We start from the raw sequence: 113,099 nt of genomic DNA on the forward strand, positions 1-113,099 counted from the left end.
AAAGAAAAAATACCATATGATTTCACTCATGTGGAATTTAAGAAACAAAACAAATGAATATGTGGGGGAAAAAGAGAGAGGGGCAAACCAGGAAATAGACTCTTAACTATAGAGAACAAACTGAAGATTGCTGGAGGGGAAGTGGATGGAGCAGGGCGGGGGGGGGGGGCGGCGCAGAGGGAGGATGGGTTAAATGGGTGATAGGTTAAGGAGAGCACCTATTGTGATGAGCACTGGGTGTTGTATGTAAGTGATGAATCACTAAATCCTACATCTGAAACAAATATTACACTGTATGTTAACTAACTTGAATTTAAATAAAAACTTGACCACAAAAACAACGGTGGAATAAAGAATTTTTCAGACATACAAAAGCTGGAGTTGGAAGAATTCATCATTGGCACACACTCACTATAAGAAATAAGATTTCTATTTCTACCTTTCCAATCCAGAAGCCTTTTATTTCTTTTTCTTGTTTTATTGCACTGGGTAGAAACCCCAGAACAGACGTCCTTGTCTTGTTCCTGATCTTTGTAAATAGTCCTTTTATCCGATTCTCTTTAGTCATCCATTTTGAATGTACTATTTCGTGTAAGGATCATACCAATTTTTTTTCCCTAGGTGGAAGGCAAATAAGAATCTGAGGATAGAAACTGCAGAAGACAAAACATGACTTGACATTAAAAAACAGAATAAAAACAAAAACAAAAATATACTTTCTAACATGAGAACCATTAAGAAATGGAAACGGTTGAAATGGAGAAAATACCTTTCTTGAAGTTCCAGAGGACCACATGCTATAAATAGTGTAGTAGTGGTTTTCATCCTACATGGGAAAAGAAACCAGTTGACTTCTGCAGTTTCTGCTGTTTCCTTATGGGTTGTGATGATCCTGTGATAATCTGAGGCCGTGTGATGTTGTCTCAAAGAAGGAAAATTATAAACAAACTACGTATTTCAATGCTAATGTACATTGTGTACTTATGTACAGTGTTACATATAAGCAATCCAATATACCACTATTTTTTCCCGAGTTTCTCTATAGTTTATTAAAGGCAAAAATTTCTGTAGCTTTGTTCTTCAACTTATTAACTAGATTCCATCTTTCTTTTAAAAGACGTTATTTTTTATAGAGCAGTTTAGGTTAGCAGTAAAATTGACAGGAAGATTTAGAAAATTTCCATATACTCCCTACCTCCACACATGTATAGGCCCCCCCTTCCCCATTATCAACATCCCCCAGCAGAGTGGTACATTTGTTACAATTGATGAGCCTACAGCGACACATCATACTCACCCCAAGTCCATAGTTTTACATTAGGGTGCACTCTTGGTGTTGTATAATCTATGCATTTGGATATACCACTAGTTTTTACAGAAATATGTTCAAACTGTGTTTATTTTTTTCTTTATTTTTTTATTTTATTATGTTATGTTAATCACCATACATTGGGCAAACTGTTTAAAATGCCCTCTTGAAATTATTTTCAGGGAGTCTTTAGCAGCTAATTCATTATAAATTCTCAATGTTTCACTGCTCCATAAAGAAATTCCATTGCACAAAGTGTTGTACCTGCTAGGATTCATGAAGCTGCTGGAAGAAATTCTGGTGTTCTGATGGTGCTGGGTGTGTTTGTTTATTTGCTTTGGTGGGTGTCTCTCTGACCTCTTTAGGTCAGTGGGAAAAGAACAAAGGCCTCTCCTCTTCCTGATTACACCACCAGGAAGCCCCAGGTAGCTGAAATGAGAATGCTTCAAGATACAGGAATAGATACATTCCCATAGAGAAAATAGGACAAACAACCAATTAAGCTCCGAACACCAGAGGAAAGACCAACCTAACAGCCCTGGAAACCAAGCCAGTAAAGTGAATGAGGCCTGCAAAAGATTTGTAGTGAGTGTCAAACTTAAACCTGGGTTGACATCCCAGATAATTTGGTAATAATTAATAATGGATGAAATTTAGGTAGATTGGGATTCCATTTGTACCTACTTGTTCATATTTTCTTCTTTAAGAATTAATACATGCAAAGGTGCATAATTAAAAGTCAATCTCCCCTTTTACTTAATCACTGTAACCTTAATCAACCAAGGCTGGTACCCAGAGGCAACTATCGTCACCAGTTTCTGATGTCTCCTTCCCGAGATAACCTATGAATATACAAGATGGGGGTGGTGGGCGGTGGGGTGGGGGCATAACTGCAATACAGTGGACACACTGTTCTCTACTTCACATTTATCTTTTAACAATGTATCTCTGAGAAATGTCCTATTTGTACATAGAGTTCTGCTCCATTTTTTTTAAACAGCAGCATGGTTTCCATTGTGTGGAAATACAATTATTTATTGACCAGTCTGAAAATGATGGATATTTAGATCCTTTCTAGTCTGTTGCTAGCATTTTTCCGCTTTTTAAAAAAGTGTGCACCTTAATGATGCCTTTTAATGAATGTGCTCAATAAAATGGATCAGCTAGGAAATAATACTTCATACCTATCAAATTAGCTCAAATAGAAGGTTAGAATACTTTATTAAAGGGACTATGGAAAAACAGGCAAACTGATTGGTTCTAAGAATATATACATATTTGTTGAAGTATCATTGCGATTATTCTCAAACATTGCCGTTCATCAGAATTTCTTTAGTTTTCTCTCAAAACACAGATGCTTGGGTTCCTTCCCAGAAATTCTGATTTAGAAAGACCGAGTTAAGTTCTCTATACCTAGAAGCAGAGTTGAAAGAACCACTCTACTATCCTAACCCCAGACTCAGATGTGCACATATCGGCAGCTACCCACACTCCAAAATTAGTTCCTAGAAAAAAATGGCCTTTACAGACCTTGCCTCATGAATTCAGTCTTATTAAGGGATGATATACTTCACTCTCTTATTATTACACATTAAGAAAATTTTATGGGGAAAAAAACACAAAGAGTTTACATAAATCTTGATTGTTAATTATCTTTGCCAAAGTATAATATATAGTTTTAATGCCTATGTACACAATAGCTTGGTTCTTTTTCCACTTAGCTTTATTGCAGATGCACATTTGGATACACAAATAAATCATGAAGTTATTATTTTAGTAGTTCTGTGCTTACGTTGTTTTACCTTATATTTTGCAAAACTGGTCCTTGAGACAAGGCATTTGGGTTATGCCCAGTTTTTCCCTATTATAAATGGTACAGATTTAATATCATTATTCACAAACTTTTTAAAATTATTTCCTTATGCGTTACTAAAAAAAGCAGTTGTACATGAAAAGCATGAACAGTTTTAATACTTCTGCCTGTAGAGATTGCTGTACAGAAAGATTCTAAGTCACTGTGTTCTGCAGAATGGACCAGTATGCCTGCCTTCCCATAAGCCCCTCCAGTAAGGGCTCTTATTCCTTTCATTTTAATCTAATAAGTATTGTTTTATTTCATACCTAAAGAATTTATTGAACGTATTTATAAAAATGGTTTTATTTATTTCTCATAAATTTATTAAAATGGATTTGTTTGTTTGTTTGTTTACTATAATGGTTTAAGTCCACTGTGGCACCAGACCTGCCTGGGCTCAAATTCTTGCTCTGACATATGACCTTCAGTAAGTTACTTACTTCCTTTGTGCCTCAGTACTTTATGTTAAAAAATGGCAACAACAAGGGGCACCTGGGTGGCTCAGTCGGTTAAGCGCCTGCCTTTGGCTCAGGTCATGATCCCGGGGTCCTGGGATGGAGCCTCATATTAGGCTTTCTGCTCAGTGGGGAGCCTGCTTCTCCTTCTTCCTCTGCCACTCCCCCGGCTTGTGCTCTGTCTCTCTGTCAAATAAATAAATAAAATTTTTTAAAAATGGCAACAAAACCACTTTGTGAAGATTAAATAAGTTAGATCCTGGGACACCTGGGTGGCTCAGTCAGTTGGGTGTCTGCCTTTGGCTCAAGTCATGATCCCAGGGTTCTGGGATAGAGCCCCGCGCTGGGCTCCTTGCTCAGCGGGAAGCCTCCTTCTCCCTCTGCCTGCCGCTTCCCCTGCTTGTGCTCTCTCTCTCTGACAAATAAATGAATAAAAGCTTCTAAAATAAATAAATAAATAAATAAATAAATAAGTAAGTAAGTAAGTAATACCACTGTTGCTGGTATTTGATAAGCACCATTTAACAGCAGACCATCGTGAGTGTCCATGAATGCCAGGAACAGTGTTAGACTCCAGAAAGAAACCTGTAAATGCCCCAGATACAGAAACAGTTTCTAGCTCACAAAGCTCACAGACTACTGGGGATACAGGCAATTCCAATATGGATAACAGGCATGTGAGAAGGGAACATGGGAAATTCTTCTAACCTTTGATTAGATTTGATTTCTGCATTAGAGGAGCTAAGCTACACAAATAGTCTGAAAGGTTGGTGTGAGGTTATATTTTTTCTCATGTGAACTATTTAGTCACTGTCATAGTCTCCTTGCCCATGGAGTCTAAGTATTTATTACTGATGTGTAGATCTATGTTTTTAATTTATAAAAGCAATGCTTATCCTGCTCAAGACACGCTGGCATGCTCCATCCTCAGAGACACTGATGTGTTGTTCTCTCTGTCTGGAAAGCTCCTCTCCCAGGATGCACGTGGCGTGTTCCCTCTCCTCTCTCAAGTCTGCTCAAGTGCCACCTTTTGTGGCAGGTCTTCCCTATCACCCTACTTAAAATTGCAAACTTCATCTCCCAGGACTCTGTTCTCCTTCCCTGATTTATTTTTACCCTGCATACATTTCACTTCTGTACTAGAAAACTTACTTATTTTATTTTCAGTCTCCACCATTAGAGCTTAAGACCCACAGAGTTAGGAGTTTTGTCTATTTTATTCTTCACTAGATCCCCAATACTTAAAATAGTGTCCAGCACTGAGTAGGTACTCAACAAATATTTGTTGAGTAGATAAATTGCCATTTACACAAATGACATTAATATCATAATATATGTATCATTCTGGAACTTATGTTCTCATTGGACGATACATCTTAGGTATCTTTTCATGTAAGTACCTATAGATATGACCGTATAATTGTCCAAAGTAGCATAAACCGTAGTTTTTTTTTAGCTTTTCATTAATAGACATTTGAATCATTTCCAATTTGTTGCTATCACAAACCCTGCTGTAATAAATAATATATATTTATACAAGTGTGGTTTTCTTGTAGGAGTTGAATATTGAGCTTTTGTCCATTATATTTATTGCAAATATTTTTCTATTGCTTACATTTTTATGTTCCTCATGTGATAAAAACTTCAAACTGAAAATGAAAATAAATCTCCCTCTCCATTCCCCCAGTTCTCACATATCTCAGCTATAGTGCATATAACAAGCTATGTAACTGAAGCAAAAGTTTTTGTGAAAAATATTTTCCTTACTACATTCAGTATACTTTGATACCTTCTGTTCTCTTCTATTAATTTCATTAGAAAAATGCTTATAGAGACCTTTTAAATTGATTTTAAATCATGAGTTCATTGAGACCCACAGTATGAGAAGCTCTGTCCTCTTCTCCCCTACCCTGTGTTGAGCTAGCCTATGGAAGCAGGCACCTGTTTGAGTTTCCCTGTTTGGCAAGCTGGTAGCCTAGCAGAACTGAGACCTCCCTTGAACCCCTGCCCAATTAAGTAAGGTCTAGCTTACTTTTCCCAAGAGTTGAGACCCAGCTGCCCTACCTGCCGAAAATGAACAGATGGTCTCGGACTAAGCTGCTGTTACAGATGGCAACTGCCTGACTTTGAATGTCACTGTCTGTCACCATGCCTTGTCCACCAGATTGATATTAGCTCTACTCATACCCAATCTCCCTTGATAAACAGGGATATCATTTTAAGACTGTTGGCTCATTTCCATGTTGATACTTAAGGGAGTTCACTCTGTAGGATGGAACTGTTTCCAGGTATTGCTAATACTTAAAGTCAGGAAGGGACAGAATCATAACTTTCAAAGTTGTTTATTCAAATCCCTGCCCAGCCTGAGTTTGGAGGTACAGGGGAAAAATGGAAAAGTGCTGCTAGGATCTAAATAGAGTTGGGGCTCTGGCGAAATGGACTAAATTCAGGACAGAACTCTGGGCAAGCAGGACGAGGTCAAGTACAGATGGGTACACGTGGTATGTTGGAGTATGCAGTAGCAGAGTGGACGCTTGGGTTGCTGATGCCCACCTGAGACTCACAACAAATGACAAGACTGTGCTTAGGCCCCTCTAGCTGATGGGGCTAGTCTCCTGTCTTGGTCAAGATCAGCTCAAGAACAGGGTGACTCTAAGCCTATAGATTAGGAGCATCCATGCCTATAGCTGAGAGTGCTAGGTCATGCAGGGACTCATAGGAAATAATCAAGAAAGACTCCTTAACTGCTATATTCAATCCAGCAGAGAGCACAATTCCTCTCCTTGACATTTGACTCAGGACCTGTGGGGAGATCATATTGGGTAAATGATTTAAATGCAAATTGATGTGACCAGGACTTGAGCAGATCAGATCAGACAAGCAGATTTTTCTCAATTAGGAAAAAAAAGAAGCATGTTCTATTCCTGGAAAGGGTTTCCTGAAGGGTGGGCTTATTCGCTCACTCACCCAATCATTCATTCATGTATTACGTGGGACGCGCTTCCTCACAGCTGTCTGTCTTGTGTCACTCCTGAGCGGTCAGATGCGCGCATTCCCCTATTTTCTGTCTCTTTGGCTATTACAGGCAGAGAGGCAGGGTTAAGGTACTTGTACAACTGAAATACACAATTTCTTAGGCAAAATTGTTTGACTTTAGTGTCAGTGGGGCCCTGATGACCAATGAAAAGTGTTCTAGAAGTCAGTTCTACATGGCAAGTTTATTATGCTTTTCTCTGTTGGCCAGGTGACTCCCTATATGGCAGCACAATACAGATAGAGATAATGACAAGCTCCTGAAAAAGGAGATTGTAGGAGATGAAAATATTCAATACCTAAATCCAGATGCCAGCAAAGATGACTGTCCTTCTAGATTTAAGAACTATCTGACCCCACACCCTGCTTCCTGCCTACATTCTATGGAAGCAGCTCTGCCCTCTGCCATCCTGGGGTACCAGGGGCAGGAAGCTCATATTGTCATGGTCGCCTGGCTTCAGTCTGATTTCTAATGTCTCAATTTCATCTCACCTTTGGCAGCTCTCCCTTCCCTGTGTTCTGTCCGACCCAATGTGGAGCTCAGTTCTGTCTCTCTCTCTCTTTTGTGATATCTTCCTTCTCTCCCCCACCTCCCCAAATCTCACATGAGACATTTGAGTATGCAGTAGAATCCTTTGAAGATTTGGGGTGAAGTGGAGGCTTATACAGACACTAGATATTCCTTATCCTACTCCCTTATTCTCTCCCTTTGGCTCCCCAACCCAAACTCAAGGACCCTCAGCCTGGGGGTAGGGGAGATGCTGGTGCTTATTTAAGCTCATTAAAGCTGCCTAAAAGCTAAAGCAAAGGGTCCCTTTCTGCAATTAGCAGCACCCAACAACTGATAGAGGTTTGGCCTTTCAATCTTTCTTTCTATCCTTCCTTTATGAATTGGAACAGTTCATGCCACCCTGTAAAAGGGGAAAAAAACGGTCAGTTGGGTATATTTTTTAAAAATCATGCTAATATGGATAAACCATATTTAGTTGTTAACGGATTACATATGGTCATAGTTATTACACTTAAAAATATAAATTTTTGGTGTAGACAACTGCAAAGAGGAAAACTAAAATTGGCTCATAATTTTCCCAGATTGTCTCTGTTGATATAATACCCAGATTTTGATGATTTCTTTTTATGCTACTTTCTTTTTCCAAGCTTGCCAGAATTATAGGGTATTCATTGGTACAAGGATAAATGGTACCTTGACCCAATTCTTGGCACCAGGTTCAGGGACCACAGATCCTGAGCTGGATCAGCAGTAGGACCCAAAACACCAAATTGCAAACCAGGAGCTGGCTAAGGTAAGGCAATGGAACAATTAAGGGTGGAAATTCTGTGAGAAAAGGGTGGAATTTAAATGTGGTCCTGGGGAGTTTGGGTGGCTCAGTTGGTTAAGTGCCCGACTTTGATTTTGGCTCAGGTCATGGTCTCAGGGTTGTGAGATGAAGCCCCGTGTTGGGCTCTGTGCTGGGCATGGAGCCTGCTTAAGATTCTCTCTCTCCCTTTGCCCTCCCCGCCGCTAAAAAAAATGGTGGTCCAGGGACAGAATTTAAGACAATCATAGAAGATGTCAGGCCCAATAAAGGACAAGCTATGGGAATCAAGATCTGAGGGAAACTCTTAGATCTAAGCAGGAAGGGTTGCAAAGAGACCAGGGAGGAGAGCCAGAGTGGGTGTCATAGAACCAGATGACATGGTCCAAGGAGGGGTTTGCCATGACAGAGTTCATCCTCCAGAGGGTGGATATTTGTTGGTCCAGATAGCCTGGGGCTTTGTGGGCAACTGTTGGTACCACACTCAGTCAGGTGGTGGTCACTGTGGTTAGTGGAATCCAGGACCCCCTGACTCTATGAAATGATATTGGTAGACTCCTAATAGGCAAGCCAGGATCATTAAGGATGTCTAGGAGGTCAGTCTGTATTCTTCAGTCTCTGAGGCCTAGGTAAGTTTAAAGGCCAGGATGCCAAGAATAGCAGCTGGGTTATAAACAATTTGAGTTGAGTTTTCTGTTACTTGCATCCAAAGCACCCAAACTAACTCTGTGTGTGTGTGTTAATGTATATAGATGTATAAAACAAATTCTGGATGGTTATAGAAGCAATGTTAAAAGTTGTTATCATAAAGGAAATTATGAATGATTTTATTTTTTGCCTTGTCCATATTTTCTCTTCTTTTTTAATTTAAACAGTGAGTTTGTCTGGGGCGCCTGGGTGGCTCAGTCGTTAAGCGTCTGCCTTCGGCTCAGGTCGTGATCCCAGGGTCCTGGGATCGAGCCCTGCATCGGGCTCTCTGCTCGGCGGGAGGCCTGCTTCTCCGTCTCCCACTCCCCCTGTTTGTGTTCCCTCTCTTGCTGTGTCTCTCTCTGTCAAATAAACGAATAAAATCTTAAAAAAAAAAAAATCTGTTGCTGTTCAAAAAAAAAAAAAAACAGTGAGTTTGTCATATCAGCCAAAGTTCTTGCAAGCTTGAAGCTGACCAAGGCTGATTTAGATGGAAGAGGAACTCATTGAGAAGATATTTGGAACTCAAAAAACCATTCGGCAACCTGTAAAGACAAGTTTGGAAGGAAGGCAGTTACCAGGGAGCCCAAAGCACACCTTGTCCTTACCAGAACCATTCTGGTAAGGACACTGCTGTTGCATTAACCCCTGGCCACCACAGCTCACAGTGCTGTCCAGTTTTAATTGCTGGAAGCTCTCTGCCTTCTCCTATCTCCAAAATGGATACCTGACTCTTTTTGACGATAGTCCCTGCTTCAAAGTTCAGGGAGTTCACACCTGTTTGACCAAGCTTAGGATACTTTCCCATGCCCAAGGACGAAGGAGTTAGAAAGTGAGGATCTTAACTTACAGCTTCTATAGTGAAAGGCACATTATGCTCCTGCCAAGACTCATAGATAGGCAAGGGGTGCCTGGGTGGCTCAGTTGTTGGGCATCTGCCTTTGGCTTGGGTCATGATCCCAGGGTCCTTGGATTAGGCCCCGCGTTGGGCTCCCTGCTCAGTGGGAGGCCTTCTTCTCCCTCTCCTGCTCCCCCTGCTAGTGTTCCCTCTCTTGCTGTGTCTCTCTCTGTCAAATAAATAAATAAAATCTTTAAAAAAATGTATAAGACTCATAGGTAGGCAAAATAAAAATAAAAAAATTCCTTTACTTTTGTAAAATTTTTGAAAAAGTAATAAAGTAAAACAAAAGAGCCCAGTGTATACCCAACCAAATCAAACCAAACCAAACCAAAATAAAAGTTTAACATAAATGTAAGTTCTTTAATAAAGATCACTAATTTTTTAAATAGGAAAAATGGATGCACACATATTTGACACATCTGAGGAAAAAAAAATTTTATGAAGCCATCTGAATTTATGTACCTTTCATATTTGAAACACATTTATCTCATATTTTATGGTTTCCTAGCCAAAAGTTCCATTCAGAATACCTGTCATTTTGTCAATCTTTTTGATGAATTTAATGTTACTAGAAGCTATTTATTCTAATGTACCAACAGGTAAATTAGATACAGTAAATTACATATAGTCTAATAGTCTGGTAAATTAGATATAGTCTGATGTTTTAAGCAGCTGAGCTTCCTATAAACATCGTTAGTGGAATAACAAAGAGTGCTTCTTCATGCATATATCTTTTGTTACCAAATATAGAATTTTTTAGATTGTCAAGAATAATATGTACTCAATGACACATTTACTAGCATTAGCAATAACTATATTTAAACAAGCAATTTAAAGCAAGGGTCGGAGAAATCCAAAGACTTAGGTACAATTAAATATATTTGTCTTTATCTCCTTCAGATTTTCTCTCCTATATTTTCTGAATACAAGCACCAGAACAATTTTCTTTAAATGCCAATTCCATCATGTTATTTACATGTATAAAGTATTTCAGTATTTCTCTGTGCCTTCAACAAAAATCCAGATTCCTGAGCTGGCATTAAGATTTCTCTTCAGTGTGGCAGCCCCAAATCTATCCTTCCCCAGTTGTATCTACTACTGTTTCCCCACATGAACCTATAGTTAAAGCCAAATGGGTCACTGAGCAAGCTTTGTACTTTCTTGCCTCTGTGCCTGTGTTTATATACCATCTTCCTCACAAAAAAAACTTTCACCAGTTTTTCTTACCCATAATCAATTTTACTTCTCTCTAATAATGAGTTCTCATGTTCTGTATGAAAAGCCTGTTTTCCTAGCCCGGTTGAGTCAATCATTTGAATTCCTATAGCAAAAACAATCCAACTTTCCAGTTCTTAATGGAGATGTCAGGTTGTGAGGGGTGTCACCCTTTGTTACCACTAATCATTAAAGCAGGAGATCATAAATTTTAAAATAACCAATTAGAAGAGGCAATTTTATGATTCTCTCCCACATTAACACCACTGTCCATCACTTGAGTCTTCATAGGCTTTCTGGATGGGGAGCTACTTCTATAGGACTGGTGATTAGACACAACCAAGGGTCTGCCTAGGAGTGTGTCCACTTGTATGATTCTAAGTGCAGAACCTCATCATTCACTCAGCCTGTCCTTTAGCCTGATACTTATGGATCATGTTAGAGAACCAGAGTCTTGTGAGAACATTGAGAGCCTCATACAGGGATGAAGGAGAGGGGAGGATCTTTGAGATGACTCTAAATCTATAATGAGCCTAGTAGGGCCCTATGGGGTGGAGATGTGAGGGAATTAATTACAGTTTGGGTGTGCAGACATGTAGGAAGTTAACACAAACCTTCCAGAACACGGAGGGGTGGAGGGATGGTAGAGATCACTTTGTAACTAAAAAAACCTTGTTTGGGAAAACACAAGAGGTCATCCTCATCTCCATTCCTGGTTAGTTAGGGACTCCCAGAAATAGTTGGGTGGAATTTGAGAGTGGTCAGATTTCCCAAAATTGAAGGTGACAGCAGAGCCAGAGAAATGCCATTTTTACCATTATTGACTATTCTATTTCAGACAGGTGTGGCCTGGGACAACATGGGTTATATTCAGATGTGTTTGTCATTTTCAGGCACACAAAAATGACAGATAAAAATAGTTGTATTTAGGGGGCACCTGGGTGGCTCAGTCGTTAAGCGTCTGCCTTCAGCTCAGGTCGTGATCCCAGGGTCCTGGGATCGAGCCCCACATCGGGCTCCCTGCTTGGCGGGGAGTCTGCTTCTCCCTCTCCCACTCCCCCTGCTTGTGTTCCCACTCTCGCTGTGTCTCTGTCAAGTAAATAAATAAAAAATCTTAAAAAAAAAAAAGTTGTATTTAGGTGAAGGGGTTATGGGTAATTTTTGTGGTAATAGTTTAATAACAAATATTGTTATTAATCTGTTACCACAAAATTAAGAAGTATTAAAAATATGAAAATGTTATTAAACTATTATCATAAAATTTATGTATATTAGATATTTATATATATGTATATATATGTATAGTTACACATGTGTTCCCATTGGTCCAGGACCAATTTCTGACTGGTCACTCCATGGGTCAATGACAGCTTCCACACTAGGGACGGTTGGCCCCCTTCAGATTCTGTTAGGAAAAGCCAATGTGGTTGGAGACTGAGGAAGAAAGGGTTCTGTTAGGACCTGAGTTGGGAGAAGAGAGGCAAGGAGTCACAGTCCCTGCACACCAAGGGAAAGATAAACAAGAAACTAAAGGATACAAACTTTCTAGAGACCGAGGTCAACACGTGATAAGATCGAGCTGCAGATGGAATAGTTTTCAGTTCCAACCCCATCCTATGTTTTCCTCCTTTGACCTCATTTTCTTCCATTTCTACTTTTTATATTTATTAAAGTTTATGAAAGCACGTTTCATTTCTTTGCCTTACTTAGTTCTGTGTTTTGGAACTTTCTTAGCACAGCTCATTTTCTGCCTGTATCCTGAGCGCCAGTTCTTGCTTTATTGTCAGGTGCTAACTGGCCATGAACACACTGGCTGCCTATCCCCCAGGCTGCCACCTGCTGTCTTGCCTGTGGTTGTTCATCTCTCAGGCGTACACTTTGGTACAAACACTGGCTATGTACAGTTTCATAAATGGCATGGCCTCCCTTCCCAGGTGGATTCCATTCCTATCATCCCTGAGAACATGCTCTGCTCTGACCCATAACTCATCTGAACTTAGGAAGACCTGGGAACAGTGTCCTGCTCCAAATACAGAAGGCAGAGTGTGGCTGAAGTCAAGCCCAGGCCATCCTCCCTGGACTTACTGCACTGTGGAGGATTTCTGGCATTTACCATAATTTAGTCAGGGGCCTCTTCAGACTTCATGAGTGTGAAGCAAGCCCAGTCAGTATCGAATGACTCCTTCACTCCCACCCCAAGTGGCTTGCTAATTCTCAGACTTGTCTGCTATAGCTACTAGGAAAACCTCACCTGGACTGTGGTGGTTCTTCAGAGCCTATGAGAAAGCCTTCATTTTGTCTTTATCTGGTCTATACACTACCCCAGGTGACCTAGTTACTGTGGGGGAATCTTCGGAGAGCCTGACAAAGACCTTGGTCTGGGGTCCAGGTTTCCATCAGTGGGGGCTTTATGTTTTGTTTTGTTTTGTTTTGTTTTGTTTTTAAGATTTTATTTATTTGACAGAGAGAGCCACAGTGAGAGAGGGAACACAAGCAGGGGGAGTGGGAGAGGGAGAAGCAGGCTTCCCGCGGAGCAGGGAGCCCGATGTGGGGCTCGATCCCAGGACCCTGGGATCATGACCTGAGCCGAAGGCAGACGCTTAACAACTGAGCCACCCAGGTGCCCCTGGGGGCTTTATGTTTAAATCCCAGTATGTTGAGGAAGTGTCAGGGCTGTTTAATGCCCCAGCATTGCCAAATAATGGACTTTCTGTTAAACTCTCAAGGCGTGAAGAATTTGACTGATCCCACTGTGACCCTGACTTTTTGGGACAAGCCAGAGTGCTCCAGAGTTTACCAAGATACCACGCTCCCATGAAATACTGTGGCCTTAAGGTATGTTATAGATCAGTCTGCTCACACTTTAATGTGCATGTGAATCACCTAGGGATTTTGTAAAAATGTAGACTGTGACTCAGCAGATCTGGGTGGGGTCTCAGATTCTGCATTTCTAGCAAGTTCCCAGGTAATGCTCATACTGCTGGTCCGAGGACTACACTTTTGCTGCATGACTTTGAAGGATGCAGAGCAGAGGAAAAACATTCCAGGACATCATTCCAAATTATGACCTTCTGTGGATATAAGTTTCTTGCTGCTGGAAGGGAAGTCACCTTTGAGACAAATGAAAATGGCCTTAATCCACTTGGCCTTTGTAATCTCCTCCCAGACCAATAAGATTTCTTTGTGAGCAAGCAGAGATAAGGGACCTGGTTAGTGTCCAAGAGGAATCCAGACATCTGTCAGTATTTGTACCCCACTGCACATATACTTCCTCAAATACTCACCTAAACACACACATTCCTCATCCACCCACCTAATGATGCCGACGGTGATTCAGCTCTTCAGGTCCTAGGACAGGGCAGAAGAGATGATGTGAAATTTCTCAATGACTGGATAATGGTTAGTTTTGGACAGCTGGGACTTTCAGAGAAGGTAACAGGGTTCTTTTCTCTTCAATCTCTACCTGCTGTCTAGGTGGTAGTTGGCAGCTTGCTTGGCTGGGCACTGTGGGAATCAGAAATAAATACATAAAACCTTATCCCTGCTCTCTAGACACTTGCCATCTAATGAGGAAGACACATGTGGGCAAATAACAATGGAATGATGTATTAACCCTTTAGTAGTTGTATGACAAATATGGTTTGAACATAGGTGGTAAGAGGGTGCGGCTAAGGTTTGGGAAAAGACGTAGGAAAGAAGAGTGGCATGGGAGCGAGGACTTTTCCAGCTGAAGGAGGCATGACAGGGTAGTCTAACCAGAGTATCCTCACAGGCTTTCTTGAGGGAAAAGCTGAGAAGAAAAAGCACCTCCAAAGAGGAGTTCCCAGGACCAAGGTTTTCCAAAGCACACAACATGAGAAAGGTGATTGAAAGTGGGGCAAAGGCTCTTGCTTAATATTAGATATTTGGTCAGATGGAGCTCCTGCTGAGGTATGAGGGAAAACCCTCTTATCACTTTTAATGTTTCTCTGAGTTTTTTATAAGTATCCCTAGTAACGTTCAAGGTAGATAAGAAACAGTTGTTGCTGTAATGAAAGGGGGTATTTATGAGCTTGTCAAAGATCTTTGCACCAGAAAGACATCAAAGTGCTCCAGGGACAGGCCTGTTGTCTAGGGTCAGCTGCAACAGGGCAAAGGGCATAATTGCCATCTAGTGGCTCAGACCCACAAGTGGGAGCTCCCTTCTAGGCATCCATAGTTTCTTTCTTTTTTTGCACTTTTATTTATTTATTTATTTTTTTAAAGATTTTATTTATTTGCGAGAGAGACAATGAGCGACAGAGAGCATGAGAGGGAGGAGGGTCAGAGGGAGAAGCAGACTCCCCGCCGAGCAGGGAGCCCGATGTGGGACTCGATCCAGGGACTCCAGGATCATGACCCGAGCCGAAGGCAGTCGCCCAACCAACTGAGCCACCCAGGCGCCCCTCTTTTTTTGCACTTTTAGAAAAACTTATTCAGGTATAATTGACATACTCAGGTGTACAACATAATGATTGATCTTTGTATACATTGCAGAATGGTCACCACAAGTCTAGTGACCAACTGTCACTTTACAAAGTTAATACAATATAATTGACTATATTCCCTACACTGTACATTGCATCCCCATGACTTATTTATTTTATAACTGGAAGTTTGTACTTCTCAATCCCCTTCATCCATTTTGCCCAACCCCCACCAACCCTCCTCCCCTCTGGTCACTACCAATCTGTTCTCTGTATCTATGAGTCTGGGTTTTGTTTTGTTTGTATGTTTTGTTCTTTAGATTCCACATGTAAGTGAAATAATGCAGGATTTGTCTTTCTCTGATTTATTTTACTTAGCATAATACCCTCAAGGTTCATCCATGTTGTTGCAAATGGTAAGATTTCATTCTTTTTTATGGCTGAGTAGTATTCCATTGTGTGTGTATGTGTATGTGTACATAATAATATGTATATTCATCCATCCATCAATGGATGAATGGATAAAGAAAATAAAGAAGACCTCTTTATCCATTCATCCATTGATGGACACCTAGGTTGTTTCCATATCTTGGCTATTATAAATAATGCTGCAATGAACATAGGGATGCATGTATCTTTTTAAATTAATGTTTTCATTTTTTTCAGATAGATACCCAGTAGTGGAATTGTTGGATCATCTGGTAAATTTTTTGAGGAAACTCCATACTGTTTTCCATAGTGGCTACACCAAGTTACATAACCACTAACAGTGCACGAGGGTCCCCTTTTCTCCAATACTTGTTATTTCTTGTCTTTTTTTTTTTTTTTAAGATTTTATTTATTTATTTGACAGAGAGAGACACAGCGACAGAGGGAACACAAGCAGAGGGAGTGGGGGAGGGAGAAGTAGGCCTCCTGCGGAGCAGGGAGCCCGATGCGGAGCTCAATCCCAGGACCCTGGGATCATGACCTGAGCCGAAGGCAGACACTTAACGACTGAGCCACCCAGGCGCCCCTCTTGTCTTTTTTATTCTAGCTATTCTGACTGGTGTGAGATGATATCTCATTGTGGTTCTTATTTGCATTTCCCTAATGATTAGTGATGTTGAACCTCTTTTCATGTGCCTATAGGTCATCTATGTATTTTCTTCGGAAAAATGTCTGTTGAGATCCTCTGTCCTTTTTCTTTTCTTTTTAAAAAAAAAAAAATTATTTATTTATTTCAGAGAAAGAGAGGGAGTGCGTGAGTTGGGGGGAGAGGGAGCGGGAGAGAGAGTCTTAAGGAGACCCTGCGCTGAGTGTGGAGCCCAACATGGGGCTTGATGTGGAGCTCAGTCTCATGACCCTGAGCTCTTGACCTGAGCTGAAACCAGGAACCAGATGCTTAACCAACTGTGCCACCCAGGTGCCCCTCCTCTATCCTTTTTAAGATTCAATTATTGGGGTTTTTTTTTGGTTATTGTTACTGAGTTGTATGAGTTCGTTATATATTTTGGATACAAAAACCTTATCAGATGTATGATTTGAAAATATATTCTCCTGTTAAATGGGTTGTCTTTTTGTTTTGTTGATGGTTTCCTTCACTGTGGAGCTTCGGAGTCTGACATAGTCCCATTTGTTTATTTTTGCTTTCGTTTCCCTTGTCTGTGGAACCAGATCCAAAAAACATTGCTATGACTGATGTCAAGGAGCTTACTGCCTATGTTTCTTCTACGTGTTTATAGTTTCAGTACAGTCCCTTCAGGTATGGAACCATCATGGCCTCTACAAGCCATTTAGTATAACCTCTTCCATCCTCTTCCAGCTCCCGGAGCCTCAGTTTGCTTCCTGGAGAACATTTGCTCGACGATAAAAATGTTAAATGGGCAGTAGCACATGAAAAATTAATTCATACAGGAGTGTAAAGAATTACTCAGAAAATGCCCATGACTGCTGCTGGATCCTCATAGCATCCTGTGTCTAATTTGGTCGAGGAGGGGAACTGAGGGAGGGACGGCGGGGAGCAGGAAAAGCAGGGCTGGGGGTCGGGGAGTGGGCTGTCCCTGAGAGACAAGAAACAAATACAGGAAGAAGTGGCTGGGCAGCAGCTGCCTTTGAGTTTACTTGTTTACCTTCTCCTGGGAAGGAGCAAATAGAAACTGCTCAAGATATTATTTTTAGAGCTATTTTCAGTGTGGCTAGAAAGGGCTGAGGTACTAGTTGGCTATAAAGAATGTTTAGCATGCTTAGCTTTCTTATTGAAGAGCTTTGTTTCTAGGTGCACCCACATGTTAAATTAAACGTTCTCAAGAAAGAAATCCTGTATCCAGTGCCCCTTGGATGACGTGGGGGGCTCTCGGGAGCCGTGAGGGGTCCGGCATGGCTTTCTTGTGGTGCCGGTTTTTTTCGCTGGACTCCACTTCTTTGGGGTTCCTGGTTATTGGCCAAATTCTTACATTACTCAGAGAGAGCCCAAGGGCTCCTTCAAGGCTGTGAAGAGGTATTTTCAGATGAAGAGGCTGGTGTGTAGTGAGGCAGAACCATTACAGAGCAGGTGAGAGGGAGGGTTAGAACAAGTCCACGGTGGACAGGGAGGAAGAAGGGGCAGGGACCAGGATTTTGTAATCCGACAGACCTTGTTCTCATCCTGGCTTCTTCTGAGCTGTGCGGCAATTTAGGCAAAGTTAGCTCTGGCCTCAGTTTCCTTTTCTATAAAATGGAGATACAAACATTTAATGTTATTGGGAAGATTTTTAAAGGTGATAAAGAATGTAAAGCACAGAGTCTGGCACCTCATTCCCTTCGAATGCCTACCCTGGAATCTCCCTTCTAATTACCACATTTCCTTCACTGTGCCTCCTCCCCTCCCTTGGAAAGGTACCTCAGTTTCCAGTGTTGCTCAGAGATACCCCTCTTCTAGAAGGAGGAGTTCCCATTTGGTGTGGGACAAAACCAGAATGAGGATACGGCAAGGATGAGGATTTTGAGTGCCTGCGGGTAGATGGCCTTTCAGAATGTCTGGGCTTCTCTTTGGAATCACTTCCTCCCTCCCATGCTCAGGGGCTGTAAGGGGCCTGTTACCAAAAGTCCAGGGGTGAGTGGTTCAGGCTGGTGCTGCTCAGAGTCTGAGCAAGAGAGCAAGAGATGTTCTTCCCCTGGGCACCAATTCTTTGGTGCCCTTTACAAAAGGGCTCTATTCACCTTTGAGTGTAAAACCTCAAAGGTCTAGGTTAAGCATCTAGGCCTGAGGGGAAATGTCCTGCGGAGACTCTTAGTTGCTTTTGGCTTGGGCTGGGATTTGGGTAAGGTACTGGACTCTCTTTTTAAATTTGATAAAGTATAAATAACATAAAATCCACCATTTTAACCATTTTTAAGTGTAAAATTCAGTGGCAGTAAGTGCATTCATATCATTGTACAACCATCACCACCATCCATTTCCAGAATTTTCTCATCATCTCATACTGAAATTCCATACCCATTAAATAATAACTCCCTGTTTCCTTTTATCCCCAACCCCTGGTAAGTCTATTCTACTTTCGGGGCGCCTGGGTGGCTCAGTCGTTAAGCGTCTGCCTTCGGCTCAGGTCATGATCCCAGGGTCCTGGGATCGAGCCCCACATTGGGCTTCCTGCTCGGCGGGAAGCCTGCTTCTCCCTCTCGCACTCCCCTTGCGTGTGTTTCCTCTCTCGCTGTGTCTCTCTCTGTCAAATAAATAAATAAAATCTAAAAAAAAAAAGACTATTCTACTTTCTGTCTCTATGAATTTGACTATTCTAGGTACCTTATGTCAGTGGAATCATATAATATTTGTCCTTTTGTGTCTCTACAGACCTCTTTTAAAGGGAAAAATTATATATTACAGATTTACTCTATCATCTATTCTGATGTTGCTTGTGTGCACACATACACACATGTAAATGCAGGTATGAATCCTATGCTTACAGCTCTATTTGCAGCTTACACAATTAGAAAACCAAATTATCAAACTAACTCTAAAAATCCATAAAATCCTACATGATTAAATTTAATGTGAGAGATGATGTTTTGCTAAAACAAAACCCCCAAATTGGTTAATAATTGAAAGACTTTCGGTTCTGGCTGTATATTTAATTTTTTTCTGCATTTTGACTTCAGTTGTTTTAATGCAGAGAATAAACTGTTTGCATAAATGTGTTATAGAAAATGTCACTAGTAACATCAAAGCTTGGTTTGATAGCGCAAGATAATCAGACCACACACTTACCCATAAGATGACAGCAAGCAATTCTTGAAGACCAATTTTAATGAAGTGTTACTAGATAATAATATAAAATTATCTTTTCTTGGAGATAAGATTAGCATTGTGATGTTATTAAAATCTGAATTATAGGGGGCATCTAATCTAATTCTTATTAGAGTTGGGAATGGAAAAATCCTTTATTGCAATTATCTACTTCTTGCTGCTAATGAACTGCTGCAAGTTGGTAAACAAAAAGATAAGCTCTAAGCAGTAGAATCTGAATATGGAATAACCTACTTTGGCCAGGTCCTCTTGAATACAGCATGCTTATAAAATTGTTCCAGTTATCTATTGCTATGAAACAAGCAATCCCAAAATTTGTGGCTTGAAACAACACTTGTATTGCTCACAGATCTATGATTTAGGCAGAGCTTGGTAGGGATGGCTCATCTCTGCTCCACTAGGACTTACCTGAGGTGGCTTGAAGAATGGGAGCTAGAATCATCTAATGCAGAGGCCGGTAAAGTTTTTCTATAAAAAATCAGATAGTACATTATTTTCACCCTTGTAGACCATATAGTTTGTTGTAACTACTAAACTCTGTCATCGTAGCTAAAAAGAAGCCATAGACAAATAAATGGGCATGGTAGTGTTCCAATAAAACTATTTATAAAAATGGGCAATAGGTCAGGTTTGACCAGTTCAGAAACTGCCAACCCCTGGTCTGAAAGCTTGCTTGCTGACATGTCTGGCAATTGACACCAGCTGCTCACTGGGAACTTGTCTGGATCTTCTAGCCAGAATACCTAGATGTGGTCTCTTCACGGGTCCTGAGCTTCTTTGCAACATAGAGCTATGTCCTAAGGGCAAGTGTTCAGATAGAAAGAACCAAGAGAAAGCTCTATCTTTTTTAATAACTCAGCCCGGGAAGTCATGCAGCATCACTTCTACCACATTCTATTTGTTGAAGCGGTCACAAAAGCCCACTGAGGTCAAAGGGGAGGAAATACAGACTCTACCTCTTGATGAGATAGTGACCAGGTTCTGAAGGAGCATGTAGAACTAGGAATATTGCTGAGCCCATTTTTGGACAACACAATCTTCCACGTTTGCATTTGCCATGTGATGACTTGTTCTCCCACTACTTTTTTACATTCAAACCATCTCAAAATCCTCACTTATATAGCAGGCCTTGACGCCATTTAAGCTCTGCTTGCGCAAACCTTCACAAAGCACAACCTTAGGTACTGAAATTGCACAGAGCATTCTAAAACAGTCATCCAGATGATCGAGAACAAGCTAAGAATTATTTTTTTATTATCTTTAAAATAAAAAGCCAAATTAAAAAAAAATCTCAGAGAGACCTTGTGATTCTCTGAAAACATTTTCTTCATTTGAGAAACACTAACGTAAGCCTTTGGCTAGAGTGGAAAACCAATTCCTCCCAGCTTTTACAGGGTCTAGTCCAACTTCCTGGAGTGAAGGTTGAATGTCCTGTAATCACAAGCTGTGGGCATTTGCTGCAAGAGTCCTCTCCCCAGAGCTCCCTTGGGAAGCTGTAGTTCAAGGATTTGGTCTTGGCCATCTCTGTGTCTTTCCCGCAGAGGCACTGCTGACAGCCCCGATTTAATGGTTTTTAACTGTTTTCAGCTGCACTGTGGCTCTTCAGCCTCTTTGCAGCAGTATGAGGAAAGATTCTCTTCTTTCTTCAGTATTTGGAATTCTGGTTGACCTGTCTTAGCTGTGTGGATCATCTTCCAAAAGGCTTTCGTAGGGTTTTGTTTGGTGTCCAAACTGGAGGACTGGACACATGATTCAGGCTGCCAGTTGGTAGAAGAGAAAGCATGGGAACCCTTTCCTACTTAACCACCTGGTTTCTCTTTCTGGGTTTTCTGAATAGATCTTAAGAATGCCGTCCACTCTGATAAAGCTTTGCTGAGTGAGACCTTCACTCAACGCTTTTAGTGATAGAAGAAGACATGGGAAGCATGTCCATTTAGCGATGGAAGAAGACATGAAACATTCCTTCAGGTAAGGAATACCCTCATTCAGAGAATCTGTGGTGGCTAGATTGAATTACCCTATCTGATCTGTAGGGAACAGTGCAAGCACACAAGGGGCCTCAAGGAGTCAATGACTGTGAGGCAGGATGGTGCTAAGAGCTCACACCTCTCACACCCACCATGTGTTCTTTCTGGGTACTGGATGTTGAGCTTTTCACAGTTGGTCCAGGGACTGAGGGCAAGGGCCCAGTTGGTATGGGGCTTTGGAGACCTTTTTACTGAGCTGTTGAAAGGGAAGTAGCAGCATATATCTCTGAGGTGGGGAGATGCTTGGTTAAAGCTATTTTGCTGTTTCTGATGCATTTGTTACTGAGAGGCTGAGCTGTGGGCCCTCCTTTTCTCCTGTACATCCATAAGGGGTCTCTATCATAAGATGCTTTCCCTCTCTCCTGCTGTTCATTCCCCCACTGAGAGTCAGACCTTCTCTCTGTGACTCATGCAGCTGCTGTAGAGATAATTCTGATGGCAGAGGCAGAGGCCATTGATTTGAGAGGAGGAAAGCAAGTCTCCTCTCGTCATGCAAATACCCCTAATTAAGAAATCTAGAGAGATTCTGTGTCATGGAAACATAATTTCCTTTGACTCAGAGAGTTTCAGGAATTGCTGCGGGCTATCAACCTATTTTGATTTCCTGGGTTAAATGGCTTCACCCTTTGCCCTGAGTTTTCTAGAATGAAAGTGAATTCAATCTAACATTTGTGAATTATCTTCTCTGTGCTAGGCGTGGTCTTAGTAACTTGAGAAATAGGTATGAACAACAGAGTTCCTGCCCTCAAGGAGGTTACAGTTGGCTAAAATAATCTTTAAGTGGTAAACCCCAGTGGTATGCAGATCTTGACAGAAAGGTGAAAACTTTGTTTGGACACTATTATGAGCTGAACTGTGTTCCTCAAAAATTCGTATGTTCAAGTCCTAACCCCCAGTACCTCAAGTGTGACTTTATTTGGAGGTAGAGTTTTTTGACAATGGGAATTAAGTTATAAAGTAAGGTCATTAGGATGCACACTAGGGAGAGAGGCCTGGAACAGATCCCTCACAGCCTGTAGAAGGAATAAATCTTGCTGACATCTTGAGTTTGGACCTATAGCCTCCAGACAAAAAAGTTCTGTTGTTTAAGCCACTCAGTTCATAGTACTTTGTTATGACGGCCCTAGCAAAATAGTATAAACACTCAGTGGCCCCCTTCTACTTTGTACAATCTGGTGGAAAACCCTGGGTGGATAGAAATTAAATATTGGTGGAGTTTGAATTTACTAGACATTTGATAAATTCATTCATTTATTCATTCCCCATGTCTTTACTGTGGTTTATTTTTTATTACACTTTATCTGGGAAATTATTTTATCTTTTGTTTATTTGTTTACTGTTTCTCCACCTGCTTTATGAAAGATGTGTAATACATATTTGTTGAGTAAGAATTTATCCCTCCTCATTCTCTTTATTCTTTCCCTCTCTATTCAATATTCAAGCACCTTTTATGTCCATTCCATGTTCTTCCCTGTCAGAACAAAAAGAAGTTCAAAGGGTGGCTGTTGACTCTGAGGAGCTTGTGATTTCAGGAGAGAGATAAAGAAAGCCCATGTGAGGGGCTGCATTCCAGTGCCATGTGATGAGGAAGTATGTGCTGGACAGGTGTTGGATCATAACTATCACAGAGGGAAGGTGCAGTGGGCCAAAGTGTACAGGAAAAGGCTCATGGAGGAGGAGGAATCTATGCTTGAGATGAAAGAAGAGCCCAGGAGAGAGTATAGGGGAATCCAGAATGTACACAGTCCATCTGCCTTCGCTAACACCTGGGAGCTGTGTTTAGGGAAGAGTGGGATTGCTCCAGACCAGGGGCTGAGCAAGGCATGGGGATGAAGATGATGGATAGAAACTGGAGCTTCCTTCCGACATCCTGGGAGGCCAGAGCCAAAGCCCAGTGGCTCTCAACTCTGGCTGCACATGAAAATCACCTTGTGAACTTAAAAAAAAATGTTAATATAAAGACCCTACCTTGATCTGGGATGTCCTGGAAGCTGTAGGCAGGGCTTTAGAGAGAAGAAATCCCTTTAGGATGTGGATTGACAGCAATGGCTTATAGTGCAAGACCCAAACCACTCTGCCCAGTCATGAGACTCTTGCAGTTCTGGAGTAATTTTGGGATCACTGCTGGAAATAAGACATCTGGCTGCATTCCACTGGTATGGCCTCCTTTTCCTGAGTGTAAAAGTGCCTGCTTGTGACATCAGAATATGTTGACAGGTCTGTATCCTGTTTCCGATTCTCTGCTATATTTTATGGTGGGAGCAGTAGCAATAGCAGCCGAAATAACCTGGTCTCCCTCTTTTTAGGAGCCTTATGCTTCCTGAGGGTGTTCATAGGAACCATCTAGAGAAGTGGTTTTTGTTGTTGCTGGTTTTTATTTATTTGTTTGTTTTGAAGATGTTGGGGGAAATTAGGTCCAGAATTTTAGGGATCTCATAACTTGGGTCTTGTTGGCTTAATTTCATCCAGCATTATCTGTAAGGCCCTATCCTAGAGCTTGGCATATATAGTGGACTTTCACTCATGACACAGCAGAGATCCTCTGAAATGCTAAACCCCAGGTTCAGTATGAAAGAAAAATACTGCCAAATTTCTTTTCATTTGCATACTCTTGAGCAAACAGAAAGGGAGGAGCAGAGAGAGTTAGTCAGTCTTTAAAAACCTAGATATGTTTTTGGGATCTACAAGGCAGCAGGGACCGTGCAAGATATTGTGGACATGAGATGATAAATTAGACATTGCTCTTGCCTTCCAGTCTCTCATAATTTAGTTGGAGGGGCAAGAAATGAACATGTGAAAAGTTAACAATAAACAATTTATAAAACAATGCTCCAAACAATACAACTGTTGTCAGGGGCATCACAGGAGTATATAATTTATCACCAAATGAATTCTGAGGCCAGTTGGAACTGGCCAGAAGAAAGTGAGGTCACTTCAGGCCGGGGTAGTCAGGATGAGGGAGAGAAGGGTTGGTGTGAACAAAAGTTAGAGCCTGAGGTAGTGCGGGCATGCTCTGATAGCAGACAGAAACCCATTTGGCAGAAGCAAGGAGGAGAGTTTTAGGCAAGTGGAGAATGAGGGAGGGCAGAACTCCATAATGGAGGGCCTTGAACCCCAAACCAAGGTGAGATTTCATCTTGAGGAAGTGGGGGCAATGAAAGGTTTTCAGCAAAATGGACTTGAGCTGAAGAGATTCTACGGCCCTCCCTGCGTCTCAGCAGAAGATCTGTGGTTCTGGAACCCTTGTCCAGCTTCATCGTTTTGTGCCACCTAAAGGGCACAGTGCTTGAGAAAAGACTTCCAGCTTGGAGGTCTGGCCATAACTTTTTTAAACAAAGGAGTTCCTTCTTTTCGGTATCAGGTGTCTATGGCACTGAACTTCCTTCAGGGGGCTGGAGTGGCCAGGTAGCTTTAGAAAGCTCCCTTCCAGCCTCCAGGACACTGCTCAGTGACTCAGCAATGGAGGTGTTGCAATAGGCTTATAGAACTAGACCAGCTTGCTTTTCCTAAGGAAACTGTGGTGTCCTAAGAAAACCTCAGCCTGGGCCCCTACCCTGCCGGGGTGAAATTCCTTCTGTCTTCTGCTAGCATGCCTGTAGCACATGCTCTGGAACGAGTGTCAGGGAATCCAAAAATGGCTTTGGCATCAAGTCAGATTTCTGCTCCTGCTCTGGCTCTGCCTCTACCCAGTTGCGCGATGTTGGCCTGGTTGCCCGGCCTCTCCCAGTTACAGTTTCCTCATCTGTAGAACAGAAACAGTGACTACTTCGCGGGGTGGTTATAGGTCTTAAGTGAGACAGGTATTAAGTGACAGACAGTAGGTATTTTTTCTATTACAAAGTCCATAATATTTCTATCAAGGAAATTAGTTGTGTCTTTTGGCTCCCCCCGAAGCAAAATCAGATTTCCTGACTTTCCAACTACACCTTTTCTTCTAGGTCTGCCCTGATGTTTGAGTCCTATGGGTGGCTCTGCTCCCCAAAGTGTGCCTGACCTACAGGGGGTTCGAGGAGAAATTTCTGGAGCCCAAGAAGTGGGCTGAACCAAGGGGTAACCCTCGCTTTGCCAGGTCTATTTTAGAAGACCCTTCCCTCAGAAACAAATTGAACACAAAGAAGGGGGATTTGGGCATAAAGCAAGAAAACAGGATTTCTAGTTGTAAATCTGTGTTTCCCAAACAACTTCCCAAGACACAAGCTTATATAATGTTTACTCTGTGCCAGGCACAGTTCAACCACTTTACAAGCATTAATTCATCGAATCCTCATAACAACTGTATGAGGTAGGTGTTATTATCCCAGTTTACAGTTGGGGGAACTGAGCCACAAAGAGGTTATGCAACTTGCTGAAAGTCCCACAGACACCTGGGCGGCTTTAAGTCCTGGCATTGCCGTGGGGAAAACTATTGTACAAAAATTAGAAGAGAGCTCATCTAAAATGCCTTCTTTTGACAAAGCTTTCGGGTGTTATAACAAGGGATTTAAACTCAGGTGAATCAACAATACTGTCATCCGTGATGAGGTACCTGAGCCTTGCTTCCCAGGTGACCTCAGCTCTTGTGAGTGGCTTCCCTGGGCTCCCCCTTAAGACCGCTCTGGCTAGGCTTCTCTTTTCTTGATTTATTCCTTTTGACAAACATCTGTTGAGCATCAACCATGCACTGGGCACAGTGCTAGGTGCTGGGGACACCAAGATAATTACAAACAAGTTGTAGGCTCGAGAAGCTCATAGTCTCGTGGGGAAAGTCGTGAAATGAACCGATGGTCACATACATACGGAAGAAAGGGCTCTCCAAGGCTATCCCTGCCATTCTTCACAGAAGTGAGCCTCATTTTCTCTGACTCAGAACTGGAGCCAGCACATTCATTTACAAGAGAGGCAACTGGCACAGTCTGTCCACTGACAAAGCTAAGTGGGATGCCTTTTGTTGTCTTCCTCCCTCCTTCACCACATCTCCCTGTCACTCTCTGTTCTTTGAATTTCTTGTCCTCCTTCCCTTCCTGTTTCCTGTCCTTTTGCTTTTCTCTTAGTTACCTGCAGACCTTGCCAGGGTCTCTCCCAAGCACTTACTCTCTGAGCCTGTCTTTTTAGTATATTTAGACATCCGAAGGTAAGTCAAAGAATGAAAAGGGTTGGGAAACACTGACCCAGATCTTGTCAAGCTCATAACTGGTTATTCTGTCTATTTCCTGCCTCTTTGTGACCTCAATAGTGCGTTGAACGTCCCAAGATGCTCCCTTATTCAAATGCAGTGTGGCTGGGATTGCTAAGATGAGGAACATTTCAGGGAGAAAGAGATCACAGTAGGTACCAGAAGTGAGGAAGAGCCAAGTCTGAGTAAAAGAGTAATCTCTCTCCTTGCTTTCAGCCCCCAAATGCCGTCTCTGCACTAGACCTCCCTTGACAAAGCCCAGATGGTGTTACTGGGTTAAATGTAGCAGCCAGAGGGTACAGAGAAAGTGCTCTGTTTGGGGCTCTGAGAAAGGAGACTAAGGAAGCTGATGGTGTGAAAGATGAACAGACCATCCTCCTACTAATGCTGCTTGTTACTCAGTGACAAGCCTGTGAAGAAAGCATCTTTAAGAGAAGACCTTAATCACAGTAACTTTCTTGCTTCTCTTCCATTAACTCTATCATTCTATCACCCTTCTCCCTAAGAGTCTTAAAGTACTGTCATTTTCAGAATTCAGTTATTTCTGGGTCTTTGGGTGATATTGTTTCTTGTTTTTAATTCATTAGAAAGCAGTGAAACCAGATGGTTCTGCCTCCCTTTCTGCTGCTTTGCTAGCCCCAGAACTGGTTCTCTGCCTTCCTTTGTTTCATCCACTTATCTGTCCAGAAATCCATCCATCAAACATTTATTGTGCTTATACTTTGTGCAAAGCTCTCTGATGGCTACTCTGGAAGACACAAAGATGCAGAAGACAAACTCAATGCTTTTAGGAACTTGCAATCTGTGCAAGAGACACATCTAAATATAATAAAAATAAATACAGATACAGAAGAGATTTTGTGGAACTTGCATTGACTTTTCTCTTTACCATTTTAGAAGTGATATGGTTCTTTAAAAACAAGCCTCCTACATTCTGATGCTTTTTTCTCTGCTATGAGCTCCAGGAAGGCCAAGTTGATCCTTTAAGGAAAGAGTTTGTCACAGGCCAGGAGAAAGAAATGGACTTTGGGATCAGGATGGGCACCTTCAATCCCAAGTTTTTAATCAGCAGGACAAGATATGCTTGGGTCAGAATCAGGCCTGACTCCATGCCAGACCTTAAAACTAAGAGAGACATACATAACCCAGAGCACAGTAGTAGATGCAATGTTTCCTTCTGCAGGATTCCTTTGTACAAGTTACTGCCCTTTCTCCAAGAGCCTAACAGTCAAGAGCATCCAAAAGTCATGACACATTCATCCCTTTAAGAATTTCATCACTGGATTAGTTGGTTTGGAATAAAAGATCTAGGGAAGGAGCTGGTGAGGAGTGGGGATGAGTACCCCAAGTAAACAATAGATTTGGAGACAGTACTTGAGGCAGGCGGTCATGATATTTGGCACATAGTTTTGTTTTGTTTTTTTTAAAGATTTATTTATTTGAGAGAAAGAGAGAGAGAGAGAACTTGAGTGAGCATGATGGGGTGGGGAGGAACAGAGGGAGAGGGAGAGAATCTTCAAGCAGATTCCCTGCTGAGCTCGAGCCCAACTTGGGGCTTGGTCCCACAACCCATGAAACTATGACCTGAGCCAAAACCAAGAGTCAGATGCTTAACCAACTGAGCCACCAAGATGCCCCATGGCACATAGTTTTTGAACCAAATGATAACCAAGGAAAATTCAGGGTAGATTCTCCATCTCTTCAATCAAGTCTATCAAAGATTACAAAGTCATTCTAGGTAAAATGGATAATAGAAACCTCTATATAACTGAGTTCAAAACATGGACCCCAAGATATCCTTCTGTATTTAACTAGGGGATCAGTCCATTTTATTTGGGGGTGTTCAGAATCTGAGTCTTGAAGGATGAGTAATTCACAAGGTGTACAAAGTGGAGAAAGAAATTCTAGGTAGAGGAGGGATGGAGATGTGCAAGTGCCGAGATGGTGGGACTGGAGATACAGTTGCAGAGAGAGAGGAAGAAGCTAGAAGGAGTGCCAGATGTAGAGCCTGCATAGTCCACATTAATGAATGGGAGGCTGCTAGAGGTGACATACTAGCAGGAAAGAAACTGAAGGAGGTAAAGCCCAACTACAGGACCCCCTGCCATGGGTGGGAAGAGTGGAGGGTCTCCAGAGTCCAGAGTTTCCTCTATCCACTGGGGCAAGTGTTTCTGGGATAGGAAGCTGCACAGGGAGACCACGGAAGAATCTGTTACAAATGCAAGTTTGGTAGAAGATACACTTGGAAGCCAGGGCAAGCCAGTGGCGACTCTGACGGCGGCTTCGTGTCCGCTCCCTGGGTGGTTCAGTCTTTGCCTCTCTCCTCCGCCGCACAAGACTGCAATTTCTAAAGAGACTTGCTTTGGGAGCCATTTCTGGTTTATTAAGGTGTCACTTGGACAGCATACAAACAGCACAAGTGGAAACTACAAACCCACACACAGAATAAATTACGACATTTGCATTTAAAAGTAAACAGTAGAGGAACCCATGCTACCAGGAGGGTTTCCCAGTCCAGTGTCTGGAGATTCACGTAGTGTCGGCAGCCCTGAGAGTTCAGGATCAATCTTCTGTGAGATGTTTGGAGCCAATCGCCCCCCTGCAAGCATATCTAATGAGGCCCAAACTCCTGCACACAAACATGTATATGCAAAGACGAACACAAAGGGAGTGGGGGCGGGGGACGGCCTGTAAACAACAATTGCTTAAAGCAAAGTGGACCCAGTTGTGCTTTCCCTGTGGCACTGGCGGTGGTTACGTTCTCAGCCCTCGCTCTTCACCAACGCCCTGGCTCCCTTGGGAGGTGTGGACGGGCGCCCGGGGCAGTGAGGCAGTGGGGGTGCTGCTGCCTGAGGCCAGGAACCCAGGTCTGTTACCTGCAACTGCAGGGTGAACACCTCATGGCCTTCCTACACTACCTTGCTCTACTCTCTGGCCACACCCATGAGAATGAATGAAGAGATGTGCCCCCAGGGAAATCTACCAACTTGGGAGTCCCATGAAGTGTGGGCAAGTCCTATGGGGGCCACTCTCTATCAGTGTGATGTCTGGGGAAGTTACCTCAGTTCTCTAAGTCTCAAATTCCCCATCCATGAAATGGGAACAAGAGTGCCTACTTCACAGGGTTATCATAAGGAATTACTGAAATTTTATATTGCCAAGTACCATGCTAGACTCAGGTTCAATATTCAAAACCTATTCTCTTTTCCTGCCTTCTCCCCCATTTCTTCCTTTATATTTCCCCATTTTCTATTTCCAGGTTTATGTAGCTGTTGGAGCTCACGTAATCCCAACGGCACCAAAACCACCTCTTGACAAACAGGGCCTCTCCTACCCCATCAGAAATTGCCACTGTGTGCTTCTCCGACACCCCCCCAACCCTGCCCAGCACAAAACTGTACCACTGGAAGAGTCAAAGGGATGGGCCACAGGGACCAGGAGACGGTCTGGGCCTCTGGTGTCATCTGAGCTCAAGAGTGAGACCTGGGGAGCCTATGGGCACATGGAGACCTGACAGTCTCAGGGATGCTGGTGAGATGCCGTAATGGCGGAAAGACATGTGCACCAAACAGTGGTGTACAGGTGACTCTGAGCTGAGTCTGGCTGGAAGCTGGAAATGAGGGGTGGTGTTCACAAACTTCAGCAGAAATACAACCACCCCCTGCCAAGAGTGGGGCACCCAAGAATGTAAGAGACTTATCTTCCTAGCAGGTCTGTCCACCAGAAGGCCAGTTTGATGGGTCACAGTCTACAACTCTGGTTCTGCAGAAACGTTCATCTCTCCATCTGTGTGTCCGCATAGTTATCCACCTGGTATATATTAAGAGTTTTGTAGAATACAGACTGACCAGGACAGAAGACCCTCTGTGCTCATTTAGCACCTTTTAAGTTATTTTTTATGGTCACTCAACCAGAGTCTTTTACAGGAATGCTGTGAGGTAGTAACAAGACAGGCAATACCCCTCTTTTGATAGATGGAGAAGAGCTCAAGGTAGCACAGTGCTCAAGTGAGCACAGCTGAAACATGGGAAAGGCTTGATCAATTCAGGGCACCGACCTGTTTCCCGAAGGCCAAAATTGGCCTTCCACCTAGAGGCCTTGGTATGGCTTGTCCTGAACCGACCTCTATATCCAGACCCACTCTGCTGCTTTTCACACCAGTGTGGGTTTCAAGTCATCTTTGAAGTTCACGATAGGCTTTGAGCGGGCCCACAGCTTCTCCCAGGAAGCCAGCCCCCCAGCAGGGTCAGGGTCGCTGTCTGATGAGCCACTGTCACTGGAATCAGAGGAGCTCTGGAAGCAGATTTCACAGTAGGGCCGGTGGCAGCGACAGAAGAACTCGTCTGAACTGCTGGACTCAGTGTCAAGGTAGTTGCATGGAGGGGACATGGAGGGACAGCGTGGGAATCCCAGGGGCAGCAGCTGCCGCTGTTCCGGAATGTCTGGTGAGGCTCTGGATAGGTGTGGGGCAGTGGGACATGGTGCCTGGTCAGAGCCAGAAGGCTGGTGGGGAAAGGCTACATGGCTCCCTCTGGCACCCTGGGGCTCTGTCTGGCTTTGTTTGCTGCCCTCCACAGTGCCCGGCTTGCCTTGAGGATCGGGTAGTAGCGAAGTCTTCCTGGAAGAGGGATTTGGGACTCTGGAATCAGCAGTTTGGGGATCCGGGCAGTCACTGTCCCTATTGTGCACATTTAGCCGCCCACTGTGTGCCCCAGAAACAGTCCTATTTGCACGATGCCCCACATATGAAGGTATAGAGCCTGGAAAATGTGAGCGAGCCCGCAGTGCGGCCCGCCTTCTCCTCACCATGTATGGGCTGAAGCCCAGCTCATTGGAGAGGGGAATCTTCTGGAAGCTGTGGGCAGCACTGCTCTTCCAGGGCTGCTGGGGACAGGGGAGGGGAGTCTCAGGGCCCAGGCCCAGATCTTGTAGGACTTCCTGAAGCTTCTCCCTGATCACTGAATTGACCCTTGACAGCCGCTTTTGGGGCTCCTCTGAGTTCTCCAGCTGCCCCTGTCTCTGGGGAATGGGGCCTTCTCCCCCTGGTATGAGAATCTGGTGGGGGTCCATGGGTACTTGGTCTTGCCTTTGTGCACCTCGGCTTTGCTCAGGCCGTGGCTTCTGGCTGCAGCCCAAATTTAAATGATCTGAAATGTCTTTCAAGTTAGACATTTTCTCCTTCTGCCCTGGGGAGGAGCTGGTGTCCTTCACAGCCCGCTCCAGGCTTTGTACACTTGAGGAGGGCACTGAGGTGCTCTGGGAGTCCTGGGCAACCACACTGGTATCGTTCTGAGAGCCAGAGAGGCATTCTGAAGGCCCCTGAGCTACCAGGCTGTGGGCAGAGGCTGCAACCAGGGTGTTCTTGCTGTGGGAAGAGGCCGGAGGGACAGCCCACTCTGGGGGGTCGAAGGTGCACTCAGCTGACATCAGCCTCACTAGCTTCTCTTTGGCATTGTTTACTTGTTCCTGCAGGCTTTCAATCATAGCATTTTTCTGTAAAATAAAAGTGAAACCATCAATAAAGGATGCCTCTGAGGGTTTTTACATTGTTTCCCATGGTGGAGAAAGCATGGCATCAGAACCTTGCTCTAAATCCCAGTTCCTCTGCATGTCAGCTGGTGATCTCAGGCTCTGGGGATGTGAGTGAAGCGCTTAGCACAATAACTGACACATGGTGCTCAGTAAAGGTTAGCCATGATTTATTGTGGGGTGATCTTAATCCCCGCCTTACATCCGCCGAGTGTGTGGCTTCGTCAGTGAGAAGGGAGGTCAGAGGAGGCAGAGTATTAGCTGTTTGCTGGCTGCAGCAGCCCCTCTCCCCTTTCCTCAGAACTTAGAGGGTCAGGCCGCTCTGCGGGACACCACTCTGACAATGTCTGAGATGGCCCAACTCGGGGTTGGTCACACTTCCGCAAAATACAGATAAATTTCAGGCATATCTCAAGGGGATGAATGAATGAGGAAATACATATTTTGCCTCTTGCTAAACAGACTAGAACATTTGGGAAGAACAGAGAGAAGAGTGGAGATTCCTGCACCAAAGAGACAAGACCCAAGCTGGGGGTTGGGACGGGTGCAACAGGGATTCTCAGGTTGGTGTCATCACCTCCCTTGGCGGGACCTCGGGGGCGGACGCCAAAGCTACCATGTGGGGCCATTAGCTGTCGGTAGCTCTTAAAGAAGGGCAGGCACCAGAATCACTGGAGAAACTTTTTTTTTCTTTTTATTAGAATAGTTGGGACTAAATCTCTGATCGCTTGATCTAGTAGATCTAGCATGGAACCCAGGAGATGACTGAGCCCGGGGAGCAGCCTACCTCCTGCATGGCTGTGAGCTGACAAACAGGTTGTACTCAGGAGGGCTGGCAAGTGAGGGCTGCAGGGGTGTGCCCGTATTAACGGTAAGATTGGGGGGGCATGAAGCAGGAGGAAGGGTGGTGGTGGGAGTGCCCTGAATATCCTCTGCTGGTATAGCCGGTGATTGTCTAGCTCAGAACTTATGTCCACCTTCTGAGATTTTTGAATTTCAAAAGTAGTGGAACCCAAAGCAGAAGTGATGGTCTTGGGGCAGATGATACAGGGTCCAGGGTTTGGGAGTAATAACACAAACACTGCATTCTAGGAAGTGCTTGTCCAAATACCAAAATGCAACCTCTTTGTGGTCATCCTCTCTAGAAGCTGAGGATGAGCATCTGGCCATCCATTTATTGTGCCCTAGAAATAAAAGCATGTTTCCCTCCTTTGGCTACCTGAAACAAGTCGCCTGTGGACCGAACCTGTGGTTTTTTTCTCAAGTTGATATGGGAGTGTTGCCCAGAAGTGACCCTTTAAGGGAGCAGTAACCAGTAATAGTCCTCTGGCAGTGACTTCAAGTGGATCTCCTGTTCCCTCTTTATAAGCAGGAGGGTGATTTTCCAAATATTGGTACTCCAGGTTCATCCCGGCTGAGTCTTCTTCTTTTATCATCAGGAGAGAGCCCAGGACCAGTGAGTAACTGGTGAATAAGCGGAAGGGGCTTGCAAGCTGAGCTCCTGTCTCCCCATCCTCCCTTTGCTCACCTGCAGAGTGGTGAGGCCGGGGAGCTGCCGGGGAAGCGTAGATGACTCAAGGACTCACCAGGAGCAGAGTGGATGAGTAACACGATGACATTCATTCGGGCTCTTCATGATATCTGGGTGGTGCCAGATATCTTTCCGAGGATCTCATGGGCACGACTGAGTTGGCTGCATAGGAGGGACCCTAACCCTCTTCCTCCTCACCAGCCCCTCCTCCTGAAGCCCTTCAGGAGTCTCCACTGCCCCATAGAGTTAGGAGGAAGCCACCAGCTGATGACAAGTACTCCAGCAAGTAAACTCCAAGTGCTGACTTTTTGTGCTCCCAATTCCTTTGAGTGTAGAAAAATAGGGTAAACATTGAGTTGGAAAGAATACTTTTCTCCCAGCAAACCAAACATCTGAAGCTGACTGGTGACGGATTTAGAAACGTCAGCCTAAACAGTAAATTTCCCTTGTTCCAGAAAAGGAAGTGGGACTCTGTCTTCACCGCGGCTGCATACTAATTAAAGGCGTGGTGTGAGGCGTTGCCATTGTGAGACCGAAATCTGACCTACTGCGGCAGCTACATTTAAATAAGCTTATTAATTATTACTTTTGGCACATCTGGGGAAGAAAAACATCCATCGGTGTGTTTTATAAGGTGCAGGCTCTAAGGAGAAATGGAGTCACCCTCTTGTAGGTGAATTTCCTCTGCTGCAGAGTGTACAAGGGAGGTTCTTCAACCTCTGGGAAGGTTCTGTCTGCTGGCCTTCCCACAGCCCGGCAAGTCAGTGATGCATGCTGCCTGAACAGCCTCTGGAGGACCTCTGGCCATAGGGTCAAGGAGGGCAACAATGGGGAGATGGACTGTCCACCTCATGGGAAAGCAAGAAGAGGACAGAGGAGACAGAGGGGGCTGCGGAGGGGGCTGCATAGAGGGCACCTGCAACCGGGGAGCTGGAGTCAGGGTCTCTGCGCGTAGGGAAGCAGGAGGGATACTTGTGTTTATCTACCAGGCAGTGCTGGAACTGGAGACTCGGATACTGGAAGCTCTCTAGGCCTGTGGAGGGGCCCTAGGACAGGCTGCTTGTTCTCAGGCCTGTTCCGGGAAAGATGTTCCAGGTGTAGGGCCGCGGGAGGAGAAGGCCAGGATTTTACTGCCTATGCATCTGCTCCCTATTAGGGCCCTTCCTCCGCAGACTCAAAGCATCTTTTTGGATAGAGCAGATTCAGTTACTGCGTGGGAAACAGGGTAGCATGGCAGAAATACAAAAAGCACGTCACAAATTACCATGAGGCTAAAGAGTCAGGCCACTTGGCTGTTCCACCGTTAGCTGATTGTGAATAAAAACCATCCTGGCTGTTCTCGCCAAGTTTCCAGCCTTCTGTTTAGCTGGAAAAAAAAATGCTTCTTTGAAGACTTCACAGAGATTAAAGGCAATGCTACTTACACCCTTGCCAGGTAGGAAGGACTCTGGCTTTGAAATAAGGTCCTGAATGCTTCATGAATAGTAAAGAAATGGAGAAGTATTCCTCTGGTGGATTCAAGAGCTCCAGACCGAGGGCATGGTGAGGGAGTAGAGGAACACAGGCAGGGGGTGCCTGGGGAGGTTAATGCCTTCCCTGGTTGTGTTCCTTAGGTCCCCATCGCACCCTTGTCTCACACAGGGACAACTGATACCCAGGTGTCAGGCCAGTTACAAATAAGTGTAGTTTCCCACATAGCACTGACTCAGGTGTGTTCTGTGCTGAAAAAGTATGAAGTATAAGTTAGTGAGTGTGAAAAACTGATTCCTTTGAGTCCTGTGCCTCCTTTCTGAGGCAGTGCAGCCTCAAGCTTTTCCAGGTGCCTTCTTCAAGCCCTTATCACACCGCCCAGTTCTGGGAGAGGTGCCAACTCTGGCTCAAGAACAGAGGAAAAAGGGGCTTGGGGTTGGCCCAGTCTTCCCCTGATGCTACTATGATATTCAGAGGCCCTATTAAGCCCTCCACCCCATTTTGGACACTTTCTGCGTTGGTAGGATGATTGAAATCTCTAGTTCAAACCTGGAAAGGACAATAATGGGCCCCATAAGATCTTGGAAATGAGGGCACTACTCTAAGTAAAGAGAATGTGCACCATACAGAAGAAGCTAGGATCCACTACTGCTCAAGGCCTTTACAACACTGTTCCCCCTGCTTGGAATGCTTTTCCCTGCCCCTGGTCAATTTGTACTTAACCTCCAGCTCTTGGCTCAGAGAGTCTTTTCTGACCATTCTAACTTAGGTTCCCTTGCCCTCACTACCCATTATTCTGTCTTACCACTCTGATTTCTTCCTTCATAATTCTTTTTTTTAAAGATTTTATTTATTTATTTTTGTGAGAGCAAGAGCGCACGAGTCGGGGTTGGGCAGAGGGACAGGGAGAAGCGGAATCCCCACTGAGCAGGGAGTCCAACACAGGGGCTCACTCCCAGGACCTTAGGATCATGACCTGAGCCAAAGGCAGATGCTTAACTGACTGAGCCACCCAGGCGCCCCTTCCTTCATAATTCTTATCACAGTTTATAATTATACGTTTACTTGATCAACATCTATTTCCTCCAATAGACTGTGAGCTCCATGAGGGTAAGGACTGTATTTGTTTTGTTCATCAGTACTTTGCACAATGCCTGGTACACATCTGGCCAGTGGGTGAATGCAGTGGGTGAGGTCAGCGATGGGAGGGTCCCTGGGGAAATGCTGAGCTTTCTGCCTGGGGCTGAGGGAAGTGGGGGAATGGAAGAATAAGAAAAAATGTTAGCCATGAGACATCTGGGGTCCACCACACATGACTGGAGTTTTGCTGACAGAGAATCCACCAGGCAGGGATATAGCTTACTTCTGTGAGGAGTCTGTCCATGGAGTTTCTCTCTCCTCCGGCGTGGCAGTTCTGCTCCTCACCATACTGGGTCTGGAAGCTTTTGCTGGGAGTGCTGAAATATTTGGCCATGCGTCTGATTGTTTGGTTTTCCTCTTCAAATGCCTTCCACTGCTTCAGCTGTTAGATAAAAGAACAAATGTTATTTATTTAATTACACTCCCAGAAACACATTCTCTCCCTCTTTTTCAAAAACATCAAGGCATGAGAGTGTCACAGATACACACATATGTATAAGCTAGTCTCTCCTCAAAATGTACTTTGGAAAGTTCGCAAACAGCAATGACAGAGGGTATAGAGAAGGTTAAGGTCATTTTTAGTTTAAAAAATGCCGAAAGAAGAAGATGACAGGTCAATAAGATAGAATCATCTTAGCTTGACCCATCTACCTACCTATGGCTAGATGCCGTCAGGGTGAACCAGAGTTGAAGTGTGCGTCTAGAGCCTATTCTCAAGCCAGAGGTTAGGAGCTTTCACAGGGTGAGGCAATTGAAACATTGTATGTTTCAAATGAAACTGCTTCTAGTTGTGAGTAGCTGTTCTTAATTATTCTCATTTGTGGAGTAATTGTGTGCTTACTGCTACTGAAAGCCCAGTCCCCGCTGGAGGACTTCTCACCCAAATCAATAATCAAGTCTCAGACAGATAGAAAACCACAAATGTCAATAAAATTCAATAGAAATGACAGAACATTAGGTCTGAGAGCTGACTGTCCTTTTTACGTGACAAATGAGGAAAGACTCAGAAGGAGTATGACCTTTCCAGGCCCCACAGCTAGTTAGCAGCACGGCCCCAGCTGTCACCAGGCCCTGTGCCACACCACATCTCCTCAGCACGGCGGCTGAAGACAGAGACTGAGAACTGTGGGGGGTCCTATGGAGGCTTTTCCAGGAGAAATTGGTTTTGAGAAACAATCTGTGGAAGCTCGGGCTGGTTTAATTTCTTAAGAATGGAAGTGAATACAGAACATTCACAAACAGGGGCATGTTCCTGGGCCTTTGGGATATTGTCTCCATGCGGTGAATGCCAGTAATGTGAAGGCAGGGGGTGGAGGGAGGGGGGAAGCAGCAGTTCTGGATGCTTCTCTTTCTCCCTTAAGGAATTCTCATCATTAAGGGTCCTAGTGATGTACGCTGGCTCTAGATAGGATGCTGAGTGGTCTGTGGGGAGCCTCACAGGGATCCTGGAATTTATTGCTTACTCATCAAACATTTATTAAGCTCTGACTATGGAGTGTAACCCAAATTTGGTAAAGCAGATAGGATTCTAAATTCCCACCATCAACCGCAAAAAATTCTCACCCAAGTCCTCCTGGGTCCTCTGTTGACTCAGCATGAGTCCTTTATGGTATCAGGAGTCTGGGTGATCTGTGCTGGGTCAGGCTAGGACCCTCCCCTCCTGGAGGCCTTTCTCGAAGTCCCCCTCCCCAGGGGCCATCAGCTCAGCTGGGGACTCAGGAGTTAGGAGCCTGGCACCTCGGGGTCACTCTGTGGTCTTCAGTGGGTGGAGCAGACCTCCAGGGTTCTCCTAGCACTCACCCTAGCAGTGTTGCAGTATCTCTGTTCCCTCCCAGGGCCCCCTCATTTCCCTAGCAGCATAGCTTTACCTTTCTCTCCCCCAGCACCCCCAGTCTGAGCCCTCTCTGCAGGGCTGCTGGAAGAACTACTCAAAATTGGTGCAAGGGCACCGCCAGGGCTTCTGGGCTGTCTCACCCCAAGCTGGAGGGCACAGCCAGGGTGCCCCTTGACTAAATCCTCCTCCTCCCCTTTGTGGGGATGCTGGTCCCTAAGACTTGACCCTTCTGGCTTTCTGGACCATGGCTATAAATGACCCCCAGGTCCCAATTTCAGGACCTCTCCATGGCACTTCCTCCAGAAGGCAAGCATTTTCTTGTTTTCTCAGCCTCTGCGCCATATGGGTGTGGTGGGATGAATAATGTTTCCCCAAAGATGTTCTTCCCCTCCTAATCTCAGGAACTTGTGAATCTGTTACCGCACACAGTGAAAGGGAGTTTGTAAATGTGACTCAGTTAAGGATTTTGAGAAGGGGAGACCGTTCTCGATTATCTGTGCAAGGCCAATGTCATTGCAAGGGTCCTTATAAGAGGAAGGCAGGAGAGTCAGAAGAAGAGATGTTGACAGTGGAAGCAGAGGTCAGAAAGAGAGAGAGAGATGAAGATACCACACTGCTGGCTCTGAAGACGGAGGAAGAAGCCATGAGTCAAGTAATGAAAGCAGCCTCTCGAAGCTGGAAAAGGCCTGGAAACACATTCTCCCCTAGACCTTCCAGAAGGAACACACACCTACTGACATCTTGATTTTAGTCAAATAAGGCCCATTTTGGAAGTCTGAGCTCCAGGGCTATAAAATAATAAATGTGTATTGTTTTAAGCTACTCGATTTTTGGTAATTTGTTACAGCAGCAATAGGACACTAACACAGTGGGACTGACTCTCAATCTCTACCAGGTAAACCAGGGCCTTCGGAAGCTCAGCCCGTGTGCCTCTCTCACCTCCTGCCACTCTCCCCTTGATTCAGTTTGTACTTCAAAAAGTGCAAAGTGCATAAGCACACCCTGTTCTGTCTCCTATATATCTGCCTCTGGTCATGGTGTTCCACCCCATCAAAAATGCCACCCACTGTCCTTCCCCAATCTGCTCAGTGAACTGTTATTCCTCCCTCAAGACTGGGCCCAAACACCCCTTTTCTGAGAAGGTGTCACGGAGTTCCCAGACAGCCTGAGGCACCCCTTCCTCAGCATTAGGTAACATGCCTTCCTCAGACACTTAACGCATGTATTATAATTCCTTTCACATCTGCTCCCTACTAGACTTGGAGGTGGGGCCATGTGTTGAACTACATGTTTCCTGCAGTTAGTAAGTGATGGGCAGATACGTGAACAAATGAAGGCAGCTTTCCTCTAGAAAGCTAGGGGGCACTGGGATGTATACAGAGGACTATAAGACAGAGTAGAAATTCCTAAACACCTTCATGAAGGAGCAGATGAAACATTTGGGGGATGAAGAGGAAAAAAAAACCACGTCCTATCTCAGAACCCACCTGCCTCTCAGAGTGAGAGGGATGGAGGGGGGATGTATATAGGGTTGGGTCACGTTCAGGTCACAAAAGCCGAGGCTGGCTCATTGCTGGGGATGACCTCAGTGTTTGGCATAAACACTTAGGCATTTCCTGAGGGCCTGTGTAGAGTGCTACTTGGCCCACTTGCTTCTTCAGCAATGTCATCCATTTCACTCAGCTTTCTAGCGCCACCTGGCTGCCCTGGACGTATCAGTGCCTCGGCTTTCGTAAGCCCCTCCCATCAGTCCAGTCTGAAGGCTTAGCCACAAGAAGGCAGTCCACCTCCTGCTGCCTCCCCTCCCCATATAGCTCTCCTCACACACCTTTCCAAATTTGTTCAGCTGTCCTATTTTCCTGGAAGACACAGTGCAGGTATCACAAGGAGAATCTTTCTTCTACCAAAGGCCACCGAGCCAGAGAAGAAAATCAATTCACAGGCATACAAAAAACTGACAAGCCTCAGTTACTTTTATATTTTGAAATAGCATTTACCCCCCTAAACCTAAACTACAATAAACTATAACATATCTTTTTTGGTTTTAGATCATCGTCAGTTCAAGAGGAGAAAAAGCATGAGACAGAAAATAGAAGAGGAAAGACTGTAAGAGAATGAAAGCTCAAGACAGCTAGGAGGGAAAAGTGGGGGCGGGGGTGAGTCAGAGAGAAGGAAAGAGAAAGACCCACACTGTCTGTCCACCCAGTTCCTAGTTCCTATACCCCCTAATATTTCCATTTTCACTCCCACTTCAACAAACCAAGTGCTTGTTGCTTAGGTCAAAGCTGGAAGTGAGATTCCAAGCTGAACTTTGTCCTGCATGTTTATGTCTGTGTGTAGATGGGAGCGGACCTAAATATTACCACTGAGGATTCAAACACCAGGGACAGTGGAAGTCTTGCGTCTGAGGCTCAGGATGAGAAAGGGACAGAGGTGGGTGTGAAGGGGAAGTTACAAGTACGGCCACACCACGGAGGTTGCAGATTCACTCCATTTTTAGATAGAGGTCTTGTTTAGGTCAGGAAGGCTTTCCTCTAATAGTTCCTAGGTGATTATTTCTGCCCCAAATTATCTTGTTGTCTTTCAGAGATTCTTATTAGTTCGAAGTTGTATCCTAGATCTGTTCTCCATATTTTCTTAACTAGTCTCTCATTTTTTATCTGTCTCCTTGTTTTCTGTTTCCTTAAATTAATTCACTAATTCAGTATTTTGCCATGTCCAATTGTCTATTCAATGCTTTTATTGGAATTTTAAGTTTAACACAATATTTTTCATCCTTATTCAGTATTTCATGATCTAAGATTATGTCCTTTTCATGATGGTTCACTTGAGTTGAAGAGAGGCAATGTCCTTTGAATCCCATTGACAAGACAAATCAAATCTCTTCTAAAAACTATTTTACTTCAGGGGAAGGCAGCTTCTCCAAATCTTCAGAAGTTTGTGGTCCTGTTCTTGTGAACTGCAGAATCTCTTCATAGGTCCTTTCCTCCTGAATTTATAGTCTTACATGAGAAGAGCTATAGTTTCCAGTACAGTAAATATATTTGCTTTGCTTTTCACTCGTGGTCACAAGATGGCTGCCACAGCTCCAGGCATCACAAACATTCAAGGTAGGAAGAAGGTAGAATAGGTGATGCCAGCCATGCCTCTAGATGTTTTGTTTTGTTTTGTTTTTTAGGAAAGCAAAAGTTTTCTCATAAGTCTTCCAGGAACCCTTTAGTATTCAAAACGGTATCACATGGGCACCACTAGCTATAACGGAGGTTGGTAAAGCAAGTGTTGAGCTCTTTCAGCCTATGTAGTGGAGATGAGCAAGGAAGAAAGGGGTTAGCAATGGATGGATGGGTTGCCAGTCAACAACACTGGCCACAGAGCCTAAGGGGTGGGCCACACAAAAGACCGCTGCCTACTCCCCTTTTCCCATCTCCCAGAGAGGAACAGCCCTTTTTGCTACACCCCAGACAAATAAGCCTCAGCTCTCATGGCTTCCTTCCATCTAGTTCTTATAACATAGAGATTTCAGCAAAAATTCCTCTAGTTTCTATCAGAGATGCAATACCCATCCTTGGTTTTTAGTGCTGTTGCTACAGGTTTTTCCATATTTGTTTATTCTGTAGACTATTCTAATGAGAATTTATGAAATGGAAGAAGAGTAAAGGCCTTTGCCTGTGTCACACCATCATGCCCCAAAGGGCAGTTGTAACCCTCCCTTGCCAACACTTTAATTATCAGTTAGCTCCCTCATGAAGTCATTCATAGTCAACTTCAAGCAGCAAAGGGAATCAAGATGGAGTCTAGAGGGAGTAGTGAGATGGGGGGGGGCTCAGGGGAAGAGAAAGAGATCTAGAGGGGAAATAGGACAGGTGCCTAATGCCAAGTTCATTAACTCAGATATATGTGGCTCAGTGGTACCCTAGGGCATAACATGAATAATTTAGCATCACTTTCAGAGCCCATGGATTCCTTCTCCTTTCCCTCTGACTCCCTTTCTTTCTCTTCACTGTCTGGATATTTCTGTTTCTATCTTTCTCCCTCGTTTGATTTTTTTTTTTCTTAATCCCCATAGTGTGAAACACATTTTTATTCAGTTTTTATTTCTCTTTATTGTAAAAAGAAATGTTCTATATTTTCTTCTAATAAAAAGAAAGAAAAAAAAAAGCATTTTAAATTGCATAAATTTCCAAATGAGTTTTTCTCTGTGAATCTGCAATCTCCAATAGGAAAGAAAGAAAAGCTCCTCATTCCCAGGCTAGTGAAAGAATTGACATTATCAAGAAGGGGGTACTGGGGATGAGTGAAATCGACGGGAGGGCAGGTGGACAAGCTGGTCTGTGAGGCAGCCTGCCAGGGCTGGAAACATGCTGCCGTGCCCACTCAGCCACTCTGGTCTGCCCTCCTTGCTGACGGGGAGCAGAGTTGTCCTCTTCAGGAGAAGCGAGGAGGGAAGAACAGAGAGAGCCTGCTCGCGAGGAACTTGCCTTCCTTCTGACTCTCCAATAAATGGTATCCAAAAGTCTTAGTAGAAAACAAAGCGAGCAGTTTATCATATCCAGGGAAGCCTCTGGAATGACCAAGAGGACTAGCCTGCGAAATTCTCCCTAGAGCATACCTGGGGAATGAAGATGAAGCAGTTGATCGTGGTTGTGCAAACAAAGATACCTCCAGATGTGAGTCCAAAGATCAGGTTGGGCCAGGAGTGCAGGTATCTGGTGACCACGAAGAGAAGCCCAGCAGCCACTACTACGAGGTTGACCCCAACCATGATGGTTAAAGACTGATTTACGGGAGGAGAGCTGACGTGGTCAGTCAGGCCAGCCAGGTAGGCACCGTAGAGCAGGAGCAGGCCCTGGAGATGGAGAAGAGAACCAGGCGCTGAGAGGAGTGTAACTACGGGCTCATGTCAAAGAGCAGGACGGTTGGGACCAATTTCCTCACCTTTAAAATAGGGATAATCGGACCTACCTTAAAGGGTTGTTATGAAGATGTACTAAGATAGCACATGGGAAGACCCTAAGGGCAGCCCCTTACACCTAATAGGTGCTGAAGAAATGTGATTTTCCTCTCCTTCCCTGGGAATTCGTTTATTGGAGGTCAGCAAGTCAGCCATCAGACAGGGCTGTGCTGGGACAGGGCACAGGACAGGATGGTGTAGGTGGGTAGGAGCTCTACAGGACGGGCTGCTGGGCACTCGGAGGGCAGTGGGCACACCGTGCTGTCGGTGGTAAGGACTACCATACCTGCTGTGTTGTTTTGCACTACGTGGAGCTGAGGGGCACGTATAAGTGGAAACAGCCCTGTGGTCTGCTTGTCAAGCCGTGTGCCTCGGCAGGGGCAGCGCCCTGAGGAATGGGCTTCCCCCCCCCCCCAAATTTTCCCAAAGGCACCATCTGCTTGCCAAGCTCTGCACCTGCAAGACTGCATCTGTCTAGAAGGGATGCCTTTTTCTAATTCACACAAAGGATCTCTATAGGCTAGCAGCGGCTCTGTGCCAGTGGGTGTTTATGGGAGATGGAAAAAGAGAACAAAGGCAGGCTGGGACCTAAGCGAGGCTGTGGAGCAGGCACATGCAAAAAAGACTTCATCTATACCCTTCATCCTCTGTGTGACGTTCCCTGCCCCCACCACCAGGAAGCCAGTGCCCTATTCTTTCCTCTTTCCCATGAAAATAAAACTGCTCTCAGATTTCTCACTTGTACTACAGAGAAAATTACTCATGGCACTTTAAAGTGCTGCCTCTCCTAGAGGGAGCTGCATTGAAACAGAAATCAAAGCTGTAATCAATAATACATAATATATAGATTCAACATACGTTCATCTGACTATGTACAAAGTATGATGTTAGGTGCAGGGTAGGCAAAGGTGTTACAAAGAAGAATAAGTCGTGGTCCTAGCTTTCAAGAAGCTCAGTCTGGTAGGGAGATTTAAGGGAAGCACACAGATGTCCATGTTTTGTCACATAGAATGTGAAGATGCCATGAGGATTGAGGTGGGGGTGGGAAGTATAGATATTCAGAGGGAGAACTAATAATGAAAGCAAGGCCAGGCATCAGCAGGTATCTGCCAGTGACCCTGATATCATACGATCTGACCAACTCCATCTGCAAGGACAGCTCTAAAGATAATTTTTTGGAGGCCTGGCTGTGCCGACAGTGGAGTCAGCATGGCAGGAATGTCTTCTGGTCGCCCCTAATGCCCAGTGTCCCAGGAGGGGCTTGAGGGCCAAAGGTGGCCACCCTGAGATCTGCAAAGACTAGAAGACACAAAGTCAGGCCAATGGAACTTGAGTTTTGGGTAACTGACACCATCAGGTGGCATCTGGCAAACTGGATCCTTAGTGATTTAATCAAAAGTAAATGAAATTAATTCTATGATTTTGAGATGTTCATATCTCATTCTTTTAAAATGTTTTAACTCCATCAAAACTCTTGCCAAAAGGGAACTAGGTATGAATAAAGCCTGTCCACATCCATGACTTGTGTTTGAGAAAATCATATCTAATACTTGTATGTCATAGGCATTCACTGCTGAGAAGTGTGGGGTGAGGGCAGTTGCCAGGCTCGGGTGGGGGTCCTGGAACTTAATGTGAAGATTTAAGTCATCCTCAGGAACTGCTCATTGACCAGGGAGGCCATGAGGGGCTGGCTCAGTTAGTTTTCCGATGCTTAGCACTCTTTTCCTGTTTTCTTCCTTTGTCCTTCAGAAAGATTTTACAGTGAAATAAAATAGAAATGGGATTATATAAAAGGCAATGGAGAAAATAAATCAACTTGAGGCACAAAGTGAGCTGCTACGGGGAAAGTGCCAAGTTTCTGTCCTGGGGAGGACGTGTTTTTCTATAGGGCTCAAGAAATCGAACTGTCCAGGGGGCAGTGGAAGATTAATAATAATAATAACATCTAACATTTATTGAGCTCTTCCTATGGACCAGGAGCGGTTGAGAAAACTCTGATCATGCACTAACTCTTTTGAAATTCAGAACAGTTCTTAGAGGATGTGGTCATCACCTCCATTTTACGTATGAGGGAACCCAGGCTCAGAGAGGTTAAATGAGGTTCAGGGTCAGCTACGAAGGCTGAATCAGAACTCAAACCCTGTTCTGTCATATTCGGAAGTTCATTTTCTTAACTGTTAGCAAGAAGCTAGAGATCAAGAGCTGTTTACTGCCCAGTGTTCTCTCTTAAAAACATTTCTATCAAAGTAATATATGCACATAGTAAAAAAGCAATATTTCCCTATCCCAGCCTTACTTCTCAGAAGCATCCACTTGAACAATTTCCTGGTGGTGAAGTGAGTAAAATTTACCTTTAAAGACCACATATTTCTACAAAAATTCCTTCTCTTCTGCCAGCTATCAGTCAACCAGGCCTCCCTGTCCTGAGGATCAACAGGTAGTCTCTTACCACCCAGGGCTTGCCTGAGTGAAATAAGTCTGCCCTATACCCCTCACAGCCAGATTTTCTGTTTCTCCATGCTGAAAACCAGCTAATAGGATAGTTGGTTCTAAGAACCTCCTTTAGTGCCCTGTATAGGTATCCTGTACTTGCTGGAAATAATATCCCACTTTTGCCATCTAACAGAGACAAATGAGGCTAATTGTGGGAGATTCAGGGCAGTATGGGGACCCTTTGAGGCAGCTGGAACCACTCAAAAGACACCATGGATGTTGCCATCTGTCTGAGGGCCAGCCCTACTTCTGATCAGAGTAAGAAAGGTTGATGGAAGGCAGCAGGATACCTTGACCCAAATCTTGAAGAAAAACACAAGGAGGTTAATCAGGGCACTCAAGAGAACAAATAAAGCTGGATAAAATGTCTCCACATAATCTCCCCTGCAGGGATTTGGGGAGAAAACTGGTATTGCCAAATCAATTTAAAAAATTAAGAAATGGGAGAAACAGTGGGTGAATTTCACATGATTTAGGGGGAAATTGAATGAGGGGGTCCAAAGAGTTGGAAAAGTGACCCCCAAGATAAATAAAGAGTAGAGAAATAATAAGGGTCGTAACTTTGAGATTTATGCATCAACAGAGGTTTCCTCTGATTTCAAGATTCTTTGCAGAAATCACCTCATTAATTCCTCTAATTCCCTTTTCATGGCTATTTTGTTGGTGACAGATAGATTATATCCCAAGGATATGTGGTTACCAACCTTGCATACCAAAACAAGAGCAATCCAGACATCAGAGTACCGGGAAGCACAGAAGTGTGAGCTGGTCAGAGAGCAGGACACGTCTCTCCCTGTCACCTAGGAGGGACAAAGAGGACGGAAGGAACCCACAATTACCAGGAACGCCCAGGAGATCTTTGGGGACATCTGGAGCATGAACTCTTCTACAGCATGTAATTTCCTCCTTAATATGTAAAAACTATAACATTTAGGTGACTCCATTATAATCTAAATGAAAGTGACTATGAGTTAAAGGAAAAGATGATAAAGTCCGGCTGACATGTGGATGCTTGGTGGTGGCGGGGCTTACTCCTCAGTTATGTGCTTTGCTACCACAGTGACTCAAATTAGTGTATCAGCAAAATTATGAATTATTTCACATCTTGTTTCTGCTATTTGTTAACAGTTGAAATTGTAAATACTAAATCTGCAAAGTCAAGATTCCACTGTATTCTTTAGCCCCTTGCGAGGCTGGAGACTTAATAATACTTCCTGTTAATCGAACTCTACGTAGTAGGCACAGTTGAGCCCTTTCCCTGCATTTCCCTTCATCTTCGCCACAGCCCTAGGAAATAGGAAACACTATCATCGCCACTTTACCTATGAGGAAATAGAGACTGCGAGAGGTTTAAATGACTCTCCCAAGGTCACATGGTTGGTAAGTGGGATTTGAAGGAGGCTGACTGCCTCCCAAGACCACCTCAAAATACCACTTTTACTTCTCAATAACTAGGGGAAGTCAACTTCCTGTGGCTGAAAGTTCTCATTACTGATCATGAAATAATAATGAAAGCAGAGATAACCGCCGGGCAGTTCTCATGTGCTGACATCTCAGTGGATGCTGCTGGAAGACACGTGGAGCAGGAGCAGGGGCAGTGGCCATGGTAGCACCCCCTGCAGACAAGGGGCAAGGCATTCACCGCAGCCACAGCTCCCAACTCTCCCTCCTTTTTGGGTCATTTATCTTCTTGTTGGGAGGATGACTGCAGAGTGAGTACTGCTCGGAGAATGACCCTAGTGTACCCACAGAAGCCAGTCCTCCCAGTTCGGGAAATAGGTTGTCCAGGGATTGGGCCCCTCACCGTCACACTGACACCGAGAATCTGGAGGCACTGGATGGGATCAGTCAGCACCCACGTCACAAGCAGGATCACATCAGCTATCACCAGGGCTGCCACCAACCCCAGTAGCTGCAGGTCTTTGATTATCTGCAAAAGAGTCAAGGTCATAACATTCCTTGGCTTGCTGGCTAAACGACACAGGGGCTGGAGTACACTGTGTGCTCTGAGCTAAATGTTCCAGGGTCAACCCTCCCAGGGGGCTTCACATCCAGCCATCAAAGATGAGACACACACTATAGATGTACAATGGTGTCTATGTCCATGTCATCACCATCACCATTAAATGTTTTCATTTGTTTATCTGTTCCATATCCTGCCTTTTCTCACAAAGGATTAAGGAGTTTTATAAAATGAATACACTAATATTTCTAGATGTGTGCATATGAGCATATAGAGAGATATGAAAGTTTTCACATAAAACGGTTAACAACCATTAACTTGGAGGGTGGGATTGAAAGATGAGGGTGGTGGAAGAGAGATTACTGGCATTTTCTTTATACATATATGAATAGTTCGACTTAATACCAAGAGGATGTATTACTTTTGTAACCACAGAAAGGATCAAAAATGGAAAAATATCAAGGAAAAGAGAAAATCAGGAGAATTAGGATGAATGGTCAGATGAGGAGAGTACATAGCCCTCATGAATTGGGGGAGAAACGTGCATCTGAGTTTTTGACAACCAATGAAAAGAAGAGACCCAACTAGTTACATGATTCATGGTGTCTGTAACATAAAAACACATCAGTCATCAGTTGCTTCATCAAACTGCTTACAGTCAGTGATAATAAGAAAATCTTCAAATCAACCAGCAAAAAAGCACACTATGTGTAGAGGAACAAAGACAAGGATGACATCAGATTTCTTATCAGATAAGGCCAGGAGAGAAGACAGTAGAGTGAAAACTTCAAGGTACTGAAAGAATAAAAGAAAGCCTCAACGTGTAATTCTATATCCAGCAAAAGTAGCTTTCAGAAACAAAGGGGAAATAAAGACTTTTTCAGGTAAACAAAAGCTGAAAGAATTCAGCACTAGCACACCTGCATGAGAATGTTAATATCCTCAAAACAAAAGGAAAATGATATCAGATGAAAATATGGACCTATACAAGGAAATATTACCTTCATGGAAAAATATACATTGATTTTAATTATTTAAATATCTTTGAAAGATAACCATTCAAACAAAAATGAGCAACAATTGTGTGGGGCTTATAACATATGTAGAAGTAAAAACAACACAAAGATCGGGAGAGGGGGAAATGGAAGCACACTGTTGTGAGATATTTATATGTATGTGAATGCCAACTGTAGCATTGTACACAAACACTTCCAGAAACTGAAGAGGAGGGAGTGCTTCCTAATTCATTCTATAAGGCTGGTATTATGCTATACCAAAACCAGGAAAAGATTTTATAAGGAAAGAAAGCTAAAGAACAACATCCCTTAAGAACATGAATACACACATTATAAGCAAAATCTTATGAAAAGGAGTTCAACAATAAAAGAAGAGGTTAATACATCATGACCAAGTGGAGTTTGGAAAATAGGATTGGTTTGAGATCCTAAAATCATTTAATGTAATATGAACAAATGAAAAAAGAAAAAAAAAACATATGATCAATAGACACAGAAAAAGCATTTGACAGAACCCAACATCAATTCTTTAATAAAACCCTCAGCAAAATGTGAATAGAAGGGAACTTCCCCAACTAGATAAAGGATATCTATAATACAACTATAGCTAACATACTTAGTTTTGAAATACTGAATGCTCTCTCCATAAAGTCAAGAAAAATTCAAGGATGTCTGTGCTCAGCATTTGTATTGAACATTGTACTAGTGTTTCTAGACAGTGCCATCATACAGAAAATTGGAAAGAAGCTCTTTATTCACAGATAATATGATCATCTATGTAGAAAATCTGATGGATCTACAAAACGATCTGATGGATCTACAAAAAATATGATGGATCTACAATAAGCAGTTCAGCAAGTAGTTTAGCAAAGTTACAACATACAAGATCAGCGTATGAAAATCAATTGTATTTCTACATATTAGCAACAAAAAAATCAGAAAGTGAAATAAAAAACAATAACAGATAATAGCATAAAAATTAAATACTTAGGAAATAAATCTGATAGAAGATGTGAAAGCCCTCCACTGAAAACTATAAAAAATTGCTGATAAATATTAGAAAAGACCTGAGTAAATGAAGAATTATTGTATTCATGGGTTAAAAGATACAATGTTGTTAAGAAGTCCACAATTTGATCTACAGAGTCAACACATTCTCATCAAAATCCCAGAAGAAATTTGCAGAAATTGGCAAACTGACTCAAAAATTCATATGGAAATTCAAAGGACTTAGATTAGCCAAAACAATATTGAAAGAGGACAAAGTTGGAGAACTAATACTCCCTGACTCAAGGTTTTATATAAAGCAACAATAATCAAGATAATATGGTAATCAAGATAAACAAATACATCAATGAGACAGAATCGGGTCCAAAAAAGATCCACATATGTATGGACAACTGATTTTCAACAAAGGTAAAAGTAATTCAGTGAAGAGGACAGACTTTTCAATAAATGGAGCTGAAGCAATTTCATATCAATATGTAAAAAAATTAACTTTGATCCATACATCACATCATATTCTAAAATTAACTCAAAATGGATCATAGGCCTAAATGTAAAAAACTAAAACTCTAAAACTCCTGGAAGTAAGCACAGGAGAAAACTTTTGAGGCCTTGGATTAGGTGAAAGTTTCTTAGATCTGACACCAAACATGATCCATAAAAGAACAAATTGGTAAGCTGGACATCATCAAGATTAAAAATGTCTTCTCTTTGAAAGATACACTTAAGTGAATGAAAAGAAAGGTCAAAAATTGGAAGAAAATCTTTAAAAATCATTTATATCTGCTGATGGGCTTGTATCCAGAATATAAAAAGAACTCTCAAAACTCAATAGTAAGAAAACAAACAAATACATTTTTAAAAATGGGTAAAAGATTTGAGTAGATACATCATCAAAGAAGATATATGGTTAGCAAATAAGCATGTGAAAAGATGCTCAACATTGCATTAAGGAAATGCAAATTAAAACACAATGAGATACTACTATACACAACTATTAGAATGACTACAAAGAGCAACCAAGTCAAATGTTGGCAAGGATGTAGAAGAGAGGGACTCTCATACACTGCTCGTGGAATGTAATAAGGTTCAAACATTTTGGGAAAAAGTCAATTTCTTAAAAAGTTAAACAGACACTTACCATATGATCTACACATTCTACTCTTAGGTTTTTATCCAAGAGAAATGACAGCATATGTCTACACAAACACTTATACATCAATGTTCACAGCACTTTTACTTTTAATAGCCCTAAACTGGAAAGAAACCTAAACATCCATCAACAGATGAATGGATAAACAAACTGTATGTCTACACATTGGAATATTACTCACCAATAACAAAAAAAGAACCACTGATGCATGCAACAACACATATGAATCTTAAAATAATTATGCCAAGTAAAAGAAGACAGGTTAAAAAAAAAAAGTACAGGGGCACCTGGGTGGCTCAGTCAGTTGAACGTCCGACTCTTGGTTTTGGCTCAGGTCATGATCTCAGGGCTGTGGGATTGAGCCCCACATCCTGGCTCTCTGTTCAGTGGGGAGTCTTCTTGAGATTCTCTCTCTCCCTCTCCCTCTACCCCTTCCCTGGCATGCACCTACTCTCCCTCTCTTTCTCTCACTCTTAAATAAATAAATAAATAAATCTTTTTAAAAAAAAGAGTACATACTGTATGATTCTATTTATATAAAATCCTGGAAAATGCAAACTAATCTACTGTGACAGATAGCATATCAATGGTTGCCTGGGAATAGGGATGGATGTAAGGATTGGACAGGAGAGAGAGATAACAAAGATTCATGAAGAAACTTTAGCAGATCATACACCACATTTCATGGGTGTATACATATGTCAAAAGTTGTCAATTCACACACTTTAAATATGTGCAGTTCATTGCATATCAATTATGCCTCAATAAAGCCATTTTTTACAAAGAAATCTGTGTTCTAGAAGGATAGATCAACTTCTTGTCCTTTAGTCAATTTTTTTTCATATTATGGTTACTCACAGCTGAGCTTTTTATCAATATTCACTGAATAATGACTGAATAATGTTTGCAAAAAAAAAAAAAAAATCACTCCAGAGAAGTAAACTCCAGTTGAGTGATACACTGGGTCTGGGTAGGACCTATAGCCAAAGAATTTGATGATCGGACTTTGAGGTTTGGGCAGGGAACCTGATAAAATGGGGAAATGTGGTCAGGATTACATCTGATGTCAGGGATATAGGTGATCTGGCTGCCACACAGCTTTTAGGATTGATTCTATCTGCTGGATGGATGTCCTCTTCTTTGCTCACTGTTCCAGGCCCATCCTTCTTAGCGCAGAGAACGGCCTTCTACATGGAAAAGAACTGGGCTCCAGTAAAGGAAATAACTGCTTACTTGCTATAGCTTCTCCGTGATCACTGTCCCTCACTCCACTTTCAGCTCACACTTGTGCCAAGCAACAGTCTCTATGGGCATCTTGTTCTCCCTCACACTGTTTCCAGATGTTGGCCAGTTCACACAATACCACCTGTACCAAGGCCTGGGGTACATATGAAACAGAACTATGTTCAAAGGCCTACCTCCCAAGAGCACTGGCACATAGCCTTCCAGGCTTGGGGACTTAGGAGGCCACACCACTCCAAGATTTGAAATGAGGAGCAGAAACTTCAGATTGCCATAAAAAGGCCTACCCAGTAATCTGACACAAACTTCCCTAGCGTATAATCAATAATAAAGCTGCTGTTTGCAATCAAGCACTGGTAAGTAACTGCTGCCTACTCACCACTCTCTTGTCCGGGACCCTCTGGGTAAACACCTTGTAGAGTCTCCAGCTCTTCCCTAGAATGGGGCCAAACACAAGGGAGGTCCCAATGCACAGCATGGATAGTCTTATCTACAGGGGGAAAAGGACAGAAGCAAGAGGCATGAGAGGGACCTTTGTTGTTCTCCACATTCTGATCTGCAAAGCCTCAGTCCACACAGGGCATGGGGCAGGATGTGGACCACACTAAACATTCCAGTGATCACCCCTGAGAGTGTCCATTCCAAAGATAAAGGTAGCCACCACTACAGGAGATGCTGATTTAAAAATATATCAAAAGTTGGACATTTTGTTCAAAACAAAAACTTAAGATTTAACCTACCTGAATGAGAGTTTCCATTGAGCGTCCCACTAAAGCATCTCGATCTTGAATCCCAAAGAGGTAAACACTACTGTAAGTCAGACAACTGCCAAGTAAGGTCACAATGTTCAGATTGGGACTGGACATCTTCACAATCCTAAAGTGAATCAGGAAGAAAGACACTTAGAGTCATGACCCTTTGGCATGAGAGTGAACAGAGCTTCCTCACCAGTATAATCTCCAATGTAACCTCGGAGTGAAGGGCCACTGGGAAGAAACCACTTTATAGCCCTGCAAAAAACTGTTAGGATTTATTTAAATTTATTTTCAAAAAGAACTAAATTCTGGCATTTCTCCAAGTCTTTAAAAAAAGGCCAACTTCTAAAAAACAGGTGGTATCAGAGAAGAGTTAGGACTTTTCCATGAAATTTATGGTTGCTAAGAGACAGCTATATGCAACCTAGTGAATAAATAACTAGCAGGTAGTTACCTAAAGAGATACAGCTTGGAGGCTTTAGAAATGAGCTGTAAGGTAAACTACTATTTGGAAAAGCTTTGTGATTTTTTTCACAATTTACTCTGTTTGATATGTAAAATTGTTTTTCCTTTCTCTGCTTGACCAAAAGAGAAAAAGGAAGCAGGAATTGAAAGCAGTAAATTTGGGAAGGGTTTTTGTCAAACAGTTTTAAGTGAGTTTACAGAACAATTCAAAGATTAGAGGGAGGTGTGGACAATCTGGGTGTCAGACAGACCCTGGGCACCAACGGAGGCTCAGGACAAGGTAAAAATGTGTGAATTGGTTAATTTAAGGGGAAAACCAGGCTTATTCTGGACACTGACTGATAACAATTAAGAAGGAATGTCATTGTATTTAAGAGTTTTAGTCTAAATAGTGTATTCTACATAAATTCAATATTTACATTAATAGTCACTGGATAATTACACTTAGTTATACTTTTGTTTTAAAATAATAACTGAGGAGGAAAGCATTCTTATCTATGTACCTGGATTACCCAGCTGACCACTTTAAAGTCAAGAGCCAAGGCAAAACCAGCTACTTAGTGCAGCCTACTTTAATGACAGGCAAAGTACTCAGAGGCATTAAACAGTTTGGCAGTGCTAGACTTGCAAACATCATAACCAATAATGGCCCACCTTGATTACTTTGTGGCTGGCATCATAATTACATCCACACACACAAAAATACCAAGCCACTGCCCTGGGACTCAGACCCCAAGTACAGATAATGTAGACTAGTAAGTCCAGCTGAGCTTTACCTTGTCTTGGAGCAAAAACCTTGATTTTTTTTTTCTTCCTCTAAAAATGAGAACAAGTTTCATGGATTCCCCTTATAAAAAGGGGATAACAATAATACATCCCTCTCCCCCTGCCAGAGTTGTAAGGATTCAGGGAGGTAATATAGCAAATTGTGTGGCACAGCACCTGGTGCAGAGTAATCATGTAGCCAACATTAACTAGTGATATTATTAATCTCATCATCCTCAAACTTTAGAAGCCTATGAATCACCTTTTCCTTTCCTGTTTCTTTTCTTTTCTTTTTAAAAGATTTATTTGTTTTAGAGAGAGAACGTGCATGTATGAGCGAGGAGGGGGGAGGGGCATAGGGAGAAAATCCGCAAGCAGACTCCCTGATGAGTGGGGAGGCTGACCTGGGGCTTGATCTCATGACTCATGAGATCATGACCAGAGACAAAACCAAGAGTCAGTGTTCAACCAACTGCAGTACCCAGGCACCCCACCTCTCCTGTTTATCACCTATACCCAATCAGTCTATATCTGTAGAACCTGTATAAACCTGGATTATCAGTTCAAAAGTCTTTAATGAATTCTGATGCTTATATGACATCCATCAGCTCACAGGTATGATGTTTTAAAAGTCTTCATCAAATATAGGTTTCTGAATTAGAGGTTTATTATACTTGCTCTGGAGGACTGACTGGGTCATCCTATTGTTTCTTCTTAATTCTGGTTATGAACTGAATTTGGAAACATGGCTTGCAAATAGGGTTGAGGGTATTTCTTGTGGCTATTAGAAAAGTTTCCTAAAATGTCACAGGGCCATGGTTTCTAAAATGCTATATGGGGGTCACTAAGCTTTAGACATAGCTAAAACCAAGTATGAATGTCTTTCTAAAAAGATTTTTAATAAAACACTTAAGATTAAATTGTGAGAGTTAATTGAATTTCTTTTTCAATCCACTGTTTTTGATCCATGCTACAGTGGGATTATAAATCTACCTCAGCTGGATATGTTCCAAACTGCTTTATTATAATGTTGTCTCGTGTGTTTCAGCAAATAGTGATCATTTTGGGGCGCCTGGGTGGCTCAGTTGGTTAAGCGACTGCCTTCAGCTCAGGTCATGATCCTGGAGTCCCAGGATCAAGTCCCGCATCGGGCTCCCTGCTCAGTGGGGAGTCTGCTTCTCCCTCTGACCCTCCCCCCTCTCATGCTCTCTCTCTATCTCATTCTCTCTCAAATAAATAAATAAAATCTTTAAAAAAAATAGTGATCATTTTGCTACTTTGCTTATTTCTAATGTTTTAGGTTCAAAATCTAAACCTAATTCAAATTCTGTACACCTCAAAGCAATATTTATGTGACTTCTAATCATATGTGTTCTAATTCTGTATCATAATGGTGAGAGTAGCTTGGCCCTGTTCCTTCCTCTCCTGTGTGGGCCACCATTCTAGGAGGCCATCCTAGGAGATTTCATTAACCTTCCAACCTCCAGAGTTCTAAATTCTTTTATCATAATGACTTCACTTTATTCTGCTTTTAGATACCCATCCCCAGGGTTGCACCTTGGATGTTACAATCATTCAGAATGATTCCACTTCAGAAATTTTGAAAACCAATATTCCCCTCTTTGATCCAAAACTGAACTCTTACTCTTCTCCCTGGACCTGTTCTTCTCACATTCTTCCCCAGTTCAGATAATAGCAATTCCATCTTTCTATTTGGTTGGACCAAAAATCTTGAAGTCATCCTTGACTCTTGCTCACCACCCACATTCAATCTGTCATGAAATCCCCCTGGTTCTATCCTTGAAATACATCCAGAATCCAACTACTTACCACCTCTGTTGCCACCACCCTGATCAAAGTCTGACTTTGCATTTCTCATTTGGATTATTACAATAGCCTCCTAACTGGTCTTCCTGCTTCTACTCTGGGCCCTTCCTAAGTCTATTTTCAACATAGCAGTCATAGCAATCCGTCAAAGGTAAATCAGATCATGTCACTTCTCTGTTCAGAAGGCTGCAGTGCAGTGCCTTTCTAATTCACTCAGAGGAAAACTCAGTCTTTACCAGAGTGTACAAGGCTTATATATTTAGGTCCCCATTATCTATCCCATTTCCTACTTCTTCCTCTTGCCCACTCCACCCCACACAGGCCTCCTTGCTATTCCTTGAAAACACCAGGCACTCATACACGTCAAGGCTTTGAAGTGGCTGTTCTCCCTGTCTAGAATATTCTAATTCATATATTTGCATGGCTCATTCCCTCTATCCTTTTATGTCCTTGTTCAAAAGTTACCCTCTCAAATCAGGGCTACCACCCCATTTAAAATCACACTCTTTCTCAGAATTCCAAATCCTTTTTATCCTGTTCTATCTCCATCCCACCACAATACTTATTACTTTCTAAACTATTACATAATTTACATATTTATTATTGTTTATTGTCTTCTCCTCCCAATTAGAATTGTTCATGATGTACTCCCAACACTAGAACACTACACAGCATTTTGAAAGCACTCAGTAAAGGGGCACCTGGGTGGCTCAGTTGGTTAAGTGTCTGACTTTAGCTCAGGTGATGATCTCAGGATCCTGGGATCAAGCCCCACATTGGACTCTGTGCTCAGCAGAGAGTCTGCTTCTCCCTCTCCCTCTGCCGCCTCTGCCACTCATGCTCTCTCTCTCAAATAAATAAATAAAATCTTAAAAAAAAAAAAAGAAAGCACTCAGTAAATACCTGACGAATGAATGAATAAGCCCCCTGCTCTCCAGCCCTCTCATATGTTCACTTTTAACACACTTGCTCATTGACAGCCTGCAGACCTTCTGTTCCCTGGCTCTTCAGCTTCCTTGCAGTCTGTCAGTCTCTCTTCCTTTCTGTACCCAATGTGAAACCTCTAGTTGATCATCTGAACTGTTCTCTCGGCAACACCCACTTCCTTTTCCAAACAAGCTCTTTCGCTGCATCTATCTGACAAAACTCCCATCAAAATTTCAATCCATTGTCTGCCTTTATATCCAAGAGCTGAATGTTGGAGAAAATTTTATAACCTTGCAGACTGTTGCCACCAAAATCAATGGCCTCTACGGTTAATTAGCAGGGCTTACTGTACTACCAATTAATCTTTTTATTTGTTCTATGAGGTATGCTTCACATTTTCTTTGTGGGTGACCCACCTCATTGGATTCAAAGAAATAAGAGCACATATCTGTCTGGATGATGCCCTCAGTCTAGGTTTGGTGCCCTCCTCTATGGCTTTATAACACCCCAGGGTATATATGCATCACTACAATTGTCATGTTATATTACCAGCTTTTTATGTTTGTCTCACTAGACAGTTTCTATCCCTCAAAAGCCAGGCTGTTTCTTATTTATCTGTATCTCAGCTCCTAGCACAGTCTTTGCAAAATGGCAAGTGTTCCATAACCATTTGTTGAATGAATGAATAAATAAATTCATTAATAGATATGAAAGACCCATCACTTCTTCCTTTCTTTGTCCTCTTGCCTAATCTCATTTTTCCTTGGCAATGTTCTCCTCTGTTAGGCAGAAGGATGAGGCTCTCATCCTTCCAAAAGGGTGCCAAATGGCTCTAAAGCAGCAGAGATCTCTGACAATCAGAGGGAAAGTCAAGAGTTGGTTCAATGTCTGTGTGTTAAGACAAAAGGGGCACATTCTGGGTTATGGTAGGAGTTTTAGGAAGCCCCTCCTGCAATGGCTGAGATCTTCCCGGCATTATTGAACACAAAAGGCCCAAGATATTTTGGGTGCCTTGGACTTCCATAGACACTGGGTTTTGACAAATCTCCACACCCCAAACTGTCACTCAAAAGCCTTGTCGTTCGGGTGATCCACTCCTTTGCTTCCCCACTCAGCATGGTGCTGGGAGAGTCTAAAAATAAATGAGAGAAAGAATCCTCACAGGAGGCTGGTGAAGCTTCTCTTTGTTCCTAGGAAAGTGCAGCGTCTTGGGGATGTGTATATTCATATATGCACGCACACATATGTGTTTACTTGTCTCCAATGAAATCAGGCCACTTGAAAGATTCCTTTCCATTGGCTGAATTCTTCCTGGAGAATTCCCCCAGGAAATGCTTTTGTCCAATATGTCTCTTACATCATGTGTCGAGGGCTATGGAGGCCCAGTGATATGATGACAGGCCTTGTCAAGCAGTTGATGGATGAACCCTCATCTTCACGACCGCACAGATTACAGTCTCAGCTGACATCTGCTCAGAGGTTAATAACATGCATCCCATTCCCCGACTTCAGAAAATCTGCTGATCTTGGACTGAGCTAGGCCAGGACGCATGCCTTCTCTTTACATCCTTGTAGCTACTAAATTATGTTCTGTAGCAAGCTAAAACACTCAGTCCTGCCTCTTGTCCAGGGTGGGCCAGGCCTCTCTAAATCTGTCTGCTTTCCTGTAGTTGTGAGTGCTTGTATAGCTTTGTTTTACATGGAGAGCAGGCTCCTACTGCTATTCTGTCAGTTCAGGCCTGCAGCTGCTGAAGCTGGAGATGAACTGGAAGAACAAAGACATTCTGCCTGCAAGATAGCTAGATGATTAGCAGTGGTTGGACTCGATGACATCTACTTTCCTTTCCAGCTCTCCCCTTCTAAACTTATTGCAGAGGCAAGTTCTTTTTCCGCTACTGCTGGCTTATTAATAAGCCAGTCATACTTTTATTTCTGCCTCTCTACCTTAAGCAGGAACAAGAGGCTGACCTGGTTATCAGAGATGCTTTAGAATTTACATCTCAGTCAATCAGTCGATCAATCAATTAATCACCAAAACATTTAGCTATTAAGTGCAAAAGAAAACTCGCTAACGAACCTGCCCCCAAGTTTCCCTTTAGCAGATGACCTCAGTGTTTCCATATTTTATTAGTTATTATCTTTTTAATGATCCTCCTATGTCAAGCATTAATTCAACAATTCCTAAATATCTATTTGTTAAAGTATTAAGAACTGGAGATAGGAAGGCAAATGAGGTTTAATTTCTATCCTCAGCTCATTTGGACACTACCTCCTCCTGGTTTCTAACTTTTTCACTGCAAAGACAATTTTCTTATTCTGCCTTTTTTCTTTTAGAATAGAAAAAATTTTAATTTAATATTAGCAGTTGTTTTCGCAGTATCACTGGGCCATTTAATAAAATCTATGTATATGAATGTATGCTCATTATAAATATTTCTATGTGAATATGCATATAAATTTCCAGAGAACAAATTTCAGAATATGTAGCTCTCCTAGACTATGTAAATAGGCCAAAGGATCATTTTTAAAATGCGTTCTTGCAAATATTTTTAAAGCTGAAATATGGAAATTTAGATATAAGGCCAAATGCCCATTACTTCATTTTACCAGCTCACGTTTAGGACAGTAGTGAAAAAGCATACTGATAGATTCAAGATAAGCTGGAAATGAGAGGGGGAAAAAAGCCCCAAAGAGTACCCTTACTAGAAAGGAGCTTGTATGGCTTTAATTAGGAGTATTATGGCCACATTCCACATCAATTTAAAAAAATTAGTTTCTAAATATATTTTTGCCCATGTCTCATGCAATTGTAATATATCTTAAATGTGTTTTAAAATGCCAGGGGGAAAAACGCTAGAAACACAAAAATCCTCTCCTCTCCTATAACCTCAGACCCTAGAGTGTAGGCATGTGTTTTAATTTATGAAGCAGTGATTTCAACTTCCTTTCTCTCCTTAGCCGCAGGGGAAGGCCTTGAGCAGTCCCTAGCCGGAGACTGTAGCACTTCCGAAAGGGCACAGCAGATGCCCTGATTTTAAGTAGAGCATAAAGCACAAGCACATTTGGCCCCATGAAGCAGCCAATCACAGGGAGTCTGCTGTAAACCAGAATATTATCTATTGTCTACCAGGTGACATGTCCATCGATGTCTCTGAGACATGGAGCATTCGCCAGCCGTGTTGGGAAGGTTTCCTTCCTCTCCTTCCCCTTCTTTCTGGTCCTCAGGGTTGTGGCAGGAGAACTTAGGGCTTTCGTGAGTCTGAGAGGAATCCTGAGCAGCTACAGCTGCTGGAGTCACTCTCCGCTGGGCCAGAATCTGGGAATCCTTGGCGTGGGGACTGGGTTTTACCTAGCTTTGCCCCGTAGCGCCTGACACAGGGCCCTGAACCTCGTGGAAACTTACTGTTTGCCATCCTGGATAAATCATTAGAGTTGGAAGGCTCCTAGAGGTCCAGTACTTAACAGAGATAAAAGGGAGACTGCCAGCAAGGCACAAACGGCTTGTTCCCCACCACTCTGCCCCCAGGAATTGCCGAAGACAGGATTGGAGTCTGAGGGTCATGAGGAGCACTGTTTAAACCAGGGATTGGGCCTGACCTTCTCATTTTATGATGAAGGGACCCTGCATGGCAGTTTTGTACCCAGATAGGGACCACAATGGGACAGCTAATGCAGATGCTCTGACTCCTGGTTCCCTCCCGTGTTCTTTCACTTCTGCCCTAGGTTACCCTGGCCACCTGGGACCCAGTGTCCACCCTTCTGATAATGAACTTCTACTAGGGGCCTTCTTGACCCTGGTTTCTTTTTTCTTTTTTTAAAGATTTTATTTATTTATTTGACAGAGAGACACAGCGAGAGAGGGAACACAAGCAGGGGGAGCGGGAGAGGGAGAAGCAGGTTTCCTGCAGGGAGCCTGATGTGGGGCTCGATCCCAGGACCCTGGGATCATGACCTGAGCCGAAGGCAGATGCTTAACGACTGAGCCACCCAGGCGCCCCTTGACCCTGGTTTCTAATGTCCAGCAGTAGCACTGGTGGTAGGCCAAGGGTTTTTACCTGCCTCCTCAACCGAGGCTCCTCAAAGGCTCCATTAGCTGGCATTTATCATCAAGCAGACAGAGAGGAAATCCTGAGTCCTCTGGAGTGCCTTCTGCTGGGCTTTGCCTGCCCTTTCCAATTCTGAGTGCTGGCCTGGACCTTGGACATTGTCATGGCTCCTGACTTTACCTCTGGCTGGTACCCCACACTGCATTTTTGCCACAACGGGCTTTGGGCTCTTGGTTTTCATCATTGCCTAGAGTCTCTGAGTCTTGGCCCCAGCATGGCCTAGAAGTGTCTGCCCTAGGCTGTGACAGGAGTTGTATGTTCTGTCCTGTAATCTGATGTGAAAGGAACAACTGTTAGATAATCTGTGTGTGTTTAAGCAGCTTTTGTGGATTAATGTTGAAGTTAACATGATGTAGTGGGAAAAGCATGGGCTTTGAAATCAGACTGACTAGACTGCCTAGCTGTGTATGGTGGATGATTTGCCTAACCTTGCTGAGGTGGTTTCTTTATCTAAAAATGGGAAAAATAATATTTATCCTCTCGAGTGCTATAAAGGTCAGAGATAATGTATCTAAAATAAAAAGCACGTAAGAGGCCTGTAATAGAAAGTAACAACTGTTCATTTTAAGTTAAATGGTCTGAATTTACACATATAGGGACTAAATGCTGATTTTATGATGAGTTTGAAGTACTGAAGGATCTTGAAGTACCTCTAAATCATCAAAAATTATATTGCAGTCAGAATCATTTGAATGTATGTTTTTTCTATTTCTTAGAATATTGACAATGATATGGAATAATATTAAAAAGAGTAGCCAACATTGATTATATATTTAATATTTGCTAGGCAGTTGCTAAGGGCTCCACATACTCTATCTAATGCAATCTTCACAGCATTCTGAGATACATAGCATCATTACCCCTACTTTTAAATAGGGAGATGGGATTCAGCAAAGTTCGATAAGGCGATCGAGTCACATGCCTAGTAAGAGATGGGGCTAGGATTGACATGGAGTTTGATTCCAGAGCCTGGGTTCTTTCACTGTTGACACACTTAACCTTTTGTAAACATTGTTAAGGAGTAACCCTTATCCCCCCTCTCTCTGATCTCCCACTGAGGCCTATTGAGGAAAGGTTTTCCTCTCTCTCTTCCCATGTGGGAAACTGCTGAGGAGGAAGCTTTCACCTCCCTCTTTACCTCAGGACCCACACTCCCCCAGGTGGGCAGCACTAAGCACTCAGACTGGAGAGAGGTGAACAGGCCTAGGCCAAGTTCTACCAGAAGGTCTCTAAGGCAGGACTCTCCCCTCTTCTCTTCTCCTTCCCCATCTCTACCAGACCATGAGCTCTCCTCCTCTCCTTGGCCCCCATTTTAGCATCATGTCAAGGAGCGCTTTCTAATTTGGCTTTCACCCGCAATCCCTGTGCTTTCTTTTCCTCAAAAAACTTTTTATTTTGAAATTATCTGAGACTCATAAGAAGTTGCAAAACAGCTTGACCTTTAACCCAGCTTCCTTCAAAGACAACATCTTACATAACTAGATTACATTATCAAAACCAGGAAACTGACAGTGGTGCAATACTATTAACTAAAGTATAGAGTCTGTTTGAATTTCACCAGTTTTTATATGTGCTCTTTGTGTGTGTGTGTGTGTGTGTAGTTCTATGAAATTTATCAAATATACAAATTAGTGTAACTACCACCATAATCAGTATACTTAACTGTTTCATTGTGCAAACAAAACTACCCTCAGACTATCCTTTATAGTCACATCCTCCCTCCACCTATAACCTCTGACAACCTCTCATCTATTCTTTATCATTATAAATTCATCTCCTGATAATACAATATAAGTAGAATCATACAGGGTGTAACCTCTTGAGATTGGCTTCTTTTATTCAGCATAATGCCCTTGAGATTCATCCAAGTTATTGAAATATATTAATAGCTTGTTCCTTTTTATTGTTGGGTAGTGTTCCATTATATGGATGCACCACAGTTTGTTTATCCATTCACCTGCTAAAGGATGTTTGGGTTGTTTCTATTTTTTGATTATTAAAAATAAAGCTGCTGTAAACATTTGTTTTTGTGTTTTCACTTTTCTAGGAGTAAATACTCAGGAGTACTATTCCTGAATTACACAGTGAACATATGTTTGATTTTATACAAATTTACCAAATTGTTTTCCAAAGTAACTACCATTTTTTTTCCTTTTAAGATTTTATTTAAATTGTAGTTAGTTAACATACTTAACTATGTTAACATTAGTTTCAGGGGTAGAATTTAGTGATTTATCGGTTGCATATAACACCCAGTGCTCATCACAAGTGCCCTCCTTAATGCCCATCACCCAGTTACCTCATCCCCCACTCACCTCCCTCCACCAACCCTCAGTTCTCTACAGTTAGAGACTCTTATAGTTTGCCTCCCTCTCTGTTTTTATCTTATTTTATTTTTCCTTCCCTTCCCCTATGCTCATCTGTTTTGTTTCTTAAATTCCACATATAAGTAAAATCATACGATATTTGCCTTTCTCTGACTGACTTATCTCGCTTAGCATAATACCCTCTAGTTCCATCCATGTCATTGCAAATGGAAAGATTTCATTCTTTTTTGATGGCTGAGGTAACATTACCCTTTTACATAAGCACCAGCAATGTAGGAGACATCCAGTTTCTCTGCATCCTGCTGACAGTTAGTACTGTCAGTATATGTGCTTTTGGCTTGTGTGACACATATAAACCTTTAAGAGTAAATATATCATTTGATTATCCAGTTCTGTGTATTTGTATGCACTCTAACTGGACCAAACCCTGGAGGGGAAGGGTATGTTTTAGGCTCTGAATTCTTATCAAGCATCTCCTACGTGCCAGACCCTGTGGCAGGTGATGGGAAATACACAAAATATTGTATTTGACTTTGCAGACTCAATTTGTAGCAGAGGAGATGGATAAGTGTATAGGTAAATATGATTATGAAACAATGTAGTAAGTATTATGGGTGTATATAAAGTACTATGGGCATTGATAAAGGAATGCCCTTAGAACAGTGGTTTTTAGATTTTAGAATTGGAAGAATCACCTGAAGAGCCTGTTAAAATACAGTTCTGGTCATCATCCCCTAGAGTTTTAGATTCAGTAGGGTCTAGGGTAGGGCCCCAAGAATTTGTATTTTTAACAAGTTCCCAGATGATACTGATGCTGCTGGCCCAGGGCCATTTTCATGAATAAGAGTTTGTCTTAAAGGATGAAGAGGAGTTTGTGAGGTAAAAAATGTGAAGAGTCATGAGACAAGGAAGAGCATAAACAAAGGTGTGTTGAAAAAAGTAGTGGTGTGCTCGAGAAACAGCTACTACCCTGTATCATGAAAGCATAACTTACTTTAAAGGGAATAAGCAGAAATTGTAGATTAGGGCTAGACTACAAAAGATCCTAAATGCTTATCTAAGGAGTTGTAGAAGCAGTAGAAGTCTATGTTTGAAAATCAAGTCTGTGTTTGTGGAAAAAATGCTGGCAAGAGAGCAGTAGCTTACTTGGAAATGGGATAGAGCAGCGAGGGGGCTACCGCAATAACCCGGATGGAAAGTAGATCAGGGCTACACTTGGGCCATGGAGATGGGCAGCAGAAGACAGACTTAGAGACATTTGAGAAGCTAACATCTAAGACTTGGTGACTAACTGGATGTGTAGGGAGACAAAGGAATCCAGAATGAGGAGTGGGTGGATGGTAATGCTATATTAACTGAGATTGGAACTACACAGAGGTAAAGCAAGATTCATGGTAAGGGTTGAGTCTGGTTTTTGGTCACTGAATCTGAATTAACTAAGGAAAGTCCATTTCAAAATATCAACTGTAAAGTTAGAAAATGGGACTTGAAAGAGGCAGGGCTTGGGGATATGTTGCAAGAGGGATTAAGACCAGGGGGGTGTATAGCATAAAAAGTGAATATAGACTGGAACTCAGGCGGATACCAACATTAAATGGGGAGGCAGAGCATGGGAGCCAATGGAAGCAGCCGTCAGGGAGCAGAGAGGTAAGTCAGGACATTCAGGCATGATAAAGTTAAGGAAAGAGAAGGCTTCAGAAAGGAGGAACAGAGGAGATGGTTAAGTGTTATATGGCTTGAGGCTAAATAGGATGAAGTCTAAAAAGAGATCCGTTAATTTAATGACCTGCGCAAGGGGTCATTTCAGTGAAATCAGGGCATGGGTTGAAGAATGAATGGGAGATGAGGAAGTGGAGGCGGCTAGTGAAGACCACTCTTTTCAGAGGCTTGGTGGCAAGAGGAGAGAGAGGCATGACCAAGGGAATAATTTCTTCTAGAGGACTTCAAAAATCTCAAGAGCAACACCAACAGTTTCCAGCAACTGGTCAGTATGCATTTGTCTACCTGACTTGAAATATGCAGAACACAGAGAAAGACTGGATCAGCTTCTTCTGATCCACTTGTAGGGGACGATTTCAGTGTGGTAATCACTCTGGTATCTTTCTCAATAAATTCAGAGGCACATAATTAGTTTAGTCTTATTGTCTTTTGGTCTCTGATCACCCCCTGTGCCCTACTATTAGCAGCAGAAGAGTCCACTGTTATTCTAGCTTCTCCCTTTTAATCCATTTAAATAATCCCTTTATGTATTTTGGACTTGCTTCAAAGGTGCTTCTCAAAGTCTTTTTTCCTATTTCCTAACCTGACAAACTCTGTGGGCTCCCTGCTTTCCTCTGGGGAGGTTTTTACATTCTTTGAGAGATGTCATTTTCCCTCCACTGTGACTATCACATTTTTAAGTGCTTGGATTTTTTTTCTTTTTTATTCTCAGTTACTCTTTCCCTATACTTCCAATGAAGTCTCTTAAAATAGGCTCCAATCTCCTTCTGACTTTAAAAAGCCTAGATTTCAATTTTCTCCTAGTTAATACTCACATTTTGTCATAGTTTCCTTTTGAACACTGAATAGTTGCGATAAATTTTCTGGGCCTACGGACTTAATTGTCATGATTAGTCACATTTATTGGCTCACCCATGGTAAGATCTAGTCCTAGTCAGTAGGCAAGAACCACAGCCAGAACATTTTCTCTGTCATTGGCTTAAAACTTCCTGTTATAGGAAAAATCCTATTTTAAAAATCCTTATTAAAAAGCTCACCTCTATCTCTTGACCTGATTAGGCTTTTTACAATTCACATTTAGTTCAATTTATAATACCTGGTATAATTTCTAAGCCTTTAACATTTTTTTTTTAAAGATTTTTTTAATGTATTCATTTGAGACAGAGAGATATGGGGCCGGGGGGGGGGGGTTGGTGGGGCGGAGAGATAGCATGAGCAGGGGGAGAGGCAAAAAGAGAAGGAAAAGCAGACTCCCTGCTGAGCCAGGAGCTCAATCCCAGGATCCAATCCTAGGACCCAGAGATCATGACCTGAGCCGGAGGCAGATGCTTAAGCACCCGAGCCACCTAGGTGCCCAGCCTTTAACATTTCTCTATTGGTATCATCAGCTTGGTCATCCAGTCTATAACACTGATTCCCAAACATTACAATCACCTGGAGAATTTTTTTTTTTAAAGTTGCTTTTTAAAAAATATCTATCTACCCATAGATATTTTGATTTAACTGGCCTAGGGTGAAGCATGGGTATTAGGATTTTTAAAAGCTCCTGAGCAGATTCTATTGTGAACCAACTTTGAGAAATCACTGGTTTAAGTATATTCCTAAGATAAATAATCTAAGTTTAAAAATTGTCAAGGATCTGAATAACTATTTTTCCAAAGAAGATTTACAAATGGCCAATAAGTACATGAAAAGATGCTCAACATTATTAGCCATCAGGGAAATACAAACCAAAACCACAATGATTTGAGTAAAATCAAAACCACAAAACCACTTTATATCCATTAGGATGGTGACAATAAAAAAGACAGATAATACTAAGTGTTGACAATGATGTGGGGAAACTTAAACCCTCATACATTGTTGGTGAGATTGTAAAAAGATACAGCCACTTTGAAAAACAGCTCAGCACTTATATAAATACGTTATAACCCAATAATTCCACCTCTAGGTATATATACTCAAGATAAAGAACAACACATGTACACACAAAAAATTGTACATGAATGTTCATAGAGCATATTATCCATAATGGTCAAAAAAGGGGAAACAACCAAAGATCTATCAACTGATGAATGAAAAAACCAAATACGGAATACCCATTTAACAGAACATTAACAGCCATAAAAATGAGTGAAGTACTGCCTCCATGGATGAACCTTGTAATCATTATGCTAAGATAATGCTAAGTGAAAGAAGCCAGACACCAAGGACCACATGTTGTATAATTCCAATTATATGTATTGTCCAGATTAGGCAAATCTATAGAGGCAGAAGGTAGACCAGTAGTTGTCAGAGGCTTGCAGGGAGGAAGGAATGGCGAGAGAATGCTAATGGGTATGAGGTTTCTTTTTTGGAGTAATGAATGGTCTGGAATTAGACAGTGCTGATGACTGCCCATCCTTGTGAATATACTAAAAACTACTGAATTATCTATTTTAAAAACATGAACTTCATGGTATGTGAATTGTATCTCAAAAGAAAAAGAGAATGTGTTTATTCCTATTATTACCTTAATATGTCTAAGAGAATCTTACCCACAGAGATTTGAGTAAGACTCCCTTTGCCAATAACATTTCTATTGTACTATTGTTTGTTGTAAGTCTCACACAAAACTAGGCCACCTCCTCCCCATTCTTCTGAGAATCTAAAGTCCAGGGTAAAGTCTCATACTGTACCAGAATAAAACATCTGGCTTTGGTAATATGAGGAATATAAATAAATTCTAGAGAAGGAAAACTGGAATGGCAGGGTCTTTACTAAATGAGGACAGACCACACTGCAGCCTGGACAGGGGAAGGCCAAAGGAGGTGTGAACAAAACCTACTAAATCATTAAGAGATCTTGAATATGGTAGAATGAAATCTTGGAATACTTGAAAGAGAGGATATCAAAGATTCAGATATGCAAATCTGGCGCATGAAAAATAAAGTAACAAGCTACAAAACAGGCAATGATTTAAGAATGATCATTATCTCTTAAGAGATGGTGTAAGAAATAAAAAATAGTTTTAAGGAAGTGGATCTGTAATAGATTATTTGACCCAAATGAGTTATTTCTAATAGGAGTTTTTGTTTCTTTCTCTTTAAAATTAAACAAAATGTTAATTGTGGTAAAATACAGTAAAATTACATATAATAAAATAACATAAAAATTACCATCTTAACCATTTTTAAGTGTACAGTTCATTAGTATTAAGTATATTCACATTTTTGTGCAACCAATCTCCAGAACTTTTTCATTTTGCAAAACAGAAACTCTATACCCATTAAACCACAATTAACTGAACATTAACTGAACTGTACCCATTAAACAATAATTCCCCATTTCTCCGCCTCCCCAGCCCCTGGCAACCACCATTCTATTTTCTATTTCTTTGAGTTTGATATGCTAGATACCTTATATAAGTGGATTCATACAGTATTTGTCTTTTGTGATTGGCTTATTTCACGTAGTATAAAGTCCTCAAGGTTCATCCATGCTGTAGCATGTGTTGAAATTTCCTTCCTTTTTAAGGCTGAATAATACTCCATTTTATGTATATAGCACATTTTGTTTATCCATTCAACTCTTGACGGACACTTGGTCTACTTGTTTCTCTTTTTCTGAGAGATGGGCCCAATCACTAAGATTGACATCTAGAGGATTAACCTGTCTTCTCTTAATAAGGCACTTAGTATCACTACCAGAAAAAGAAAGACGGTCAGAATTGGGGCTCAAATGGTGGCTGAAAATGTATGCCAGAGGAATTTGAATTCAGGAGTCTAGGCAGACACATAAGATTAAGACACATAAACCAGATGCTAAGAGCATGAAAGAAAGTACTAGTAAATTAGGGGTTGAACATGCAAGGATGTCTAAAACCTGGAGATCATTCTGAGGAAGAGTCAACAAAGAGTAAACTGTGAGAGAGAATCTAGCTGGGTCAAAGAGTGCAGAAAATAAGCAGAAGTCCCAGTGAGTGAAGGGTTGGTATCAGAGACGTGCAGGCTAAGGTACATATCTAAGGCTGAGGTCTTGGATTCTGGCAGGCAGTGGGCCACCAGAAAGGAACAGACTCCCAATGGGCACTGGCTGCTAGCCCTAAACCTCTGCCCCAGAGCATGCTGACTTGATAGAGAGAAGGGGGTAAAATGAAAATAGATAGACCAGGCCCTAGAAATTTATACTGGATTTTAGAGGTAATTCCCAATATCCAAAAGAGCGTGGCTATTTTGATTTCCATCCTGGCTGTTGTCAGTATCGTCAGGGGTTAGATTTGGAGAGGTTGCAGGGATATCTATGTAGTGGGGATGCTTGGTGTATAGAGAGTGTTAAGTTCTGAAGGTTATAGTGGGGGTCTGCTATAGAATGAATTTAGTACAAATTTAAAACACTTATTTTCATGTGCCTAGAGTCAAAGTATGCCCAGATTCTGGGAGTGGGACTAAACTAAAAGTTGAGAGTTAAGAGGGGGCTGGTTGCAAAAAGAAGAGTATAGAGGTTAGAAGACAGTTCTTTGTAATCGTAGGACACAGGTCTAATGTGAAATTTCTCAGGATGGGGAATAATTGTTTGGGTATTACATAAACAGTATTACCAGCTTGTTTTTCTTTTCTCTTTTTCTTCTTCTTTTAAAGAGTTCAGAGTATATCGGTATAGATGTGTAGGAAAAGACATGTTTCTAGGAAATTATATTCACAGATAAGCTTCTCTAATTTGCCAGTTCTTCTGTGCTGAGGCATGTTTTCTAGCAAACAAAATACACTAATAAATCTATCAGGGGCAGAAAGGCAGTGGGGGACAGCTGTAGCCACAGCATCCAGGAGTGACAGTGATTAATTCCTACATCTGCTCAGTCAGATAGAAACAAAGGTCAGTGTGCATAGATCAGCATCCTGAGACCCACCTCCTCCTAACACACAAACATGAAAGAATAGCATCTTTCACCACTGAAATGGCAAAATTCAAAATGCCTGAAAAATGTTTACCATCTGACACCCCCCCACCCCAAAAGCAAGCTTTTAGTGGGATGGAGATGGAATAAGGCATAGAATAGGATCAAACAGTGATTAATGTCATATTACTGTCTAATCTTGTTAGCATCCAAATTATGTGAAATTTCGATGCTCAACTACATTTATGAAAGCAAAAGAAAACAAAACTTAAGAACAAATCTTAATGAGATAATTTGGTCAAAGTAAGAAAGGCTATTATGGTGAAGCAGCTGAACACATGTGGACATTTGATATTATGTAAATAAGGTATTTGGAAGTTGACTCTGTCCTCATGTTCAAAGTCCCCTGAAGACATTGCCACTTCCTATCCATGACTCCTGCAATTATAGATCCCTGACAGGTTGAGGCTTTTTGTTTTTGTTTTTTTAATAATCTTGGACTAGGAAAGGTACTTTTTAAGTGCAAAAATTATAAATATTTAGTTCAGTTAATTATCACAAAGGATATATCTATGCAACTATCACCAGAGTTAAGAAAGAAAACGTTATAACATTTCAAAATCTCTACTTATAATTATTACTCCTTACTTTCCCCCTAAAAGCAAACCACTATCTTGACTTTCAACACTATAGTTATGTCTGGTTTTGAACTTTATGTTAGGTGAATCATATAGTACATGATCTTTTGTGGCTAGCTTTTAAATTTGATGTTTGTGAGATTCTTCTGGAACTTGCCATTTTCGGTGCTGTATAGTATTCCATTGCAAGAATATATCACAACTTAATTATTTCTTCTACTACTGAAGGACATTTGGGATGATTACAAATAATGTTACTGTGAATATTCTTGATACAACTCTTGGTACAAAAGTGCATACACTTCTCCTAGGTATAATTTAGAAGTGGATTTGCTGGCTCACAAGATGTATGTGTTATTAATTTTAAAAGATATATCAAATTATTTTCCAAAATGGTTATACCAATTTGCACTCTCACCATGAGTCGATACGAATTTCATAACTTCACATCTTTAACATTACCTTTAAGTTTTAAGCCATTGGTGTATGTTTCATAGTTTTAATTTGCTTTTTCCCAGCCATAAGCAACCATTCATCTACCTTCTGTCTCTGTAGATTTATCTGTTTTGGACATTTCATATAATTGGAACCATACAATTTATAGTCTTTTGTGATTGCCTTCTTTCACTTAACATAATAGTTTGAAGATTCATCCATGTTGTAGCATGAATCAGGGTTTCCTTTTTTTTTTTTTTTATTGTTGAATAACATTCCATTGTATGGATACACCATTTCATTTATCCATTCATCAGTTGATGGATATTTGGATTGTTTCTGCTTTTGGGCTATTATAAATGCTGCTGTGAACATCTATATGCAAGTTTTTGTGTGGACATATATTTTCATTTTCTTTAGTATCTACTAAAACCTCTAGTTACTGGGTAATATGGTAACTCTGCATTTAACATTTAGAGGAAGTGCCAAATTATTTTCCACAGCAGCTGCACCATTTTACATTCCCACCAGCAGTATATGAGGTTCTAATTTCTACACATCCTCACGAACACTTGTTTTTCTCTTTTTAAATTCTAGATGTGTTAGGGGGCATAAAGTAGTATCTCAATGTGGTTTTGATTTGCATTTCTCTCATGGCTAATGATGTCATACATCTTTTCATGTGCCTACCGGCCCTTTACAGATCTTCTTTGGAGAAACAACTATTCAAATTCTTTGCTCATTTTAAAATTGGGTTATTTGTCTTTTTTTTTATTATTGAGTTGTAAGCATTCTTTATGTATTCTAGAAACAAGTCCCTTATCAAATATATGATTTGAAAATATTTTCTCCCATTTTGTGAGTCCCTTTAGTTTTATTGATCGGTGTTTTGAAGCACAAAATTTTTAATTCTGATGACACTAAATGTATTTTTCTTTTGTTGCTTGTGCTTTTGGCATCATTTACTGATGTCCTCCTGATAAACAGAAATTTTTATTTTTTTACTATTAGTAATGGTACCATAAAAAAGTCTTATGCAATTCACCTTTGCATTTACAGTAAGCCTATGCATTCTAACCATCAATGTTCAGGATATAAAATTGAGAATTTTTTTCAGAAACTATTAAAAAATAGTGCTGTCTCTACTGATAAAATGGCACACATCTTCCTTTTAGGTATTTCCTTTTTGTTTTTTTTCTTTTAGGAAACTCAAAGATAATTTTTAACATTTTATTGAAGAAAAATATGCATAAAGAAAAGTATACATAAATATATAAATGTATATATATAAATATATATAAATGTATATATATAAATATATATAAATGTATATATATAAATATATATAAATGTATAACTCAGTGAATTTTTTAATACTGACACACCTGTGTAACCAGTATACAGATCAAGAAACAAACATTACCAGTGTTCCAGAAACCTTCCTCTTGCTCCCTTCCGTCACTGTGCTCCCCCAACTTGCCCCTCAACCTCCAGGGTAACTACGATCTGGACTTCTAACATCATAGATTAAATTTGCATAGTTTTGTATTTCATGTAAGTAGAACCATATAGGGTCTCATCTTTATGCCTGGTTTCTTTTGCTTAACATTATTTTTGTGAGTCATCCATATTGTTGAACGTAGTTGTAGACTGTTTATTCTCATGGTTGTATAGTAGGCAATCATTAAATATACCATGATGTGTTTAGACATTAAACTATTGATGGCTAGTTGAGTAGTTTCTAGTTTGGGCCTATTAGAAATAGTTTTATTCAGAACTATCTAGTACATGTATTTCAGTGAATATATCCATGCAGTTTTTGCTAGAATTGCTGTGACATAGGGTATGAATATGTTCAGGTTTAGTAGATTCTGCTGAACAGTTTTCTGAAATGATTGTAACATTGTAAACTCCCACAACAATGCATGAGAATTCCAGATGCTCCTCATCCTTCCCAATACTTGGTTTTGTCAGTCTTTTTTTATTGTAGACATTCAAGTGAGTACATAATGTTATCTCACTGTGGCTTTACTTTGCATTTCCCTGATGACTAATGAAGTTGAACACTTTTTCATTTGTTTATTGGCTACCTGGATATATTCTTTTATAAAGCGTCTGTTCATATCTTTTGCTCATTTAAAAACAATTGTGTTCTCTGTGCCTTTCTTATCTGTTCATAGTCCTTTATTCTGGATAAAAATCTTTTGATGATACATGCATTGTAAATATATTCTCCCATTTATGGCTTGCTTTTTTCCTCTCTTAGTGGTGTTTTTAGTGAACATAAGATGTTCTTAACACTTATGTAGAGCAATTTAACAATCTTTTCTTTTATGAATAGTGCTTTTTGTGTCCTATTTAAGATGTTTTTCTGTCCCAAGATTATGAAGATATTCTATTTATCTTCCTGAAGCTTTATTGTTTGACTTTTGCATTTTGATCTACAGTCCACCAGCAGATGATTTTGCTGAGGTAAGACTGAAGTTGCATTTTTCTCCCCCCATGTGGATAGCCGACTGACCCAGCACCGTTTATTAAAATGTGTCCATACATGCTCTGTTTCTGGATTCTCTCTATTCTGCTCCATTGGTCTATTTGTCTATCCTTGCCCCAAAGGCATACTTAGCACGTATGAATCACTAGCTTTTTAATAAATCTTAATATCCCAAAGTAGAAATCCTCCCACCTTGTCCATTTTTTCCAGGCTATTTTTGGCCCTTTGAAGCTCCATATAAATTTGAGAATCAGCTTGTGGAGTTTCACCAGAAAAGAAAAAAAGTTGGATTTTTACTGCAATTACACTGAATCTATATATCAATCTGGGGAGAAATTATATATATCTTTACAATATTGAATCTCCTAATCTATAAACATAATATATCTTTTATTTATTTAGAACCTCTTTAACTTCTCTCAAAAATGTTTTATGACTTTCTATGTAGAGATACTGCATATCTTTTCCTAGTGTATTAGTAGGGTTCAATTAGAGAACAGAAGCAGTTGGAGATACAGGGATTTGTGGCAGGCAATTGGCTTATGCCATTTTGAAGGCTGGTTAAGCTGTCTTAAATTCCACTTTTAGGCATTTGTATTCTTGAATTAAGGCACCCAAGAAACATGACTTTATTTAAAGGAGTGCTACAGGTACCTCTTTCAAATGTTAAAGGTCTATTCTCAAAAAGCAGCCAGTTTTCCTGTTAAATGTAAGTCAGGTCATGTCATTCCTCAGTTCCAAACCCTATAATGGCTCCCCATAACACTTGGAGTAATGTCAAAGTCATTACAATGACCTACAAGACCTTACATGATCTGCCCCCCATCCCCTGTTACCTCTCTGACCTCATCTTTTCCTACTCTCTGCCTCATTTACTTAGTTCCAGCTACACTGGTCCTCATTCCTTCCTCATGGCCTTTGTATATTCTGTTCCCTCTGCCTGGAATGGTTTTCACCTCATGACTTGTTTCTTATGCCTTTCAAGTCCATACTCAAATGTTACCTTCTCAGTGAGTTCTTTCCTGACCAAACTCTAAAATAGCACCACCACCCTGATATTCCCCATCCACTTTCCCTGTTTTCCTTTTCTTTCCTGCACTTATCATTAATATTCCATATATTTAACAGCTGATTTGTTTATTGCCTGCTCATCTCTGTAGGAAAGCAAGGTCCATAAGGGAAGGGATTTTTTGGCTACTTTGTTCTTTGATGCAATCCCAACACCAAGAACAGTACCTGATAGATTGTTGACTAATTCAATAAGTATTTGTTAAAGTAATAGGCACATTTGTAAGAACTTAATTATGAGAAGGCCTTCTAAAAATACAGTACTCTGTGGCCAACAGGGCATCAAAAGCAAACAGATTTTAATGGTATGACAAGACTGAAAGGATAGTTTAGAATGAAAGGCCACAACCAGGAGCAATGGGAAACTGAGGCTCTGGATGTCATTTCTTAGGCATGAGGGAGAGAAAAGAAAAATGGAAAGCAATTGCTTACCTATGGCATAATTTTATATAGAATTGCTACCATATTAAAGTTAAAGGATGAAAACATCCATCTTCTAAGAACTTACCTTTATTGTCATAGTCTATATTCTAGTCCATTTAATTAATTCATTCAGGAAACATGGAGTATAGTCCAGGCACAATGGAGATACAGAGATGAATAAGATGTGATCCTAAACTCAAGGAGCTACTTATCTGCCAGGGGAGACAGTGCTCTCCTCCTTCCAATCCAATAAGCTGTGATGGGTCAATGACATGCTCAACTGTAACAGTGGGTATGCAAAGGGGGGGTGTGTCAACTTCATCTAGAGGTCGTAGTGATTTAGGCCTGACTACAGGATGGACAAAGAGCATCAGAGGGCTGTGTAGAAAGCACTCCTATCCATTAACCCTGATCCTGCCTCATTAACTTCTTGCTGAATCATCCTTATTCCATCTCCCAGCCAGTACCCAAGAAAACCTCATCTCTGTTCATGATCCTAGATCTTGTCACCTCATTTCTGCTTCTCACCTCTTTTCCAGCACCATTCCTGAATGCCAATGTCTTTTGACCTCATGATACACCACTGACTTTTGGCTCTATGCTCAAACCTTTGGATGTGATGACGGATACAATTTTTTTTTCAACTATGAACCTTAGTTTTCCTTTTGGATAAGTTCTTGCAAGATATGCTCCTGTCTCTGCCTCAATTCAATCCTAGGCTCTGCAAACCTATCCCCAAATCAGCTATGTGGGTGGTATTTATTCTAGGCCTGACTGGCTCTTCCTTCTTGGCCAATAACCATCAAACTAAGGATTATAGAGAAGATACCAGAAAGGTTTGTAGGGCACAATATTAGTGCAAGCTTTCTCATAGCCAACAAGATGCCAACTGCTTTCCTTTCTTCCCCATCACCTTTCCTTCAGCTCCAATTACTCAAACCACAAAGAGGGCAGACCTAAAACAATCAATATGAAAAGAACATAGCTTTCCCTGCAGCAAGACATTCTTTTTTGAAAAGCTATTTTTAAAAAACCAGAATGTATTTTTTGGATTTGCTCATGTTTTTCCACCTAGGTGATGCATTTGAAGCTCCCAGGAACACTTAAATTACATTTTACACAGAATCCTGAGCACAGTAGGTGTTCAGCTCAGCAAATATTTACCGAGGTAACATCTCTCCCCAGAAAAAGACCAGGCTTGTTATGACTCACTATAAAAATGGGGAATTCCTCAAGTTCAGATTCCTCTCCTTTAATGACAGCTCCCCGTGTGTTCAAGCCTCCATCGTGGGCCCTGCATCATCCTCATGGGATCTGGGGACATGGTAACCAGCACAAATGCAACATGAAGCTCTGACTACTGCTTTTGCCATGAATAATGAAGTACATTGTCTCTGAGCCCGAGTCTCATGTCTTTTGCTAGCATCTATAAGATAGTAACAGGTTAACTTCTTAACCTGCAAGCAGGGCAAAAGCTTATTCCTACACAATTCTTATTATTCAAATTTCTTGATTTCCCAGGCAGTAAAATACAAGACACTGGGGATTATTGTGCAAATGCCACTTTTATTCTGAGAAATAACAACATGTAAATAACAACTAGTATCTATACTCATTTTCACAAGTGACAGTGAGGTAAGTTCTTGGAATAAAAGTTTTGTAATTGAACAAGTTTAGCTTCATACAGAACTTAGGACATTGCCCTTATTTTATGCATTACGTTAGAGGCACCAGGAGAGCCTTTGGGCCTGAAGTACCTGCTTTGCTCCAAGTTAAGTGATTATTAAACTATAAGAGGAATCTAGAAAAAAATAATGCATTCTCCCATAATAGTCATTAATATCTAACACAGTTATCAGATGGGTTTCAGGTCACCTAGCAGGGCCCTTTGAAGGACACCAGATATGGTATACTTTTTTTCTTTCATGGGAAACTTCTCAGAAAAATAAGAATGTTTGTAGACAACATTTTGAAATATAGCTTTAATGAATATAACTGCCACGCAATAAACTGCACATAATTAAGATACATGATTTGGTAAGATTTGATATACGTAAATATCTATGAAATACCACAATCAAGGTAATGAACACATCCATCACCTTCAAAAGTTTCCACATGTCCCTTGTAATCCTTCCTTCTTGCTTCTCTGTGCCACCCCCCCCACCTACAGGCAACCACTTATCTGATTTCTGTTACTACAGATTAGTTAACAACAGATTAGTTTAATTTTCTAGAATTTTGTATAATTGGAATTATATAGTATGGGACTTTTTTTGCCTGGCTTCTTTTACTCAACATAATTACTCTGAGATTCATCCATGTTGACCCAAGTATCAATAATTCATTCTTTTTAATGCTGAGTAGTATTTTATTTTATGGATACACCACAACTTGTTTATTCATTCACCTGTTGATGGATATTTGTTCTATTTCCAACCTTTGACTATTAAAATAAGCTGATATGAACATTGGTATACAAGTCTTTGTACAGACAAATAATTTTATTTTTTCTTGAGTAAAAACCAAAGGGAGGAATGGTTGGATCCTAGGGTAGGTGTGTGTTGAACTTTAAAAGAAATTGCCAGACTATTTTCCAAAATGGTTGTGTCACATTGCAGTTCGACCAGCAATGTATATCAACACTTGACTTAGTCAGTTTTTAAAAATTGTAGCCACTGTAATAAGTGTGTAGTGGCATTTAATTGTGGCTTGAATTTGCATTTTCCTAGAGGCGCCTGAGTGGTTCAGTCGGTTAAGTGTCTGCCTTTGGCTCAGTCATTATCTCAGGATCCTGGGACAGAGCTCCACATTGGGCTCCCTGCTCAGTGGGGAGCCTGTTTCTCCTTCTCCCTCTGCTGCTTGCCCTGCTTGTGCTCTCTCTCTCTCTCAAATAAATAGAATCTTTAAAAAAATACCAGCTAGGAATGTGATGGTAATTGGGCTTAGTCTATAGATCAATTAAGAGAGAATTAACAATATTGAGTCTTCCAACCCATGAACACAGTATTTCTCCATTTATTTAGGATTTAATTTCTCTCAGCAATTTTATAGTTTTCAGCATGTATTTCACAGTATTTGTTAGATTAGCGATGTTTTGTAGTTTTTAGTGTACAAGTATTTTGCATTGTTATATTTATCCCTAAATATTTCATATTTTTGATGCTATTGTAAATGGCAATGCATTTAAGTTCACTTTTCAGTTGCCTGTTTTTAGTATTTAGAAATACAGTTGAGTTTTGTACCTTGATCTCACATACTTCAACCTTTCTAAACTCATTTATTAGTTCTAGTAGTTCTCTAAAAAATAGATTCTATTGAATTTTCTACATACACAATCAGGTCACCAGAGGGTAAAGCCATTTGAATTCTTCCTTTCTTAACCAGGTGCCTTCTATTGTCTTTTTCTTATCTTATTGCACCGGCTAAAATCTCCATCATTGAATAAAAGTGGTGAGAGTGGACATCTTGTCTTGTTTCTGATCTTAATGGGAAAGCAATCAGTCTTTTACCACTAAAAATTGGTGTTGGCTATAGTTTTTTTTTTTCACAGATGCACTTTGTTAGGTTGAAGCAGTTCTCTTCTATTGCTAGTTTGTTGAGACTTTATCAGGAATGGATGTTGAATCTGTCAAAATCCTTTTTCTCTGTCTAGAAAGATGATCATTATTTTAAGTTGGTAAATATGGTGAATTATATGATTAATCTTTGGATGTTAATTCAACCTTTCATTCCTGGGATAAATCTCACTTCATCATGATGTATTATCCTTTTGATATTTGGTTGGACTCAATTTGTTAAAATCTTGTTTAGAATTTTGGATCTATGGTCATGAAGGGTATTAACTTATAGGGTTTTTTTCTTCTAATGTCTTTATTAGGTTTTGATACCAGGGTAATGCTGTTCTCATGGAATGAATTAGGGAATGTTCCATGATTTTCAGTGTTTCAGAAGATGTTCTGTAAAACTGGTAACATTTCTTCAACAATACAGGCACAGATTAGCTGGGAGCCTCTAGCTCAGGATCTTGCACAAGGATGCAGTCAAGGGGCCAGCCATTGCTGCAGTCCTCCAAGGCTCAACTGGGGTAAAATCTGCTTCCAACCTCATTGCTATTAGCACATCTCAAAAGATCTGTTTTCAAGTTCATTGACATGGTTGTTAGTAAGCCTCAGTCCTTGCTGGATGCAGACTAGAAATCAGTTGCTTGCCATGTGAGCCTCTCCATAGGGCAGCTCACAACAAGAAGGTGGCCTCCCTCAGAGTGACCAAGTGAAAGAGTGAGAGAGATCCAAGAAAGAAGCCACAGTCTTTTTGTAAACTTATCCTAAAAGTGGTATCACATTAATAAGCATGTCAGTAATTCCAGTCCATATTCAAAGAGAGGGGATTTCCCAAGAGTGTGACTATCAGGAGGTTGGAATTAATGCAGAACATGTTAGAGACTGCCTGCTACAGTTGTTCTTAACATTACCTTATTATCCTTCTAATATCTGTAGAATCTTGGGTGATGTCACCTCTCTTTCCTTATTCAGGTCATTATATATTCTACTCCCCCCCGATCATTTGAAGTAGAGGTTGGTCAATTTTATTGATCTTAATAAAGAGCTTTGGTTTCACGGTTTGTTTCTGATTTTGTTGTTGTTGTTCTATTTCATCAATTTCCAATTTCATCTTTATTATTTCCTTTCTTCTGCTTATTTTGGGACTCAATTTGCTCTTTTTTTTGGTTTCATAAAGTAGATCTTTCTCCTATTCTAATATGGATTTTAGTGTTATCATTTCCCCATAAGTACTGCTTTAATGGCATCTAATAAATTGTGATATGTTATATTTTCATTTTCATTCAGTTGAAAATACTTTCTAGTTTCTCTTTTGATTTCTTCTTTGACCATGAGTTATTTTAAAGTGTTCTATTTAGTTTCCAAATATTTCAAAATCTTCCAGAGTTCTTTCTGTTATGGATTTCTAATTTAATTCTATTGTAGTCAGGGAACATACCCTGTATGAATTGAATCCTTTTAAATTTAATGAAACTTTTTCTATGACCCAGAATATGATCTATCTTGGTAAATGTTCCATGTGTACTTGAAGAGAATGTGTATTCTGCTGGTGTTGGGTGTAGAATTATATAAACGTCAATTAGGTCAAGTTGGTTGATAGTGCTGTCCAAGTCTTCTTTATCTTTACTGATTTTCTCTTATAGACTACATTTTAAAATTTTATCAAAAATGTAGTATCTGCATCTGAACTTGAACATTACTATAATATTTATATTTTATTAAAATATTTTTCTTCCTCTGGTGCTACACACACACACCACACACACACACAGTTACAAGTTTAGAGACCAAAGAACTGAAATGAAATGAAGCATCTGTGATGCTGCACCTTTGAACAAATTTTATTATTTAAGAAAGCACTTTGAAACTGGGTTATCTTATCTTTCCTTGTCTGAACTTGTAAGCTACTTAACTGCAAAATGTGTTTTTATTCACAGTGCCTCTTATTATTTTATTCTTTATGCCAAGTCATGCTCCCACTGCAAGCAAAACAGGCAGCAAAATCTTTAATGGAATGAAAGAAATATAGGTGTTTCTACTATAACACTGTTTACAGGTGCGCCTATTTTAACAGGATATGCAAATGCTTTAAAAACCCTGCATCCTACAAAATTGTGTATAAAAATAATGGGTTATGGGGAAAATAGTATGGGGCCATAACAGTTGAAAAATATTTAAGTTTGTAACCAAAATACCAATAAAAATAATGATTATCCAATTAAAAAACTAGCACTCAGCAAATGTCAATTACCACCATTTGTACCCAGGTCACAGTTGATTTTTGCAACCTTAAATCTGCTAGATGTAGGTACTTGGGGCATGCACTTCCAATAGATAACATTGTCATCCAAATTAAAAATCTGCTCTGGGTCTGTGCTTTCTTCAACAATCAATTGTTTTTAAACACTTGAGAAATATCTTCTCTACTTCTCCATCTACTCCTAGATAGCTTCATAACATAGGAAGTACACCAGTTTTTGAAGCCATTAAACGAGCTACTACTTGCACTTCCACAGTAGTGCAGTATTCTTAGCTTAAGGCTTCCTTCTTTAACTGTAGGAAGGCTTGCCTCTGAAATCTTTAAACCATTGATGTGATGGGGGAAAATTACATATGAACCAATGATATTATTTTCTTATTTTCCAATTGGGTATTAATTTGCACTATAGAAATGTGTTGCAGCTGAAGACTGTACTCCATAGTTCTCTAACTTTGAAATGCATTATTTCCCCAGTCATTTTCTTGGCAGCAGCTACCATTGGGATATAAGTATCTTTCTTCCCAGGGTCACTGAAAATATATTTACTGAGAACCTATTATGTTCCAGAATCTGTTCTAAATGCTGGAGACAGTGGTGAGCATGATAGACAAAGTCCCTGTGTCCACAGACTGTACATTTTGATGGGGGATACAGACAATAAACAGGCAAATCAATCAATATGGTAATATCAGAGAGTTATAATTGCTATGAAGAAAATAAAACAGGTGATAATATATGGATTGAGATACTGGGACTGGATGGCCATTCTGTAGACAGGCTACTCTGGATAGAATGATCAGGGAAGAGGTGACATTTGAGCTAAGACCTATAAGATGAGAAGGAACCAGTCACGGGAAGATCTGGAGAAGACTGTCAGGCAGTGGGAACATAAGGGGACAGTAAGTCAAAGGCCTTGAGATGGGAGTAGGCTTAGTGAATTTGAGGAACAGAATGAAAAGTGGCTGGGGCAGCATCAGAGGTACACTAAGGTTTGACTGCCCTGCGTCACAGCCATGCCGAGGTTGACACAGCCGTTCAAGTCACTGTTCTTTAACAATTCCATGTCCTCCATGCCTCCAATGGCCAACTGTGCCCCAAAATGCCTGCTAGACAAATCCAACTGACTGACCCTCATCTGAGCGCCAAACCCAGGGAATGGAGCACAGGTGACCCTCACAAAGTATAAGGTTGGAGTGGGGCCGGACAAGTCTGACCTCTCTGAACCAGTTGTTGAAATCTGATGTGGGCTCCTTCTAGAATTTAGCTGTGGCCACAGAGAGATAGCTGGAGCAGGGCTTCTCAGGTGGCAGGCTGGGACAGTAGGGGCAGGATGATGGTAAAGAGTATTGGTGTGGGAGATGGGGTGGGCCCTGAGGGAAGGATCCAATAGCAGTGAAGGCAGAATTTTGCAAGTCCCTTCAGAAAAAAGTCTTCATTTAGTTTCTTTTGCCAGCCCTGGAAGTCATGGATACTTACTCTGATGAGCCAGTGACTTTCTTTCTTTCTTTCTTTCTTTTTTTTTTAAGGATTTTATTTATTTATTTGAGATAGAGTGGATGCACAAGAGAGCATGAGCTGGGGGAGAGGCAGATGGAGAGGGAGAGGCAGACTCCCCGCTGAGCAGGGAGCCCGATGCGGGACTCCATCCCAGGACCCTGGGATCATGACCTGAGCCAAAGACAGACACTTAACCGACTGAGCCACCAAGCGCCCTGAGCCAGTGACTTTCTAACCAGCCAGAACTTATCTAACAGATCAACAGGATAGTAGGGCTCCACTATTTTTTCAGAAACCTTGGCCCACCTACGCTGATTCCAAACTATATTGGCCATAGACTCTAATGTTGCTTTGGAATATTTCTCTACATGCTCTCTGTTTTTAATACAAATACCTCATTTTCTATGATGAAAACAGAGAGAGAGGGGGTGGCAAACCCTAAGAGACTCTTAACTCTAGGAAACAAACTGCGGGTTGCTGGAGGGGAGGTAGGTGGGGTGGTGGGGTAACTGGGTGATGGGCTTTAAGGAGGGCACTTGTTGTGATGAGCACTGGGTGTTATATGCAACTGATGAATCACTAACTTCTACCCTTAAAAGTAATTTAAAAAAACAAACAAACAAAAACCCCCAAATACCTCATTTTGTCAGAAGGATCATACCTTTCCTTTATGAGGAGGGACTCTTCATTCTCGTCTTTGGATATCCTTGTAGTAGTTACCACAATACTGGGCTAGACTGTTTTTCCTCAAGAGGCAACTGTACTGCAAGGTCAGGATGATTTCAGGGGAACTTCTCATATAGCTTAATGCCACAGCAGGAGATAAGTTTTACTGATACCACCTAACAGCTCATGATGTCAAAATGATACTTACACTCTGGGTTTCCTGATTCAGGCTATAGGGGATGAGAAACTAGGTATGGGGCTACTTACCTGTTATTCCTGCAGCGAATTGTGAAGCCAAGAAAGAAGACTATCAGAAGAAGTCCACAGCTGAGAAAGGTCCAAACAACACCCAAGAGGACAGGAGATAATGAAGAAACGGTCTTACCGCTGTAGTGGGAAGAGGTCTGAGAACAGAATAAAGAGAAGCTGTTAGGAATGAAGGCTCTTTTATAGATCAAACATGAACTGCCCCACCATCCCCAAAGCTAGGAAATATGCGTCCAGCATGAACATTTCCTCCTCCTCTTCCTCCTCCTCCTCTTCCTCCCCCCATTTCCTCTTTTTCGTCCTCCTCCTCACCACTACCACTGCACCACCACCACTAACAACAACAACGACAATGACAATGACAACAACATGTATATCTGAGCAGCCCTGACACCCCCTGGCTATTCACTCACAATTGTCCTGCAGAGATCATGAAGAGGACTCCGATCCAGCTCCTGGCCAGGAATACCGTCACACAGTTCGGAACAGTTTATTTCAGGCTCCATGTCATCACGTGCCCCTTTCGGTGTGCGCTTATTCAGTCTTGGTTACCTGCTGGTCGTTAACCAGCACATCTTAGACCAAAACACAAGAACAATTCAAATCTTTTCTTCAGAGGCACCATTTTGGAGCTGGCTCTTGGCTCAGAATCTGGGATGAACAACTAGTTCAGGTGGAAGTGAAGGGTTATTTCACTGGGCTCCTTCATCAGACACCCTCCAGGCTTTCCTTGTGCCCTGGCAGTGCACACCATGGGAGTCAAGAGTGGGCATCTTTGTAACCATTAGAATCACACAAAGTGATGATTCTGGCTTGCCACCAGATGGCAGTCACTGCTCCAAGTACTCTCACACAGGCCCAGAAGGAAAGGAAGGCAATTAAACCTGTGAACAAATAAATTATGTGTGTATGTGTATATATATATACACATATATATGCACACACACATTACATATATAAAAACATATATAACACAAATTATATATATTACCTTAATATATAATATATAACATATATATAAATGGTTTATTATAGAGGTTTAAGAATATTATTTTATACATTTTAATTATACATAGTTATATTTTCATTTTATATATGTACTTTATTACATATAACAATGGCTTAACATATATTTAAATAAATATATTTTAAGCCTCTATAATAAAAACATTTTAAAAACAAAGACAAAGCTCATTTAACAATTTATAGATATAAAGTTCAACAGTCTCTTTCCAGATCCTATAAGACCTTTAGTTTAAACATGTGAGGCCCATCTCCCTTTTTTCCCTACTGGGAAATTCCCCTGTCCTTCCAAGATCTTTCCATGCAACTCATGGCTTAAGCCCTGTCTGATCCTGAGTGGCAGTGGCCTTGGGGGACCCATGCTGTCTGCGTGAAATGTCTTTCAGTCATTGGAGTTCTTGTTCACTCAGTGAGTGGAGGAACATTCCATGTCCAGGCAGCGGGGGTCTCAGAATGATGCAGAAACCCTTTGCAAAGAGGTTTTTGTTTATTTTCAAACTTGTAGACTCCTAAAAGTGGGATAGTGTACTCAGGTAATAGGGAGAGAAACTGAGGAGCTCTAGGAATTCCCACAGTGTGAATGAGTGGCCAGAGGACGGTGTTATTTCTCTTAGAAGATGCTTACGATATGAATATTGAGATCTAAAAGGAAGCTCAATTTACAGAACAAAAGTAGAAATGCAGAAAGGCTCAGATTAGCCTCAACAGAAAAGGTAGACATGTTTCTAATTCTTTAAAGCAATCTATCCCTTGAAAGAGAAAACAGATTAGAAATTTTACCAATGGGAACTTGAAAGAGGGTGCCACTTCTGTTTTGTGTTTCTGAAACAGCTTAGCACAGTTTTCTTTATTGTGGAGGGAACTGGAACAGGAAAAAATATCAATTATTATTATTTCAATAGCCACTGAACATAGAACTTGTGTTTAAGCCAGAACAATAGTGACAGGTGTAGAATGCCATCTTTGGATTCTGCATGCTTGGCATGAACAATATAGCACCAGGTGTTGCCCATTCATTGGCCTCTCATATATTCCTGAATTATTTACCAGGTTCATTACAATGAAATCCCAAGAGAACTAAAAGCCACGATCTCCCATCAAGACATTTAAATTCTTGTACAGACTGTCCAATTACTGAATGCAAAATTAAGAACTAAATATACAAATGTGGCTATTTGCATCTTACTTTGGTTGAAATTTTATTGCTGCAAAGACTATTCTTTTTCTTTTCCTCTTTTTAAGCTTAGACATCCCCTATTGTGTCTTCTAATATTGTAAGCCCAAGGAAACTATTCTACATAATGGACTGAAAGATTTATTTTTCCTATATTGCCCTTTTAATCATGCTGACAAATAAATACTTATATTTTAACCATTAATAAGTCCATGCTAGTTTATCTTTGCATCATATAGAGGTACACATCAGTGTGTGTGTGTGTGTGTGTGTGTGTGTGTGTGTTGGTGTATAAAACCCCATTCATTTTTACTACAACAATGTCATGTGAGGTAAACAACAGCATTCCTCATTTTTAAATAAGGAAATTGAAGAGCAGAGTAGAGAACCTGATTCCACATCTGCAGAGGCAGCACTTGAACACAGGAGTTTACATTCCAAGGTCAATATCCACACACTGTCCACCCTACATGGGGCAAACTCTCTAAACTGACCTCTCCAAAGAAGACACCAAATGGCCTGCTGGGGTTCTTCAGTTCCCTGAGCTTAACTTCTAGGAGTTCCCTGGAGTATGGCACATAATAGGGTCTCTATACCAGTAGATCTCAACTGAAGCAATTTTGTACCTCCAGAGGATATTTGGCAACATCTGGAGATATTATGGTTGTCAGACCTGAGATAGGATGCTACTGACATCTAGTAGGTAGAGGCCAAGGATGCTGCTAAACATCCCATAATTCATAGGATAGTCCAAACAACAAAGAATTATCCAGCTACAAATGTGAATAATGCTAAAGTTGAGAATCCTTGGTCAACACTGTGGATCCTAGAAGTACTAACAATCTTAAGCTTACATTATCTTAGGGAGATTCTGTGAACATGATGGGGTAGTCCATATGAACATAAATTTCCTGGGAGATAAATTCCAATGGTTCCCTTGGACAGATTGAAATCATTGGCATGGACCTTTGAATGTTAAGCCCCCATTCGGTCCATGGATATCTAGTGTAGGAACTTACATACCATGATAGTGGGTTCTGCCATGGAGCAGGCATTCAACTCCAACGTTAGCACACATTCAGAGATTCACACATGAGGAGCTGGTGAAACAGTGCATGACTTAGTCACTGAGAGGAGAGTTGAACGATTTCAAAAAAGTGTTGAGAGACTGGGAAATTGAGTGGGGAGTAGTGTGTCAGATAGGGTAATAGTGAGGGATTTGACAACAAGATAGATACAGAATCTAAGGCACAAAGAGAAAGATCTGCTGGGATCCTCCAAGAGCAACCCTTGCCTGGCCTCTAAATCTCTAGAAGTAAACTGTCTAGGCCACAGACAGTAGGAGACACAACACTATACACGGCGGAGCTTATAATTTATTTGACAGAGTCCTGCCCAGTGATTAGGATCAGGAAAATAGGTGATGCATTAGCTACACTGTTGCCAAGTGTAAGATAGTCTATTATAGGTTCACAACTTTGAATGGCCCCATGTCTTTCCATAAAATCCCTCCTTATTCTTCTATACATTATTTCTGGCTATTGAAAAACTAGTCCTACAACTACTGTCTTTTAAAAAGTTGTTGTACAGTTGGTAGGACTTCTGCTTCATGAAGAATTAACTGCTATAGGAATTGCCTTCCTACTGTAAGCTATTTGAAAACTAGACACAATACATGAAACTGCTCTTTTCAGACACTGGATAGCAGATATAGAACTGTGGAAAACAAGTGAGGTGAACCCTACAAGTTACTGACATATATAAAATGAAATATAAAAAATATTCTTTCAATGATTATAATTGACCCAAAGTTACTGCCTAGAGGCAGTTTCCAGGCCACATCCCAGGAAGGAAACCCAAACATAGCCTAAGTCTTGCTGAGGTAAGGAGAATAGATTGGAGTTTGGGGAGGTCAAAGCAGAGGATTTGTGAGGCACAGGAATGAAGAAGAGGGAGATAAAAAGAGAGAGAGGGCTTTAGAAATCTGCAGGGTAGCTCCTCAGTCTTTTTCTGAGTACTGAACTAGACATGAATGAGAAGAAACTACTTGAAACGGAAGACAACCACTGGTAGGCAGTAGCTGAACAATTCCTGGAGCTCACACATAATGGAGAAGCCTCATATTATATATGACATTGGACAGAAGCCTCATATTATATATGACATTGGATGGAATCCTCAGAAAGGTCATATCTTAGTAGTGGAACTAAACCCTAGAAGCTACTCTAGTCTAGGTACTACTGGACTCTAGTCTAGTCTTTTGGGAAGACCTGTCCTAATAATACTTAAAGGAAAGCCTCAAAAGGATCAAATTCATCCACAAAAAACTGAACTGCTTTCCAGAACACAACCCAATGCCCTTTAAAGGAATACAAGATGTAGCACTCAAAAACATAAAATTCAAAATGTCCATCAGCCAATAAAAAATTATCAGGCATGCAAAGAAGCAAAAAATATGACCTATAAAATGAGGAGCAAAGTGAACAATATAAAAAAGACCCAAATAGAATTCTAGAGATAAAAATATAATCCTGAAATTAAAAATACAATAGATTAGACACCACAAAGATAAAATAATGGTTACAAAGCATTAGAAATTATCCAAAATGAAGCACAGAGAGAAAAACAATTGATAAAATGGACACAGCCTCAGTGACTTATGGAACAATAACAAGTGCTCTAATATACATGTAATTGGATCCCAGGGGATAAAGGTGGGGGAGGGAGGAAACAGAAAAAAAAATTTGAAAGAAATCACCAAAAATTTTTCACATTTGATAAAAAGTATATACCTACAGATCCAAGCTCAACCAAACCCAAGCAGAATAAATGTTAAAACACACATACATACAGTAATGCACATTATAAGGAAATTACTGAAAACTTGCAATAAAGATAAAATCTTAGATGCAGGTAGATTATGTAAAGAATAACAGTAAGACTCACAATAGATTTCTCATTTGGAAATTATGTAAGCTGTAAGAGAACTGAAAGACATCTTAAAGTAATGAAAGAAAAATAAAGTCAACCCGGAATATAATACCCAGTGAAAATGTGTTTCAGTGAAAAGGTAAAAAAAAAAAAAAAAAAAAAAGACATTTTGAGATAAAGAAAATCTGAGAGACATGCACTGTAAGAAATGTTAGAGTACATTCTTCAGGCAGAAGAAAAATGATATCAGATGCAAATCTGGGTCTATATAAAGGAATGAAGGGTGCTGGAAATGGTAAATGTGTTGGTAAATGTAAAAAAAGTGTTTTGTTATTTTTTAAAGCAATGTCTATAAGCATGTACCTACTGCAAAAATACACATATACTGAATTCTCCTTTACACCCGTATCCTCTATACCCTATCATTTTTCAAACACAACTGCCTTAGTTCATATTCGCATAGCTAGTTGAGTTGGTGCCTGCATTACCAACAATAAAGCTGAATCATAAAAGGCTTCTAGGGCCATGAAGCTGTGAGAAGAATGTGAAAGGGAAGGTTGCATATACATTTATGCAGAACTCCATGGTTACACATGCCTTTTCCCCCCAATTCTTTTGCTAATATTCATTCACTTAATTTTGTTTGAACACTAACAATGTCACAGACACTGTTCTAGGCATCTGGAATACACTGGTGAACAAAAGAAAGATCCCTATCTTTATAGAATTCATATTACAACAGGGGAGATATCAAACAATAACCAGTGTGCATGATAGCTAAACAAATTAAACAATATTTTGAAGGTGTTAAAGACAATGGAGTGAAAGGTAGATCAGGGCAAGAGCATTTGGAATTGTCACAGGTGGAATGAAGCAATCTTAAATGAGGTTGCCAGGTTTGGCCATATAAAGAAAAATGTCAAAGGTTAATTCCATAGTGAAAATTACAAGAGCTCTCTACATTAATCTCTTGCTTTTGTATAATAATTAGTTTTTAAAAATAAAGACTATCTCAGTTTTTAGAAAAGAATGAGAAATTATCTATATACTGCTATTATTTCCAGGACAGATTGTTTTTAAAAAAAGCAAGATGCAACACAACATATATAGGGTTCTGCCTTTTGTGTAATAAAAGACATGAAAGCCACATAGGTCATTGGATTATTTTCAAAAAGAAACAATGAGAGAATAAAAGTATTACCTATAAGAGGAGGAAAAGAACAAGGGGGAGGGGACAGGGAGGTAAAATAGACCTCTCAATGTTTATAGTTTTGACTCCACAACTATGTAAATATTTCACTTAATTTAAAAGCAAAATTAAATCAGAAAGAAGAAAATCAATCTCTAAAAATTAAAAACAAATTGAAATAAATTAATCTAACTGTTGATGGTATAACTTAATCTAACTATATCAAGTTGATGGTATAACTACATAAAGGATTTAAGTAACTGTAATTTGATTATACTTCCAAAGGACAAAAAATACCCACAAAGAAATCTTAAACTGCATTAAATGGGTAATATTCTTATTTTATATATATGGTTACACACACATATATACATATACCAACATATAAGTATCTATTAGGTAAAGCAAATAAGTAATTATGGTTATGTTATTAGGAACTAAGATTTTCAAAGTGAGAGAAAAGAGATTCACATATAAAAATAAGTAAATATCTTTCTATCTTTAATTTAAATTAGAAATACCAAGCAATGACGTGGATGGAACTAGAGTGTATTATGCTAAGTGAGATCTCAGTCAGAGAAAGACAACTATCATATGATTACAATCATTTGTGGAATTTAAGAAACAAAACTGATGAACATAGGGGAAGGGAAGGAAAAAATAAAATAAGATAAAAACAGAGAGGGAGGCAAACCATAAGAGGTTCTTAACTATAGGGAGCAAACTGAGGGTTGCTGGAGAGGAGGTGGGTGGGGGGGTGGGGTAATTAATTGGGTGATGATTAAGGAGGGCACTGAATTTAATGAGTACTGGGTGTTATATAAAACTGATGAATCACTAAATTCTACTCCCGAAACTAATAATACACTGTATGTTAACTAAATCTAAAAATAGTTTAAAAAAGATTAAGTACTGTTAAAAAGCTAAAAAAATAAATTAGAACTACCAGTATGATCTTAGAATTTATTTTCCTCTTTTTAAAACAGTCATATTTTCTAGTCTGTTAACTGAGGCTTGGGAGTAATTACAACCCAATAACAATAAACACTCTGAGTGCCCAGATTGTGGTCTCTAAAACCACTCACTAAAAGGAATCGGGTTTCTTTAGTGAAATAGCCAATTTAAGTTATGGAGATGGAAATATACAAGATCAATCTGGGATATCCTGTCATACTAGAAAATAAAAAAGTATCAGAGATAACAGAATCATGTTGAAAGGACACAGGAGTCAACTGGCTCCCCCTGGCCAATGACAGGATAATTTGAGCACCAAAAAGAATTGCAGCTGTAATGCACTGAAACATACGGCACTCACAGTAGGCACTCAACAAATGCTTATTTTTTTTTTGTTTTTTGTTTTTTAAATTTTTTTATTGTTATGTTAATCCCCATACATTACATCATTAGTTTTAGATATAGTGTTCCATGATTCATTGTTTGTGCATAACACCCAGTGCTCCATGCAGAACGTGCCCTCCTCAATACCCATCACCAGGCTAACCCATCCTTCCAACCCCCTCCCCTCTAGAACCCTCAGTTTGTTTTTCAGAGTCCATCGTCTCTCATGGTTCTTCTCCCCCTCCGATTTCCCCCCCTTCATTCTTCCCCTCCTGCTACATTCTTCTTCTTTTTTTCTTTCTTAACATATATTGCATTATTTGTTTCAGAGGTACAGATCTGAGATTCAACAGTCTTGCACAATTCACAGCGCTCACCAGAACACATACCCTCCCCAGTGTCCATCACCCAGTCACCCCATCCCTCCCACCCCACCCCCCACTCCAGCAACCCTCAGTTTGTTTCCTGAGATTAAGAATTCCTCATATCAGTGAGGTCATATGATACATGTCTTTCTCTGTTTGACTTATTTCGCTCAGCATAATACCCTCCAGTTCCATCCACGTCGTTGCAAATGGCAAGATCTTATTCCTTTTGATGGCTGCATAATATTCCATTGTATATATATACCACATCTTCTTTATCCATTCATCTTCAACAAATGCTTATTTAATGAATAAATTAATTTAGCATTGTAAGTATTAATAAGATATTGTTGATGGTGTAATTTACAACATTGACTTAGTGGCTCCTCCATAAGGACACATGGTATAAATTTCTCCTCATCTTGAATACTAGGAAAAGTTAACTTTTTTCTGGAACATTTTTATGTCATGCATAGTATGTTCCCCTCTCTCTTGGCCTCTGTGAAGCACGGAACCAAATGTGTAGCTCACTTACAGCAACTGTGCAATGTTAGGTATCTCTGGCTTATTTTATTACCCTCTATTTTCCCTTTGTCCTGATTTCCTTACCTCTTATTTTTCATCCCACTACATGTTTTATATTAAAAGAAGGGAAAGAGACAGTTGGAGTAATAGGGATGTTTCTACCCAATGTGAGCAAATAGATATATTATTCAAAGTACCTCAGCCTCAGGTTAACCACTAAAAGAGATAAAACAGAACCACATACAAATGCATAAAAAATGTATTAATCAAACCACCACCAACAACAGCATTGTACTAGATGTTCACTAAGATTCCTTCTGGTCCCAAAATCGTCTGAGGTATTAGCGCTCCATTAACTATGTTAATACAGGCAGCAGATACACAGATAATTATAAACAGCAGGGAATATAAAATGCATTTTTAATTGCCTTTGAATGCATTGTGTTATGTTCTGGTAGCAGATTTATAAACATCCTGAATATGGGTCACTTAACACTAAGAGTAAAACTCACTTCTATTCCTGAACATGCACTACTCTTCAAAATGGCAGCAGGCAGGGCAGAGGGTATTCAACCTCCCCCAAGGAGCACCTGCCACATAGATCCTCATATAGGAGATGGCTCACAGTTGTAAATACTTTCTAAGAGAGCATGAGTATGAGATTAGGGTGGGAAAGTATTGCATATATAGGAACAGATGTTTGGTCAGGGTTGTCACAGAATGGTGGAGCAAGAAGCAACCGCAGATATAAAGTCCAATCTCTTCATTTTATGGGTGAGGAAATAGCCCTCAAAGGTTGAGAGGCTCAGGATCACCTAGTGGTAGGAAGACAATCTAGGTCTCTCAAGTTCAGTACTCTTTCTATACTACTTTAAAGACCTTTAAAGGAAGTTGTGGTTGACCTGTCACACATTTGGGACAGCTGCGCGAGGCATGGATTTGAGGAAGCAGGCAGGGTCACAGGGGTAAGAACTCTAGGGCTATTGTTAGAAGGATGTGCAGGAGGTCCAAGAGAGAAAAGGAACACAGTGGAAAGAGAAAGAATATTCTCTTGGAAGAATAAAAATTTTGGAAGAACTTGTATGTTTTCTCCCCAACAATGTAAAGAAGATTGAATTAATCTGCTTCTCAGAACCTCAGATTTGCCTTGTAAAAGGGGGAGAGATGATAAGTTTCTTTTTGAAGCTTCTGAAGTTCCTCCAATTAAGTTTTCCACATGGTTTCTGAGTGATCATTCCAAAAGGACCCTGGGGCAGGGCTTGTATAGGAAATCCTGATTCACTGGAGGAAAGGTCAGGGAGAGATGGCTGCTACAAACACATCTCTCTTAGGGGATTTTAAAAGCAGAATGGAATCACAGGGTGTCCCTTGGCAAGGGTGGGAGGTGGTCAGGGAGTGAGGAAGGGGAGTGGACTTGATTCACTCCCTTAGTCTGGTGTGGATCTCAGAGAAAGCAGAGCTTTGGAATCGTTGGGATTTGTATACATTCTTGAACTATACCACCATTCTTTCCTAATTCCTGGGTCCCAGAGCCTCTCTCCTCCTGTGCTTCTCAGCCCACACTTAGTAATCTTTCCAAAATCTGGAGAACATTTTTGCTCAACATTATAGAAGATAATACTGAACCTTTAGTTTCACACTACTTACAATTTTTCTTCCAAATCTGATTTCTCCCTTTACTATATAGTGTTTAAACTTAACTGGCTACTTGATAGAATTATACCGAATCAGACTGGCTACTGGATTGGGTCCCCCACAGGATACAGGAAACAGTGTTGTAAGTAGTAAGTTTACTATAAACATAGGTCAACTGAATACTGGGCACATCCCAGAGCCCTCAGGCCAATTCAACCCTCCATCCCAGTACTTGGGAGTTTGGTTTCACTTCACATATCCTAGGACCATTGGCAGTAATAAGTGGCACTGAAATGAACAAAGCTGAGGCTGAATTTAAGTCTCAACTACATCACTTTCTAACTGTGGTGCCTTAGGTTAGTCACTTCTCCAATTCTTAGCTGCCTCCTCAATGAAATGAAGATACTATCTACACCTCATAGGTTTTGCTGATGATTAAATCATATGATGTATAGGATGTATGCAAATATAACTGATACATACTAGATCATCAATAAATAGTGGTTTATTTCATTTCCATGATACAGAAGGGTCATTTGTACAGGAGACTTGAGGGTGCATAACTGAGGTTACTCATCTTGTTTCTCTAAATATCCTAACAGAATTCCAAGTTCTGAATCATTAATCTTCTAACATTATGAGTAATGATCTTTATACTATATTTACAATCAGATTTTGTAAAAAAAAATAATGAATTATATATCCCCAGTGGTAGAGGCCATCTGCATTAATTCAATAAATACTGACTGATCAATTATTATGCAACAGTCACTGTTCTAAGAGCTAAGGTTGCAGCAGGGAACAAGCCAAAGTGTCCTTGCTCTAGCACCTAGCATGGTGCCTGGTACATAGTAGGCGATCAATACATATTTGTTGAAGTGGACCCAGAGACATTTACAAAACATCACAGAGCATAAGAGTCCTAGATTTCTAGGAACAATCCTCAGGGCTGTCTAGATACTCCTACAACTCAGGAGAAGCAGGAGGTTTGATTTATGAAGGGCTAGACCATCCCTCTCTGACTACAGTGGGAGCATCTCCTGCTTTTAGAACCCTGCCCTGATGTGTTTTTCTGACTCTCTCTATGCTCTCAGTATAAGCTGGCACAACCACACAAACTGAGCAGTGAATAATTACTGCCTTATAGACAGATCTTAGAGACTCCTTACAGACGGATCCTAGAGACCTGTTAATAGTCCAACACTATTGCCAGGGAGTGGAGCTGGGAATTAAACCAAAAAAACACAAAAAACAACATACTAAAACGCTTACCAACTTCTCAGAGTTGCATTGTTACCTAAAAGCACTTAGGTACTATTATGCAAATTATACATGCATGATTTCCATAAAAACCAGTCACAAATGTCAATTGATGCTCATTAATATGCAATAAAATTCTCATTTGAAAACTATTAAGAGCCAAGAATGAATTCCACTTGGCTGCCCTCCTTTAATGAGAACTGCTGTGAAGTGCTCTATGCTATTATTCTTCAACAAAACAGTAAGGTGTCACAAAAAATCAAGCTTCAGAAGGTAACAGAAGGACCTGAGAATGATCATTTGACATTTCAGAGGCTAGTTTTGGATAGCTCAAGTTTTATGCTGCTACAGCTAAGACCTCTCCGTTTGGCTTCTCAGACATAGGCTGAGTGAACTCTAGGTTACTACCTCGCAAACAGAGCCGTGGTGATACTGAGCACTCCTTTAAAGGACATTTGTGAGGGTGCCACACAGCTGGAAAAAGGTAAACAAAACTTTGTTTCTGAGGTTCAATCAGTTTGGGAGACTGAATGTTCTCCTCCTCAAAAGAAGTAGAGATCCAAGGCCTTTGGAATTACTGGGGCTCTTCTCTGAAAACCCTCCTGGTCAGAATTTTTATGAGTGAACTTTCATGCTGTGTCTCTAAATTCCTTCAGTTAGACACTGATTTTCTCTAAACTGTTGTTTAGTGTTGCTGCGTAACCCAGTATCCTTGTGTGAGAGCAATTCCGGCTCTGTGAGGATAAAGAGATGGAAAATATAAGCCATCAAACTAGACTGTCCCTTCTGCAGCCACTTCCTTAACAAACTGTCCTAAACTTGGCTTGGAAGAAGGGGGTAGAGAATGGGCTTTTCTAGGTATAGTTTAACACAGTGGTTCTCAAACTTCAGTGTACATCAGAATCACCTAGAGAGCTCCTTAAAAAACAGATTGCTGGCCCCCATCTCCAGAGTTTCTGACTTAGTAGGTCCTGAGAATTTGCATTTCTAGTAAATTCGCAGGTGATGCTGCAGCTGCTGGTGTGGGAATCACACCATGAGAATCGTAGTCCAACTAAAGGAAATACAGGGCTTTCATAAAAGTTTAAATCACACAAACCCTTGAAGTAACCTGTAATTTGTTACTTCAAGCTGCTGTGATGAGGCTCATGTACATTTATAGATCAAGTCATTTGACTTGTTCACTAGAAATTAATCTCAGAGAAGTACTATTAAGAAATTAGACACTTAAAACAGCACTCATTTTTTTCATTCTTTGAATGATTCTTAAATATTTTTTTGGACATGAGATACTGATGAAAGCTATAGACCCTCTCCTGAGAAACATACAAATATGTAATATTTTACATGTAAAATCATAGGCAGCCCATCAACCACCCCCATAAACCTCAATCATCCCACATGACGAGGCTCATTTCAAACTACAACTCAGCTGAAGCCAGGGATAACAGAAAGTTTTTGTTTGTTTTTATTGAAGTATAGTTGACATACAATGTTACATTAGTTTCATGCATACAACATAGTGATTCCACAACTCTATGCTCACCACAAGTGTAGCTACAACATTATTACAATACCATTGACTATATACTCTCTATGCAATACCTTTCATTCCCATGATTTCCATAACTGGAAACCTGCACCTCCCACTCCCCGTCACCCATTTTGCCTGTCTTCCTACCCACCATCCCTACCCACCCACCCCCCTCAGGTGGTTTCTGTCTTGGTGAGTCTGTTTCTGCTTTTTTTATTTGTTCATTTGTTTTGTTTTAAGCGAAATCATATGGTATTTGTCTTTCTCTGACTTATTTCACTTAGCAGAATGCCCTGTAGCTCCCTTCATGTTATCATGAATGGCAAGATTCCATTCTTTTTATGGCTGAGTAATATTCCATTGTATAAATATATACATGCACATCTTTTTAATCCATTTATCTATCGATGGACACTTAGGTTGCTTCCATATCTTGGCTATTGTAAATAATTCTGCAATAAACACAGAGGTGCATATATCTTTCTGAATGGGTGTTTTCATTTTCTTTGGGTAAGTACCCAGTAGAGGTATTACTGGATCATATGGTATGTTTATTTATTTATTTTTTTAAAGATTTTATTTATTTTTAATTTTTTGAGGAAACCCCTATGCTGTTTTCCACAGTGGTTTCACCAACTTACATTCCCACCAACAGTGCATGAGGGTTCCCTTTTCTCCACGTCCTCACCAATACATGTCATTTCTCATCTTTTTGATACGAGCCATTTTGACTGGTGTGAGGTGATATCTAATTCTAGTTTTGATTTGCAGTTTCCCTGATGATAAGCGATGCTGTGCATCTTTTCATGTGTCTGTTGGTTCTCTCTATGTCTTCTTTGGAAAACGTCTAATAAGATCCTCTGCCCATGTTTAAATTGGATTTCTTTTTTTTTCTTTTTTGGTGTTGAGAGAAAAGTTTTTAATTAAGTTTTTCCTTATATTATTCTCATAAATCAAATATTTCTTTGTGGCTACCCACAAATAAAGTGTGGTTCACTAAGATATTAAAGGCTATGACAAACTCTGTCAGCAATTAAAATATTTTTTTTTAAAGATTTTATTCATTTATTTGACAGAGAGAGACACAGCGAGAGAGGGAATACAAGCAGGGGGAGCGGGAGAGGGAGAAGCAGGCTTCCCGCTGAGCAGAGAGCCCGATGCGGGGCTCGATCCCAGGACCCTGGGATCATGACCTGAGCCGAAGGCAGACGCTTAACGACTGAGCCACCCAGGCGCCCCAGCAATTAAAATATTTTAATAATCATTTTTAATATGTTTATTCTTTAATACAATAATTTTTCTCATTTAATTAGAATATTATTTTTATTAAGATAATTATTGACATAAATGAGTTAAATATCTATTATGTTAGTATTTGTTTTATTTTTCCAGCTTGTTCTATGTTCCTTTTATTGTATTCTTTAACTCTCATTTTCCCATCCATTAGCTTTTTAAAAAAACTGCTCTACTGACCTACAAATTCCATATAATAAACCGCCAATATTTAAAAGTGTCAATTTGATAACTTTGACATGTATATACATCTGTAAAACCATTCTTGCATTTAAAATAATGAACAGGTAGTAATAGTCCCAATTTTGTTCCTTAAAAACAAAGTTGTTTTGGCTATTCTAAATACTACACATTTCCACATGAATTTTAGAATGAGGTTATCAATTTCTATAAGAAGGGCATCTGGGATTTTGATTAGGATTGCATTACATCTATAGATGAATTCAGGGAAAATCAACATCTTAACAATATTGAGCCTTCTACCCCTTGTCTTAGTCAGCTTAACTGGTACAACAAAATACCATAGACTGGGTGGATTATAAACAACAGAAATTTATTTCTCATGATCTTGGCTGAAGTCCAAGATCATGGTACAAGCATGGTTGAATTCTAGTGAAAGCCCTTTTCCAGTTTACAGATGGCTGACTTGTATCCTCACATGATGGAAAGAGAGTTACCGAGCTCTCTGGCCTCTTCTTATAAGGGCACTAATCCCATTTATATGGGCTCCATCCTCATGACCTAATTATCTTCCAAAGGCCCTGCCTCCAAATATCATCACATTGAGGACTAGATTTCAACAAATGAATTTGAGGGGACATAAACATTCAATTCATATCATCTATGAACAAGGTGTATCTCTCCATTTACTTAGGTCTTCTTTCTCTCAGAAGGGCTTTGTAGTTTTCAACGTATAGCTCTTGCATAATTTTAATCAGATTTATCCCCTAAGTATTTCATATTTTTTAATTATAAATTTTTTTTACTTTCAATTGTGATTGTTTAACACTATATATCTCCACAATTAATATCTGTATACTGATATTGTATTTTGCAACCATGCTAAACTTATTTAATAGTTCTAGTAGCTCTTTTGTAAATTCCATTGATTTTTCTATATAGATGATCAGGTCACATGCAAATAAAGGTAGTTTTACTTCTTTCTTTCCAAACTTTTCATTTATTATTATTATTTTTTTTACCTTATTGTACTGGCTAGGACCTCCAAGACAATGTTGAATAGAATGAGTAAGAGAAGTCATCTTTCTCTTGTTCTTGATCTTAGGGAGAAAGTATTTGGTCTTTTATCATTAAATATAATGCTAGATGCAAGTTTTCTGTAGATTCCCTTCATGAGGTTAAGGAGGTTCTTTTATTTGTTTGTTTATTTATGGAGATAGAAGTTTATTGCAAGGGAGTAGAGGCAGGACGCAAAGGAGACTGTCTGCCATGAGGCAGTCGGAGTGGGGGCTCTAATTAAGGGGGAAACTGAGGAGGATATGGGAACATATGGAATCTTCCTGTGCCTGGTTGTAAGTATCCCATTGGTCAGCTAGGCTTATGGATATTTTGAGGTGGGTTGCCTAATGAGCCTGTTTGTATTCAGCCCAGTGGTCACTGTGGGCTTTTTACTTAGGTTTCCATTGCTCAAACTTGTTGCCTAAAAGTAGCCTCTACATTCCCCTTTGACAGATCAACAACAAATCTTTGGCATTTGGGCAAAGGTCTCATCTTCAGCAGTTGCTTTATGCTGGACAGGGGGCATGCTGTCCCTACTTAAACTTGTCAGTCCCTCAGGGGTTCTGTGCAGTTATAGACCAGAGCATGGTATTATATTAACATGCTGACAAGCAATGTGAATGAAATTCCCTGGTGGCCAGGTCCATGGGATTTAGGGGGAGGGGACCCTCTGATGGTATGGGCTAGGATCCTTGTTGAATCATAAGTTGTATATAGAATTGTTGGATTCACTCAGATGGGTAGGAATGTATTTTGCCTGTAGATCAAGATGGTGGCTGGATCTGCAGGAACAAAGGAAAAAAGTGGGTGGGGGGGAAGCTGAAAGAAGCAAGGTGGCTGAGAGTCAGCCAGTGTCAGGAAAGGGTCCCAACTGAGTCCATAATGTGTGTGGATTCACCCTGGATGAGCTTCCACTGCCAACTGCTGCACACGTTGAGAATGGAGACCTCAGGGGGATGGAGTAGGAGAGGAGAGGAAAGGGTCCTTTGCCTTCACAGGCATGGGCAGTCTGACCTGTTCACCCTCAAACCTTTAGACCACATGGGGAGCTGCCCTGGCTAGAGATCTTCAGTTGTCTGAGGAGTACTAGGGTTAGACCTCTGAAGGGCTGAAAAGAGAAAGGAGAGAGAGGGAAGGATCCCTCAGAAGGGCAAGAGGGAAAATCCCTCACTCTTCCGGGCAAGGGCAGTCCCGCTGGTTCCCCCCTGGGGTTTTGTATCCTCACCAAGGTATAACCTCTGCCAGAGGCTGTCATTTTCCCAAGGAGTACTGGAGTCGGTCCACTGAGGGGAAAGTCCCAAGAAATTCCCAGAGAATTCAAGGAAAGTCCTAGGCTGGCAGAGGGTCCCCGTATGGGATCCACCAAATGTGGGGGGACCCGAAGGGGTGAAGACTGGTGGTGTGGGTTGTGAAAGAATTCACCCAAGGCAGAACAAAGGGGACAGAAGTTTACTGAAAACACTGCAAAGAAGCACCGGGCAGGACAGCAAAGGAGAGACTGTCTGCAAGGAAGTTCTCTTCCTAGTTTGCTGAGACTTTCTTTAATAGATGTGGGCTTTCACATTCTCTAATATTTCTTGAATGAACTTTGGTAGTTTGTCTCTTTCAAGGAATCTGTTCATTTTATCTAAGTTGATAGAATTATTCGGATAACGTTTTTGTAATATCTGTAGAATTTATAGTGATGTCACCTCTTTAATTCATAACATTAGTAAATTGTGTCTGCTCTCTTTTCATCCTATCAATCTGGCTAGAGGCTTATTGATTTTATTGATAGTAACAATCAATCAACATTTGCTTTCATTGATCTCTACTGGTTTTTTGTTATCTATTTTATTGATTTCTGCTCTGATATTTATTACTTTCTTGTGCTTACTTTGGGTCTCATTTGCTCTTTTTGTTTTAGTTTCTTAGGATGGAAGCTGAGAATATTAATTTGAGACTTTTCTTCTTACAAACCCTCAAGCACTATAAATTTTCAGCTAAGTACTACTTTTGATCATTTCTAATTTCCCTTTTGATTTCTTCTTTGACTCATGAGCTATTTTGAAGTGTATTATTTAGTTTCCAAATATTTGATGATTTCTGTTATTGATTTCTTAACTGATTCTATTGTGATCAAGAACATACTTTGTATGACTTGAATCCTTTTAAATGTACTGAGAATTGTTGTATGGCCTAGAATATGGTCCATCTAAATATTCCGTGTGCACTTGAAAGGAATGAACATTTTGCTGTTGAGAGGAATAGTGCTCTATAAAGATCAATGAGGTCAAGATGATTCTGTTGGCTTCTTCTTCCATATCTTTAATTATTTTCTGTCTTCTTGTTATATCCATTACTGAGAAAAAGTCAATGAAATTTTGAACTAGAGGGGTGCCTGGGTGGTTTAGTTGGTTGAGCAACCAACTCTTGATTTGGGCTCAGGTCATGATCCCCCGGGTGGTGCGATGGAGCCCCGAGGGCAGCTCTGCTGAGCACAGAGCCTGCTGGAGATTCTCTCTCTTCTCCCTCTTCCCCTCCCCGTGCTCACACTCTAAGTAAATAAATAAATAAAATTAAAAAAAAAAAAAAGAAAATTTTGGACTACAACTATGAATTTGTCAATTGCTCTTTGAAGTCATACCATTTCTACTTCATGTATTTTGAAGCTCTGTTGTTAGGTGCATAAATGTTTAATATTGTTATGTCTTCTCGATGAATTGACTACCTTATCATTATGAAATGATTTTCTTTATCTATAGTAATATTCTTTGCGCTGCAATCTATATTTTGATTAGTGTGTTAGCATGGTAAATCTTTTCCATCCTTTAATCTATTTGTGTCATAATATATGAAGTGTGTTTCTTGTACATAGTATATTGGTGGCTTTGCTTTTTTTAAAATCCTATCTTTTTTTTAAATCCTCAACCATTAGTTAAGGTGTTGAGATCATTTACATCTAAAGTAGTTATTGGTACATTTAAGTTAAATATATTATGTTGCTGTTGTTTTTTATTTATCTCATCTCTTCCTTGTCCCCTTTTTCCTCCTTTTCTGACTTCTCATAGGCGAACTGAATATTTTCATGTTTCCATTTTATCTCTTTATTGGCTTATTAGCTATGCTTCTTTATTTTCTTTGTGATTGTTTTTGTGTTTACAGATACATCTTAATTTGTCATAGTCTATCTTCAGATGATACCATATCATTTCACATGTAGTATAACAATATACTTCCATATCTCCATTCTTAGCCTTTGTGCTCATTGTCATGTTTTTTTAAGCAACTGCTTTCTGTTTGGCTTGTTTATCTCTTGGTCTGTGCTACTTATAAACTGGTGAACAACTTGGAAGGAAAATTGCTCAGATCATTGGGCTAATTCTCTGTCTCTGCTTTCCATAATCAGGTCTCTCTCATCAGGCTGTAGAATGTTCTGCTCAGGTTTTCTGACTTTTAGCAGCTGCTTTTTGCTTGGGTTCTTAGCTCCTCCTCCACCTGCTACTTAGTAAAAAGTAAATGTCTCAAGGGAAAAGCAATCTAGTATGTGGGACACTCACTGAGTTTCTCTTCTTTATGAGGTCTTAGCTCTCAAGGTCTGGTTGCCTTAGTAGGTCTTTTACAAACTCAACTAAATTTTAAAAATCTAGCTTTTCAGAGTGCCTGGGGGGCTCAGTCAGTTAAGCGTCCGACTTCATTTTGGCTCAGGTCATGATCTCAGGGTCGTGAGACTGAGCCCTGTGCCGGGCTCCACACTCAGCAGGAGTCTGCTTGTCCCTCTCCCTCTAATCCTCCTCCCCCCACTTGCTCTCTCTCTCACTCTCTTTCTATCTCTAAAATAAATAAATAAAACATCTTTAAAAATATCAAAAAAATAAAATAAAATCTAGCTTTTCTAGATGTCCTCTATGGGAGCAGCAGTCTACTACCAGATAATCCATCACAGCCAGATGCTTAATGCCTTGTAATATGTTTAACCTTAAAATCTTTTTTACTGACAAGACCCAACTGTTTAAAGATAATCTTTACAGACACAAATGATAGTGCAAACAGTATAACTACCCTTACTATTAACTATGAGACCAATTAAGATACATTACAGAATTCTTAAGTTATAAAAGACAAACCTATTACAGGGACTGGTTTTACTATCATTATTACTGGTCAGTGTGTATTTGAAAATTAAAAGTTTCTATAAAAGTATGTATTAACACAAAGGCTAATGCTTATTCTACAGGTTTATACATGTTCAAACTAAAGTTAAAATTTCTCCTAAGAAATTCATTGCAATAACTTCTATTCTGGTTTTCTTTTCTTCCTTTAGTTTTCAGTCTAGGGCATAGAAATCCATTTCAAAGCTATTGAGTAAAAGTTGCAGCATGTGTTATGGGCGCCAATAGCAAAATGTCTGCCACAGAACTTCATCATTTCTTTCCCCCTATTTAGCTAACGTTTGCATTCTGAACACAGACTCACAGCTGGGTTTCTAATAAGAACTAGAGATCACAAATTTCTATAAAGTGTCTATAAGCTCATAGGGCCCTGGTCACACAGCAGCCTTTATCTGAGGGTTTTAAAATCTCATTTACTTCGTACTATTTTGTTAGTTTGCATTTTGTATTTCACTTGTTTGTACTCACCAGCTTCCCTTCGTGCTTCTCTGCTATTTTTCTCCAGTCCTGGTGTGGTGGGAATCCCACTCCTCTCTGGTCTGGTGGACCAGATTACAGTTTTACATCCAAACAAGAGCAAAACTAAAAATGAAAGCCAAGTAGTGCTGGGAAGTTCACTCCTAAAACGTTTGTTAAAATCATTTGTTTAAAAATGTTCGCATCTGTTGCTTGGCACTGATCCTTAAGCTCCAAGACCCCTACCTTCTTAACTAATTATCCTCATGTCAAGTAATCAGTTGTAGTAGATTGACTATATACTCATAAAACTCCCCACACCCAAATCCCTCAAAATAGAGGGGAAACAACTGGGATAGAATCTAAGAACTTTTCTCAATTCCACTATTAAAGAAAAGGCATAAAGAAATAAAGAAAAGGTATAAAAGGGAACATAACAGATATGGTGTTGTGAGAAAGCATTGTAACAGCCTATTTTCTCTAAAAACCAACCCCCCCCCCCCCCCCCCCCGCGAACTGATCACACTGCTCCTGCCCCAGACGAAGACCATGTATAATCCACAGTAAGGAATAAATGAGCAAGAGGAACTGTAAACAGTCTGGCCAACCAGAAGCAATAGAGGTACAATGCAACCAAGACACTGCAGACCCCGTTTCCCACTGAGCTAATATAATCCACACTTGGCAAGGAGGAGTTCTCACTGCAGGGCTCTCCTGCCTAAAGACACAGGCTCCCCGGGAGAAAGGCGGTGGGAGAGGGGAGAGGAAGACAAAAGAAGAGAGGGAAACAATTGCTATAGGGGAGACTCACAGTGAGAAGTAAAATTGTGTGCATTCCCTTTGACCCAGAAATGCCAGTTTGGGGAATCTTCCTATGAAAATGGAAACCAAGTGTAAGGATGAATGTAAGATGTTTACTGTGCCATAATTTGTGTAAAAAAAAAAAAAGCTGGAGTGAAAACTGGAATACCTATCAATACAGAAATAACAGGAAAAATTATGGAACTTCTACAAAGAAATATTAAGTAGCTATTAAAAATAAGAAATTGGATCAATTAAATTTATATATGTAGAATAATGTACATAACATAACAAATAAAATGAAACAAATAACAGAGTAAATGGTATTATATGATCTCATTTACATATGAAATAGAAAATAACTACATATTTGTTTGAACATAGAAAAGGAGTGAAGGAATTCACACTTAACTTTTAATAGTGGTTTTGTCAGGAAGATGGAGGGGGAGAGGAGGTGGAGATTAATAACATTTTCTTTATAGACTACTGTCTTACTAGACTTGTTACAATGAGTGTGTACTGCTTTTATAATTTAAAAATGTAATAAATTTAAAATATAAAAAGGATTTATTGACTTTATAATTACAAGTAATGCCAGACCCCAGAGTTCAGTGGGGTGTGTAGTTCTCTGGCATTTGCTTTAAATTGATCCTGGTGGGTAGAGGTAAATAGTAACTTCTGCTCTCTGAGAGAGGCCTCACCTTGTGTCCCCCAACAACAGCCAATTAAAGCACAGACTTGATAGTACCCCTGGAGAAAGCCGGTGGCTGTGAAATGAAAACTATAGGTACCTCTCCAAAGCCTCAGCCACAGAGCTTCCCAAGGGGCTGCCTGAGCCAGTGAGCAGCCAGCAGAGGCATGGATGAGAATAGAACAGTCTTTTGTCTGGAAAAATCCCACTACTCCAACTCCTGACAACTTTTCTTGGCTCCTGTTCCATACTTCAGAGATGAGATGCACAAGTCTGGCCCAGCCTCCACAGGGATAAACATTAAACTCTGTGGGAAAGATGCTGCCGCCCAGTTTTGAAGTCTGTGTTAGCACTTCGGTGGAAGATTCTTTGAGGACCACTGGAAGTTGGTTGTGGGCCTTCCAATTGTTACCTACAGGATAGAATTAAGTCCCTGGAGGAGTGATACTTGGCTCAGTATTTGCATTTGATATTTCATGCTGATAGAAGCTTCCAGATCTTTTGAGGGGTAATAGATATATGATATTCAATAATAAAGAAAATAATGTGCAGAAGCTAGCAGCCTGTGAAGAATTAACTTTTTCAATCACTCATTCATCTTTCAACATCTTTTCTCTTCTTGTACAGTCCTACTGTCCTCCACCCATGCCTCTTCTTCTCCCTACTTAACCTCTTTAATAGATTTTTTATTCAATGTTTTCCTGATTATCATAGAAATGCTAGAGTGTTCATGGAAAATATGGTTACATTTTTTTAAAAAGTAATCATGTATAATCCTACTGCTGACAATATTTTGGAATAGTTTCTTTTTGTCTTTATACTTATTCTTTTTAATTATTTAAATTCAATTTAGTTAATATATACTATATTATTAGTTTCAGGGTTAGAATTTAATGATTCATCAGTTGCATATAACACCCCATGCTCATTATATCCTTATGCCCTCCTTAATGCCCATCACCCACTTACCCCATCCCCCCGTCCACCTCCCCTCCAGCAACCCTGTTTGTTTCCTAGAGTTCAGCCTCTCTTATGGTTTGTCTCCCTCTCTATTTTCATCTTATTTTATTTTTCCTTCCTTTTTAAAGCAGGTCTGTGTTTGTGTAGCTTCGCAAGTATAGATGAATATCTCACGTATATACCTAATATTACAAAAAAATATGAGAGAATATGTGGAAGTGGAAAAGAGGTTCGGCCAGCATGTTGCTGTTGTTATCTGCACAGTTGTGGTGTGGCTATGTGTTCTGGTGTGTCAAGCTGGTATTCATATTCCTCAGACTAACTGTGACAGCAGCCTTTATATCTCAGCCCTGCTTTTCTCCTAACGGCTGCCTTGGAAGTCAGCAATATTTGCGTATAAAGATCCCCTTGGGTAGTTATTTGATCTTCTTTCATCCCAGTTTTTCACTTGCAGATAATTGGGCACCTAGGATCCCAGCAGGCCACTATTCTCTTCCCTTCCCTGTCTCTTGATAGTACCGTTTCTGCTCCCTCTTTATTGGATCTTCTGGGTTTATCCTAACAGTATCCAAAAGCAGGCAGGCATCACCAGCCTGGGCACAATTAGAGAATCATCAAAATGCCCATTTGGAAAAGACACTCAATTAAGCATGCATTCTGTTCAACATGTTCAGAGTAAATACCGCTGCTAATGGGGCCTTTGGGAGATTCTACTTCATGCAGAAAACCAGGAATATATCAGATTAGAGGCAAGAAGGACCTTGTTGGCCTGGAGTCTTGCTTGACCAATACTTTAGACCCTTACCACACCGTCAGTCCAGGCCACATCTGCAGGCCCTTATCATTTCCCTAGTTAAGACATCTGATTCTGTCTTCTCTCTCAAGGTCTCCCCAGTTACCCTTGCAGAATCAGGATGGATAGCTGGCAGGGCCAACTGATAGTCTGACGTTCCAGCATAGACAAATGGCAGTGGGAAAGCCCAGAGCACTCTTTCCTGGGTGTTCCCATTGTCACTCTGGAACAGGTGCCCATGGCAGCAAGAGAGCAATTTCAACCAACAAAACCCTGGGCAGAACCTTGAAGTTTCTCTAAGAGGCCCTCCCATGCTCTTCCTTGTCCTCATACCAAGAAATCACTTCTCTCCGTCAGAACTCCAGAACTTTCTGCTAATCTCTATCTATGCAAAGCTCCTCACTGAAGCACTGAAAACTGAATTCCTCAGAGCTATGCTTCTACAATGATCTCTTCCTTATCACAAACATCATAAAGTACAGAGGCTGTTAGGCTTAGCACCCCTATCTCCCTCCCTATTTTCATGATGAGCTAAAAAGGAAACATCCTGGGGGCACTTTTGAATAGGAACTTGCAATATGAAGGGAGAACACAGTGGAAGGGGGCCAGGCAGTTCAGCCTATAGGCTATCAATCTGCATGACCTCTGCCTTCTACTGCCAGTTGCCCATCTGGTCACTGCCCAGTAGCCCGGTCAAAGCAGGCCTGAGTTCTGCAGTGATGGTCTGACAGCCTCACTGCTGGGTCCTCTGTTGCCTGGCAACCCACATCTGAAGTACACTGTCCCAGATTTGGGTTCAGGTATTAAAGGGGTACTCAGACCCTCTCAACAACCCCCCCCACCCCCACCCCACGAGGCAAAGTGGCCATGGAGAAGAGCAGAGGATGCAGCATACAGCCTATGAATATAATTTGACTTGGCACATTCTGACTATATGTGGGGCAAGAAGGTAGTTGGTGATACCTGTTTCTGGTCAATCCTAGGAGTATATTGAATGAATCTACCCTCCCTGTCATTTACCTCCTTTAGAATAGACTGCACATCTCTAGACTGGACTGGACACAGAAAAATGTTCTGGAAGCACCTCGGACATAAACAGACCTCAAGGCCTTGCTTGGGTTGGACGCACCTCCCAGGAATTGCTCAAATTTTGACCCAGTCTCTGGTCAAAAGTTACACGGTTCCCTACAACAAACAGACTAAAGTCCACACTCTTGTGTTCTCAACAGGCTGGCCTATAGCTCTCCTGCTTTATCTCCGATTGCAAACCTGCCCTGGCCTGACCCTCCCCACCTCTTCACCTCACTCAAGCCACACCAGCACTCTGGCTCTGACTCGCACACCAAGCACTGGCTCAAGTTACTCTCTTCCAGGGAATGAATGCTCTTCCACACTACAGCTGCCAGTCAAAGCACCACACCTCCTCCTGAGCTCTACTCAAAAGACACTTCTTCCTTGGAGGAAAATAACAATCCCTCCTGAAATAGCTAGTTCTCTGCTCTCCACCTGGAAACCCTGGCTGGCCTCCACGCCTTCCCCACAGTTTCATAACAGGTGTGATAATTATAGCACTCAGTATAGTTGTCATATATAAGCCCTGTCTACATCAGTGTCAAAGGGACTATGTCTTTTATAGGCTGGTTCCTTCATGCTTCTATCTGGAATGAATGCATCCCACCTTCATTAATTCTTACTCACTCTAACAGGTTCTTTCACACAATCCCCTCTGGATTCCACCTTTAGCAGTGCTCTATTAACAATAGAAATGGATTTTTTCAATCCATTTTCCTCAACACACACCGTCTTTCTCTTGATCCAGACACTACTAATGCCCATTTTTCTGTGTGCTCATCCTCCCCCACCTCTGCAAAGCAGGGTACGCTGCAAGGTGGGGTTCAATAACATGGGATATTCTCTGGCTGTATCATCTATCTCTGCCTGAGTACCTCATGATTATGACAAGTGCCTCAGAAAAACACCTTGAGAAGTCTAGATGGAAAACAATGCCCCATGGAAACACATAAATATTTTACCAGGTTCTGAACAAGACTCTTGCTCATAAATATTTAAACTCCTTGATAGCATAATGTTCAGTGGCTAATTAGAGTCAACTTGTACTGGGGTGGGGAGCTGAGAGGAGGAAGGGAATACAACAATACAATACAACAGCAATGGCAGCAGGCATTCTACAGAGCCCCTTTGAAGGATCTAAAAACACTGAAAATGCTCCTGAGGTCTCCGCAGTTTGCACAGACATTCATTTTCCAAGTGCGCTCCCTCTGGAGTGGGAGGTAGGTCAGTGCCCTGTGGAGCTGTCTAGAGAAGGCACTCACTGGGCTGCAGGCAGGCTGCTACTGCGGTCACAGCCCCCTTAACCTTGCCAAACGTCTCTCAGCACTGGTGGCACGAAGAAGATTTTCAAATAAAGTACACAGGACTCAAAATGAGGCAGACCCTGTAAGAATGATCATGGCAGCTTTATTTAAAATAGCCCCAAACTGGTAACAACCCAAGTGCCCATCAGTAAGAGAATGGATAAGCATATGGTATAGATAGTAATATGAAGGAATATTATCTTGGAATAAAACGAAATGAACAACTGATATACTTAATAACATGGATGAATCTTAAAACATCATGTTGAGCAAAAAGAAGTCAAATGTAAAAGTCCATCAGTGTGAATGCATTTATATGGATGTTTAAGAATGCAAAATGAATCTATGATGATACGGATTATAACAAAGTTTGCTTATGGATGGTGGGGATGACCAGAAAGGGGCATGAGGGAAATTTCTGGGATTGAATTTTTTTTATATCTTGTTTGGAATGTGGATTTGTCAAAACTGGTGGAGCTCCTAGCATAGGATTTAGCTTTGCAATGCTGTGATGGGGGTGCCTGGGTGGCTCAGTTGGTTAAGCGTTTGCCTTCGGCTCAGGTCATGATCCCAGGATCCTGCTCAGTGGGGAGACTGCTTCTCCCTCTCCTCTCCATTCGTGCTCTCTGTCACTCTCTGTCTCTCTCTCTCAAATAAATAAATAAAATCTTTTAAAAAAAAAGCACTGTGAGGATAAAAGAGGCCACGGATCTCCAGGATCATCATTTACCCATAAAGTATTGATTGACCTGAATTACCTAAAAGGACTTCTAGTATTTTACCAAGGGTTCTGCAACCCTTATGGGAGTTAATGCCTTGTTTGTGTCATTTAATTATCTAATTAATTCAACATTTATTAATTGCTTATAATATGCCAAACAGGAACATAGCCATGAACACAACAAAAAAATTCTTGTCCTTATGGAGCTGATATTTGAGTGGGGGGATATTGGACAATTAACAAAGAAACAGTTATACTATATAATGCCAGGCAATGATAAAGCAATGAAGAAATAAAGCAGGGTCAGAGGGCGGGGAGTGACAAAGGCCTGATTTGGATCAGGTGGTCAGGGAAGGCCTGATCAAGGAGGTCACATCTGAAAAGAGACCTGAATGAATTGAGGACAGAAGCAGTGCAAGTATCTGAAGGAAGAGTGTTCAGGCAGAAGGAAGAACAAGAGGGGGAGAGTGACAGAATATGGTCAAACAGGTCAGATTGCATAAGGCTTTGAAAGGTAAACCCTGGAAGAGAGTTGGATTTTATTCAAAGTGTGAAAGGAACCATTAGAGAGTGTTAAGCAGGGAAGTAATATAATCCAACTGATGTTTTAAGAATGGGGAAAAGGAGGAAATTAAGAGATTTGCCTAATTCTTAGGGAAAAGTCAGAATAAGATCCAGATTTTTTTCCCCTTCAAAATCTTAATATCCTTCACACATCTATTTCTTTTTTTTTTTTTTTTAAGATTTTATTTACTTATTTTAGAGAGAGAGAGAGTGCACAAGTAGGGAGGGGCAGAGGGAGAGGGAGAAGGAGAGAGACTCTCAAGCAGACTCCTTGCTGAGCAAGGAGCCCAACTTGGGGCTCGATCTCATGACCCTGAGAGATCATGACCTGAGCTGAAACCAAGAGTCAGACACTTCACTGACTGCACCACCCAGGCGCCCCCACACATCTATTTCTTAACCACCTTCTGATTCAAGTTCTGTCTGGGGCCAGATCACATATTTATGGATTTCAAACTCTGATTTTCATTAACAAGTTTATATCTTAAGATAGTTATAAGTTTATAAACAGTGAGGTAGGTAATTTTTCTGTATGTTGGAAGTTTTTTCATAATAAATTGTTGGAGATAAAAAAAAGAGAGGTAGGGATTTGCATCCTTTATTGGGCAAAATTAATCAGCAACTAAATATGAATGTTATAATTCTCAACACCTTTCTGCAAAATAAAGGTTCTGATTTTTAACTAAATATGGAACATTCCTTCCAACTTTCAAATCCAACTTCTCTGCCCAAGTCAATCAATGTTCCACTGTCTCTGTGGCAAGTCAGAGCCTTGGTGCTTCTTTCTTCTCTTCCCCACTGCCCCTAATGATTCTGAAAACCTACAAGGGAGTGCAATTAAATGTGAATTTGTGGGGTGGGAAGGCAGACTCCTTCAACACCACCTGGAAATGCCCTTATGTTCAGACAACACAAAAGGAAATATTAAAATCCTCAGCAGGAAACAAATTGTAAGCATCTATTGTCCTCCCCAGAGAATCTCTTTCCCTCAATCATTATTTTCCCACTCTTTTGAGAGCCTTCTAGGCTGGAAGTCTGTGGCTTCATCCCATTCACCCCTTAGATCCCCCTAGGCCACAACTCTGCTTTCACTAGACTTGATGTTCTCTATCCCCAGGCTACCATAACTCTGCCTCTGACCAGGCTCTGACATTACTGAGGAAGAGGGGGAAGCTAAAAGCCGGTGGTAGAAGAGAAGGGGAAATACTGGGAGCACTCCAGAGACAATGGTGGCCCTGAGGTAGAATTAGGCTGCCAAAATGGAGACCAGAGTGCCCCCCACCCCCACACTTCCGCAACTGTAACTCAAGTAAAGCCTGCCGACGCATTTTATTCTACAGACTCAAACGGACTTGCTGCTACCTAGCTTGCAGAAAGGCCTTCTGTGATGAATATCACCACTGATGGAGAAAAATTAATTTTCCTTTGCAGGCCCTGCTGCCTAATACAACTATTCAACAATTTTCCCAGCTTTTAACCCCTCCACGAAAATCTTTCGCTTTTACCTAGGGATGCGATAATTTAATGCTATCCTCTATATCCTGGCTTAAAGGACTCTACCAAGAAAGACATTTCATTACAGGTTAGGATATAATTTGCCTGCTGTTCATGCATGCTTGTACCTAGAAAACCAACAAAGGAAAGAGTAAGCGCATGCCATGACCTCTCCCCCCACAGATGGCTACTCTGAAAGGTTAACAAAACTCAACTTTCAAAACAAGGTTGATCTTCGGCAGTAGCACGAGTATACTTAGATATACACCATTCAAACATCGAGCTCTAACTAGTGGCCTCTAGGTAAGTTGCAAACGGGTGCTTGCTGGGGTACAAGGATGCTGCAGTTCCCGGGCGATTCTCCTCTGCCCAGAACAGGGCAGTTTGACAGGCAATGCAACTTTCTCTGTTCGGGACCTCACACTCCCGGTGAGGGAGCCCATCCTCCCGACCGGCCACCCTGCACCCTGGGGTGAACGTGCCCCTGCAAAGCGGATTTGGGGACAAGCTCGGTGTGGAGGCTGTGGAAAACTGCTCCGGGCTTTCTGAATTTCAGCAGTCTGTCTGTCGCTCATTGAACAGAACAGCCACAGCCCCCCCTGCCCACCGAGTACCAGTACCCTCCCCTCTCCTCTCAGGAAATTGCCACCGGCACTCCTGGTGAGCGACCCCGGGCTCGCCTCCCGTTCCGAAGATAGTTTCTTAACCGTTTCCAAAGAAACCGCCCAGATTCTGGAAGGGAGAGAAAGCCCTGCCCCCTTTCCACTTTCCGCATGTAAGTGTTTGATGTTTTGTGGATACATAGTGTCCACAGAGAGGTCCTACAAAATCCCGAATTTGGGATCCTCGAGGGCGCGCTGCTCACCTCACCAAGTCTCCGACCGCCGAGAAGCGCCAAGCCCGCGTCTGGCGGCGGGACGCCCGCCGTCCCCAGGTCTCTCGCGGGTTCGCGGGGCTGGAAAGGCCCGGGAGGGACGGGGGCCAGGGCAAGGGCCAGGGCAGACGGCCGCGCCCATCGCCGCGCCGGGGGCCGGGCGTGGAGGCGGCGGGACGGCGGCGCCGGCCTCTGCGGTCTGCGCGGGGCGCGCGCTGCCCTCCCCGGCCGCCTCCCGCCCGGGCGCTGCCGGGGCCGCGCCTCCCGCCCCTCCCCTAGCACCGCCCCGCGTGGCGCACCGGCCCCCGCGCTCAGCCGGGGAGGCCCGCACCGAGAAGACGCGCGGACCCGCACACGCCACGCGTCGCGCTCTCCGCCTACCCCGCGGCTGCAGGGGCAGCCCCGCCTCCGGCCGCCGGGCTCCGAGACCCTCCGCCCGCGGGACATTGCCCGCGGCGCCCCGGCTCGGCCCGCGGGGCCCAAACTGGCCAGGAACAGGCTGGAAGGATTCCACGCGAAAGTTCCTTTTTTATTTCTGGGGTGCAGTCACCAAGTAGTGTTCTTATTTTATGCTCTCTAGGTTTTTCAAATTCTTTACGTTGAGTTTGTACTTATTTTATAATCAGAAAGACAAGGGCGTTACTTTTTC

General features: G+C 41.2%; 1 protein-coding gene and 1 long non-coding RNA gene across 8 annotated transcripts; both read right to left on the minus strand.

Moving 5' to 3' along the window:
* Window positions 1-393: 393 nt before the first annotated feature.
* On the minus strand, window positions 394-23,729 carry LOC118547984 (uncharacterized). 4 transcript variants are annotated; one of them, XR_013445404.1, is made up of 7 exons: window positions 23,476-23,729; window positions 19,889-19,948; window positions 17,831-17,904; window positions 3,657-3,805; window positions 1,574-1,738; window positions 770-826; window positions 394-617 (listed from the first exon to the last, which is right to left on the minus strand). It is a non-coding gene; the product is annotated as an uncharacterized LOC118547984 (long non-coding RNA). The 4 variants fall into 4 exon arrangements; XR_013445403.1 differs by having other exon boundaries at window positions 394-653; XR_013445407.1 differs by lacking the exons at window positions 394-617; window positions 770-826; window positions 1,574-1,738; window positions 3,657-3,805 and adding exons at window positions 14,072-14,119; window positions 14,235-14,275.
* Window positions 23,730-29,020: 5,291 nt separating this feature from the next.
* GPR156 (G protein-coupled receptor 156) lies at window positions 29,021-112,679 on the minus strand. Of its 4 annotated transcripts, none has more exons than XM_078066450.1 (11): window positions 112,442-112,679; window positions 84,868-84,949; window positions 83,478-83,948; window positions 83,065-83,201; window positions 52,727-52,862; window positions 52,366-52,476; window positions 47,412-47,537; window positions 46,321-46,407; window positions 42,773-43,009; window positions 36,553-36,711; window positions 29,021-32,152 (listed from the first exon to the last, which is right to left on the minus strand). In XM_078066450.1, the coding sequence occupies exons 3-11, from the start codon at window positions 83,568-83,570 to the stop codon at window positions 30,812-30,814; spliced, it is 2,427 nt and encodes an 808-aa protein (XP_077922576.1). In that variant the 5' UTR covers window positions 83,571-83,948; window positions 84,868-84,949; window positions 112,442-112,679; the 3' UTR covers window positions 29,021-30,811. The 4 variants fall into 4 exon arrangements, with proteins under 4 accessions (XP_077922576.1, XP_035967648.2, XP_077922573.1 ...); XM_036111755.2 differs by having other exon boundaries at window positions 46,312-46,407; XM_078066447.1 differs by lacking the exon at window positions 84,868-84,949 and having other exon boundaries at window positions 46,312-46,407.
* Between the last annotated feature and the right edge of the window lie 420 nt (window positions 112,680-113,099).

This window comes from Halichoerus grypus, chromosome 1, assembly GCF_964656455.1.
Source record: "Halichoerus grypus chromosome 1, mHalGry1.hap1.1, whole genome shotgun sequence".
In the NCBI taxonomy this organism is placed as follows: Eukaryota; Metazoa; Chordata; class Mammalia; order Carnivora; family Phocidae; genus Halichoerus; species Halichoerus grypus.

Coding starts and splice junctions, on each gene's coding strand:
- GPR156 (XM_078066447.1), bottom strand. CDS start 83,570: ATGGAGCCTGAAATAAACTGTTCCGAACTGTGTGACGGTATTCCTGGC. Junction 47,538..52,365: donor GGGTCCCGGACAAGAGAGTG/GTGAGTAGGCAG, acceptor ACTCTTTTGCAG/ATAATCAAAGACCTGCAGCT. Junction 32,153..36,552: donor TGGACAGACTCCTCACAGAA/GTAAGCTATATC, acceptor TTTATTTTACAG/AAAAATGCTATGATTGAAAG.